The 144179-nt window shown below is 39.5% G+C and overlaps 4 protein-coding genes and 1 long non-coding RNA gene across 7 annotated transcripts in view; 2 read left to right on the top strand and 3 right to left on the bottom strand.

Moving 5' to 3' along the window:
- Positions 1–6855, top strand: part of LOC117264638 (disco-interacting protein 2 homolog C-like) — a 90798-nt gene extending 83943 nt beyond the window's left edge. For all 3 annotated transcript variants that reach the window (XM_033638761.2, XM_033638762.2, XM_033638763.2), the window contains 4 exons: positions 1504–1578; positions 2734–2908; positions 2997–3120; positions 6173–6855. In XM_033638761.2, the coding sequence (XP_033494652.1) occupies positions 1504–1578; positions 2734–2908; positions 2997–3120; positions 6173–6425 (627 nt within the window). In that variant the 3' untranslated portion in view covers positions 6426–6855. The remainder of the gene's footprint in view (positions 1–1503; positions 1579–2733; positions 2909–2996; positions 3121–6172) is intronic.
- Positions 6856–29511: 22656 nt separating this feature from the next.
- LOC117264959 (vasoactive intestinal polypeptide receptor 2-like) lies at positions 29512–102151 on the top strand. The gene is made up of 13 exons (XM_033639300.2): positions 29512–29920; positions 39281–39380; positions 42135–42242; positions 53912–54009; positions 89442–89539; positions 90938–91076; positions 91910–92060; positions 93783–93843; positions 95324–95393; positions 97022–97113; positions 97695–97833; positions 98587–98628; positions 98713–102151. The coding sequence occupies exons 1-13, from the start codon at positions 29864–29866 to the stop codon at positions 98884–98886; spliced, it is 1329 nt and encodes a 442-aa protein (XP_033495191.2). The 5' UTR covers positions 29512–29863; the 3' UTR covers positions 98887–102151.
- Positions 102152–116363: 14212 nt separating this feature from the next.
- LOC144458865 (uncharacterized) lies at positions 116364–118361 on the bottom strand. The gene is made up of 4 exons (XR_013488236.1): positions 118183–118361; positions 116788–116914; positions 116655–116713; positions 116364–116570 (listed from the first exon to the last, which is right to left on the bottom strand). It is a non-coding gene; the product is annotated as an uncharacterized LOC144458865 (long non-coding RNA).
- A 5456-nt stretch (positions 118362–123817) lies between these two features.
- Positions 123818–125781, bottom strand: LOC144458889 (uncharacterized). The gene is made up of 4 exons (XM_078162685.1): positions 125646–125781; positions 125428–125536; positions 125083–125157; positions 123818–124966 (listed from the first exon to the last, which is right to left on the bottom strand). The coding sequence occupies exons 1-4, from the start codon at positions 125704–125706 to the stop codon at positions 124810–124812; spliced, it is 402 nt and encodes a 133-aa protein (XP_078018811.1). The 5' UTR covers positions 125707–125781; the 3' UTR covers positions 123818–124809.
- A 9158-nt stretch (positions 125782–134939) lies between these two features.
- On the bottom strand, positions 134940–136411 carry LOC144458864 (uncharacterized). Its single transcript, XM_078162595.1, has 4 exons — positions 136224–136411; positions 136004–136112; positions 135557–135631; positions 134940–135456 (listed from the first exon to the last, which is right to left on the bottom strand). Exons 1-4 carry the CDS (start codon positions 136300–136302, stop codon positions 135285–135287), a joined length of 435 nt encoding a protein of 144 aa, XP_078018721.1. The 5' UTR covers positions 136303–136411; the 3' UTR covers positions 134940–135284.
- Between the last annotated feature and the right edge of the window lie 7768 nt (positions 136412–144179).

A 144179-nucleotide genomic window follows, 5' to 3' on the forward strand; every position in this document is an offset into this window, starting at 1 on the left:
TTTGACAGAATGAAATAAAATGCGATGCAGGCACTCCTGAAAAGGTAACAGGTGTTTTTGACCAAACCCTGTAACTAAACAAGTTTCAAGCTGATTCCTTGGTTATTTGTCCTGTGTTGATAAAGACAGAAAATGTCTCCAAAAAGCTTTTTGAAACATCGTCTTTTTGCAGAAGAGGAGATGAGTCATCTCTCACTAAATACTAAGTCCTCCTGCAGCACTTGAAATCTGCTGCCTTTAATCCAGGAGCAAATTACATTGTTCTCATCTGATTGCTGAGCGGCACTTATTTCAGTTTCATCACAGATCTCTTAGCAACTAACCAAACTCTGTCGGCGAGGTCAGCAGGAGAGCTGACAGTGTCGCATAATGACAGAACATATGTAAGAGACACTCTGAGAGAGGAAAGTTTGTGTTAATGGATTCAAAACTTTGTGAAACAACAAGAGGACATCTGCTGACATGACACAGAAAATCAGTCACATGTATCAGAGAGGAAATAATCTGCAAATTAACCACAACTGTTTTGTTTTTTTTTTTAACATTTTTATATCTGAAAGCAACTGTTTTCAGAGTTGCCAGTAAAATAATTTAAATCTCCTGAAAACACTCATCAGCCTTTGCTTACTTGCCTTTTCACTTTTAAAACAGGGAAATCTTAACTTTAACTTAACTTTTTCATGGCCTTTTCTTTTTGTGTTTTTGTTATATTTTTACTCTTCTGTTTCTTTTTTGTTTTCTCTATCTCTCTCTCTTTCTTTCTTCCTTTCCTTTTTATTTTTTTTATGTTAAATATTTTATTGTTTAATTTCTTTTTGAAGTATTTCTGTCACCTTTTTATCTTTTTTAGACTGTAGACTCTTGTTGAAATTCACCTGCAAAGATTTTAGTCCATGATACAATACGAATGCTCCTAACTTTAAGCATATCTGTTTCCTACATGGACAGGCTACTTTTACATTCCTGGATTTTACTATTTAAGACACTCATGGAAAGTCATGTTTGACAGACTAAATTTACTGAATTAATCACTGTTTGATGGATGATTTAAAAAACAGTTCTGATCTGTGAGGAAAGTGAATCTTTGTGGCTGCATGATGCGTCTTTTCTTGGAGCCTGATGAGACATTCGTGTCTCTTCTTCCCCCACACTGACACACAAAGAGAGGACGTCATGTTTCAGGGCCGGTCATCGATCAACCTGCTGTTTATTTTGACTCACTGTATGTGGGAGGAGGAAAGAGGGAAAATGGTCTGTTTACCAGTCGGTCCTTCCTTTCAGTTAATGCTTTCTGAACACTGTGTTTTATTGTGTTTCTGTGTGTTGGTTGTGTCTGTGTGTGTGTGTGTGTGTGTGTAAGCTGTTGGAAGATGAAGTTGTGAACTGTACTTGTGTGTTCAATCTAAACAGCTGGGTCTATTTTGGGAGTTGTATTCATGCTGGAATCAAAGACGTGAGTCAGAGTAAAGCGGTAACCATGGCAACTGATTTTTCTTTTTCCAGATCCTACCCGGAGTTCGTATCATCATTGCCAACCCAGAGACCAAAGGACCGCTTGGAGACTCCCACCTCGGAGAGGTCGACAAATATGAATTCTGTCTTTCTGTCTTTCTTTCTTTTTTCATCGCTTTATCCTCTTGGTTTTTCTTTTCATTTTTTTGTATCACTTTTTTTGTCTCTCTTTCCTTTCTTAGCTTCTCTGTTGCCTTTTCTTTTTCTTCCTGCCTTTTTTTATCTTTTCTGTCTATTTTTTGTTTTTCCTTTTCTTCCTGTCTTTCTCCCTCTCATTTTAAGTCTTTATTTAGTTTTCTGCCTCCTTTTTTCACCTTCACTCTGGCGATAGCCGTGGCCGGAGGAAGCAGGACGTGATTTTGCCAAGTAGAACATGCTCCTGGATCAACAGCCCACATCACATTCCAGGACCAACATTGCCGTCAACCAATCACAGCCCTCTGACGTCATCAGTGTGCCGCTCCTATGCTTCTTGTGAAATTCCTTTGTGCTTCTTCAGAGCTAAGCTAGCTTTCGAAATTGAAGTTAGCACAATAGAACAACTTCATTTTGGGAGCTTAGCTCTAAAGAAGGAATTTAGAAAGAAGCCAGAAGCAAGAACGTGATGTTTGATGTTGATCCAGTAGCATGTCCTACTTGGCAAAATCACATCATGCACCAGAGGAATTATGTTTTCAGGTTGCTCTCCGTCCGTCTGTATCATTCTTTTGAACATGATCAGCACAGTTTCAAGATTAGTGTCACCACTTCAGTATCTGACCAAATATCTCCCCTTCTGTTCCTGAGATATGATGTTGAGTAATGCCCAGACAAGTGTTTGTGTAGAACATTATGATGTCACAGTGAAGCTGACCTTTGACCTTTTCGATATAAAATGTCATCACTTCATCATTTTATCCTGTTAGAATAGGTACATTTTGTCATAATTTGTGTAAGAATTCTTGAGTTATGGCCAAACCCATGTTTTGTGAGCTCACAGTGACCTTTGACCACCAAACTCTAATCAGTTCATTGTTGAGTCCAAGTGGACATTTGTGCCAAATTAGAGGAAATTACCTAAGGGCCTGCTTAAGATATCGTGTTCACAAGAATGAGACGGACATGAGGTCACAGTGACGTTGACATTGATTATCTTGAAACTGTGCTGATTGTTTAGATCTTCTGTGCTGCCAGGCATGTATAATAAATACATATTTAGACTCTCTTCTGTTCCTCCTGTAGATCTGGGTGCACAGCGCTCATAACGGCAGCGGTTACTACAGCGGCTACGGCGAGGAGGTTCTTCAGTCTGATCACTTTAACTCCAGACTCAGTTTCGGAGACACTCAGACGGTCTGGGCCAGGACGGGATACCTGGGCTTCCTCCGCCGCACCGAGCTCACCGATGCCAACGGAGGTTAGTTTTCCTCTCTGACTCCTATGTTTCCTCAGCTCCATCTCTCTACTTGCTGCACCAACATCTGTTTGTCTCCTTCTGCAAACAGAGAGACATGATGCTCTGTTCGTGGTGGGGGCTCTGGAGGAGGCCATGGAGCTGAGGGGAATGAGGTACCATCCAATCGACATCGAGACCTCCGTCATCCGCGCCCACAAGAGCATCATGGAGTGGTAGGTCTTGGTTTGATCTCAACATTTCTACTGTCAACAGATATATTAACTGAATAATAAAATTGAGGTTTCCCTGATTCATTTTTTCTAAAATTAAATAAAATAATAAAACCCCACTCAGGATGTCCCCATCTCCTGTACACGTGAAAAACCAAAGTGTACTTGGCTTACTTGTGGGTGATATAGATGAAATCCTCTATCTCAGTATATGCAACGATATATTGTGATATCACTATATTAGCATATTGTCAATGTCCTTAAGTCTTTTTTTAAGAATTTCTTTTGAAAAAATCAGCTGTAGTTTCCCTAAAAATCTAAATATCTTATCATAATGTTGCAAAAGTCCTTTAAAATAAAGTCTCAGTCAGATTTTAAAAGGATAGTACCTGTACGTACCTCAGTATAAACAGTAAGGCACAAACTGATAGATCAATTTCTGTTGGCTCAATTTATTACTGGTCATATCAGCAAACCCTCCCTTTCACCAGGTGTGGGATAAACATTATTGCCCACTAGGGCTGTACCCAAATATTTGGATATTCGAATATTCGTTTCTATGGGTAGGTATTCGTTATGAAAATTTGGTATTCGATATTCATTCATTCATTCATCTTCTAACCGCTTCATCCTCTTGAGGGTCGCGGGGGGGCTGGAGCCTATCCCAGCTGACATCGGGCGAGAGGCAGGGTACACCCTGGACAGGTCGCCAGACTATCGCAGGGCTGACACATAGAGACAAACAACCATTCACGCTCACATTCACACCTACGGGCAATTTAGAGTTATCAATTAACCTAGTCCCCAATCTGCATGTCTTTGGACTGTGGGAGGAAGCCGGAGTGCCTGGAGAGAACCCACGCTGACACGGGGAGAACATGCAAACTCCGCACAGAAGGGCTCCCACGCCCGGGATCGAACCGGCAACCCTCTTGCTGTGAGGCGAGAGTGCTAACCACCACACCACCGTGCTGCCCTGTATTCGATATTCTTTTTTTTTTTTTTTTTTTTTTTTTAATTAATTAATTTATTTATTTATTTATTTTTTAACATATTTTTTTGGTGCTAAATGTAGTCTTTTTGTTGTTGGTAAATGTAGGTTATCAATAAAAATCAAAACTTTTAAATTACATTGTTAAAAATGTGAAAATATAGTCTAGCCTACCAACGCAGCTTGTGCGCACGGCACGCTTGAGCGCATCTGTCTGAGGCTGTGGATCAATGCCAAGTTTTACCACTTTATCACTATTCCCTCTAACTTGTAGCTGTTTTTTCGTTATCTTCTGAATTTAATATGAATTATGGAACCGTTTTTGTCAACGTTTGACAAAGTTTCTTTTGGAGTGCGTGACACAAGTGTGTTTTGAAAACGGCCGCGGACTGTCACCTGCTCAACGCATCAGTACCATCAGATGCGATGACAGTAATAGCCAATAATGTCAAAATATCATTTACAGACCGATTTAACAGACGATCACTGCTGCCCGACCCGCAGGTCCATTTGCGGGTCCCGCGGGTTACGGGTCGACCCGCGCATCACTACTCAGCTCAGTCTATAAGGCTGTACACAACAGTAAGGCTATAGACATTATATTCTATTCAAGCCGGCAGAACCAGCAGCGCATCGGCTCTACAGTGCACGGCACTGCTGATTAACCATTTTATTGCAGCACAGAGTGTCTGCCAGCAACCAATTACTTGCAGAGGCTTCCTACAACTTGTTTCAACAGTTCCGATTTAATCAGAAGACAAATTAAACAGGATGACTAGCCAATGTGACAATCAAAAGAAAGCATAGAATAATGTACTGAAGGAGACTGTTGTACCATCACATTTTTTATGGTTTGAGAGCAAAGATCCGGTCGCCGCTGTGCAAAACTCCGCAATACAATTAGGTCCAAAAAACCCCCAGAGGCGGACCGGGGAGGCACACACACACATACACACACACACACACCCACACACATGAATATTCGTTATAAATTCTGCCGAAGGTCCGAATGTTAAAAAATGGTATTTGGGACAGCCCTATTGCCCACATAGATCCAACCACCATAATATGATGTGGTTGATTATATGATGTTGTCAACGACAAAAAAAAAAGTGAAGTGGAACATTTAGCAGCTAAACAGCCAGATATTTGTGCAAATAGTCAAATATTTGTCAAAACAAATATGGCACATGTTTTATTGGCTCAAAAAATCAATGAATGCAGTTTTAACAATAGAAATCACTATAGGTAATAGATTTAAAAAGGGCTGCAACATACAGTTATTTTCATTATTGATTAATCTGCCCATTATTTTCTCAATGAATCGTTTCATTAAAGAAATGTCAAAAAAAAGTGGAACATGCCCTGTGTAATTTCCCAGAGCCCAAGGTGAGTCTTCTAACGGTATGCTATCCAACATGTCCAAAAATCAAAAGTTTTTCAGTTTGTTATCATGTATGACAAAGAAAAGCATCAAATTCCCACATGTAAATGTTCAGTGTGTAAGATTTGGTAGCATTTAGCGATGAGGTTGCAGAACTGAAACTTCTGCTGTGTGCAAAGCTTGTAGTACAACTACACTGACCGACACAAATGCACAACAGTTCATTTTCGACCACTTGTCCGAGGCCAGGTCGCGGGGTTGCAGGCTGAACAAAGTACTCCAAATGCCCCTCTCCCCAGCAACGCTTTCTAGCTCCTCCTTAGCAATCCCAAGTGTTGCCGGGCCAGACAAGATATATAATCCCTCCAGCGTGTTCTGGGTCTGCCCCAGGGCCCCCTACCAGTTGGACGTGGGAACACCACTAACGGGAGCGCCTCACCCTATCTCTAAGGCTGAGCCCCGCCACCCTTCAGCAGAAACTTATTTAGTAATTAGTCTTTAATAATTTATACAGTTTCTGCCAATAGATGCCCCTACACCCTGTACACTGGAGCTGTAAGAAACATGAAAATGTTTAAATGTTTAAAAAAAAGTTAGTAAAAGGATTATTTAATAATCACAATAGCTGCCGATTCATTTTCTGTTGTTTGACTAATGGATTGAATCTGTTTCCTCCTCAGCGCGGTGTTCCCCTGGACCAACCTGCTGGTGGTGGTGGTGGAGCTGGAGGGCTCCGAGCAGGAGGCCCTGGACCTGGTTCCCATGGTGACCAAGGCAGTGCTGGAGGAGCACTACCTGATCGTGGGCGTGGTCGTGGTGACGGACATCGGCGTCATCCCGATCAACTCCCGTGGCGAGAAACAGCGCATGCACCTCCGTGACGGCTTCTTACAAGACCAGCTGGACCCCATCTATGTGGCCTACAACATGTAGCCTGACTGTGTGTGTGTGTGTGTGTGTGTGTGTGTGTGTGTGTGTGTGTGTGTGCGTGTGTGTGCGTGTTGAGGAGTGAGCGAGCATGCGTTTGTATGCCGTGCATATCGCCGTTGTTGTTCATTTATTTCCCAGAATCAAGATGTACTGTATTTTTGAACCTGCATATGGTGTGGTGTTAAAGTCGTCCGTTTTCTTTAAAGTCGTGTTGTGCCGGTTGGTTGATTGATTGATTGATTGATTGATTGATTGGCTGGTTGACCGATTGACTGATTGATTGCGCAGTGGTGGTATGATCATTTTTACAACCCCGTTCAATCTCGTGACCGTTACCGGGAGCTCGTCACTGTAGAAAGCCTTAGGGGAACACTGTGTACGGGGCGACAGCTCCAGTCGTCACACCGTTTTTCAGAGGTTTTAGGAGGTAAAATTAGAGAGAGAAAAATACTAGAGACTGTGTCTGTCATCATGTTTTACTGGTCGAATAAAAAAAAATCCCAGATTTGTGGTATTATTTCAATTAGAACAGGGGCAGCCAGATAATTGTAAAAAATATAAATATTGTACATAGACATAATAATCTATATGGAGAGGTACCTAAAACACATTGAGGTATAGTAGCCCCTATATGCAGCTCTCTCCACCTGCACCCTGTGTGTGTGAGTGTGTGTGTGTGCAGAGTGTGTGTCTCTGTCTGTGAGTGTGTGTTCATCGTGTAAATGTGTGTGACAGGGACATTTTACATGGTTTTAATGTGAATCACGCCACAGATTTTATCCTCAAATGAACAAAGGAGAAACAATTTTATGGAGAGTTGAAACACTAAAAGCTGAACCTGTTTTAACTGAAAACATCAAAGAACACTACAAACTGTGTGTTTTCAGAGTCCAAAGTCTGAGTGGTACGTTAAAAAAAACATCCATGAGCTTGAAGGACAAGAACTGCTTTTTTCTCATGTGGAGTTTCAAACCACTGAACCATTTTAAGGCAAAAAACCAAACACAATTTTAAATACAATGTAAGTGCAATGTATATTAATAAAATAGTTCATTTAAAGCAAAAAATTAACTTGCACAATAATCATTATTTTATATCATCCCAGTCAACCAGTTTTTCAGTTATACAAAATGACCTGTAGAATATGGAGGCCTGAAGCTGCCAAAACAGACGAATGAATGACTAAAACAACTCCAACCTTTTTTGATATATTTGATGTCTTTTTAATTTATATATCAAGTCATTCATTTATTTCAAGGATGCACAGATTTATCAGCCACACTTTGGTATCAGCCAACATTGGCCTTGTTGACTGCCTGTCAGCAAATATGATGACATTTACAGATGGCAGCAGCTGATTTGTTTTTTGTTGTGTCACATCAATTTTGTGCACACTACAAAGCATTGCTGGAGAAACATTATGATGTGTTCAAGCTCTATATAGTGAAAATGAGTATTGGGCGAAGGTAAATCATAACATTCTCATGACACGTTCAAATGTCATCTTGTAAAATGTAGTTTTTGGCAAGAAACTTGGATAAATACAGTTTTACGGAGAAAGTTGTTGTTTTCACAGCAATACAAAATGCATACTGCACAGGGCTCATGATACATTATATATAGTTATTAAAAATGTTTCATGTGAAAGAAGGTTATTTTAAAGTGCTAATTCAAATGTAGTGTAATGAAGGATTGAATGACATTAATATTTTTTTATATTGAAGATTTCTTTGTTTCCCTGTAGAAATGGGGAATCAATAACACAAAAACAAAATAAACAACAAACATCAGTATCGGCTGAGAATTTCACAATCTGTGCATCCCTACTTTATTTATTAATTTATTGTTGATTTTTGCAGCTTCCATCCTCCAGAGAATTAAACCTGTGAACTTCAGCCCTCAAAGCATCTCAACGAGCAAAGTGCACTGTGTGAATAGAAAAGAGGGAATATTGTTATTATTAAAAGGGACTTTATGGGAGAAGTTTATCCCCAAACTGGGTGTAGTAACACACACCTCTTGGCTAGCTGTGAATTATGGGGGTTATCAGACTGTCAGTGACTCTGCAGGTCAAAAAGCAAAAATTATGTGGAATAATTCAGCATTTGTTTACATCCCTGTGGATAAAGTATCAAATGACATCATCTCATTCTTCTTCTTTCTCGTCTTTTATCGTCTTTTTATCAGAAGAAAAGAGAAACTTTATGCATATCAGAGGTTGCTTAGCGCTTGTTTGGCTAACATTGCAGTTTGGGTTTGTTGGTAGCAGCGTAGCGGTCATGTTTCAGTCCCTGCCTGTGTGTGCTTGTGTGTGTGTGTGTGTGTGTGTGTGTGTGTGGTGGAAGATGTTGGATAAGAAGGAAAATCCCATCAAAAACTCGGAGGACTCGTCTGCGTGTTCAGGACTGGATGGGAGATAGACTGCATGGTGTGTGTGTGTATGTTTGTGCACATGTGTGTGTATGTGTGTGTGTGTGTGTGTATATTGTATGTAAATAGTGTTGATTTTGTACGGTACAAGTGTGTGTGACTTGTTTTGTACACATGATAAAAAGATTAAATGACACTTTTATAAGAGCCTGCTATTGGCTCACCGTCACACTATACAGTGCAATAAAGTGCTTTGATTGGCTAAAACTCAGACTAGTTTCTTTTATTATTCTTTTTTATTATTATCACTGCGTGACTGCTTTGTCTCCATTCTTTAGACTACAGACTCTAATTATGGATGGCCAGAGCCCCACAGAAGGAAAGCTATAACATCTTAATCTCCCCCTGGTGGCTGGCTGCCGTATAGGTTTAGTTCTTATAATGTACGGTCAAGTATGATAAGTTTCGTTTTAGTTAATTGATGCATTAAAAATGGGGGTTGATTTCATGATTGACAGCTGTGTGTGCCAATCAGTGTGCTTACAATCAATGGCACTGCTCACTAGCTGTATGGGTCAGGAACATGATAATGCGGCTCCACCCCAATAGCTACTGCGCAGACTGGCTCCAAATGATGTCGTCAGCACAAGACGGCAGCAGCCATACCCAGGAATTGAATTTGGGTTTCCTAGGATAGCAAAAGTATGACTCACCTCACTCCGCCTTTGCCTCTGACTGGTTTACCTTGATATACTTAATCTAACTAATCCCACTCCTCTTGCCCAAACCTAACCAACCCATCAAATGAAGGCAACAAATACTAGCCTATCAGAGAGTAGGATGGGTCATGCTTTGCAATTCAAGAAAATGCACCCTCTCATCCGAGATATCTTGGCTTCATTTTTGTGCCGCGGGAGGAAGAGAAAACACGTCGTCGTCCATCTTTTAATACATTAAATGCTTCAGACTCATGGTCACACATTCTTTCAACGGGATACTCTACACAAATATACTTTTTAAAACCACATTTAAATCACATAAGCTCTGAAAATACAGAATACATAGAAAAGTTAGAATACGAATGACTGGAACAAACAACAATATATGACATTATAGGTTAAAAACAAGTTTCAGGACCGCAAACTGTGATGGTTTTTTCTTCATCAGGTGGTAATTAAGATTTTGTGTTTGATGGGTCATTCCTGTGCCCATGAATCACGTCCTCGTATTCTCTTGATAATGTGTCAATTTTTTTTTTTTTTTTGGTTAAGATATTTTTTTGGGCATTTTAGCAGCTTAAGTGTGAAGGGGGGAGAGAGAGAGGGAAGGACATGCAGCAAAGGGCCACAGGCTGGAGGTGAACCCTGGCCGCTGCGGCAACAGCCTTGTACATGGGGCGCCTGCTCTATCCACTAAGCCACCGACACCTCAAAAATGTGTCAAATATGTATAACAAATGGCTTCAATTAGAAAGGTTTCTTATCACATAAACACAAAAATGCACATTACTATTACTATTATCATTTTTACTGAGCTTTTATTGGTTCATGTGTCTGATTTTACCATGTCTAACTATAAGCGAAAAAAAAAGTCATAAAAAAAATTAAGTAAAATATTGATAGGTGCGTTGCTGTTGTTTTCGTATTTTCATTACTATTTTCTACCCTGTTAGTTTGTAGTTTCTGGCCTTCTAAGAAAAAAGACTACAACTCCATTGAGACTATTCTCAGGAAGTGACAGTTGTTTTGGAGAGAACTCAAAGGAGCAGAAACTTACTCTCATGTGTTTATACCTGTGTTAATCTGTCACACTCCTAAAAGTTCAACTTTGTTTACAACTAAATTATGAAAAAAAGTTGATCCAATCAAAAGGATAAATCACCGTGGTAAATGATGCTGAACAGCTAACCTGCTCCTGAACTGAGGCCCATATTATGAATCCAGGATATCTTCTTGCGATCTGGTTGGACTAACCCTAACATTGGACGTCTGGATAACCGGTACTACAAAGCTGGTTAGTCAGCTCTGGGTTTTCCTATCCAGCCATGAGCATGGTCATGTGAAAGGAGCGGGGGTGTTAATTATGGTTATCAGAACCACGAACGAACCAGGCTGCTTCATATCATAGGAGGTGAAACTAGCCGTGCAGGTACATGCAGGTATCACTGAGCTATGGGCCTATGTGACATTAGTATAGAGTATTTTTTGCTGTTTAGTTGGATGATGATAACACTACTCTGAGCATGTTACATAAAACACTATAAAGTGATGCCAGACTGTTTCTGCTACTGGAGTAAAGGGCGGAAAAGTAGTTAATGACTAATGAGGTCTATCTGACTGAAATGTGGCATTTATACTAACGGGAGCCAATTAACAGTGTGTGGATTATTTTACTAATAAGGTATTAACTTTTTCTTCCTGGTTCTGTTCATATACAGTGCCCTCCAAAAGTATTGGAACAGTGAGTCCAATTCGTTTACTTTTGTTGTAGACTGAAAACATTTGGGTTTGACATCAAAAGATGAATATGAGACAAGAGATCAACATTTCAGCTTTTATTTCCAGGTATTTACATCTGCATCTGATACACAACTTAGAAGATAACATTATTTGTAATGGAACACAAAATTTTTAGGTGAGCAAAAGTATTGGAACATATAAACTTAAAATAGATTAAAGTGAATGAGACTTAATATTTAGTTGCAAATCCTTTGCTTTCAATAACTGCATCAAGCCTGTGACCCATTGACATCACCAAACTTTTGCATTCTTCTTTTGTGATGCTTTTCCAGGCTTTCACCACAGTCTCTTTCAGTTGTTGTTTGTTTTGGGGGGTTACTCCCTTCAGTCTCCTCTTCAGCAGGTAAAATGCATGCTCTATTGGGTTTAAGTCTGGAGACTGACTTGGCCAGTCTAAAACCTTCCACTTCTTGCCCCTGATGAACTCCTTTGTTGTTTTGGCAGTGTGTTTTGGGTCGTTATCTTGCTGCATGATGAAGGATCTCCCAATCAGTTTGGTTGCATCTTTCTTTAAATTAGCAGACAAAATGTTTCTGTAGACTTCTGAGTTCATTTTGCTGCTGCCATCATGTGTTACATCATCAATGAAGATGAAAGAGCCCGTCCCAGAAGAAGCCATGACATTACCTCCACGGTGTTTCACAGATGAGCTTGTATGTTTGGGATCATGAGCAGATCCTTTCTTTCTCCAAACTTTCGCCTTTCCATCACTTTGGAAAAAGTTAATCTTTTCCCAGAATTTTTGAGGCTCATCTCTGTACCTTTTGGCAAATTCCAGCCTGGCCTTCCTATTCTTCTTGCTAATGAGTGGTTTGCATCTTCTGGTGTAGCCTCTGTACTTTTGTTCATGAAGTCTTCTGCGAACAGTAGATTGTGATACCTTCACTCCTGCCCTCTGGAGGTTGTTGCTGATGTCACTAACAGTTGTTTTAGGGTCTTTCTTTACAGCTCTCACAATGTTTCTGTCATCAACTGCTGATGTTTTCCTTGGTCTACCTGTTCGACGTCTGTTGCTTAGTACACCAGTGGTTTCTTTCTTCTTCAGGACATTCCAAATGGTTGTACTGGCTATGGCCAATGTTTGTGCAATGGCTCTGATTGATTGTCCATCTTCTCTCAGATTCACAATTGCTTCTTTTTCACCCATAGACAGCTCTCTGGTTTTCATGTTGGTTCCACCTCTAAATGCAGTCTGCACAGGCAAAACCTATCCTACCCAATCTGAAACTGAGCTCAGACATTCAGTGCTATTTATTGTTTGAATAATCAATGTAATTGGGAGACACCTGGGCAACAAAACACACCTGTCAGTCACATGTTCCAATACTTTTGCTCTCATGAAAAATGGGTGGGTTCAAACAAAAGGTGCTATCTTCTAAGTTGTGTATCAGATCCAGATGTAAATACCTGGAAATAAAAGCTGAAATGTTGATCTCTTGTCCCATATTCATCTTTTGATGTCAAACCCAAATATTTTCAGTCTACAACAAAAATAAAGGAATTGGCCTCACTGTTCCAATACTTTTGGAGGGCACTGTAGATGTCTCATGTTATTTTGAGCTGCAGTGATGAAATCAGAGTGTAAAATAGCAGCACTATCACTGAGGACTAAAATAATTTGATGCTAAATTTCCTGCTAAAATCGTGTTCAGTGTGTAAATGATCTCTCTGTCAGAAGCCGTGTTTTAAAACCACAGGAAATAGAGCCCTGAAACAAAAGCTTTATAAGCTCTGAAAACTCAGAGTTAACCCTGAAGTTACCTCGCTAACTCCACATCCTGTTTCATAGCACAGGCCTCTGGTGTCATGCCTTCCCACATCCCCTCCACCTCCAGAAGACAAAGTCAACTACATCACTTTATAAACGTTGATACAAGTGAAATGTACAAATAAGCTATGCATGCTTTGCAGAAATGTACAGTGCCAACATTTTCTTCTGGTGAGTGGGCTGTTGAGATTGTGTTGACCACTTTATATTTGTTACGGCACTGCTGTAACTTCAGTTTGTCCTAGTGTCTCCTTGTGTTTCCCCTTCCCTGTGTTGCTGTCTGTCTTCCTCCTCCTGTTAAGTTCTGTCTGTTGCTGGCATGGGCGCATCCTGTGTCCTGTGTTTGGGTTTCCCTTGTGTTCATACCAGTATTTGCAACGTTTGTTACACAGGGGAAGAAGGAACATGTACAAAACACAAAATATATAAAAGTTAAATCTGCAGTTTAAATATCATAAAAAGGCTGAAAAAATGTAAGTGAGTTTTAGGATGATTTTTTACAACCAAAGATATTAACAGAGAGAAAATGAGGACAATCAAAATATCAATGCATCATTTAATGACAAACAATTTATTTTCCTCCAACGAGAGTAACCGGATGAAAACCTTTCTTTTGATCCCTCACTCTAACCCTAACCCTAACCCTGTTTCCACATCTCCCATTTTTCCCAGGGTCACACTGTTTTTTTTTGGCTTTGCGTGCAGTGTCCTGGCTCTGTTTTTTATATATGTAAACAGAAACGTTTACACATGCAAACAATATTTACAGGAATGCAGCAACTGCTAATAAAAGAGCAACTAATGGATTAACAGACGGAAACAAACACAATAAAACTTTAAAGTTTAACTCCTCAGTATAAATACAAACCAGTTTCCCCTCTTTTAATTCTTTATCTTCTTTCTGTCTGTTTCTAATCTTCCTACTCTCTGCTTCAGGCTGTAAAAGCATCTCTGACTGATTCATGCGTTTAGACTCATAAATGACTGAATGATGGAGCTGCAGGATCACACAGTGGTTTCAGATTTCTCTTCTTATCCCCCCTCCTTTCATCTGCCACTAATACGCGTCATTAAACCTGTGACATGGTCATGGCTTATTTCAGGCCCAGAACAGTTACACAAACAGTTTTTATTCCCAACTAACAAAACAAACTGATATTCTCAACATCAAAGATTTTCTCCAAACTGGGAAGTTGTCAGCTGAGGCTGCAGCTTTGTCTGTGTAACCTCAGACATCATTTTACAATTCCTCACAATAATAATACAATCAGGGCAAAATCTTCCTCCTCACTGGCACACATGTTGTAAATGACAGGCTGCGTTTTGATAGTTTAATGTTCATGATTTTCAGATGAGGATGAGGATTTATTTTCAGTGACCTTTTCTTTATCATCAACATCACGAAGAAAGACTCAACAAAAATGTATCTACAGCATCCTGCAGCTACTGTAACTGCTATTTGTTCAGATGTTTGTTGTGCCAAATATCAAAAATGTCTCTGTAGTCTTGTTTGCTTTAGCAGCAGGCAAAGTACTTCAAACTACAGAATCAATACCACAACATTAACTTCATTAGAAGTAAAAATCTTACATTTGAGGTCTTATTAAATATTAAGTAAAAGAGGTATTATCAACAAAAATAAGAGTACTGATTATGCAGACAATGTTGAATTATTTATGTACTTTTAAAGTATATTTGTTTAAGTAAATTAGCACAAAATCAGAAGATGAAAACAAACCAGCAGGTGGATGACTCTGGTAATGGATTATTATGTCTGACACCTTCTATAAACAGAAATATGAATCTCCTGCAGAGCTTTGATAATGTGTTAATAACAGTGGCTTTTTCTTGAGGTGTCTTTTACACAGTGAACACTAGGGACATGTCCCCGCCACTTTTGAAAAGGCAGATTTTGCCCCCGTCACTTTTTTAAAACCATAATTTAAAAAAAAAAAAAAAGTTCAGAAAATTAGCTGCACTGAGAAATGATACCTCACAAACAATGCAATGTGAATATATGTGTGATGTGATGTGAATATGCATTGTCCAAAAAAAGTAACAAAATTTAAAAAATATATTCTGCTGTAGCCTGCTGATTCTAAAATGACCCAAAAACATGCACAGATTGTTCTGGTTCAGGTTCTCTGTGAACATGACAACACATGTGAGCCATTAAAGTCCAGGTGTTCATAAATGAATTAAAATAAATGAATGTGTCACTGGTGTGAAATGGTGCTACATGCACATTTAAAGAAGTCACATCCCTAAACAAAAGAGGACTGAAGAGGAAGTCATGCCTACATGTGTGCTGGCTCAGCAAAGATAACAATATATAAGAACAGCTCTACAGGAGAAGAGATATTTGAAAGCAATACAGAACGACTGAGAGCCTTACTGCTTTGTATTCCAAAATATTTCATACACTCCTGACAAGGTATTAAGATACAAACACAACACTTGTGAAAATAGTCGACTCACAGTCATGTAGACACCACAGTCTATAAACAGATGTACCAATCCCTACTAACTTTGTTGTGTTGCCAAATATAACCACATTACAGAGACTCAAACCAAAGATATTTCCTGTGTGTTTTTATTTTATTTTAGTTCGTTTTGTAAGTACACCATATCGTTTCAGTAAGTTTTCTGGATTTTCTTTTTTCCAAGTCTTGGTTTTATTTTAATATAAGTGAAGTAAGGTGATTTTTTCACACGTACGCCTAGTTTTAGTCTTTTTTTACGTTTCGATTTAGTGAATTAGATTATAATATCCTCGCTTTGGACCAGAGTTTGGCAACCAGTCTTCAAACAGTGGTTACAGCCACACGGTGTCGCTGTTGGTGTTTTTTTATTAAAACACACTCAGGAAGCTCCTTCAGGTCCTTCAGGTCGGCGGGAGCGCGCATCAGTCCAGGGTGTCCTGAGGGGCAACGTGTGACGGGGACGCGCACTGGTTTGTAAGTGAGCCGAAGAGTGAACCGGACCACCGCCTCACTGTAACTCCGCACACCGGACTTTGGTGTCATTTCACTGCAGCGTACGTGTTTCCTGCTGAGGATGTCCGTCAGGTGAGCTGCTGTTCAGGTGGATGAGATGTGACCATGGATTTTACGCACCGGCTCGCTCTGCTCCTGCTCGGCTTCACCTTCATCCACACGGTCAGTAAATGACTCTTTCCTTAAAGCCTTTGGAAACACAGCTTGAAATAGTAAAAAAGCATATATTAGCCTATATCAAAGTCGAGTGTCTCATTAATCATCCACATAAGTCTGAGTGAAAATAACCATTCATAACTATTAGAAAACTTGGTTTAAAAACAGCTCATTTTGCTGTTTAAAACACTTGCCAGGACAGAGTGGGCGTGGCAGATAACGCTCTGATTGACAGCTCCCTCGTTTTGATTGACATCTCCCTGGCTCAGCAATGGCTGCCACAAATTTAATCCAGCAGTTTGAGCCCTCTGATGATTCAGAGGACGAAGCAGAAGCCCTGCCAGCTGAAATGATTCCTTTCAGGTGGTCACTGAATGCTAAGTTTCAAAATGTTCTGTGATTCATATTAATGTTACTTCGTAGAATAGTTAGCATAACTTTTACATGCAAGGTTAGCTGATATGAATGACAATGGGAGGCTAGCGCTTTGCCTTTCTTCATTGAGATACGTTTTCATTGAAAACATAAATCTGCTCCATTTTTCTGATAATAACCTTTTTCATTCAAACACATCCAGTCTTAATAGATTAAATATGTCTTTACTCTGACACACACACCGACCCTCAAAGCGGGAGAGACCGGTGCCGGCTGGCCGTCTCTCTGGTGTTGTGTAGAAGTATTTGCCCGCCTTGAATAATGTCCCCCCCCCCCCCCCCCCCCCGGCTAAAATTGTGTTGTTTCCCACAGCATCACCTCCGCGATTGGGGATATGTTTATGTGTAGCAAAGCTAACTGCTTGGGGTTGGGGTTAGGGGTGAGGAAGGGTGCACATTACAGGTGACATTTCAGGTCAACCTGATTCGTGAGGGCTCCCTCTAGTGGTACGCAAAAGAATCATTTGATTAAATAAAATAAAATAAAATAAATTTAAAATGTGAATTACTATCCAACATATTAGAATAGATGAAAATATCTTATCAACCGATGACAAGAAAACGAAAGGAGATACAAATTAAGTTAATACTTTTAAAAAGTTTGCAAGTGCTTCTGGGTAGCTGTACGTAGCGTTCCCGCTGATATCAACGGTTATCTGCCGTTGGTAGCCTACAGGCTGTGATGGGAAGAGGTGGAGGTGGTTAATAATGAAGAGTACGACGAAACTACTGTCGTGGCTTAAATCTGCGAAGGGAAGTGTGGATCAGGAGAGAGCGAGAACTGAAGAGGGCGTGTGTGAGCCGAGCGCATGCGCAGGTGCTAACAGTGGCTACTTTAGCGCCAGTGAGGCCAGCCCCAGAACATCTGCTAGCAACAGCAAGCAGCAGAAACCAGTGAGGAGATATGACGAAAACTACATTAAACATGGATTCATTTGGAGCAGGAGAGAGGAAGGTGTGTGGTATGAGGCGACGTTCTGAGCAATGAATCCATGAAACCATCGCACCTCAAACGGCATCTTACAACCAAACACATGGCACTTAAGGACAAACCAGTGGAATTTTTTTTACGAAATGTGATGAACTGAAGTAGTCAAAGTCCGCCATTCAGTCCTATGGTACACCCATAGCCAAAGCACAGGAAGCATCATATCGTGCCAGCCTCTGGATTGCCAGAGCCGGTAAGCCGCACACAATCGGGGAACAGCTGTGTTTACCTTTAGCCAAAGAGATGACATGGATCATGTGTGGAGAGAAAGATGCCAGAGAGTTAAACTTGGTGCCGCTTTCAAATGACACCGTGTCAAGGAGAATAAAAGACATGGCTGATGATGTTAAAAAGACACTGATTGAGCGCATTAAGAACAGTCAATATTTTGCCATACAGCTTGACGAGACTACAGATGTTGCAAATTTGGCCAATTTATTGGTTTATGTGTGATATGAATATGATGGTGCAGCTCAGGAGGATTTTATGTTCTGTCAGTCACTTGAGACCAGAACTACAGCAGAGCACATATTCCAGGTACTGAACGCGTTTATCCAAGAGAACGGACTGGACTGGAAAAAGTGTGTGGGAGTGTGTACAGACGGCGCGAGGGCTATGACAGGTCGTAACAGCGGGGTAGCAGCTCGCATCCGAGAGGTGGCACCTGAAATGCGCTGGACTCACTGCAGCATCCATCGTTAGGCACTGGCAGTAAAGAAGATGCCTGATGACCTGAAGTCTGTGCTGGACTCTGCTGTAAAAACTGTGAACTTCATCAAGGCCAGACCGATGAATGCTCGCTTATTTCATGTGCTCTGTGAGGAGATGGGCAGTGAGCATGTCCAACTCTTGCTTCATACTGAAGTAAGGTGGCTTTCAAGAGGAAAGGTGCTTTCAAGGCTTTTCGAATTGCACAGGGAGGTCCAGATGTTCTTGCAGGACACAGATTTCCCCTTGTCAGACATTTTTGAGGATGCTGTGTGGCTCAGTCAGTTGGCATATTTGTCTGACATTTTTTCACGTTTAAACAAACTGAATTTGGGACTACAGTGACTCTCCATCAATGTTTTTGATGTACAGGACAAAATCAATGCACTGCTGAAAAAGTTGGAGTTATTTGAAATCAAAGTCAAGACAGGTGATATTTCAGCTTTCCCTGCTTTGGAGAGTTTTCTGTCTGACAATGACCTGATGCTTGATGATGGAGTCAGGGAGAACATCGCTGCACACCTCGCATCACTCAGACAACAGTTCTGCAATTATTTCCCAGTGATGCCTAAAGATGAAGCTAGCAGCTGGATGTCAACATCGACACCTCTCACGTGGCCTCAGTGGACTTAACTGTTGTTGAGCAGGAGAGTTTAATAGAACTGTCTTGTGACGAAACACTGAAGGCATCTTTCAGAAAGCACACTTTGTTGGACTTTTGGATAAAGCTGTACAGTGAATACCCTGTGCTTTCTTAATGCTTTTCCTCACTTTTGTTTTATTCTTAATCTTATTGTTCTTTCTCTGTGTTTGTGTGTGTGTGTTTCTGTTTCAGAAAGCAGTCACTGAAGTTGAGAAACTGCAAGAACTGCAGCTATGCATAGCCTGTTTTGATTTTTTTTATCAACAGTACATTTTAATACAGTTTGTTTTTTGTTTTGTTTTTTTTTAGATATTTTTTGGGGCATTTTTTAGCCTTAATTTGATAGGACAGACAAGTGTGAAAGGGGGAGAGAGAGAGAGGGGGGGGGGGGGGAGTGACATGCAGCAAAGGGCCACAGGCTGGAGTCGAACCCGGGCCGCTGCGGCAACAGCCTTGCACATGGGGCGCCTGCCCCACCACCAAGCCACCAACACCCCATTTTAATACAGTTTTATTTAACTTTTAAGTACATTTTCATTTAATCTTTCAGAACTGTTTTTTTTACATTTATTTTAGTACAATATTTATTTAACTTTTATGTGCAATACATTTTATTTGATTCATTATTTAAATACAGTTTTTTTTATTTTCCTATATTTAAGCACAGTGTTACTGTTCAAACTGTGTGTAATGTTACAGTGGCCGACAATATTAAATATGCTTGTTAAATAAAACCTCTGCCTTGTTTTTAATAAATACTTAGGCCTACTACGCTACTGTATTTTAATGTTGGTTATTATGGTGGTACTTGGAGAGCCAAGTATTTTCTGAGGTGGTACTTGGTGTAAAAAGTTTGAGAACCACTGGACTAGAAAGCTGTTTGTTGGCCTCAAAGAGGCAGATTTCGCTGGAGCAGAAAGGTTTTGTTGCGCTGCCACTGGGGGGCAGGATGAGACAACTGACGGATGATTTATATTGGTTTGGAATTTATTGCGTAATAAATCTCAGAGATAACCACAGCCAAATCAAACCCAATTTCAAGAATGTACAAAAACTTAAAAGACAGATATTTCAAATTTGGATGGAAACTGATTTCTAATTGTTTTTACATGTTTAATATTATGTACATAAGACCCTAAATTACATACAGTACAGGCCAAAAGTTTGGACACACTTTCTCATTCAATGCGTTTTCTTTATTTTCATGACTATTTACATTGTAGATTCTCACTGACGGCATCAAAACTATGAATGAACACGTGGAGTTATGTACTTAACAAAAAAAGGTGAAATAACTGAAAACATGTTTTATATTCTAGTTTCTTCAAAATAGCCACCCTTTGCTCTGATTACTGCTTTGCACACTCTTGGCATTCTCTCCATGAGCTTCAAGAGGTAGTCACCTGAAATGGTTTCCACTTCACAGGTGTGCCTTATCAGGGTTAATTAGCGGAATTTCTTGCTTTATCAATGGGGTTGGGACCATCAGTTGTGTTGTGCAGAAGTCAGGTTAATACACAGCCGACAGCCCTATTGGACAACTGTTAAAATTCATATTATGGCAAGAACCAATCAGCTAACTAAAGAAAAACAAGTGGCCATCATTACTTTAAGAAATGAAGGTCAGTCAGTCCGGAAAATTGCAAAAACTTTAAATGTGTCCCCAAGTGGAGTCGCAAAAACCATCAAGCGCTACAACGAAACTGGCACACATGAGGACCGACCCAGGAAAGGAAGACCAAGAGTCACCTCTGCTTCTGAGGATAAGTTCATCCGAGTCACCAGCCTCAGAAATCGTAAGTTAACAGCAGCTCAGATCAGAGACCAGATGAATGCCACACAGAGTTCTAGCAGCAGACCCATCTCTAGAACAACTGTTAAGAGGAGACTGCGCCAATCAGGCCTTCATGGTCAAATAGCTGCTAGGAAACCACTGCTAAGGAGAGGCAACAAGCAGAAGAGATTTGTTTGGGCCAAGAAACACAAGGAATGGACATTAGACCAGTGGAAATCTGTGCTTTGGTCTGATGAGTCCAAATTTGAGATCTTTGGTTCCAACCGCCATCCCATCCGGTTTGCGTTTAGTTGGACGATCATTTATTTTTCAACAGGACAATGACCCCAAACACACCTCCAGGCTGTGTAAGGGCTATTTGACCAAGAAGGAGAGTGATGGAGTGCTGCGGCAGATGACCTGGCCTCCACAGTCACCGGACCTGAACCCAATCCAGATGGTTTGGGGTGAGCTGGACCGCAGAGTGAAGGCAAAGGGGCCAACAAGTGCTAAACACCTCTGGGAACTCCTTCAAGACTGTTGGAAAACCATTTCAGGTGACTACCTCTTGAAGCTCATGGAGAGAATGCCAAGAGTGTGCAAAGCAGTAATCAGAGCAAAGGGTGGCTATTTTGAAGAAACTAGAATATAAAACATGTTTTCAGTTATTTCACCTTTTTTTGTTAAGTACATAACTCCACATGTGTTCATTCATAGTTTTGATGCCTTCAGTGAGAATCTACAATGTAAATAGTCATGAAAATAAAGAAAACGCATTGAATGAGAAGGTGTGTCCAAACTTTTGGCCTGTACTGTAGTTAGAAGGCTATTGTGGATTTGGGTTTCCAGAGGCTTTAAATTATTTATCTGAATGGGATTATTTTATTAAAACACTATTGATATGTTTAAAATATGGAGTAAGACAGTTCGTCAAGCCGTTTGAAAAGTGTTTGAGTGACTCGGCACAGTAATCTCTTGTGGCGCTAAATATTTGGTTTTAATGGGTTTTAATGGCATCATCATCAGTGAGATTTTTGCTGATAATTAGGGTCCGGGCAGCTAAGCTGCCAGGACACTATTGTAATCCTAGTTATTCTTCTTCTTCTTCTTCTTCTTCTTCTTCTTCTGAGGAAATCATACTTCCCATAGGTGAAAACTCACCAAACTTTGCACAAAGGTCCAGTCTCATGCCAGATATCCGCAGCTGTAAACTCAAGCCAATAGTCCTGATGGTAGCGCTACAGCAAGCGTGTAAAGTTCAAAATTTTGACAATTCATAACAAATCAACCAAACGTGCTACAACTTAACAACTTCCATCAAACTGTAGCCCCAATACTGAAGAAACTTTTGTACACTACCTATACAAACCTATTGAAAATTATGAAGTTCATCACTCTGTTTTTTTCAACATCTGTAAAATTTCTTAAATCTATCTCCTCCCACAGTTTTTGCTCAATTGACACCAAACTTGCTACAGAGCATCTTCAGACTGTCCTACACAAACTATGTTTTTGATTTATCAAAAATTGAGCCTACAGTGCATCAAAATGTTTGACTGTAAACGGTACTGTAAACATATACATGCAAATTCTTGCTAAATAAATCTTCAATGTTCATGAAAAAAATGACAAAATTCTAGAGTCATGGTAGATGATGTGTGGCAAATTTCAGAATTTTACCTCAAAAACTGAATTTTTGACAGCATTTTGAATTTTGCTCTAATGTGAACAATTGGAGTCAATGTAAAAATGGCAATTTCAAACATAAGTTTTTCACTTATGGAGCAAATTAATCATTGTTACAAACAAATTACCAACATTTCCATGCTGTCTAGATGCAATATATGTATTTTCAGATTTTTGTCTTAATAACTGAATTTTTCACAGTGGTTTCAAATCTGCCTTTCCATGCATGGACGGCTGCTAAACCTGCACGTCTGGCTTAGTCAGTTTGTGAAGCTACACATGAATTGTCACTGACTAATTAGTTCAGTGAGATAGAAATTGATTCTTAGTCTCAGAGGTTGTGAGTTCAAGCCTCAGCTGATGCAAAAGGCAGATTGTGTTGCTAAATTCCTAAATGTCTTCCAATTCTTCTGCTTGTTGCTCAGAATTGCCTAAAAATGCTCGGACCCAACCCATTGCTGTGCAGCACCTATAATTTCTACTTGACACTCAATTTTTTGAGTGAACCATCCATGTACTCATTGTGCACTGCATGTTGCTGTGCTTCTCAGTGTGACAATTCTGCTCTCAGAGTAGCAAGTGTAAGTACATTACAAGTTCATTATAACCTAGATTAAAAATGTGAACAACTGACACTTGGAATTTTTTTTCATCAGTTTGCAAACAGTGTTTTAATGTTAAAGCACAGCGTATGTAATTGGAAAGAATGTAGGCCAATATAAATCGATTTTAGATAGCCACGTGCAGAAAGGGCGCCACTCCCGTGCGTAAAGTCATTTCTCACAATAGTCTCTCTCTCATTGGGACACGAAGTGAGACTATACGGGCGATGCAAAGAGTAACGGGCAGTGTGTCAGTGTTTCCTTCCTCCTGCAAAGTGTGAGCAGAGATTCACACGAGGGTGTAAGTTTCAAACTTGTGTATCGTATAGGCTACTTGCCTTACACACACTGTTATCTAATGCACACCAAAGTGTAGCATGTTTGCAACACACCACAAAATCACCACAACACCGCAGCTCTCTTTGGATCTCTTTTACTGAATGAGTCTGTAATGACACAACGTGTGACAGGGACTGCATCAGTTCACATCCTTCTCTCCTCTCAGAATACTGTCTCTCTCAGCTCCAAATGCAGACTGAGTACAACAAAACATTTATACAATTTCTATAGAACATAAATAAAATGAACAGCATGATCAACATGATCAAGCATGAATTGAAATGATCGTATAGTGGTTATATATTTTTTTCCCTAATCATACCTGTAATGACACAACATGTGACAGGGACTGCATCAGTTCACATCATTCTCTCCTCTCAGAATACTGTAAGGATGCATAAAATAACAAAGTAGAACAAATGACAAAAATAAATATGCCCTGTCTGACATGTCTACTTCATCACAGAGTAAGCACATTGACCTTGTGTGCATTCACACACACACACACACACACACACACACACACTCAACATTAGACAAGCAAAAATACACTTTACATTCATTTTATACAAATCCCAGAGAAAAACTACATTTCCCATAATGCCAAGCGCAACTTGATGCGAGTAGCGGCACTTCAAAGGAACACAATTGAAAACAATAACTTGTACTTTATGCATTACAACTGTCTTACATAGCTCTTCGAAATATCATTACAGTGCTGTGTTTAAAACACTAGGACAACTTTTAGAAGCTAATTTGATTGAGAGAAAACTTCTAATGCGCATGTACCACAGCGCGACAGGGGGTGTTCACTGACCAAAATACTCAACATGTTCTCATGAAAATAAAAGTACATAAAATATTACTCCTTTGTTAATACTGGAAACAGTCTCACAACACTCACAACAAGGTTATGATTCACCTAACATAATCACTGAGTGTTAAATAAAAATTATAAAAGTATGATAAATCTGTATACCCCTCCTCTCACTGTCAGCAATTTGAACGTACCAACTCACTTATTGAACAGGGGCCTAAAGTTAGCTGGAATACCAAAACACACTATTACACTTATTACAAAGCAGTCCAGTTTAGGTGTGAAACTGGGCAAAGTCAAGTCAGGCTCCTGGCGGGCTCTGTCCATGGTGCTGATATAACCTGTTACAACCTCAGGCTGCTACAATGAAGGGAAACGAGTGTGCAAGAGTTAAATGCTTAGTTTACAAAATAATGATAAATAACCAAATAAACGTGAATATAAGTAATCAGTCATGTCAGTGTCTATGGGTGTGTGGAAATGTCTATAGAGGGATATTCAGTTGGAAGGTGGTGAGCTTATATCATGAGGCACACCGGGCCCAGGTGGGGCTCATCATGAGGTTAATGACGACCCTCTGCTTCGTCCCACATCCTTTTACAAAAAGTACAGCCAGGGCAACTGTCAAACCCAGTGGAGCAGAGGGGTTGTCACAAACCCCACACTACAGCATATGGTATTCTGTAATACACTAGCTTTTGCATGGGTACAGGTTTCACAGCTGTAATAATATCTGAGCAGTGTATTTTGAACACAGCGCTGCATACATTTTATTATTATTATTTTTACATTTTCTTTTGTGTGAAGATCGTTTTATTCTAGCTGCTAATGTTTTAACAATTTGGAGCTGTTGCCTCAGACATCAGAAGCTCCAGGCAATCTTGGGTCACCGCAGCGGGATGCTGTTAATAATTCTAGTGTGGACTGTCCAAGTGATTAAACACAGGAAAGGGGACTAGAGCAGGATAGCACCTCTGTATGCAGCAACTCTGTGATTCACAGGACTCCCTCTGGCAGCTTTAGGTTTAAGCTCACTCCCTTTGCTGGCTTGTGTCCATCTCTGTGTGCCTTTTCCCCAGTGTATGAGAAAGCCTGGGGAAATATACAGACACTTGGCCCAGAGTCACCAACAGTCCTTTCCACACCCAGAAAAATTGCAGTTCTTTTTTGTCCATGAAAGAATCAAGAATTGCATCTTTTTTTGTCGGTGACACAAGCAAGACGTGAAAATTTTGTGGTGATGATCATCTTCAAAACTGAACCTGTTTACCTGCAGGCTCAAGCAACAGTGTCAGCTCTCTTCAACATGACCTGAGCCAGAATTGCATCCTTTTCATCCAGAGCCTGCGCAAGAACTGCAGCTGTTTTTAAGTGTACAAAAATCAAGTTTTATTTGACAGGGTCCCTCCAGCTTTCTGTTTTTTCACAGTTTGAACAGTAACTTAGCCTAGCATTTAGGCCTGCCACTGTCTTACACACACCACCATTTTAGGAGCTGCAAGTCAATTCCCCACAGGGTTTTCTCTGGGAGCTTTGGTTTTCCCAACACTTACATAATTTGATAAAAAAGTAATAATAAAAAAAATCAACAAATGTTTTGCATGCAAATTTTTTTTAAATGACTCAGTGAAAAAAGGCATAATCATTCACTTTAAATGATATATTTACTGTTGTACATATTGTTTGCTTTTTAAGGGTTTATTAATGTTGCTTATGTTTTGAATGAGCATTCATCATACAAAAAAGCATTGTCATGTAACAACAGCACAGCATTTGTGACATTTATTGTGTGCTCACAAAAAGGGAAATTATGCAACAAAAAAAATGTTGAAAATAGTAATTTTTTTGTCGGGGTTCTAATGGAAATTATTAATATAATCAAAAGGTAATTGGTTGTGAGTGCATCTGCTGATGTTGAATTACACTTACAGAAAGACAAGTTTCTGACTATTAATAACCAAATGATGTTTTTAACTCATCCATTTGGAAAATAAATTATACATCTTAAATTGTATTTGATATAATATTCTCTGTGCCATGCAGATAGACCTGACTCTAGTAGAAAACGCAGGCCTTATGAACTGAGCTGAGAAACTGAGCCCTGTTACAATGTTCCTTCATTAGCCCATTTCAGCCAGACTGTAATTCCTGCTTTGCACAAAAAACCCTTAAATTATGATGTTAGTATTAATACATTTAAAGATATTCAAAACAAGGAAATTTCTGTGGAATTTCAGAAACAGAATTGTTTCTTTTGTTTTTATTTGTTTAAACTACATTTTATATTTTATAAGGAACTTTTTCTGTTTCTGCTAAGAAGACACCCCAGATGGGTCAGTCAGGTACAGCTCCATCATTGTTCAAAGTATATATAAAAAAGATCATGCTTTATAGTATTAGTTTTCATAAATACACGAATAAAAATAACATAAAATGTAAGAATTTGAAAAATCAAGGAAAGTTCTCTGGAATGTCCACTGTTTTGCCTTACCGAAAACATACCGTCCCATGGCACCACTGTATGGTATCGAACTAAACCGTGGATTTTGTGAATCTTTACACTCTTAGTTTGTTGACAAGAGTTTCTCCCCACTTGTCCTCTTACATTCATTCTGATCCACTCTACTGTGTTGCTTTCATGATGTTAAAATGTTGTCAGTCTAACTTTACTTCCTGCAGGTGTTTAACATTTAAAGCCTTTCACGGAAGGGATTACAAATCACAAATGTATTATAATGAGGGGTCACAAATGTATAACAACAACAGATTAATCATCACTATTGGCACCCACCCCACTCCTCTGATACATAAACAACAGTCCCTTGGGAAGTTTCTTTATTCTAAATTATTCATTCTGACATCATTATTAAATAAAATGAGGATTTTATTTTGTCATGGGACAACTGGAGCCCAAACAGAGGACCCTCTGAGGACCTGTGCACCAGAGCTATCACAGTTTTCTATTTTTCTTTAGTTTTTATTTAATTAGTTTGGTTTCAGTCAGTTTTAGTTTATTTTTTATTACAATAGCCTACTGAGTGTATTAGTCAGGGGCAAATTTTAAGAAGTTCAGAACAGGTTTACAATTCAAACACAACACTTGTAAAGACAGTTGACTCACGGTCATGTCCACATCCCAGTCTGCATGAACATGAGCACCAATGCCTCCCTATGCTTGTTGTGCTGACAGATTTAAGATAAGATAAGATAAGATAAGATAAGATAAGATATATATATTATTGATACCCAGAGGGGAAATTCAAGTATCACAGCAGCACAAGACAAAAGACATTAAATAGAATAAGATAAAAGAGAAAAAAATAAAAAATAACTATCGATAAATAAAAGATAAAAAACAGTAAAAAATAAAATTGCTACATCAAGATAAATAAAGTCACTAAAATGGCAGACAAAATGTTGAATACAATAAAGTGTCAGATTGGCAGATAAAGTGTCATAAAGTTCCATGTTGATCAGATGCAAAATAAGTCAGTCCAGAGCTGGATGTAGCTTAGCCAAACTGCTGTTGTACAGTCTGATGGCGGAGGACACAAAGGAGCATCTGAATCGTTCAGTCCTGCATCTGGCTGAATGAGCTGCCCATCAGACCAAATGGACTAGGAAGTCAACTAATGTGTCAGTGAGTAGAAGTAAGTTTGTAAGTAAATGTAAGTGTATAATATTGTTTTAGTTAATTTTCTTTTCTTTCTTTCTTTCTTTTTTCCCCTGAAGTCTAGTTTTTATTTTAAGGCCATTACAGTTAAGGGGTGACACCACAGGTGAAAACATTTTATTTCATGGTCAATATTGAGATTTTCGGCTATTTTGCATCCAGAACATATCTTCTTTCAGACCAGTGGAAAGAAAACGTCCTAAAAGTATATTGAGATGTTTACCGTAAAATTTCAATTAGTAGCCCGGGCTGTTATTTGCTTAAATCATAACTCAACAGGCTTATATTTGGAACAGGCGTCTATATGGGACAGGCCCTTAATTCCTTGCTCAGCAAATATGGGAAGTACGATCAAATTGTTTATTTACACCAGTATGAATATTACTTGTATAAAAATTAAGATCACATATCAATTATGTGTTATGTTGTGACACTTGTTTCACAGCATCGGAGGATGATGGCATAAGGCATATCGACACAACCCAACTTAAATCAATACTCATAACTTGGATTAAAATTGATGAAAAACACCTTTAAATCTTTTGAACGTTGGACCTTTACAGACTAAAGGAATACAAATAACTTAATTGAGTAATGGACACATTCAGACTTTATAACAGCCTCAGAGGAATGGAGTCATTATTTGTGTTTTGGTAATGCTGGTAAATCTGAATGAATTACTGTCTTCCCTGGTGCACGTGGTTTCAGTAAAAGGAAATTAACCGAGCTAATGATGTGTAGCATCTCCATATTGACAAAAGTTTAAACATTTGTATTTGTATGTGTGGTCTAAGCAGCTAACTAGTTTAGCTCCAGTGGGTAGTCAACAATCTGGTTTTGTACATCCAAAGAATTTCTATAAAAATGAACTGTTGGCAACTGTGGCAACTAGACTATGTGTCTAATTGAGAATGGCCTTTACTTGTGTCTCCACACCAGGCTAGTAAAAGGGATTAGGCATTTAACTGTTACTAGGCTTTTAACTGAGGATTTACAGTATTTTAGATCATATTTCTGTTCTGGAAATGTAACAGAGGAGTTTGTTTGATAGCCTGATTTATAGAACATTTTTTTCATAAAAATATGGATTTGTTTTTTTCCTGACTGTTGACAGTATTTTCTGATTTATGGAGTGATAAAAAAAATCCCCTCTGATAAAACCTGTGACTGTAATAGGACAACAAAGTGAAACAAGAATTTTGAACCTGGCTTTAGCCAATGTTCAGATTTTTGTTCTGGAGGTTTATGCATATCTGTGCATATTTAATTAGATAATGCCTCATTTTAACATTTTTAACATAAAATTTCAGCAAGGTTAAGCAAGGTGTTTTAGTTTTTAATTTAAGTTTTAGTGTGCTTTAATAACCGTGTTTTGGGCCAGAGTTTGGAAACTAAACTTCAAAGGTGACCCAACGAGATATACATACATATAGTTTGATCTGATTTCAGCCACACGGTGTCGCTGTTGATGTTTTTTATAAAAACAAACTCAGGAAGCTCCCTCAGGTTCTTCAGGTCGGCGGGAGCGCGCATCAGTCCGGGGTGTCCTGAGGGACAACGTGTGACGGGGACGCGCGTTGGTTTGTAAGTGAACAGAGAGTGAACCAGACCACCGCCTCACTGTAACTTAGCACACCGGACTCACCACAACACACCGGGCTGTCCCGGCCTGTATTAATACTAACGGGAACCAGCTCGTGTCAGTTTGGACTGTTTCACGTGTGAATTCAGTGTTTTTACCTCGAGATGGTTATTTTTTCGCGTTTTTTTTAAAACATATGATCTTTTTTGTGGTGTGATTCGTGCGTAAATCTGCCAAACCAACGTGCCAAAACACTGATTTACAGGCAACACTTTGCGCATTAAACTTGTCAGACTGCCGTTTGGTGTCATTTCACTGCAGCGCACGTGTTTCCTGCTGAGGATGTCCGTCAGGTGAGCTGCTGTTCAGGTGGATGAGATGTGACCATGGATTTTACGCACCGGCTCGCTCTGCTCCTGCTCGGCTTCACCTTCATCCACACGGTCAGTAAATGACTTGTTACTGAATTTATTAAGATTAATGGGATTATTTGCGTTATAACTCCATAAGTATTTTAAAACAGTCACTTTATGGCATTTAAACTCATTTCTGTTAAATTTCACAGCATGCGAGTTTCATGTGGCACAAAATATTTAGTTTTTAGGTGACTTAATAGCAATATTTGGCCCTGATATTACCCCAATAAAAGTTAACACTGAGCTTATACCGAGCTTGTCCTACCTGATTTATTTTTGTTTCCTCTGTATTCCTACCGTGACTGTTGGTTTTGTGCATTTAAAGATATTTTCAATTAGGATTTCTGCAGCTTTTTGTCACCACAGTTGAATAATTATCATGTTTTGTAAACGTCCACTCTGTTTCTTTCAGTGTCATAAACTCATTAACACCGATTGGACTGTACTGTAAATCAGTTAAATCAGCCTGCAGGCGCTTTTAAACACCAATGATAAATTTTACAGTCTGCAGTTTGACTGTTTTGTCTTTCCTTGTGTGAAAACATTAATTATAGATTCACTTCCTGGCTGCTGGTTTAATTTTTAATATTCAGGTCTGATTTTCACAGTAGGCTGGGCTCTATCTTTAGACTCTGCAGCTGCCTGGACCTTTACTTCATTTATAATACAAGTTATGGTCTTTCAGAGAAGCTAAAAATTCAGCACTGGAACTTTTTAGTGGGTTTTGGTGTAACAACAGAGAGCTCAAGTGGATGATTAACTCAAGTTAGACTCTTGTAGATGTTGTAGAGGTGACGTCAGTGGAGAAAAAGTGACTCATTTAAAATGTTACTCCTGACCTAACTTGAGCAAACAGATACAGCTGTCCGTAAGAAGAAACACAACTGATATTTTAACTTCTAGGCCTAAGTTTCCAATGTAAATGGACATTAAAAGCATCACAAAACTTTTAAAACGTCATTATTTGCAGCTTTCAGTCTTGTGTTTTGATTTTAGTTGATAAGATTGACCCTTTTCCTTTCATCTTAAAAAGCTTTAAGGGTGGGAAAAAGCGTCTAGTTCTATTAGATTTTTGCATATATTACCCCCAAATTTCAGTCTGGTGTGTTTGGCATACCAAACAGATACATCTCTCCATTAGAACAGAATCTCCATTAGAAAAAAAAAGTTTAATAAGGCTGAACTAAATTTTTGATAAAACCTGAATTATGAATGATAATTATTTTTAGAGGAGAATTTGTAATATTTTCAGTGACCTTCTGAACTTTTCTGCAGCACACACATTACTGTTTTGTACAGGTGACATAAGTTACCTTCTGTATCATCCTGCAGCTGTATTAACAAAAACTAAAAATCCATGAGGCTTTAAATTTTACATGAAACATAAAAATATCTAATTTTAATGCCTTTCCCCCATGTGAATACTTCTGCTATTTTTTGTCTGCTGGACAAGAAATTTCACAATGTCAGACTTTTGCAATCGCAAAGGAAATGTGTGTGTGTGTGTGTGTGTGTGTGTGTGTGTACTTATGATAAAGTTTGATGACTTCTGCTTCCTGTATTGATCTTACTCTGGAGAGCAGAGTCCTGCTACTGTGTGAGGCTGCAGGGACAGAACAGGACATTCAGTAGTAGTAAACAAGCTAATTTTGATACTTGCAAACGCATAACACACGCAACAGAAAAAAGTGGGTTAATCAGCCTGTAAGGATTAAAGCTGAGCTGTGATACAGTGATTTTCTGTTTGACTGTCAGAGACTCTGCAACTGTTGAACTTCAGCGTGAAAATCCTGCAGAGTGATGTCAGTAAACTCCTCTAGTGTTGAGCAACCCGACTGATCTGTTACGTTTGACATTGAAAGAGGAGAGGGACGAGAAAACCTTATGTTAGAGAGTCGCTCAGCCCACTGCCACATTAGCAGACAAGTCGATGTGTGGTTTGGAGCTTTGTTTGTGCTGATTTGCATTTTTTTTAACATCAGTTGTTTTTTATGTGAGGTGCTTAAATGTCCTCTTTATGTTGCAGTGAGCACTGGTTATGTGATGCAGGTAATAATGGTATAATGGTAATTAGGAGAAAACTGGGCTGTATTTGTTCGAAAAGAAAAAGGTTATTTAGGAGCGGAAAATGTTAGGAACATCCATCCCTCCATCCATCCATCATCTTGCGCTTATCGGGGGCCAAGTCGTGGGGGCAGCAGGCTGAGCAAAGTGATCCAGATGTTCCTCTCCCCAGCAACACTTTCCAGCCCCTCCTGGGGGACCTCAAGGCATTCTCAGGACTGATGAGATGTAAAATCCCTCCAGTATGTTCTGGGTCTGCCCCAGGGCCTCATACCAGATGGATGTAACCGGAAAACCTCTAATGGGAGGCGCCTAGGGGGCATCCAGATCTGATGCCCCAACCATGTGAACTGGCCCCTTTCGATGTGAAGGAGCAGCGTCTCCACTTCGAGTTCCCTCCAGATGTCTGAGCTCCTTACCCTATCTCTCAGCTGGAACCAACCCACCCCACAGAGGAAACTAATTTCAGCCACTTGTTTCCACAATCTCATTGTTTCGGTCACAACCGAAGCTCATGACCATAGGTGAGGGTTGGGACGACAGTGGACTAGTAAATTGAAAGCTTTTCCTTCCGGTCTGGTGCAGAGCCCACATCACTTCAGATGCCACGCCAAACCACATGTCCATCTCACGCTCCATTTTACCCTCACTCATGAACAAGACCTGAAATACTTCATCTCCTTTGCTCCTTGGGAATGTAACTCTCTACCATCCTAGAGGGGACAATCCACTGTTTTCAGACAGAGAACCATAGCCTCAGACTTGGAGGTACTGACTCTTATCATTCTTGATCACTTTGCACTCGGCTGCAAACCGCCTCAGTGCATGCTGGAGGTCATGTTGTGATGAAACCAACAGAACCACATCATCTGCAGATAGCAGAGACGCAATTCTGAGGTCCCCAAACCGGACACTCCCCTATAAAAAATAAATCTGCTTAGAAATCATGGGGGAAAAATGATCTTTCAAACTTCAGAACTTGGTGAGAATAATCACTTTTTAAGTTTATTTCAGTGTCACAGTAATCCAGTCATAGTTGTCTCTACATCCATGGGTACACTGCAAACAGGAACTGCTAATAGATCATTTGGCATACTTTCAATGGTGCTAATTTTCAAAAATGTAAACAAATACAGTCCTAAAAGGAAACATCGCTGAAGTTGTGGCCCACAGCAAACCATCTGACTCCATGGCAACATTTTAACATTTTACCTGTTTACCTCCTCTAAAGCATTTTGTGACCAGCCAGTGTCTCATTAGACTGGTGTCGATTAATCCCGCCAGAGATTGATTCCACTTTTTATTTTGGACATTGGCGTGTGGACACTGAAAAAAACTGCTGTGCTTTTATTGTTGCAGCGAACAAATCAGGTCTAATCAGTGGTTTCTGAATGTAGTCGAGGTCAGATGAGGTTCAGGATTACAAACTGAAAAAAAAAAACATTCTTTTATTTAGTGTAATGGATCTCTGTGTTTCTGTGTGTATTTGTGTGTATTAGAGCTGATTAGAAGACAGAGATTATGGTGTTTGTTGGATTAAATAAGGTCAGATGGTTCAGCCCCTGCCCTTTGCTGCTCTCTATTTATAGTTTTTTGTTTTGAGAAGCAGCAAATGGAAACCTGACATTACATCAGTATTTATATTTGTTTGTTGTCAGAGGTTAATTTTCTGTTTGTGCTGCTGTTTTATACAACAAAGAGACACAAAATAACTAGAGAGAGGGGGAAAGCAACCATAAAGTGACCAAAATTGACACAAAATTACCTCAAAGAGGCACAAAACGACTACAAAAAAACAAACTAAATGGAAAACGGGGCAAAACAACCACAATGAAACACAAAGCAATCACAAAAGACATGAAATTACCTTAAAGCCACAGTGTGTAGGAATTTCTCCCATCTAACGCTGGAATTATATATTGCATTTAAACGGATAGCGCACTCTAGCGCCTCACTGGTTCAACCACGTATTGCAACAACAGTAGCCGCTGTGTACCAAAAAACTATGATAACATTGATGAAACCATAGGCGTTTCTAGCCCATTTTTGGGGTTGCTGAAGCCCCCCTAAATTGAATCCCAGCACCCCTAAAATTTGAGAGATTTTTTTGCTGTATGTCCCTTTTTAACAAGCTAGAAAAGTGTTAAAACCATACAGTACTTGGTTGCAACCTAATATACAGCAGCCCCCCCCCCCCCTTGCCTCAAAAATGATTTGATCCACCCCATCCCTCCCACCTTTCCCTGACTGGGGCTCTGAGCGCTCTATCTGCACAGAGCAATGCGCTGCCTTCTAGAGTGGGCGATATGCAGTAGTGGTGTAAGTACCTGGCTGAAACCAGGATATGTGGCACATTTCTTAACTTCTGCCACTCAATACCAACACATTATTATCATTACCAGTCCTCTTTTTTGCTGCATTTAATCATAGGTCACTGTTTATGTTGTTAGGTAGGAGTTAGCTAGGAAACGTTACAGGTGGTCAGTACCACTGTCCTCTATTTAAATTGGAATGAGAGAAGCTAGCTGTTGTGTCATGTGCATGTGTCAATATTAAAGCCAAGGTGCTACTGACTAGCTAACTGACTGGATGCCCATTAACATTATAACTCCTATTGTGTGTGTTTATTATTATTATTTTGTAGATTTCAAGCACTTTTCTTTTTTGAAGTGTATTTTTATTTATGTATTTGTATTATATAATACAGACAAGAAGGAAAAAGGCAGAGACAAACACTGAAAAAGTCAATTACTGTTAATGTGTTAATGTTACATGTTGTGCATTGCAATTCAAATAAAAGTCCAGAAAATTAGCCCAAGGTCCATTTTTGGTATTTTTGGTACTCACTATAGGGGGCTGGTTTACTCCAGAAACATACATACTGTTTATGTGTATGTTGAGGAGCTGCTGTATCAAAATGAGTTGTCTTATTAGGGTTACAATATGTTTCTTATATGATTTCAATCCATTCCTCTTTTGCTGTGACTCAGCATTTAAATAACCTTTATCAGATTTGATGGTTTAGTCACAGACTTTCCCAAAAAGTGTTGTGCTTTTCTTTCACAAATGTGGGAATGAAATTGAGTTAAAATGTACAAAACAGTGAAATTTATCTTGCCTGGCCGGGCAGCTCTCTGGGTGCTCAGTACCCCTAAACCTCTGGTCCTAGAATTGCCCCTGCATGAAACCATGTCGTCCGATACTTCATGGAGTATTCATTCAGGCTGCTACACAGACACACACGACAGGAGTTGACAAACCCCCTCCTCACCATGCTGGCTGTGTTTACAATGTAGGACTGTTGGGGCGGGTGTAAATCAAAACAAACCAATGACGTCTTGTCTTTTGACAACTGACAAGTGGCCCAACCTCACACACCTCATCCCTCTCCTCGCATCACGGCGCCGCTGACAGCTGGCGCTGGCCTGTGATTGCATTACCTTTCTCCTTCAGCAGCTCTCTCCACCTGGGAAAGGCTACCCCGATGTTGACCCTTGTTTTTTGAATTTGCTGGTCACGTTGCCTTTTTGATTCCCTTTTGCGCTTTCTGAGGATTCCGTCTCCCGTGATGCTGCATATGCATGATCCTGCATTATGCTCAACGAGTGGGCCTTTGTTATGCTGTAGTAGTGCCGGGGTAGTAGCGAAGCACCTCTTGCTCCTCTCCTTCAGCTCCTCAGTCACGCAGCGCTGGCCTGGCTCTCAACAAAAACGCCAAAGGTGGGGCTGTATGTCCCTTGCTGACGGATGTATTTTCAAGATGGTGAAACGTTATGGAACCCCGCAAACGACTTACCCGCACAATGTACAAACAAATCCGAAATTCTCCTTTTACGAGAATAAGTCAGATTATTGGTGGAGGTAATAATACACCACTGATGACATATTTATGAATGCAGACATCAATTTTTGCCAATAAACAACTGAAAATGCTACACACTGTCCCTTTAAAGAGGCACGAAAAAAGTTTAAAATACGAGGCAAAACCACCACAAAGTCTGTTTCTTGCTCCTGCACAGGCAAGGTGGGAGTGCATTTTGAATATCCGAGCACAGGGGGGCCCACACTGTCTCAAAACCCACCCATGAACATACGAAACAATAAAGTAACAAAAAGTAAAATTGGTTTATGTTGAATGTTGACTGAGGTCATTTCAGGTCTCTGCAGGTCGATTTTTAAACCATAAAAATGACAAATGTTCTGGGACTTAAACAGCATCCAAAAGTTTTAATAAGAACAGTGCACTTTGGAAAACAGTGCTGTTGTATTGTTTATGACAACAATGCCACTGAACAAACTAAAACCAACAGGGAGTCTCTCTGCTGACATGTATTGTCTCTGTATGCTGATATATGTTCTTCCTCTGTGCCAAAGAGCTCCATTGTTGTTACAACACATCAGTGAGCCATAGTGTTGCACTGGGTTCCCTCATTACCACGATCACACACGCACACACACACACACACACACACACACACACACACACTATGGTTTATTTTGACTCAGTCCCACACACACCGTCCTGCTGACACAAATACTCACTAGGGCACCAAATGTGGATTAATCCGCTGCTGAAAATAGTCCTCACCAAATGCACTATTTCCTCCTGTTTATTGGATTTAAAAACAACAAAAAAATCTACAGTGAGTGGCTGTTTTAGGAAATTACTGACACTATATATATGTGTGTTCTTAAAAGATTTACATCTTCAGTAGGAACCAACGGGCTGAGAGCCAGGAAGTCAGAAAGTATTTACTGTACAAAGCTATAAAATGGTATGTGGATGGATGTCAGCAAATTCAAAACAGTACAACTTTATATGCAGTACAAATGTAATGTTTGCACCTTATTTTGCCGCTCATCTTGATCTGCTGTCTTAATATCTGATAATAATCTGGTAATATCTGATAATCACATAGTACAAGATCATATCAGTTGTTATGACAGAGTTGCTGGGACAAAGACATGTCTCAAACAAAGTTAATTTTCTCTTGATTTGTCTGTCTGAAAAATGCCAAATGCCCAAAACTGGGTCCAGTATTAATGTCAGTGACAATTTGCTGAAAGAATTGGTCATAATTTGTGCTCACGTTGACTTTTCCCATCAGAGGCAATAGACCAACCCCCTCTCATCCTGTCTCGCCAAATACTGCTGCATTGTCATTTGAACAAAAGTCAAAAAAAATTTATGGCTGGCGTCTCAATTTACGCTTGTTTTATGCATTGTGTTTTTTAAAAAAAAAAACTTTCTGTTTTCACAGGAAATGTACTGTTTCTGCTCGTTATGTGCATACAGAGTTTTTCATTATAAATTTTCTAGATAGGTCGAACATCTCGTTTTTATGTTTTTGTACTTAAGTTAAGGCAACAAAAGTCCCTGGTTAGGTTTAGGGGGAAAAAGTAAGCATGGTACTTACTAACGTTATGTCACGTCAGCTGACATTCTTCATGTGACATGTTACTACTGAAGCATTGTACACATACCACCACACTATGTTTTTACTAAAATAAAATCTCCTAAAGGGGCGGGGCAGTGGCGAAACCCACATGAAACAGATACAGGAAATGAGCCGTCTAGTTTCCAAGGGGACTGGTATTTAGAGACGTTCTAACATATTGTTGGAATTACCTGTTTGTTTGTTTGTTTGTTTGTTTGTTTACCTGGGGTGTTTGGGTTCTGTTTGTATTGTTTTTCTTTATTGGTGGAAACAAGAAGTCACTGTAAATGAGGTGACTTTTGATTGGTCGACAAGATAAGATGATGGGTTGATTGGCTGTAAATGATGGCTGGATGGATGGATGGATGAGTCAGAGTGTGTGTGTGTGTGTGTGTGTGTGTGTGTGTGTGTGGTATAAACACACTGACAGGTCTGAAATACAGCTGAGAGCGGCAGCATATCTCAGTGTAAACAGACCTCACACACACACAGGCAGTATATCAATGAAGTCGAGTTGACACATGGACTCATTTTGTTTGAGTGTGTGTATAGTGTTCACGCTGCCCTCTTGTTTACACTCAAGTTGAATGTGTCTCCATGGTTACTGTCAGCTGTACCAGGACACACACACACACACACACACATACACACACACACACACATGCATGCACAGGCACCTGTTTTAATGGTGGTAAAAGTTGTTGTTAATTAGCGGCACAAAAGTTTGTAGTATTAATCAATTTAATTTAATTAATCAATTCATTTGTCTTAGATATGTAGATATATGTCATGTTTTGGCTGAGATGTTAAAGTACTGTGTCTTTTTTTTGACATGTTACTCTTTGTATTTGGTTTGACTTAATAATAACAGTCACACAGTGTTTTTCTTACTTGCGTAGTTTTACAGAACTGTTTTCTGTTTTTTACAATGTAGCAGTTAAACACACATAGAGCGTGGGGTGTTTTTTTATTTAGGATAAATAACTAAAAATAGAAATATTGAAGTACTGAATGAATAAATCTAAACAAAAGAAGGGCGTTTAGGGGAAATATGCTTTTTTATGTATAAACATATGTTTTTATAATTTGCCTGACAACCAAAAAATGGAAGAAAATTTAATGTTGCAAAAGAGCAGAACTTCAGAGTTTTAATTTTTTTCTATCTTAATTAAATCAATTAATTTATTTAAATGTTGTTTACATTTTTCCGTAATTTGGTTTAACTTAAGTGAGAATTAGGAACTTTTACAGAGTAAGGCTTTTTTTTTGTAGTAAAACACAAACATAGAACATGGGTTGTTTTCCATTTAAGATTAACAAATAAAAATGAAAATATTAAAGGGCTGAATAAACAAATTAAAACAAAATAAGGGCATGTCAGGGAAATTTGCATTTTCCACTTCTTCCCAATTTTTAAATGAAACAAATGATATCACACCAGTTTTCAACAGATGGGGAGTCTCTCACCATTTCTTTGTAAATGCTTTACGAGCAGCTACGACATCTATTAAGAATTTTTTTTTTTTTTTTAACTGTAAAAACTTGAAGCACAGGCTTGATGACTACATGGTACACATTAATTTATGGGACAAACTTAAGTAAAGCAGTGGTACAAAATACTACAATGAGGGAATAAAACAAGCACATGGAGTGCATTTCTGATTGTATTCTGAAGGTACCACTTATCTTAAATTTCCTCCCTAAAGCTTCCTGGAGGAAGTTGCAGAAACATGAACTTTTGTCCAGCAAACTGAAGCACGTTCATCAAACACCAGCGTTCAGGGCCGAGACACGGAGAGCCAGTGCCTGAACTTTTGTCTGACGCAGCAGGTTTGTTCACATAGGAGATAATATTCATAATATTTATTTCCTCTCATCCCGACAGGTTAATGGAAAGTTTCCTCACTGCCAATTCCACTGGGAGATTCAGAGAGCCTGGAGAGAGTGCCAGACACAACTGCAGCAACAGACGCCTGTGAGCACAGGTATAAACACATGCGTGTGTGCGTGCACACACACACACACACACACACACACACACACACACACACACACAGGGAATTATTTGGAAATCAGCTCTTAAGTGAAATAAACTCAGGATGGAAAGTTTTATGATTACTAACAGTTTTGGCATTTGCAGGAACAAAAAGTCAAATCTCACACACACACACACACACACACAAATGTCTGTGTGTGTGTAAGTGTATATGCATTGACTAAGGTCAGCTATGTGGACAGGAGGGTGTGTCTGGACAGCATTTCAGCCTGTGTTGCAACACACTCCCTATCAATCATTTATTTACTTCTCAAGCCAAGTACTCCAGGGTCGTGTACATACAACGCTGAGTTGCTCTTTTTTCTCTAAAAGTTCACGTGTGTTTGAATGTTTGAGTACAGTGATAATATAAGAGCTTTTTATCTGTGTGGTTTGCAGCGTGGGGTTCTTTCTCACGCCTGTCTGCAGTCATACAGTGTGTGTGTGTGTGTGTGTGTGTACAGAATATGTGTGTTAAACTCACAGTTATTGTATCTTAAAGGACAAACAGAATATGACACATCATCGGGTCAGAGTTGTGATGTAATTTAAAGGAGAAGTTTGTAAGATTTAGGGGGATTGATCTAGCTGTGAGGATTGTAGATTGCAACCAGTTGAAACTTCTCCTGGTTAGAATTCAGAGGTCTCTTCCTCTTCAAAACAAACAGACCAGGTGATTAAAACCAGTCAAAACACTGAAAAAAGATGTTTCACGTTACAAATCAGTGTTTCTCTGATGCTGTTTGCCATGTTGGAGACAAGCTGCTCATCCGGCATCTGCTGAAGTGCGCTCACCCTTTTTCTGATCCAGACGCTCAGAAGTTTTCACCAGGAGCTAAATTATCCACAGAGGTCTCCTCTTCTCCAAAACAAAAGTGTTTAACAATGATGCTCATTTCAGATGGGCTTCTAACTGCAGTGGCCGACATGTAAACCAATACATTCTCACTCCCAGCTCATCATAAATCTCCACTTGGTCAGTTGACTTTTACTTCTACATGTAACTGTGTATCCTGGATGTGTCTGTTGTTGACGTTCTGGGACGTTGTGTCACTTTACACTTCTTACATGCATTGCCTTCAAAATACACTTCAGTGTTCACAGTTTCTGCTCATTAGATGCATACTATCTTTTCAAAATAAACTGACAACGTCGGTAAAACACTGCATATTTATGCTTATCTCATTGTGCAACAGAGGCACATGGTTGGGTTTAGAAAAAACCCCATTGTGGTACCATTCTGGTATTTGATGGACCCATTCACCACCCCTCCAGGGACTTTTCAGTACTTTTAATTACGTTGTTGTTCAATGGCATCTCAAACTGATGCTGTCCTGTGGGGTTGTGAACTGACCCCACCTAGCAGTGTATTGTACTGCTGCGAAAGAATGACCTCTTATCAGTGTTGTCTGACATAGAAAATAACAACCTAGTGGCAGTATTTGGCGACTTCAAAATAAGAACAGGCTGGGAATATGTGAATGTCCCTATCTAAAGCCAGTGTTTGGTTTGTCTGTTCTGGGCTACTGTAGAAATATAGTGGTGCAACCTAGTGATCTCCGTAGATGAGGACCCGCTCCATTTGCAGATACAAACGGCTTATTCTGAAGTAACAAAAACACAAAAGTTCTTATTTTTTAGGTAATTATACACTAAAGAAAAGAATACATACTTATTAAATTATATTCTATTTCTGCCACCATATCCCCCTGAATCCTACACACTGGGCCTTTGAGTAAAATCTGATGCAAATACTTTTGTACTTTTTCTTCAGTTAAGTTTTGAATGCAGGACTTTAACCTAGAGTACTTCTACACTGTGGTATTACTGCTTTTACTTAAGTAAAAATACTTCTTCCAAAACTGCAGGCCAAACAAGCCTGCACCAAGTACAAATAATTTTTTTAGGAGAAACAAACTGTCTTAACTTTTTTTTTTTTTTTTTTTTTTTTTTTTTTAAAAGTTACACAAAGAACACAGTAAATTGATAATATTAAATATTTATCTTTGGTCGACCAAAAAAAATTGCAAGAAAATATATAGTTGAAAACTGCAGAACTTCAAGAATTCAGTGAGTGGACAAGTTTTAACCAAAACAGTGAAGCAAAATTATTGTTCAGTTTTTGCTAAAAAAAAAAATACTGTCATGCATTAAAACTAATTTTAAAGTGGTTAGAGGTGCAAAACCAGCTTACAAAAGGACAAACATCCACAAAAAAGCTTTAATCATTCCATTACCTTATCACAAAGTCTTATATCTGATTTAATGCTTTAAAATTTTGCCTTAAAATTACAGGATTTGTTTTAAAATGCACCTTAAATCAAGATATTAAAGCCTACAGTATTCCTGTAATAGCAGACCAAGTGTCAATAACATTTAGAGTTGCACTGCAATCCTTAAAGTATAACATTTTTATAACATTTTCGTTTTACCCCTTAAAAAAACAATGTAACATAAGTAAGTAAGATGTTCAATGAAGAATTTTCTGTTCCCTCCTGTCAGTACATCAGAGCCAAATGTCTAAACTTCAGAGGAGGAGAGTGCTTTTATGTTGATTTATGTGTCCTGACTGTTGGTTCAGCAGCAGGCACAAGATCAGTGAGTTTCAAACAAGGAGCCAAACAGGAAGTCATGAGCAGTCTGATTTATACCTCCAATGTGTGTGTGTGTGTGTGTGTGTGTGTGTGTGTGTGTGTGTGTGCAGGATGTCGTGGCGAGTGGGACAATGTGTCGTGCTGGCAGAGTGCAGCGGTCGGCGAGGTGATGACCCTCCCCTGCCCCTCCCCCCTCCTGCACCTGTTTGGAAAACACGGTGAGTCCAACATCAATGTCATGTCTGATGCAAATGGTCATACATGGGCTGTCAGGGAATATCCAACATGTGTATCTGTGTCTGGGAACATTAGGCAGTTTCAAGTGTTTGGGATTGTCAGGGAAGAATTTTAAAATAGGATTTGTGGGAAAGTTGCGCTGCTGTTATTGTCGGAGACTTCTTCTCCTGGAATTAATTAGGAGTGGTTTAAAGCGTCGAGGTTTGTTTTGACACAACATTACAAAAATGTTGTAACACTGTAAAAAGTGTCCATCTTGCTTTGTGTGTGAGGTAGTGGTGGAAAAAGTGTTAAGATCATTTAGTAAAAGTCCTAATACCACACTAAAATACACTCCACTACAAGTAAAAGCCCTGCATTCACAGCCTTACTTAAATAAAAGTGTAGAGTGGTACAGTAAAAGTAATCATTGTGCAGTAAACTGTTTGCTGTCAATGTTTTCTTCTTGTATCTGATGTTTCTGGATTAATATTCCTGCTGCAGTAATGTGTGTGTTGCATTTTACTGCTGTAGATGTTTAAGGTTGTGCTTATTTTAATTCCTTTATATACTGCTGGGTAGTTTCATCCGCAGTAATGTATTACATTATATTCTATATAATCACGTTTGTACCGTCAGTGTCCAAAGATGACTTGGTTAGGTTTAGGGAAGGATCGTGGATTGGGTCAAAATAAATGTTTTGTAAGGATAAGGAGACCTTTGTCATCATAGTTACAATAATGAACAGGTGGTTAAAGCTGTGAAGCGATCGCAGTCATGGTTAAAAGAAACTCGCTTAGTGAACAGTCTGATGTTTTCAGTCCAGCGTTAATCCTGGCACCTAATTTAGATTTAGTTTTAGTCTTTGATGAAAATGTTCATTAGTTTTGATTAAATTTTATTATAATCATTTTTTAAGTTTTAGTCATCAAAGATTAAAGACATTTTAATTTTTGTCATGCATTTTTGATTTTTCACACGTTTTGAGGCTACAGCTGTCATTGTCTTTGTTGTCCATTCATTCAGCATTATCATTTAGTTTTTATTTGTCGATTAGAAAAAATTACACATTTCACCATAGTTGTTGTTTTTAGATGTACCTTTCTATTAAGCTTTTAAACAGTTTTTATTGATTTTGTTGGTTGTTTTTTTGTTGAGGGTGGCACGGTGGTGCGGTCGTTAGCACTGACGCCTCACAGCAGGGAAGTTCCAGGTTCTAATCCACCAGCTGTATGGGGCCTTTTTGTGTGGAGTTTGCATGTTCTCCCTGTGTCAGTGTGGGTTTTCTCTCAGTTCTCCAGCTTCTTCCCACAGTCCAAATGCATGCAGGTAAATTGGTGACTCTAAATTGTCCGTAGGTGTAAATGTGAGCGTGAATGATTGTCTGTCTCTTTGTGTCAGCCCTGTGGTAGTCTGGCGACCTGTCCAGGGTCTGTGTCTCTTGTCCAATGTCACCAGGGATAGGTTCCAGCCCCCCCGCAACCCTGTACCAGGATAGGCGGTTACGAATAATGAATATTCTCTGTCATAGTTTTTGTTGTAGAAAGCAGTCCTTTTGCCAGTATAAAATGTCGGCATTGTACATTTCTGAAAACCACAAATAGTTATATTTCTACATTTCATAAGTGTCATATCAACATTTCTAAAGTGATGTAGTATGTGAGCTGACTGTCATGTGGAGGTGGAGGGGATGGTGGATGGCGTATTACCTTGGCCAAGCTGCAGACCACTGTTAAAGACCAACAACACAACCAAGTGTTTCATAGTGAGTCATCACTGTGTCTCCAGCGGCTTTTCAGCCTTTAAATGTGCAAGTTTTATAGCAACCTGTTGCTGTGTTTCCTGCCGAGATGAAACACTGTTGCTTTTTCTGCTGAGATAGTGCCACCAGAAGTGGGTATTTTAAGCCAGACCATGATCTTTTGTTGACCATAGCCAAGACGTGTTTGTGCCTAAACACATCCACTGTATTATTAAAACATAAAGAAACACAACAAAATGCATCAGTTACATAATAATGTACAGATGTAAGGTATCTTTGGCTTGCCATTTTTTTTCCATTTTTTGATTAATTTCAAATTCATTTCAAAAATATTGATATTTGCTCGTGGAACTTTCAGTACGGTACAGATGTTCAAGGTTCACATACTCACTGAACCTAAACGCTGCAGTTCGCCTGTCCTGGACTGAACCAGCTCAGTATCGACTGCCGTGACCTCCTCCAGCTGTTTCCTTTCACAGCTCATTTTACAAACTCTTGTCTTTCAGTCCACTCATTCTGTTTCATCCATCATGTTGATTGCTTCTTGTCTCTCTACCTTTGATCCTCCATCATCTTTGCACACTAGCCTACAGGCCAGCAGGTCTTTCATCCCTCCACTCCACCTCCTCTCTGCTTCCTCCTGCTTCCCTTTCCTCTCCCATCAGCCCCTCCTTACCCTGCAGTCTTAACCTTCCTCACCCTCTGCCATCCATTGCTCTCTCTGTATCTGAACCAGAGCTGGAAACTAAAAGTGATGCAGTCTCTTTCCTCTGTCCTCATAAGAATATATATGAAGAATATAAATGTAACATAAATAGACAAGTGTTGGGGCTTGTTAAAATCATTTAGTTAAGAGAAGACTATACAACCCCTAATCCCCAAAATATGGGGACACTGTAAAACGTAAATAGAACAGAATGCAATTATTTTCAAATCTTTTTTGACATATGTTCAACAGAATAGAGTTCAAAGACAAAAAATGTCAATTAATGTTCAAATTGAAAAACTGTTCTTTTAACAGCACTCAGTAAGCATTTGGAAACTGAAGACACTCACTGTTGAACTTTTGAAAGTAAATTTCTTTCTGAAGAATCACAAGCAGGTCTCCCAAACTTTTCAAGTGATTTTGTACCTTTTTATGCCTCTCTGCCAGTGGAAGCCTTAGCTGCAGGCGTTATGTTTTCAGGTTGTCCGTCCCATTCTTGTGAACGCAATATCTCAAGAATGTCTAGAGGGAATTTCTTCAAATTTGGCGCAAATGCTTCCTTGTACTCAACAATGAAATGATTCGATTTTGGCAGTCGAAGGTCAAAGGTCACAGGTCACTTTGACCTTGCAAAACATGTTTTTGGCCATAACTAGAGCATTCATACATTAACTGTGATGAAATTTCACACAAATGTTTAATAGCATATGCTGATGGAGTGATGAAATTTTATATCTAAAAGGTCAAATGTCAACTTCACTGTGACATCATAATTTTCTGCGAAACACTTTCCAGCCATTACTGAATGCACATCTCAGGAACAGAAGGGGAGACATTTGATCAGATACTGAATTGGTGACACTAATCTTGGGTGTCCACCTTGCATCTGTGCTGATTGTTATAGATCGTCTGTGCTGTTGGGGGAAGATGTGTGTGAACTGTGAAGCATCCATGTTTTCATAGACATGGATGTAAACTGTCAGTGCAACATGACTGGTTTGCGGAGGCATACAATCACAAGGGAATAATTTCAGTTTGGCACTGGGATTGTAGAGGCATATATATCACACAGGAAGTTTAGCTCAACTGACTCCCACAAATTGTTCAGTTTTAACTCAAAATAGCTGTGTCTTTGGAAAGTTTTGTTAGACATACAAAAAAAACCCCTGCCTTTTTCGTCTGGGCATTGCAAGTTAAAAATGAAAAACATGAGCTGACTCAGAAGAAAAATGACTCCTGAAGTGTTTGTTTTTGATCTCATTTGATGGTAACGCATGTATATTTATATCATGAATTACTGTAATACTTTTTGTCAGTATTTTTAAAAGAACAGAAACTTATTTCCCACTCTCCCACCATCCTGTGCTGCTTGAGCTCCTACACTTAATGTGTCTAATTATTCGCGGGGCAGCTGACAACATCTGGACTGGCCCACTTTCCCTGATACCCTTGGCAGCATCTGTCAGTGGCCATTGGTTCATCCACCTCTCCCTGCTTCCCCTGCAGACACGGAGAGCATTAGATCATCCAGTTAAAGGATGAGGCCTGTCATCAGCAGAGCAGCGCCTGCTTGACATCAAGAGTCACTCTCTGAGTACGTGACTGCAAACACAAGTGAACCCTTTGGAATAACCTGCATGGGGGCTGACCTTCATCAAAGTTCATTATAGTAGACAAATACACCCTGTGTAAACTACTATGATTTTTTTTTACATCTAAGTGACCAATGGAGACAACCATTTCACAAAATGAGAGAGAATGATGCAGCTGGCAGCAGTGAAACAGGCTGCAATGTAACCAGACAGGGCATGTTCGCACTGTCAGTGTACGTCCGCTTAAAGTGTTTGTTTTTACCACTGACAGGCTCTGATTGTTATTATAAGTCTCTAACAACTTATGGAAAGGATCCCTACAGAAATAGACCTTTTTGTTTAGAGTAAGATCCTTTTTGTTTAACCAAAAACAGCCCAGAAACCCACCAGACTCCATTTCAATCAGGAGAGACATGTTTTTATGGTAAAAGAATATTTATTAACATGTGAACGAATGAATAAGAATGTGGAAAGTCTTTGGCAATTAGACCCCGTAGAGATGGTTTGATGAATCCATAGTCGAATAGGGAACCCCCCCCCCCCGGGGTCTAGACGCTGGTGGTGGTAGAGGTGGTGAGGATGAGATGAGAGGAAGATAGAGAAGTGCCGATGATCTGGATGAGTAGAGGAATGAGTCTTTGAGAGCTTGTCCTGGACTCTGGATACGATGGCTGGAGGTGACCGGGGTGGAGGACGGTGTGAAGAGTCTGCCGAAAGTGATGGCTGACAGCAGCAGAAGAGAGAGCAGATTTAAAATTTTGCAGTGGCATCCTGATTGGCTGAGAGATCATGGCAAGTGTGATTGGATAACTAGAGGAGTGAACACCCATAGTCAGCTGATTAGAGGGAGTAGTGACAGTGGGATGGAGAAAATGTGAAAGGGTGAGAACGGTCTTCCTGACTGAACTTACGCTGAGCTTCATTTAAATAGTCATTTTAGTGTGTATGGGTTTATTTCAACCAAACCAGAGCTGGTGATTGTTGGAACAGTGGAAAGATGCACCAAGACGACTTTTGTGAGTTTTATTTTGTTTCTGTTGACTTTGAATGCTGTGTGTTGTACAATGATAAAATTTCTGTTCATTTAAATGGAGTCTGGGGGGTTTGGCAACAACAATTTCAGGCTGTTTCTGGTAAAACAAAATGAACAAAAAGGTTTCTATCCATAGGAATGCTTTCCATTATGTTGTCAGACACTTATAAAAACAATCTGAGCCTGTCAGTGGCAAAAACAAGCAAGTTTAGTGACCTACACTGACGGTGCAAACGTACCCTGAATGGTTACACTGCAGCCTGTTTAGTTGCTACATAGCTGCAGCATTCTCTCTCAATGCTGGACCAATTTTAAAAGTTGTTCTTCCTATTAGTCACTTATTCACAGGGCCCAGGGGCCTCATGTACAAAGGGTGCGTACGCACAAAAACGTGGCGTACGTCCTTTTCCACGGCAAAGTTCAGATGTATCAAGAGTGAAATGACCGTGGAAATGCACGGTGCCTCACGCCAACTTCATGGCTGGCGTACGCACGTTTCTACAGCTGTTGATCCTAATTAATTACCACCAATTAAGAAGAGACTAAGGATAGACCGATACATCGGCCGGCCGATATATCGGGCCGATATTTGAGTTTTTTACTTGTATCGGCATCGGCCGATACGCGCGTGGGTTGAATCCTACTGTGTACAGCAGTTGTTGTTTTATTTATGCTTCAGCTTAAATATTTGTTTATTTTATAAAGACATTACTGGAAGATTTAAGAGCACTGAACTCTTTTTTTTTTATTTGAATGTATAATAATAATAATAATATTCTACCTGTTCTACCTCAACTTTCCATCTTGTTTTAGTATTTTTTACTGTTCAATAAATGTTTCTTATTTTAAACTTGAGACCTGTAATATTTGTTATCATTGTGTCATTTTTTTTTTTATGTAAATTGAGAGAGCAAAAGCAGTATTGGCCCCAAATATCGGCTCAAGAAAATCGGCAGTCCATAATCGGTCATCGGCTAAGGGTGATGGAAAAAAAATCGGTATCGGCATCGGCCCTAAAAAATCCATATCGGTCTATCCCTAGAAAAGACCATACGATAAAAGTGAGTCTTAAGAAGAGATTTAAAAGAAGACACTGAGAGACACATATTTATTTTTATACTCAAGCTGTGTAGTGCTCTTGTCATGTTTTGGTGAAGCTATTGTAATATGCATTGTGGCTGCTGTAACATTTATTATGGCCTTTGAACGTGCCTGAATTTATGGGGGTTCTGCTGCTGCCTTATTATCTTGTGTGCTGTGCATTGTTGTCTACTGTACCAGTGCGACTGTAGTGAGTTGATTGTAGTGTTGCACGGTATACCGGTACTAAAATAGTACCGCGGTACTAGAGTATTCCAAACGGTACTATACTGCATTTGGAAAATACCGGTACTTTGAAATTGATTCAATTCATTAATTTAGTTAATTTATTTTACTCATTTATGCACACAAACGCCTTTCTTGTTCCTATTGGAGCACAGATTGTGCAAGTGGTGTGTATGACAACACCTGTATCAACATCTGCAGCTGGCCCAAGAGAAAGTCTTTTTTTTATTTATTTTTTTTTTTTTTAGATTTTTTTTTTGGAGCATTTTTTGCCTTTAATGGACAGGACAGTTAAGTGTGAAAGGGGGAGAGAGAGGGGATGACATGCAGTAAAGGGCCACAGGCTGGACTCGAACCCGGGCCGCTGCGGCAACAGCCTTGTACATGGGGCGCCTGCTCTACCACTAAACCACCGACGCCCCGACCCAAGAGAAAATCTGCCTCGCAAAGGGAGACAACACGAGACAACACCAACTTTGTGAAACATTTGAGCAACCAAACCGTGACGTCCGTACCGAGGTACTTACTGAACCATGATTTTTTGGTACCGTTACACCCCTACTATTTATTGTTCTAAAGGTTTGTATCCAAAAGGACTTTTCCTTAGGAAAAGTTCCGAAGAGTATCGAAAAGTATCGAAATTCATATTGGTATTGGTACCGAAACAAAGATTTTGGTATCGTGACAACACTAGTTGATTGCGTGGTGTGTGTTCTGAATTTCTGCATTCTCATCATATGGTTAGCTTTCCACATGCTCCCATGCAAGCCACAAATCAATTTTATCATTCATAATGACTGTGTCCATATACCTCCTCTTCTATTGTGCATCAAGGCAGTGAGTGAGTGTGTGAGTTTCTATGGTAGTTGTGGAACAGTCTGTGTCTCTGTGGCGCTCTGAAACGTTCCGCCAATGGTAGTGTTTTTTATGTTAGTATGTGTAAAATCATCCATCATAGTACCTAGTAATATGTGGGAGGGGGGATATGAGACACCACGCCTGTTCTTTCACAAATAAGGAACTGATGATCTAAAATGACATAAAAATGCATATTTTTTTTGTAAAATAATATGAAAATTTTTCACCCCTGGCTGGCCGATGTGCTGCCATGGGGCCTCTGTGTCAAAAATGCCAGGGCCTCTTTTTGGTCCCAGTCCGTCACTGGCTGGCACTGTGCGCGATGGGTGGCTTCTTGGTGAGTAATTTATTTGTTTAATTGTCCTTAATCCCACTGATGCGCACTGAGCATGTGCGCCCCCAAATATTATCCTGTCTTCACAGCATCAGTACTAGTCAGTGGTTAAAGTTAGTGACTTGCTGTTTTTTGCTGGTTAAACTACAGCTTCAGAGCTTTCTAACAAGCCCCTGATTGTCTCTGTGTGTAAAATACTCATGTCAATAAACCCGTGCGTAAAGTGTGACATTTCTTAATCAGCCACACCCACTCACTCCGCTTACGTTTAGTATTGATGCCAGAGGACAGCGTGCCAAAAAGTACATTTTTGTGCACCTCCACTTCAGTGAGCGACTCCAATTCACATTCTGTTGAGTTTTTCTTTTTTCCTGTCTTACTCATTCTTTTGTTTTAGTTTTCTGATCGTGCAGAGAGGGGAATCTCAGGTGCAGGGTTCATTTAAATATGATTTGCATATTTAAATGGGGGCGTGGACAGGGAGGGGCCGGGTACTCCAACATGTGCCCTCAATTCCACGTTGATTGGGATGTACAAAGGAAATGTGCTTGGATTCATGTGTACGCACAGATTCATACATCTGGATATTTTTGTGCGTACAACGTTTTCTGTATTTAAGTGTACGCCATGTAATCCACCCAAGTCTTTGTGCATGAGGCCCCAGGTACTCAGGTACTTCTGTGTTTTGGTACCAAATTTACCTAAACACAGAAGTCGACTGCTATTTAACGCAACTATAAGGAATTTGTAACCAGTTAGGAAACAGTCTCAATTTTATATTGATGCCTCTATATCAAACGGCAAAGCAGCCCACTGAGAATAGACCCAGATCTGGCTTTGCTGTTGCCTTTGACCTGCAGTCGGAGCTCCAGTGAAAGACAGCAGCGGCTCCACCTACAGCCAGGAGCAGAGCTTCAGCTCACTGCTCTGGCAGTGTCCATCTGCACCGCCCTTTCCTACACTGGAGCACAACAAAAATGTCATGTAAGTGATAATGCAAGTGTTCTCAGGTTTAGTAAAAAACATTACTAATGTGATTGTTGAGTGGCAGGGCAGTGGAGAGGGGGGCAGTTATACTCAGGCACATTACAAATCAATCATACCTACTATGAAAACAGCCTGAGACACAAAACATGGAAAAATAGAGTCCAGGTTGAAAAATAATAAAGTTACCCATTTATTTTCAGGGTAGATGTTAGTCATCTGATGTTTAGAAATTGGGAGATGTAACATGAAAATGGCCGTAAACATGAAAAATGAAATACAAAATGGTTTAGATGTAAGAACAGTAATGTTTCAGAATGATTAAAGCCTCAAATCAGTAGAGATTTGTGACATGAACTGAAGAGAGCCATTCGTCAAAGACATTCCTGAAATAGCCTATAATTGAAGTTGTTTACAGAGAAAATGTCTAAAATTGCTCCTGGTCAGTGTGCAGAACATGCAGGATATATTTAGTTAAGATTCAAGATTCAAGAGGTTTATTGTCATACGCACAGTAGAAAAACTCAGCGGTTTGCACCGTACAATGAAATTCTTAATTGCCAGTCTCCCTTCACACAAGACAATAAAATGAAATAGAATTTAGAAGTCACTGCTGTAAGATAATGCTTAACTCATTACTAAAAGCCAAGCTAATACTTTCTGTTTCTAAACTGGCTGTGAATGTTCAAGCACATAATTCAATAAATGTACCAAAACATGCAATTGTTTCATGTTACTATTTCAGGCAAATGTAGCATGTCCATTATTATGACTTTAAATAATATCAGACCACATTGTATGACTGAATTATGCAAAAATGCAGAGAAAATCAGAGGTTGGCACTGTACTCTGTCCTGTCTGTCAGCATCTGAATGTGCATTCTCTCTGTCTCCGCTGAGAGCTGTGCTACAGACACGAGAAGACTGACGTTCTTTTTAAACACGAGAACAACTGTAGACTTGAGTTTTGCCTCCTGCAGAAGAAGTGAAAACTACTCTGGGCTAAATGGCCATTAAAATCTTTCACTGCAGTAATTTTCTGCTGCAGTTTCTACCTGTCCTCATTTATTCAACTTCATAAAACAAGAAAAACATTATAATATACAAATAAACTTGTAGTTTTTGGCTAGTAGTTTTAGTAGTTCCTCACAAAAAAATAATTTCCTGTGTGCAGCAGAAACATTTTTATCTATTTACCTCTCCATGGTTACACTTGGTTATTATGAGTTTATATGCAGAGTTTTATCAGGAAACAGGGCACTGGGTAACATGCAGATTGATGTATCTTATTTGACGTTTTATCTTGTGGTTCGTTTGTGTATTTTCCATTTAATTCAGTTGCTTGCTGTTTTTGGTAAATGTCACATCTTAGCGTGTCCTGATACAATGATTTGTTTGATATCTAGTGAATTAGCAGCACCCAACAAATTAGTGTCTCCACCAGTTAGGTCAGGTTTTGGAAAAGAATCATGATCGGTGTTAAGTAACATAGGTTTAGAAAAAGAAACATAGTTAGGGGTCGTCAGGATGCCTCCTTAAAGGGATAGTGCACTCAAAAATGAAAATTCAGCCATTATCTACTCACCCATATGCCGAGGGAGGCTCAAGTGAAGTTTTAGAGTCCTCACATACCTTACGGAGATCCAAGGGGAGAGGGGGTAACAACAAAATTCCACCTAATGGAGGCTTATGGCACCCCAGATTGGTTGTTGGGGTGCACTATCCCTTTAATGTTAAGTTATGCACTCATTGTAAAGTTACTTAGATTAGACTTGGGTTAAGAGACATGGTTGGGGGTCGTCAGGTTATGTACTTAGCGCAACATTAAGCTGGGAGGAAGTACCTTTAGTTCACTCACTTTCACACAGTTCTGAACAGCGGTCTCCTTGAGGAAAAAGTCCTTTGTTTGACACATCCATCACCCTAATTTGCTTTCTCCCTTATGTGCAGTTTCACTCTTTATACTGCTTCCTTCTTTACTCCCGTCAGTGCATTTAACATGAAATCTCAGCCTTCATATTTGCATGGGTTATATAAGAATAACTGGCTCATGATTACACGGTTAAATACAAATTGCTGGTGAATTACTTTTTGTAAATATACATACTAAAAGTGCATGAGAACACCTGACACATCTACAAATCCCAATGGACTGGCTTCAAAATCCTGCTTTCAGGAACAAAAATATTTCAATTCATTTAATTCAAACTTTTAAAATGAACTTGAAATAATGTACGTCATTGTTTACAGGTCACTTTACCTTTCTTTGTGGATGGGAGCATCATTAAGACAAACGGCTGTCAGTTTTTACTGATATAAAAACTTGATTTAAACCTGTTGACAGTTTAGAGCAGGTCTCCTCTTATGCAGGTGTCAGTGTACAAAGGAAAGAAATATTAACAATAACAATAATAATATGTAGATGTTTGCAGTGTGTTGGGTCCTCTTGGCCTCCATACTCGTCTGCTGAGATTTCAGCTCAGTGAGCGAACTGTTGGCCAGCCAGCAGCTTCATTAACAAACACGCTGCTGTGGAGCACAAATCAAGTGTATTTACAATGAGACAAAACACAATCTGCTGCCAACAGCTGAGGACCTCCAATATGGCCGACCTTTTCCAGGCTGCTGCTGTACTTCCACGTTATTTACACTGAGATTTAATACGTTCAGTACTGAAACAATATGTCAGACATGAAGTGAAGTACAGTTAACGTGAGGACACAGAGACATAAGAGTGGAAATAGGCACAAAACTCCTTGTTTGTTGTTTAAATCCTGTTCAGACAACTGATTGGAACCAGGATTTTACCACCTCACCTCCCCTTTAGATACCACATGTCTTTCAGGTTTTATTTTCCAACACTAATGTTTCCAAGCTGCTGAGAAGAAAGCTCTTATGGATAAATACTCCTTCAGGATATAGTAAATGTTTTATTGGGGTGAAATAGTGAAATTTAAAAGTAATAAGTCTAAAAATACTGTGATTTCAGGCTATATAAATGATTTTGACTTGACAATGAATTTCAATAGATTAATGAATCTACTAATTGTAGTAAACACTGTGTGTGTGTGTCTCAGGAAACCTCAGCAGGAACTGTACAGAGAAAGGTTGGTCTGACGTCTACCCCGCCATCATCATCGCCTGCTGGTCCAACAACACAGATGAACCCAACGAGGTGAGTTCAGTGTATGTTAGCTTTCTGGGTGCAGTTATGTTTGTATTGTACGTGTGTGTGTGTGTGTGTGTGTGTGTGTGTGTGTGTGTGTGGGTGGGTACGGTTGATGATGAGTGTGTGCAGTGCAGGAGATTATCTGATCAGAGCCCTGTGTGTTCAGTTTCATCTCCACTGAGAGGCTGCTGCATGCTGCTTCATGTCTGCATGTCTGACACAAGCAACGTTGTGATAAACTGCCCTAAATGGACCCAAAGTCCCAAAGTGCACCAATTAGCATTACTGGCTGCAGAGTAATAAGTTTATTTCATTGATTACCAACCTGTTGGTCAGGAAATTTGCTTTTCCTGTGAAACGTGATAACTTCACCTCTTCAGGCCTCTAACAAAAGATACAGACCAAGACATTCCAAGGAGAAATCATCTTTTTGTGGACATGTTGTGTTGAGACACACAGCTTAGACCAATACAAATCCAGTTAAATAATCAAAAACACAGTTTAGATCCTCGCAAATTCAGTTTAATTTTAGAAACCCAATTTAGAGCATTACAAATCCATTTAAATCATCCTAAACCCATTTTTTTTAAATCAAGTTAAATCACCACAAACCCAGTTTATACCAATAACAATCTATTTAAATCCGCAGAAACTCAGTTTAGAGCATTACTGATCCAGTTAAATGACCAGAAACCCAATTTAGACCATTTTAAATCCTGTTAAATCATCAGAAACCCAGTTTAGACTCTTACATTATTCCAGGCCTCTAACAAATGATATAGTCTGAGACATTCCAGGGAGAAATCATCTTTTTTTTGGACAAACTGTGATGAGAAACAAAGTTTAGACCGCTTAAAAGGTTCAGGCAAAACGCCATTAAATACCACAATGGTTTCCTTTTGTATTCTTGATGAAGACAAGTGCACATGTGAAGTCCCACGCAGCAGAACAGAGAGTGCTTTTTAGTACATATCACAGACTCTGTTATCAGTTGACACGGTGTCAACGCGTAATAGGATCATATCTCTCTTTTGACCCACTTTGAATACTTTGTTTGACAGCACATAGCAAAACCACAGACCCAGTTTTTAAACAGCAGATTGATCTGATTTTTAAAAAGCTAACCACAGACTGGTTTCAGTGAGCATTTTTGGTGAAACTTGTCTTCAGTGCAGAAAGATAAAACTCTTTCAGCTCATGTCAGGTCATATCAGGTCATGTCAGTATGAGATTATTTGGAGCAGGTGTCAGTGTGGTCGATGTCAGTTCTCCTGAGCTCCTGCTTCAATCAGGAGTCCATGATAAGAAATGAGGTCTGTTCTCGCAGACAAAATTCATTCATTCATTCATCCATCTTCTAACCGCTTCATCCTCTTGAGGGTCGCGGGGGGACTGGAGCCTATCCCAGCTGACATCGGGCGAGAGGCAGGGTACACCCTGGACAGGTCGTCAAGGCTGACACATAGAGACAGACAACCATTCACACTCACATTCACACCTATGGACAAATTAACCTAATCCCCAATCTGCATGTCTTTGGACTGTGGGAGGAAGCCAGAGTGCCCGGGGAGAACCCACGCTGACACGGGAAGAACATGCAAACTCCGCATAGAAGGGCTCCCACACCAGGGATCGAACCGGCAACCCTCTTGCTGTGAGGCGACAGTGCTAACCACCACACCACCGTGCCGCCCGCAGGCAAAATTAAAAAACGAAAAAGAAACACTCTTGTTTCAAACATCACATTTACTCATACTATCTCCACATTACTACATGTAGGACAGTATAGACATATGCTGACATTCACACTGATGTTCCAGCTTTAGCATCCTGGTTGATATCTAATCCAGTAGGCCTATACTTCGGGCTACACAGACCATTCAGACATCCCAATGTTCTGCTCAGTAAGGGCATTTGTTTTTTCTACCTCTTGTGCTTTTCAAAATATTATGCACTTTTTTTTAACAAACTTCTTTAATGTAAGTCAATAAGAAGAACCTTCAGATCCTCTTTAAACCTGCTTTACATCTAAATGTTACTGCTTTCACACACTAGATTTCACCTAAACTTTAATCAGGTCACAGGACTTTGAATTAATTTCAATTTTTACATGTCCATGCATGTTGTATGTATGTTGTATTAGGATAAACCTCTTGAGATGTGTCATCCCATTTTCAAGCGGGTCCCAAAACAAACATTCATGAGACAAATGGAAAACTGAACAATACTAGAAACAGTGTTATAAGATATAACAATTAAAAAACAATCAACAATCCAACAAAAAGCAAACTAACAAAAATAAAAAGGACAGGAAAAATTTGCAAAGACCTCAAACCAGATCTTAACATACAAACTGATGCTTAAAGGTCCAGTGTGTGAGATTCAGGGGATTTAATGGCATCTAGTGGTGAGGATTGCAGATTGCAACCAGCTGAAACTTCTCCTGGTTATAATTCCTTCAGTGCTTATTGTCAAGGAGGTTTTACCAGGAGCTGAATTATCCACAGAGGTCTCTTCCTCTCCAAAACAAATGGACCCGGTGATTAAAATTGCCCAGGAAAGCTTGCCTAGGGTGCTGAATGTGCTAGGTCTGGCACCATTCCAGATGTTCAGGTTTTTACTGGGAGCTGAATTATCCACAGAGGTCTCTTCCTCTCCAAAACAAACAGACCCATTGATTTAAAATTCTAAAACAGAAAAAAGTAGTTTCATGTTACGAAGCAGTGTTTCTTCTGCACTTTTTGGCTCCTTGCAAACCAACTGCTTGCCCAGCACCTGCTAATGTGTGCTCACCTTATTTCTGATGCAGATATTCAGGACGTTTTTATCAGGAGCCTAAATATCTGCAGAGGTCTCCTCCTCTCTAAAACAAATGGACCCACTGATTTAAACTGGTAAAAACACTGAACAAAGTAGTTTCATGACACAAATAAGCTAACTAACACTACTACGGTGGGAGACACGATAACATGACTGTCCAATCTAGAGACAGTGTTTAGTTTGTCCGCTCTGGGCTACTGTAGATGAGGACTTACTCCCTATGTAGATATAACAGCTCGTTCTAAGGTAATGAAAACACAATGATTTTTTTAGGTGATTAAATACTTAAGAAAATATACTTATGATATTATATTCCATGTCTGCCAATATATCCCCCTAAATCCTACATACTGAACCTTAAACTTAAGACTTAAGACTCATCACTAACAGGAGGAATGGTTATGGCGCCAGACTATAGTTTCAAGACAGACTTTTAAATATGTGAACATGTCCTTTAAAAATGAGGCTTTTAGATGTGAAAATGTGACAATATGCAAGCAGAGCGGTGAGCTTAAAACAAAATAATAAGCAAATGAATCGTTCTCTCAAAATAAATGAGCTGGCTAAGTTTTGTAAAATCAAACAAACAGAAGAAAAAAAAACAGGGCCGCGTGTGACTTGTAACAGTGATAAAATAACTTTCAAAATACACACAATACTTATCCACCTTATTTTCAAACACGGAAGTAAATAGTGATCAACTTCCGTTTTTTTGTGCGTGACTTCCAGTCAGCTGCTTTCCCTCATGCTTTCCCTTACCGGAGCTAACGGTGCAAGCTAATTTTTTTTCAATTTTCAGTTGTTTATGTTAGTCAATCAGTTAGTTAGTTAGTTAGTTAGTCTGTGTATTTTGTATAACGTTAGATAACTGTGCCCACATTTCCGTTATAACGGAAATTTATTCCCTTTAAACGCGAATAAATCGCACGTCAATCATAAACTATGAACCAAAAAAGCACAATCTATCCTGAGTGAGACAAACTGCTTGATCCCCGTCTCCAGTGTACCAGCAGAGAACCTGCAGAACCGAATCAGTGAAAAAACACACCGGGCTAAGCCTCTCTACCTGAGCAGCTGAAGCTGCGGCTCGCACCCTCAACACACAGACGGTGCTTCTGCATGCCAGCCACACGTGTGTGCAACTGTGAAAAATAAATATGTGAGGTGTACGCTGCTTTTCTATCTTTTTTTCCCTTTTCTTTCTTTCTTTCTCTCTGTCAGCGACATACACTCCTAACACAGGACGGGTTGTTTTAATTGACTGAGTTGATCGTTAAGCCATAGTGATGCACGGATCGGCTCTGATAGCACCTGAATCAGCATGTACGCATCAACCATCCAGCCGTTACAACGTGATTGAGCTAGCAAAGCAGTTTTGTGTTGCTATGTGTGGTATTTATTCAGTTTTGGGAAATCACGATATCTAGAAAGCATCAGTGGCTGCAGCTGACAGGGACAGCTAACGTTAACACTAGCAGCAAAGCTAACATCAGGATCGTCATCCGTTAAAAGCCTCCCGTTGTCGGATACGACATGAAACTACTCCACTTAGCTCAATCATGTTGTAACTAAGACATCCGCTGGAGAAAATATTTTTTTCACGGGCCACTTTGTGAGTTTAGTGAGTTATTACAGACACGGCTAACGGCTAACAGCTAACGGTTAGCCCAGCTGATCTACGATAACCATGTTATTAATTACTAGGGTTGCCACCTTGGATTTGTGGAAAAAAAGGGACACTCGACCAAATGTTTGAGGCGGAGGGCTCGGCCATTATTACCAGTTCAGACTGACCAATGAACATGAAATTCGGACATAGGAGACCAGATTTGCCATCATTCCATGTCCTTCTATGTGCCTGTATTTTATATTAATTTTTATATCAATGAAAAAAAACAAATCTGTGTTACCAAATTCTTACATGTTTACATGTATCTCACCATAGCAAGTTGGAAGTTGACATATTCTGCCATATATGAAGAGGGGAGACTCTCTGGAATCTGGCAATATAAGAACCATGATGGTGGGACAGTCTGTCACTTGTCCAAAACATGTGGTTTGTGCCAGGCGGACATGATTGCCAGTATTTTTTCATTATTGCAAGAAATTCCATTGACTCATTCACAAGTCAAAAATTTCTTTTATCTGAAAGAAACATGCAAAATTTACATCTAAGACCATAGAAAAATAGTCAACCAAGTGCAATGATGTCCTCCAAGATAATATTTGCCACTTTGATTGCAGTAAAAAAAAAAAATTGGGCATTGGGGGGGGGCACGTGTCCCCCTCAATGTATATGGTGACTACGGCCCTGTCAGCATGCATAATTAGGCTGCAGCTGTCTGGGTGCGCAAAGGTGAAGTGGCTGGTCTTGTCATACAAAGTTTGATGGAGTGTCAACTGGACAATATGGAGATATTTGCATCTTGAAAGCCGGACTACAAATGTGGATAGACAGGGAGAAACACACACAAGCCTAAGACGTGGTAAGATACGATATTCCTCACTATATGAAGTGACTGATAACAAGATCTGTATAATGGATTGTAAAGAAATTCGTCAGGATTTTATTTGGTAGAAAATTAATCTGGATTTATAGCATGATGGGATGACAGCACAATGATGTGTGTGGTATCATTGGAAAGCTCTGCTCCTGCGCTTTCATGTGATATGCGTGGCATTTCTGTGCGACCCTGCATTCGTGAGTAATCCACCCAAGAGTAATGTGTGTGCAAAGCTGTATGAAAGATCTGTTATACATCATTTTAGTGTAACTTTATCATTTTTTTCGCTGTGAAAACATTCGGAAAGCTACGATTCTGCTGTTTCACGTGATATGCGTGGCTTCTCGCTATGACGCACAGTCGTGGAAAAAAACCATAGAGAAGAACAGGTGTGAATTTGGACGCACTATGCGTCGTTCGGGCCCATAGGGTTAAATATAAATGGAAAAAATACAAATTAAAACATGATTGGATGTGCAAATATACTAAGTGAACTGTTAGGACTTCCCACAGCTCTTCTTACTTTGCTGTCTCTCTGACACAGATGTTCTTGAGCCTGTTGCACTGATTCTGGATGGACTCCTTGGCCTGCTGCTGCTGCATTTTCCCCAAAAAACGGGACAGATTGTGTCCCGGGATAGATTTTTTTTTTTTCCCGGGACAGCTGATGAAAAAAGAGAACAATTCTGGGAAAAACGGGACAGGTGGCAACTCTATTAATTACACACAGAGAAAATACTAATGTTTGTTCAGTCATTGTGTTTATAGACTTTACAAACATCAGATTAGTCTAAACGGTGATATAGTGACGTGAAAAATGTGATATATACATATATATAGCTAAACTCAGCAAGGTAAACAACAAGGCGATTCCCATTTACACAGTGGTAAGAGTGCTGGACCGGAAGTGTCGCACAAAAAAACGGAAGCTGGCTGCGTTCTGTTTTGCCTCCGTGTTTCCGTGAAAAATAAGGTGGATAGACTGACTTTAAAATTACTAAATTAAACCAGACTCACAGGAGCTATGAATTTGCGAACCAAAAAGTGTAAGCTCATTTTAATTACCCTGATGATCAGATTAAAATTTCCATTTCAGCGTTCGTACACTGTGGTGAAGTAAAAGGGCAGTTTTCGTATCAGCTTCTGTACATCAGTGTGTTTATCTGTTCAAAGAAGACGCTCTGACAGAGATAAAAGCAGAGGAAGGTCAGGGTGAGAGAGGAGATCAGATGTTAGGAGAGAGAGGAAGATGAGGACAGATTTTGGCTGACAGATCTCTGACCTCCAGCTAATTGCTCAGCTCAGCTCCTCTCTCTCTACTCAGACCACCAGGAAGTCAGCCTTTTTCCTTCATCATATCCTCGCTGTGTTTGCATGTGTTTCTGCTCTCAGGAGGACCAGCTTCTTGGATCTTTAAGGGACCAGCTCAGCAAAATGACTTAGAAAAAAAAACTTACTTTTCTTATGTACTTATTTTAAGATATCCTCTGAGATTTCTCCAAAAAAGGATGTAAACTGAGTGTAGTAGCTTGTGGTCACTGCTTAGGAAATGTTTAAAAAGAAGATGCAAAGTAATCCAGATTTTGTGCAGAGCCTCCTTTAAATTGTCCCTCAAAATTAAGTACAGTTATCCTTGCTGTGTCAGTGCACAGATTGGACTTTTGGTCAATGTTCATTTTAGTAAAAAGCAACATTTTTCACATTAAAGAAGGAGTGTGATGAACCAGAAAGAACACAAACATCTTGGTAAACAATAGTTAAATGGCTGAACATACTTAATGCTGCATTCTAGAGCTGGGCGATATAATGCCTATATATAGATATGTTTTAAGCAAGATATAAATTTAAAAAACACTATTCACATCGATATAGAGTCAAGTTGCATGATGCCTTTTTTTCTGAAAAGCCACACCAGTGTGCATCTCTCATCTCTCACACTCTGCCTCTTTCACTCACTCACAAGTTCTCCAGCAACACTCAGAGAGACACAGAGCTGCTCCTCTGTTTAATCTGTTTGTAAATTAGCAGTGCGACATCGGTCAACATGTTGCACATGCTACGCTACATCAATCTGTGAGATGAATGAAATTACTGCAGTAGCACATGTGCAGTCCAGCACTGCACTGCAGTCAGTCAGTTTTTATAAAAGCGTGTATGACATCTCAAATGTGGCTTTGACTTGCAACTGAACATGAAGCCCACTTGTAGAAAATACAGAGATATATGTTGTGTATCTAAAGTGATGTAGGATATTAGCTGGATTTGTCTTCGAGAGGTGGAGGGGATGGTGGATGGCTGCAGACCACGGTTCAAAACCAACAAACAACAAAAAAGGTTGCAGTGTTTTCAGCTGCTTTGTAATCACCAAACGTGGGAGTTTTTTGGTGACCTGTCGCAGTTTTCCCAGCGGGGATAGTGCCATGAGATGCAGTTGTTTTTACTGAGACATCACTGCGTTTCCTGCCAGGATAGTGACACGAAAACCGGGTATTTTAAGCCAAAACATGATCTTTTTTTTCTCTATCCATAACCAGGTGGTTTTTGTACCTAAACCAAGCCACATGTTAACCACAGCATTGTAGAAATGTAAAATTTCTGCTACATAATAACATACAATTATAACATGGTTTGCAGAAACCTACAATACCAACATTTTTCTGGTGACTGGGTAGTGGTTTTCTAGATGCAGCTGAGCAAAATGAACCAGGTTATTTTAAATAACTGGTTTTGGCAGATGCAGCAGATGGTTTTGCTGATGCTTAAGTACATGAACAGGCTCATCACTGCAGGTGGTGGTGCTCTTTTGGAGCCAGGCCACCGTTAAAATGTTACTTAGACTAGCTGCTGACAGAGAAAACCAGGCAGGGGAGAATGGGAACTGGTGAATGTCATGTAGTGTCCCCACTTCCCCCCTGGGTAATGCAGTTTATTTATGACCATTATATTGCCAGAGAACCTGAAATGAGGAGGGCTGAGAACCTATGGAAGCCCATTTCTACCACTTGATGGAAAAAAAATAAGAACTAATAAGTCAAAATAATGAGATACTAAGTCAAAATAATGACTTGCTAAGTCAAAATAATGAGATACTAAGTCAAAATAATGACTTATTAAGTCAAAATAATGAGATACTAAGTCAAAATAATGACTTGCTAAGTCAAAATAATGAGATACTAAGTCAAAATAATGACTTAAGTCTAAAATAATGAGATACTAAGTCAAAATAATGACGTGCTAAGTAACAATAATGAGATACTAAGTCAAAATAATGACTCACTAAGTCAAAATAATGAGATACTAAGTCAAAATAATGACTTGCTAAGTCAAAATAATGAGATACTAAGTCAAAATAATGACTTAAGTCAAAAATAATGAGATACTAAGTCAAAATAATGACGTGCTAAGTCAAAATGATGACGTGCTAAGTCAAAATAATGAGATACTAAGTCAAAATAATGACTTGCTAAGTCAAAATAATGAGATACTAAGTCAAAATAATGACTTGCTAAGTCAAAATAATGAGATACTAAGTCAAAATAATGACTTAAGTCAAAAATAATGAGTTACTAAATCAAAATAATGACTTGCTAAGTCAAAACAATGAGATACTAAGTCAAAATAATGACTTATTAAGTCAAAATAATGAGATACTAAGTTAAAAATAATGACTTGCCAAGTCAAAATAATGAGATACTAAGTCAAAATAATGAGGTGAATGAGTACAGTTACAGCCTTCGACAATCCATACTCTTCATCTGTCAGTCACGATGGATAACATCACACAGGGATACTAACTCAAAACAGTGAGGTAATAACTCATGTACATCGGATATGCCACACACGATGTGACGTATGGGGTATGTTTGGCTACTTAAGTAGTCTACAAATTACAAAATGTAGTAAAATAGTGTTGATTTTAAGTGTTCTGTTTGGCTAAGACATAAAGTTAATTATACAACAGATAGTTCCGACCGAGTAATTTGACTGGACGAGAAGCATTCCGTGAGTGCTAATATAGAGTATAACATCACTGGGACTTGGAACAGTAAAATCACTCTGCTCACAGGTGTTAAAAATATAAACACAACCGTTAATTAACCAACTGTCACACTCACTACACTGACACATACTGACACTAGCGTTACACCAAGAAGATGGATATTTTCCCCAAAATTACATTTGAATTAAATTATGAGTGGTCGTCAGGAGAGTCAGGAGTCTTCTGTGCAGACCTCCAGGCAGGGGCGTCGTTTCAGCAAAAGCTAAGGTATGGCAATATGACATGACGTCACAGAGCTACTGATGATGGAGTTTCAAAAATATGAACTTATATAAAACTTCACTTTGGTCTTTGACCTGTCAGAAGTACATACTATGCTACTGAAAACTGTTTCAAAGGACATGAAGCTGTTTTTCACATTCATAATATCTCATGTCTGCATGTAATGCACGACTTGGTGAGAGCAGTGAAAACATCGGACCTATTTCGGTGCATATTTCAGCACCACGGACAGCGAGTGGACGTTTGATTATCATTATTTAACTTCACAGAAAATAAAGAAAATAAATTAATTACAAGCTCATTTCTAGAAGATAACCAAGGGGTCCGGTGTATGAAACACAGTAAAACAAAGGCCAATCTGGTACAATACTGTATAGGCGAATTTATTGGAGTGTCTCCAGAGACCGAAAATACAAGCTTAACATGCCGACATGAAGAAAAAACCCCACATACAATCAGACAGGCTTCAAGACATCATTTAGACAGGCTGTCTACAGCAGCAGAGCAAAATGCTTTTACAACACATAGATACCGTATTTTTCCAAATAGTAGCCCGGGCGTTTATTTCACAAAATCGATTTTGACCCCAGGCGTTTAAAAAAACCAGGGGCTATTTGCTCAAGGCTTTTTTTTTTTTTTTTTTTTTTTTTTTTGGCACCGACCTGCACTAGGCCGTTATTTGGTTACAGTTCCTGTCCAGTATGTTTTTAGTGCAAAAATACTGTATAATGTAGGGGTGAGTTCATGTACAAAAATCTCTAAACATTTAGAGTGGGTCATTTTTCTCGTGTACACGTGTACACGGGTTTCACCGCTGGGTGCTGGGTGGTGTTATTGCATTATACCAGTAAAGCCCCAGTTATCCGAATACCAACCGAACGGGCCATTTAACCAACAGTTACAGGCCGCCACACCGAAATATCGCCATCCCGACGGTCCGCCATCCCGAATTCTGGTCCCTGAGTCCTGACAGTAAGCTATGGCGAGCCTGTAGAAGCTGTATTCCCCATGCATATCAGCGATTTTCACCGGGGACGCACGTGAGTAATTCAGGCTGACATTACCTGTTTTTCAGCGAACTCTTCTGGTAATTTTGTTAAAAGGCATGGCATATAGGTCCACAGTAACTTATTATTATTATTATTATTATTATTATTATTATCATTATTGGGTCTTATAAGAGTGAGCTACAATGAGTACTGGCCATCAAATCACAGCATCTGCAGTGAGAGGACACAGAATTGTGTGCGCTTTTACGCACGCGGGTCAAGGCGATCACGGATATTTGATGTGGGAAAGATGTAGCCAGATGTATTACCTGTTTAAAATACGTGGCTGTCCGCCCGTCCGTCCGTCCGTAGCACGAGTCATGTGCACCACCGACCCGTGCGTAAAAGCGCAAACAGTCCCTCAAGGAGGGACAGCCATGAGGCAATGAATGAGGAAATAATCGCCAGGGCGTTTAATCTGACTGGCGTTTAATACGCCAAATGGGGTCAAACCCCCGGCGGCTATAAGGTGCCCGGCGGCTATTTGCCACCAGGCAAATATTTGGAAATATATGGTAACTCACATAACTCATAACTCGCGGAGGAGTGGCGAACAATTTGATTCAATAACACTCGTATTCACTAACACTGGTATTCACTGATGAGCATGTTATTGACCTATTTAAGTGCAACTTAAACTATCTGTTGTATAATTAACTTTATGTCTTAGCCAAACAGAACACTTAAAATCAACACTATTTTACTACATTTTGTAATTTGTAGACTACTTAAGTAGCCAAACATACCCCATACGTCACATCATGTGTGGCATATCCGATGTACATGAGTTATTACCTCACTGTTAGTATCCCTCAATAATGTTATCCATCGTGACTGAGAGATGAAGAGTATGGATTGTCGAAGGCTGTAACTACTCATTCACCTCATTATTTTGACTTAGCAAGTTATTATTTTGACTTAGTATCTCATTATTTTGACTTAATAAGTCATTATTTTGACTTAGTATCTCATTATTTTGACTTAGTAACTCATTATTTTTGACTTAGTAACTCATTATTTTGACTAAGTATCTCATTATTTTGACTTAGTATCTCATTATTTTGACTTAGCAAGTCATTATTTTGACTTAGTATCTCATTATTTTGACTTAGTATCTCGTTATTTTTGACTTAGTAAGTCATTATTTTGACTTAGTATCTCATTATTTTTGACTTAGTAAGTCATAATTTTGACTTAGTATCTCATTATTTTGACTTAGCAAGTCATTATTTTGACTTAGAATCTCATTATTTTGACTAAGCAAGTCATTATTTTGACTTAGTATCTCATTATTTTGAGTTAATAGATCTTATTTTTTTCCATCAAGTGGCGGAAATGGGCTTCCATAGAGAACAGTACTGGCAGCTTGTGAGAAGTGCTGGTGCACAAGAAAAAAGTAAAATGTAGAAGTGTGTACAACACCGCTGATTATACTCGCACACTTTTACTTAACTAACATTTTCAATGCAGGACTTTTACTCATCAGAGTATTTCTACAGTGTAGTATTTGTACTTTCACTTACAGGAAGGATCTGAACAGTTCTTGGAGTGTTCAAAGACTTGCTCACAGTGCGTTGTTGTGGCGAGACACTGGCTTAAACTCTCAGCTCCCCCAGCTGAGCTGTGGGCTCAGCTCCTGTCCCTGGCGCTCTCTGCTCTCTAATCCGCCCTCGTCTGAAGGTAAACTGAGGAATTTATTTTCCTCTTCAGAGGATTATGAAGCAGAATGACAGAATGTGTAACCCTGCTGAATGTTGCAGGTGGTTGTAGTGTTAGTGTGTATGCATGTTTGTATCTGTGTGTTTTAACCTGAGACGTCCTGTGTGATGCCACAGAGTTTATCCTCTGACCCTCACAGTTATTGCTTTTAGTCATGGCTGCATTCCAGCAGCCTTTGGTTACTGAGCTCTAAACAAGCAGGTAACATCCTGGTTTAAGAGAATATCCAGAAACATTATTGTGTCCATGCTGAGTTCATGCCACACACTCTTCTTGTTCTCTTATTCTTTACTGTGCAGTCAGGTTGTCTTGTTCTTTAAGTAGAAAAGGAAGTGAAATTGACACCCAATGGAAAATTATTTTAGACCAAGAAAAAGCAGATCAGAAGAAAAATTGCAAATGTTGGATTACCCTGACATAATTGACATATTTTTTAGAAGACCGACACCAAAAACTTGTTAGTCTGCCTCATAATACTCTCCAACTTCCTGCCTGTGGTTCTCAGCTGCAGGCCTATTGGTTCCTACTGAGGATGTAAATCTTTAGAAACGCAAACATATAGTTTTAATAGTGCATGACGGGGAACTACTTTCAGGGGTGGATTAATCTACTGTGGGTGCACTATACTGAGTATTTGTGGCAGCGGGACAGTGTGTGTGGGATTGAGTCCAAATAAATACAGTCACACAGTTCAACAGTGTGGCTCATTAATGTTTTTTTAACAACAATGGAGCTCTATGGCACAGAGGAAGAACATACATCAAGGCTGTGGTACACACACAATATGTGTTAGTAGATATATTCACTGTTTGTTTTAACATCTTTGTTGGCAATGAAAAAAATATAGGAAATCATCACCAGACTGATCCTCTAAAAGTCAAATCATAAATGTAGCCAAAAGAAAGTGACACACTTTCTTCCAGCCCAGAAGACTCTAAGAAAAAAAGATCTAATACACAAGTTATAAGTCATAAAAAGTGTTTTTTTCTCCCCTTCTTGGTGGTAAAATCAGTTGCAGAACAGATGTTTAAAGGTGGACTAAGGCAATATTCCCACCCCTACTCATCATCATTAATCAAAAATTGGATCATCCACCCAGAAAAATCATGCTCTCAGTAATAATTAAGCTGTGGTCACCCTGAAAACTAAGGAAAAAATCTTTACAAAGAAATGAATCAATCAAAAGTTACAATCCAAATAATTAAGGCAGTAAAAAATGCTTGATATCTGAATCTTTTCACAGCAGACTAAGAAAAGAGAAACTATGAAATAAAGTGGCTTTTTAAATCCTGTGCAGACACGTGAAGGCTGAGACCAATATTCAAATTTCACCATGAGTACGCTTAACTATTTAGTGAGCTTTTTAGCAAACATCTACAACACGTCTCTCTGTATATTTTACTTTGCGGAGCCATCTTTCTTTGTGACATCTTGTCACATTCTTGTATTTTTCTGTTTACAGTATCTCTCTTTTCTCATCGCTGAACTGTTTTTCTTTCCTATGTGTGTGAACGTGCACACATATGGCTGCTGAACACGTGCACATGTTAATCTTGTTTTTAAATTCTTCCCTATGTACAATAGTTTAGATAACAACTTCATAATCTTGGTTTATGATAACTGGGGCTACAACTAATTTTCATTATCCACATTATTTCTTAAATGAATTGTTTGTCAATAAAATGTCAGAAAATAGTGAAACATGCTTTGTTGTGTAATTTCCCAGAGCCCCAGGAGGCATCTTCAAATGTTATGTTTTATAAGACGAGCAAACCAAAAATCCAAAGCTGTCAGTTTATTATCATGTGTGACAAAGAGGAGCATCAAATTTTCACATTTAGGAAACAAAACCAGCAAATGTTTGGCTATTTGCACAAAAAAATGACTAATGACCATTTGATTACCATAATATTTTCTGTCGACTGATTAATCGACTGATCGCTGCAGCTCTAATAATAATTAACACTGTACATGTGGCCGTAAATAGAGATAAAGCCAAGTGTGGCTAACCTGCATGATGTGTCTGTCTGACTGAGAGCTGAAACTGCTGATGTGGAAATTTACTGAAGTTCACCTTCTTGTATAAAGTGTAATGACAGATGTGTTAAGCACTGAATCTAACATGTTTTATATCTTAGTGTTTGATTCAGATGTATCCATTTCCAAAATGTGTGAAAGAGTAAATTAGTTGGAGTCAGATTGCTCTCTTTAAGCACATTGTTTCTCCCCAAAGATAGATGATTTTCTCTCAGCAGCCATCTTGGATCTAGAGAAGCACATTTAACTGAATAAACATGTATTTATTGATGCTGTACGGCTTTACATTCTGACTTCCACTTTGCACTGTATTACCACAGCACTAAAGCTGAGTGAGGCTGTTGCATGATGATGGATATCTGGTATTTGGTTTCATCACAGTTTTGTACTGTTGGTAGACAAACAGTTCAAACACACCTCCTCAGATATTAATCACGTTAGTAGAGGAAGCTAGGATCACATAAAAATTGATTCTAAAAATCCACATATTATGGCTCAAGCTGTTTGTTTGATAGTCTATGAAATTTCCCCTTTAAATACATAGATACATACTGGATGTTGATAAGAGCTGTGATGTACAAAACAGCATAATCTCAGCAGCCCAGTCTCCAGATGTAAATGTTGGCATTGTATGTTTCAAACCACAAACACATTAATTTTTGCATGTTTCATACCTATCATGTCAACATTTCTAAAGTGACGTAGTATATGAACTGACTTTGTCTTCGGGAGGTGGAGGGGATTGTGGATGGCGTGACACCTAAATGGCTGCCAAGCTGCAGAGCACTGTTTAAAACCAACAAACAACAAAATGGATGTTTTTATGTGACCTGTCACTGTTTTTCCACCTGGGACAGTGCAAAGAAAAATTGGTGGGTCTTTTTACGGAGACATCACTGCATTTCCAGCCAGGATTGTGCCATCAAAGCCAGTTTTTTTTTAAGCCCAAATGTGGTCATTTTCCAACCTAACCACACGTTAACCATAGCGTTGTTGAAACATAAAGAAACATAGCCTGGTTCCAGACCATAGACCCCGCCCACTCAACTGAGTAGGCTTGCATCTCTGGTCTGGCATACTTCAATGAATTTGCGATTTATCTTGTCCAAACGATGGCCGGACCAATGAACGCCGGGGGTGGGGGCGGGTCTAGCGATTAGCCAATCAGCGCCACGCTGATTTCAAGCTGTACGCCGGTGGGTAACTGGTGAGGATAGCAACAATGGCGACCGCTACAGATCCTACAGACCACATTAACGATGCTATCGAGGTATTTCGCCATTACTCGCGTTAATGGAGGACCAAATTAAGGAAGCTGCTAAACTGGATTTAACGGCGATGCAGCTGGGCGTGCACGACGACGGAGACATTTTAAACGGGCAATGCTCGCTTGTTTTAGGCACCCCCGAGGCATGGATACTAATGACGTCAGATTCTGGGTGAGTCGTTGATCTCTACTGATTGGTTAGGGAAAAATCAAATTCCCTCCCCCTTGTAAATCGCCTTCAATGGAGGCCATGTCAGACTGAAGGTTCTGGGAGCTTCAGTCTGACACTCAGGCTAAAAGAAACATACATTTTCTCTGTATCCACTACATTAGTGGTTTTCAAACCTTTTACAGCATACCCTCTTATAAGATATTAGGCTTTCCAAGTGCCACTGCCATGACTGATGTTAGCATAGGCCTACCCCACTCAGTACTCGACAGTTTTATTCCTAATCAAAAGATTGTTGATTTTGTGACTTTTGTCAGTCACAGTCATGCTACACAAAGGGGCAGCACTACAACTGGTTCTGAAACTCTTCCACACAACCCTCATACACTGCAATAGCCAGCCTCTCATCAGGTGCTGTGGAGACTTTACTGGAGCTGCTTAAATAGCCACTGGCACCTGCCCTCGGTTGTCACCTACCTGAGTTTCAACAGGGCTGCTCGAAAAATTCTCCTAGTGATCTGCATTTCTCTTCATAATAGTTCCTGTTTGGAGCCACGATTGCAGCATTTGTACCTCTGCTCACTAGCTTGCCATAACAATTTAGCTTGTAACTAATCATGGATGTATGCATTAGCTACATTCATGAACCTGACTACACAGCAGGCTGATACAGAAACAAAAATATTAAAGGAAAGGCAAAACTAAATTACTTTTCGAGGGTCTCATAGTTTTAAGTATTTATATTCAAAATATTGTCACTAGAGGGAGCTTGCATGCCACCAGTGGTGCATGTACCGTAGTTTGGGAATCAGTGTCACTACATAACAACTTGCAAATGTTGCATATCTATGGTTTCCAGAAATGTACAGTGACAATTTTTTGGGTGATTAGGTTAATTTTAGCCCCAGACTGATCAGCCCTGACTATTTCCAGTCTGGACAAATTTCTGACATATTGGTTTTATTTTGTCATGCAGTATGAGGTCACGACAACCAGTTAATTATTATTAATGATCCGGTTCTTGGATCACCTGTTGGATTTTTGGCATGCCAGAAATTTGAATGGAGCAGTTCCACATTTTGATTTCCCTCGTGGCTGCTGGCAAAACATCCATTATGAACTGCAGTGACCTTGTTTTAATATGACTGGAGTTATATTTTACATGCTGTGGCTAAAACTGAGATGGTGCTGTGATCGAAAACTAAACTTTGCTCGTAGAATTGGAATGCTGCTTTTCTCTTTTTGTCAGCATTGAGGGTGTGGTCATCTTGTTGGAATGAACACTATTGAAATTAGGTTTTTTTGCTTGTGTTTAGTGTGAGCAGCATGCTGTCGTTCAGTTGATCTGTACAGTGTGAGCATAAAAGTTTGTGGCTCTGACTGTGCAGAAAGTCCAAATAAAACATGCAGTGTTGGTTAACACAGCATACAAACGACTGGATAAATGAGACTTGGATGACACTATATGAGTTGTGTAAGCGTTTGTAAATTGATGTTTACTTAATTTCTTGAAGAATTTTTTCCTTTTTTGGATTCTCCATTCACTGTGGAGGCATACAAGAAATCTGGATTTCAGTCATGTTTGTCAGTCCAAGTTGCATTGTGTTTCCAGCCTGTGTATGAGACACAGATGCCGGATTGACCACCTATTTAGTTTATTTCAGACTAATTGTAAATAGTTTTGATTATTTTTATTTAATTACAGAATCTAGAACAGAGCAGTGATGAGGTGAGTCAGTTAGCCAATTAACAGATAAACAGAGTACAGAAACTAATAAATCATGCTCTGAGGGAGAGAATAGCAGAACATAAAGATGAATGTTAACAGCACACACACACACACACACACACACACACACACACACACACAGCTGGATGGTGATCCTCTCCAGAGCCCTCAGGTGTGGGATTCCCACTCTTTGACTCTTCAGTGAAGCTTCGATTTGTTTCCTGTTGAAGAGACAGAGGTTTTCCGTCTGGAAGACATTCAGCTGAGACCAGACGTCACAGCTGGCACTCACACTTTACACACACACACGCTGCAGACGCAGCTGACTGTCCTCTCTGATCACTGCGACAAAGACCACATCTTTATATCAACAAACTTTAATGTTACTTGAACATCAAGAAATACACTGCTCAAAAAAATTAAGTGAACACTTAATGGTCACAGTATAAAACCAAGTCAGTTAAACTTCAGGGATATCGATCTGTCCATTTAGGAAACACAAGTGTTTGTGAATCAGTTTCACCTGCTTTGGTGCAAACGAAAGTGACAACAGGTGCAATGGAGAGGCAAAAGCAAGACAACCCCCAAGAAGGGAATGGTTTTGCATGTGGTGTCCACAGACAGTTGCTCTCTCCTTATCCTTCCTGACTGATTCTTCTCCAGTTTTGTGTTCTGCTAGTGTCCTTGTCACTACTGGTAGCTTGAGATGGTACCTGCAGCCCAGTCAGGTTGCACAGGTAGTCCACCTCCTCGAGAAATGGCACATCCATATGTGCGGTTGCAAGAAGGTTTGCTGTGTCTCCCAGCACAGTCTCAAGAGCATGGAGGAGATACCAGGAGACCGGCTGTTACACAAGGAGAGCTGGACAGGGCCGTGGAAGGGCATCAACCCAGCAGCAGGACCGCTATCTGCTCCTTTGTGTGATGGGGAACAGTAGGAGCACTGCCAGAGCTCTACAAAATGACCTCCAGCAGCTACTGGTGTGCATGTTTCTGACCAAACTGTCAGAAACAGACCCCATGAGGGTGGCATGAGAGCCTGACATCCTCTAGTGAGACCTTTGCTCACACCCCAGCACCACACAGCTCGACTGGCATTCGCTAGATAACACCAAAACTGGCAGTTCTGCCATTGGTGCCCCATTCTCTTCACAGATGAGAGCAGGTTTACACTGAGCACGTGACAGGCGTGAACAGGCCAAACACACTACTGAGTCACATTATGAGTTGCTGTGATAAAATTCACACAAGTCGGATCAGTCTGGGATTTAAATGTTTTACTTTGACTTTCGGTTTGATTTTGAATCCAGCCCTCAGTGGGTTGATGAGCGATTGACCGTTACGTCATTTTGTTCTCAACAAATTACACAATATACATTAGTAAAAATTTTCAACTTGAAATATTCGTTAACCATTATCTAAAGTGTGATTTAAGTGTTCCCTTAATTTTTTTGAGTATTATAGACTTAAAAAGACGTCCAATGAGCAATTTGGGAAGTTGAGAAGACTTCAATTACCAACTAATTATCACAGCCAGGGGTGAAACACTTGAGTAAGACAGACGAATTGTGGAAACACATCACCTTGGAAATAATTTGCTGTGCAGCAGTACAGTGGCAACGTGAGAAAAATATCTGCCCAGTCTGAGCTGAGAATGTAAATTATGTGCTCGATATTGAAAACACACAGACAGGAGACTCCCTGAACACATCATTTGTCCTTTCTTCTTTACACAGCACATCTGTTAACACAACAAAACTTCTGTCAAATGTTTCTGACACCCTGAAAATCCAACTGTTTGTCTCAGGAGCAGGGCAGTTCATGGAAATACTGATAAAGGAAAAATTACGAGGGAGCTAAAATGACTAAATCCAGCATACAGGACTCATGCCGGACTCTTGGGCATTTTGCTCAGTTTTTTCTGCGTGCAGTGGCACAGTAGACCAAAGTATTTCAGGTCACTGACTTTGCATCACACACGTTGGCTTCAGTGAAATAAACTGCTAAAAGCACAACAATAAGAACCATAGAGGTAGTTTAGAGATTAAAACGCAGACAAAGTGCAGCACCCCTGCTTCAAATCTGCAGGGTTGTGTTGCATCTATTCAATTCGATTCAATTTTATTTATAGAGCCCAATATCACAAATCAAAATTTGCCTCAGAGGGCTTTACAGCATATGACATCCCTCTGTCCTTTGGAACCTGACAGGTATGGAGTTAGATTTGTCTCATTAATACCTGTAAATGCACAGAGGGTGATCTACAAATATTTCTTGATCTGCACACGTTTCATAATTATGTGTGTGAACAGATCGACAATCTGTGTGTAAATGTGTAATCTGTAAATATAAAACACATTCCACAAATACAAAAAATATCTGTGAATACATTAAATTAATTTGCAAATAAATGAAAAGCATTTGTGAATATCTTCCTAACATTTACAACTTTCTAACAGGCATTTGTGAACTCAGTTTTTATTTGTGAATCGAAAAAACATTTGTGGATCTCAGTTCTACGCGTGTGGATTTGCTTTTTACACACATAGATTTTTTAGACAAACTTTCCGCCAGTCCGAACGAAAATGCACTCATATCACTCAGCCATCCTCGGATAGCACGTGATCACCCAGCTGATGACGTCATCTCCGCATGTGAAAGTAAGAGCACGCAGTCTTACTATGAGCTGTTTTTTGTTGTTGTTTTTTTAATAATAATCAGCGATAAGTAACGTGCATTCATTGTTTTATGTTAATGTCATACAGTGAGTATTACAGTAGTGTGTGTTTATTTGTTCTATGTATCTGGCACACACTTTTGTATACATTTCTGTTTGAGTATGAAAGGCACGGTGGCTTGGCTGCTTCTTCAGTTGGCAGTTATCAGCCAACTCATCATAGGCGTTTCTAGCCCATTTTTGGGGGTGCTGAAGCACTCCTAAATTGAATCCCAGCACCCCTAAAATTCGAGAGATTTAAAATTTTTTTTTTTTTTTTTTTTTTACTGTATGTCCTTTTTTAACAAGCTAGAAAAGTGTCAAAATCATACAGCACTTGGTTACGTAATATTTTAACAACAAAAATACAGCAGCAACCCCCCCTTGCCTAAAAAATGGTTTGATCCACCCCATCCCTCCCACCTTTCCCTGACTCGGGCTCTGAGCTAGCCTGGTTCCAGACCATAGACCCCGCCCACTCAACTGAGTAGGCTTGCATCTCTGGTCTGGCATACTTCAATGAATTTGCGATTTATCTCGTCCAAACGATGGATGGACCAATGAATGCCGGGGGTGGGGGCGGGTCTAGCGATTAGCCAATCAGCGCCATGCTGATGTCAAGCTGTACGCCGGTGGGTAACTGGTGAGGATAGCAACAATGGCGACCGCTACAGATCCTACAGACCACATTAACGATGCTATCGAGGTATTTTGCCACTACTCGCGTTAATGGAGGACCAAATTAAGGAAGCTGCTAAACTGGATTTAACAGCGATGCAGCTGGGCGTGCACGACGACAGAGACATTTTAAACGGGCAATGCTCGCTTGTTTTCGGCACCTCCGAGGCATGGATACTAATGACGTCAGATTCTGGGTGAGTCGTTGATCTCTACTGATTGGTTAGGGAAAAATCAAATTTCCTCCCCCTTGTAAATCGCCTTCAGTGGAGGCCATGACAGACTGAAGGTTCTGGGAGCTTCAGTCTGACACTCAGGCTAGCTCTGAGCGCTCTATCTGCACAGAGCAATGCGCTGCCTTCCAGAGTGGGTGATATGCAGTAGTGGTGTAAGTACCTGGCTTAAACCAGGATATGTGGCACATTTCTTAACTTCTACCACTCAATACCAACACATTATTATCATTACCAGTCCTCATTTTTGCTGCATTTAATCGTAGGTTGGAATGAGAGAAGCTAGCTGTTGTGTCATGTGCATGTGTTAATATTAAAGCCAAGGTGCTACTGACTAGCTAACTGACTGGATGCCCATTAACATTTTAACTCCTATTGTGTGTATTTATTATTAGATTTCAAGCACTTTTCTTTTTTGAAGTGTATTTTTATTTATGTATTTGTATTATATAATACAGACAAGAAGGAAAAAGGCAGAGACAAACACTGAAAAAGTCAATTACTGTTAATGTGTTAATGTTACATGTTGTGCATTGCATTTCAAAAAAAAGTCCAAAAAATAAGTCCAAGGTCCATTTTTGGTATTTTTGGTACTCACTATAGGGGGCTGGTTTACTCCAGAAACATACATACTGTTTATGTGTATGTTGAGGAGCTGCTGTATCAAAATGAGTTGTCTTATTAGGGTTGCGATATGTTTCTTTTATGATTCCAATCCATTCTTCTTTTGCTGTGACTCAGCATTTAAATAACCTTTATCAGATTTGATGGTTTAGTCACAGACTTTCCCAAAAAGGGTTGTGCTTTACTTTCACAAATGTGGGAATGAAATTGAGTTAAAACGTACAAAACAGTAAAATTTATCTTGCCTGGCCGGGCAGCTCTCTGGGTGCTCAGCACCCCTAAACCTCTGATCCTAGAATCGCCCCTGCAACTCATCCTTTATATTTTTCATTTCGAGTAGGATTAAAGTCACAAAGCACTTCACATCTTATTATCAGTGTACTCTTACTAATGTAGTTGTAATGTCTGTGCTCACGTGTTTAGTCAGGTTACATCGTTTCAGTGAGGTTACGTTAACTGTTGTAAGATATGACAAATGGCAACACCCTGGTTAAGGTCTTTGATAGAACAGCTGTTGGTGTTGGTAGCTCTTTTTGTTTAGAAATGTAATATTGTTGTTGTATTGTTCATTGTTAATCCAACCTGTAAAAGATAACTTGTGTCATGTTTCACTTACCATTGCATTTATTGTAATCATGCACCCCATTTGTTGTTTTTAGTATAATTGGTATTGTCTATATGTATAATCAGTTGGCAGTTGTCTTTGTTTGGCCAGCAGACCTGCTACCACCATCTACTGGTCAGTCATCTAAGTGTTTTTGTGTCATCATGACTTATGGCTCTATTGAAACTAGAAAACCCAGCAGTTAGAACATAGACTGCATGGGTTAGATCAGATGTAGGTACACTTATATTTTGCATTTTTATTCATTCTTATGAATACAAATATATTTTATGAATAGCTGTATTTATTTTCTATTATTGTTTAACAATAAAATGGTCTTTTAAATGCTGTGCTGAAAATGTCTAAATCTTAAACCCCATTATTTGGACTGATTACACTAGCACTGAAAGGTTGTGGAGAGATGTCTGGATGTCAGTCACCAGCATCTTCTACCGTGGCCCTCTTTACAGGTTGGATGGTACTGACTTCTGGTCTATTAACAATGTATAAAATGCTGCACCCTGCTTTCGTCCCCCCAGCCCGCAACATAAATGTTTACGGTTGCCATGGCAGCAGATGCTGTTTCAGTAGCTAACGTTAGCTTACATATTAACAATCTACATATTAACAATGAACAATACAACTACAATATTACATTTCTAAACAAAAAGAGCTACCAACACCAACAGCTGTTCTATCAAAGACCTTAACCAGGGTGTTGCCACTTGTCATATCTTACAACAGTTAACGTAACCTCACTGAAACGATGTAACCTGACTAAACATGGTGCGGTGAGCACAGACATGACAACTACATTAGTAAGAGTACACTAATAATAAGATGTGAAGTGCTTTGTGACTTTAATCCTACTCGAAATGAAAAATATAAAGGATGAGTTGGCTGATAACTGCCAACTGAAGAAGCAGCCAAGCCACCGTGCCTTTCATACTCAAACAGAAATGTATACAAAAGTGTGTGCCAGATACATAGAACAAATAAACACACACTACTGTAATACTCACTGTATTATTAAAAAAACAACAACAAAAAACAGCTCATAGAAAGACTGCATGCTCTTACTTTCACATGCGGAGATGACGTCATCAGCTGGGTGATCACGTGCTATCCGAGGATGGCCGAGTGATACGAGTGCATTTTTGTTCGGACCGGCGGAAAGTTTGTCTCAAAAATCTGTGTGTGTAAAAAGCAAATCCACACGCGTAGAACTGAGATCCACAAATGTTTTTTCGATTCACAAATAAAAACACAAATGCCTGTTCGAAAGTTGTAAATGTTAGGAAGATATTCACAAATGCTTTTCATTTATTTGCAAATTAATTTAATGTATTCACAGATATTTTTTGTATTTGTGGAATGTGTTTTATATTTACAGATTACACATTTACACACAGATTGTCAATCTGTTCACACACATAATTATGAAACGTGTGCAGATCAAGAAATATTTATAGATCACCCTCTGTGCATTTACAGTTATTAATGAGACAAATCTAACTCCATAGACAGCAGATATGGAAAAACTCCCCCCAAAAAAACCCTTGAATGGGGGAAAAAAAAAATCTCCTCCTCATTTCCTAACATCTCTTCACCATTAAGCATAATCACAAACAGCTCTGTTGGTCAGGTTTGTGTGCACATACAGGAATTTGACTCCGTGTTTTGAGTCGTTCCCATGGTCATGGAAGGGAAGTGGTTAGAGTGGCATCAGAAAATATTAATCAACATCAAACTGCTTTATTCATTCATTTTATTGGTTTAAATCACCGGGTCAGTTTGCTTTGGAGAGAAAGAGACCTCTGTGGATCATTCAGCTCACACTAAAAATCATCTGAATGTCTGACTCTTAATTTATCAAAGACAAAATGTGAGCACACATTAGTAGGTGCTTGGATTGTGGCTCTTCTCCAACATGTCAAACAGTGTCTAAGATGCACTGATTTGTAATGTAAAACTGCTTTATTCAGTGTTTTTAATAGTTTAAATCTCCTGGTCTGTTTGTTTTGGAGAGAAAGAGACCTCTGAGAATAATTCAGCTCCTGCTTAAAACCTCCTGAAAAATGAACACTTAAGAAATTGTAACCACTAGATGCCGGTAAATCCCATGAAACACTGCTCCTTTAAATCCGGATCCTAACTAAATAACTGAGCTGAGCTATAAGAAGGAGCAAAAAAAAAAAAAAAACGAGCCTCTGTTATTAAAAGAAAAGAGAAAGATTTGAGTCAGAGGTTCATTCATGAATTAGTCACTTGATTGTTTGACAAAACTATATAAGCAATTACAGTAGTTACATATTATATATCGTAATGTGTTTTTTACAATACATTTTCCTCTCCACTTAAAACATACAACTGTGATGTAATTTACACACATACAATGTGCACATGTTCCCAAACTATTATCATAATGTTGGAGGAACACTTTTATCTGAAATATTATTGTGTACAGTACCAAGGTTTGTGCCAGTGGAACTAAGGCAGCCCAGACTCTTGTTTATCTATACTAGTTGATGATTTTACCCTAAATGTGTGAATAATTTCACCTTTTCTTTTAAAATATGTGCAGGAATAATGTGTGAACGTTTAGCCCCGGCTCTGGTGGTCACAGTCCTCATATTCCTCTGATCCCTGTCATGACTCGGTCTTGATTTAAAACTCGCCACAGCACACAGCAGCAGCAGCAGATACAGACAGATTTAGACTTCTATCGTGGCCAGGAAGCTGCTCAGCCTAAAGTTCAACATCGCTTTAATTCTCTGGTGTCAGAGAGGAAGACAGAGAAGGGCGAGTGCGCCAGAGTTTATGGATGGAGATGTGTTTGGACATAGAAGGCAATGTGGCTGCAGCAGACCAGAGCCAGCAGGTCATCAGCTCGCAGCCAGAAGGCCTGAGAATCAAACTTAGGAATGAGACACTGATGCCAGGCTGCGACTGTCTGTGTATCCTCACTTATTTGTCCCTGTGTGTGTACGTATTTAGAGTGGACAGAGAGTGGTGGAGAAGTACTGAAACCCTTTACTGTAAGTAAAATTAGTTTTGCTACCATAGAAAAAAATCCCGGATTCACAAGTTTTCTTAAAGGCCCTGAAATCTTCAAACAGTCTGGGTTAGTTTCATTCTGTGCAGGATTAATTAATGTCAGAGTTAAAATGTGATGACAGGTGGTGTTATATATGTTGCCAGGTCATTGTCAAGTCTAGTCAAATCGCACACACACACACACACACACACACACACACACACACACACACAAAACATTTTGTAAAGGTATCTGATTTTAAACCATGTTCTCAGAGATTTTAGGAAAGGACATATTCAAAATTACAGAAATTTAAAAGTAATCACGGTCAGGTTACTGTTAGTGTTAATATGCCTGAACGTGTTAAAATATCAATGAAGAAAATCCCCAAATTTTGAGGTCAAAGGATTTTTGAAAACCTTGTCAGAAGGAATGAAAGAAAAAAACTAAGCAGAAAAAAAGTGCAAAAGGAGAGAAATATGGAAAATATGAACAAAAAGGGTGAAACAAAGAAAACAAAAGAAGGACAGAAATATGAAAGAGGGAAGATGGGTTACTTTCAGAGTGTTTATTTGCGTGAATGTGTGATATTTTCAAATATTAAAATGAAAAATCTAAAGATCGAAGTTTTTGACAGCATTGTGAGAAGGAAAGACAAGAATAAAGCAGGAAAAAAAGAATATCAATAAAAGGACAGAATATTAAAAAAGGAAGAAGAAAAATAGAGAGTAAAAAGTAGTTGAAAAAAGAAAGAAAGACAGAAAAAGTTTAAAGTAGGAAGAAAAGTAAGGGAGGAACATAACGAAGGACATGTTAAAACATCAACAGTGTAAATCCCCAAATATGGAAAGCGAATGATTTTGAAAACCCAGAAAAAAAGAAAAGATAAAAAAGTAAGGGAAAACACAAGACAGATAGGAGAATAAAAGGTTGGAATAAATAAGGAACAAAGATTAAAAAGTAGGAAGAAAAGAAGTTAAGGATGAAAAGAAGGAAGAAAAGGATGAAAAATAGGAAGAAAAGAAGTAAAGAACCAAGGAAACATGAACTTATTAAGCGAAGGAAGAGGAAAGGAGAGAAGCAAAATGGACAGAGTAAAGGATGGAAAAAGAAATCTGGAAAGACGGACAGAGAGGAGAAAGTACAGAAAATGAAATCTTGAAGTAAATTACGTTTATTGTCTCAGTGCTACATGAGTGGAGATATTTTGCGTGGTCCTGCTGTTTTGGGGAAAAGATTTGGTTTTAGGTATAAAGTTTAGTTCTCGTCAAGGGTGAGGGCTGGGGTTTGGCATTTAGTTGTGATGATTAAGGATGGAATTAGAATTGTTAGAAATCCAATAGCCCGTCCGTGGTTCATCCTAAGGTGATTTTTGATTGATTATGATAAGTAAAACATCTGCTGTGTTTGTTGTTGTTTTAATGGTTTACTCATACGACCTGTGTTCAAAAGCTACGCTTCTCGTGGTGCCATTGATGCTGACCATTTCAAGATACGACCACCACAGCAGGCTCAGTAAACTTCTCTGTCAGACAAACAACCTGATCAGGTCGTAACAGTCATAACCCACCTATGAAGCATTGTCATAATTCACAAATCCATACTATCCTGACCAAATCACAGCTTCCAGAGCTCCCATTTCATCTCTCACACATTCCCAAAGGTCCTGACGATCTAAATCCAGTGAAATATTTGTTTGAATACATTATTACATCGGTAGATAACCACAAACTGCTGTTGCATCGTTTCATCATATTTCTCCATACATTATCCATGATTTCTCCCATTCTGCATTTTGAAAACTGACTGCGTGCTGCCATGATGGTGGCGAGCTCCTGGCCTTTAGACTGACATCTCACTTGAGCCAATAGGAACCTTCCAGTGCTGTTGCTATGGCCTCCATAGCCAACAAGGGCCTGAGTTAGGGGATTGTGCATTACTGACATTTTGGGGGGATTAAAGCCATTTAATTGGCCCACAGTAGCACAAAGGCTTATGGGTGTTGTAGTCAGTGACACTCGCACTGGCTCCTATGTTGTCTTAAGGGAGAAATAAGTCTTTCTTATTAATGTAGGTTTTCTAGGTGTTTTTATACACAGTAACCTTCTAAACAGACATTTCTGTCTGTGTTGATTGGTTTTTCACTTATATTCATACATTCAGTACAGTGTTTTACCCTCTTTTTTTGAAAAGTGCCTGGATAAAATTTGGACTATGTTAGGCTTCCATAGTGTTTTCCGGCTAATACCTCCCTGTTCTAGTCATCTGCAGCATCTTTTTTCAAGAAAATATTCAGGGGAAGATATTTAGTGTGTTGAAATTTGCATAGTTCAGTGGCAGAAGTAGTGACAGTGATTCTGACTGCTGGAGACAAACCTTCAATGTTACCTTTGAAATGAGACCATGCATGCAAAATGGAACAAAAACACATTTGGTAGCTGAAGAGCCAATGAAAGCAAAGCAGTGCCTCACTAAAACCAAGTTTTATTGTTTGTTGGTCTTAAAGTGGTCTGCAGCTTGGCAGTGTCTCACCTAGGTATCATGCCACCCACCATCCCCTCCACCTTCTGATGACAAAGTCTGCCAATACGTCAGTTTAGAAATGTTGGTATGATACGTATAAAACAAAAGTTATGTATTTCTGGTTTGCAGAAACCTATACCAACGTTTTCTCCTGGAGACTGGGCTGCATTCTGTCAGTGAGGGTCATCACAAGTTTAGAAGTACAAACACAATGCTTTGTGCATTCTTGCATGTATGAATATATCAGTTTGTCAAACATACGTGCTCACGCAATGTATGTGTGCAAATCTGAGCAGTACGTTTGCATCATATGTGTTTTTTAAGAATGTGTTTGACAGACACTAACTGTGAAAGAGCTCGTAGTTAGTGTGTGTTACAGTGGACGTGCTCGTGCATGTTTAAATGTATATACTGAGAAAGAGTGTGTGTGTGTCTGTGTGTGTGAAAGTCCAGTTTATTGCCAGATGGTGTGTCAGATGTGGGGAATGTTGTTTATAGATGACGAGAGAGCGATGAACGCCAGGCACTCTAAGGCGCACACACACACACACACACACACGCACGCACGCACGCACGCACACACACACACACACACACACACACACACAAACACGCACACACACACAGTGGGCAAATCCATCTCTGTGTGTCGACCTGAAGAGTTTGTGGGGAGTTTGTACTGTTTTGAAATGGACCAGACTCTCATCCATCCTGACTCTGCTTTTATTGTGAAAGACCCTCTCCACTCTGTAAAAAGACACATGGGGCACCACAAGCTCAGTGAGTGGTGGTGAAAGTGTCTTGTGCATCCTTAAATATCAGTCTTATCACTGTTGGGTGGTGAGGGGGAAACAGGCCTGAAAATGGCTTTTATTTTGGAAAGAAAATAAACCTGAACTCATCCAAACTAGTCATTTAATTAATCAATCTAAAATGGGTAGACTATATTTGATAAAACATTTTATATAAAACCCTTTCATGGATCTGTTTGTGCTTTTTCAAAGGTATAAGGAAGCTTAATGTCACTCACTTGTTTCTGATTGGCGGAAGGGTGACGAGGACTCCTCATCAGCTCCCTAAACGACAACACAAGGCTCCTGGTGTTTTCAGTAACCAGGGGCCTGTATCATGAAGCAGGATTAATGTCTTAGCAAGGTAACTTCAGGGTTAACCCTGGGTTTTCGGTCTCACAAAGCCGGTTCAGTTCTTATCAGGGTAGATCACCATGGTAACTTACTCTGAACGGCTATCCTGCTCCGGAGCAGGGTAAGTTCAGGGTTGAATCTGATCCTATAAAAAGCACCACCTACTGGCCAATCAGCTGTTAGGAAGAAAATGACTCCGCTGACAGAAATGCAGCCCAGTCATGATAGGAAGTTTAATTAATTTGATTGATTTTGATTTTAAAGTTTATTTTGAACATTAAAAAAGAATAGAAAGCAACAACAACAGACAATGAAAAGATTGTTCAAAAAGGAGTGGAAAGTAGTCGAAATTTCATCCCACCCCTTCATAAGAAAGAAACTGATCATTTGCGGACACTTAATAGCACCATTAATTAGTGCCAACGTTTTGTTTTTTTTTTGTTGGAGGAAATGATCCCTGTTAAAGGTAATGGGCCTAATTGACAGCTTTGCTGCTGGAAATGTGGAAAGTAGCCTATCATGTCTACACTTCATGGTGTTTGAGGGATTTTCCTTTTTGTTTTTTAAAGAGGGAGACTAGGTATATTTTTGCGCAGCTGTTAATTTCTAACACAGCTCAATATCAGGATGATTATTTTATTATTATCAGTTTGGCGTTGATATGATTTAATTGTGACGTCAGCTTTAAGCTTTATTATAGCATTTATAACGTTATGACAAAGAAGACCAATTTATCAGACGCAATGATGTTAGATGATAATTGTAATACACGTAATTCATCTGTGCAGCATTGATTTCATGGGATTCAAGGGTCTGATCAGTGTCAGATGTACAGGTACAGGTACTGTAGTAGTCTGGGGACACTCCTTTCTAAAGTGTGTTTAACATACCGGCGAAAACGGCCGGCAACAAAGCAACGCCTCTTGCATTTTTGAAAAGGACACGCCTTCCTGGAAATGTGCGCTCCCCCTTTTCTCGTCTGCAAGGAAACAAACACACAGAGAGCTTGAAAATGGATGCAGAGGGATTTAACTCTGTTTTATCAAACGTGTGCTCATCCATGAAGAAAATATTTTTTCCAGCAGATGTCTTAGTTACAACATGATTGAGCTAACTGGAGTAGTTTCATGTCGTATCCGACAACGGGAGGCTTTTAACAGATGACGTCCTGATGTTAGCTTGGCTGCTGCTGTTAGCTGTCCCTGTCAGCTGCAGCCACTGATGCTTTCTAGACATCGTGATTTCCCAAAACTGAATAAATACCACACATAGCAACACAAAACTGCTTTGCTAGCTCAATCATGTTGTAACTAAGATATCCGCTGGAAAACAATATTTTTTTCACGGACTGTTTATTGAGTTACTGGTTATTACAGACATCGCTAACGGCTAACAGGGCTAACAGCTAACAGTTAGCCCAGCTAATCTACGATAACCATGTTATTAATTACAAAACGTGCACACAGAAATAGTAATGTTTGTTCAATCATTGTGTTTATAGACTTTACAAACATCAGATTAGTCTAAACGGTGATATATACATATATATATATATATATATATATATATATATATATATATAGCTAAACTCTGCTGGTTTTCTACCCGGAAGTACAGTACAGGCCAAAAGTTTGGACACACCTTCTCATTCAATGCGTTTTCTTTATTTTCATGACTATTTACATTGTAGATTCTCACTGAAGGCATCAAAACTATGAATGAACACATGTGGAGTTATGTACTTAACAAAAAAAGGTGAAATAACTGAAAACATGTTTGATATTCTAGTTTCTTCAAAATAGCCACCCTTTGCTCTGATTACTGCTTTGCACACTCTTGGCATTCTCTCCATGAGCTTCAAGAGGTAGTCACCTGAAATGGTTTTCCAATAGTCTTGAAGGAGTTCCCAGAGGTGTTTAGCACTTGTTGGCCCCTTTGCCTTCACTCTGCGGTCCAGCTCACCCCAAACCATCTCGATTGGGTTCAGGTCCGGTGACTGTGGAGGCCAGGTCATCTGCCGCAGCACTCCATCACTCTCCTTCTTGGTCAAATAGCCCTTACACAGCCTGGAGGTGTGTTTGGGGTCATTGTCCTGTTGAAAAATAAATGATCGTCCAACTAAACGCAAACCGGATGGGATGGCATGTCGCTGCAGGATGCTGTGGTAGCCATGCTGGTTCAGTGTGCCTTCGATTTTGAATAAATCCCCAACAGTGTCACCAGCAAAACACCCCCACACCATCACACCTCCTCCTCCATGCTTCACAGTGGGAACCAGGCATGTGAAATCCATCCGTTCACCTTTTCTGCGTCTCACAAAGACACGGCGGTTGGAACCAAAGATCTCAAATTTGGACTCATCAGACCAAAGCACAGATTTCCACTGGTCTAATGTCCATTCCTTGTGTTTCTTGGCCCAAACAAATCTCTTCTGCTTGTTGCCTCTCCTTAGCAGTGGTTTCCTAGCAGCTATTTGACCATGTAGGCCTGATTCGCGCAGTCTCCTCTTAACAGTTGTTCTAGAGATGGGTCTGCTGCTAGAACTCTGTGTGGCATTCATCTGGTCTCTGATCTGAGCTGCTGTTAACTTGCCATTTCTGAGGCTGGTGACTCGGATGAACTTATCCTCAGAAGCAGAGGTGACTCTTGGTCTTCCTTTCCTGGGTCGGTCCTCATGTGTGCCAGTTTCGTTGTAGCGCTTGATGGTTTTTGCGACTCCACTTGGGGACACGTTTAAAGTTTTTGCAATTTTCCGGACTGACTGACCTTCATTTCTTAAAGTAATGATGGCCGCTTGTTTTTCTTTAGTTAGCTGATTGGTTCTTGCCATAATATGAATTTTAACAGTTGTCCAATAGGGCTGTCGGCTGTGTATTAACCTGACTTCTGCACAACACAACTGATGGTCCCAACCCCATTGATAAAGCAAGACATTCCACTAATTAACCCTGATAAGGCACACCTGTGAAGTGGAAACCATTTCAGGTGACTACCTCTTGAAGCTCATGGAGAGAATGCCAAGAGTGTGCAAAGCAGTAATCAGAGCAAAGGGTGGCTATTTTGAAGAAACTAGAATATCAAACATGTTTTCAGTTATTTCACCTTTTTTTGTTAAGTACATAACTCCACGTGTTCATTCATAGTTTTGATGCCTTCAGTGAGAATCTACAATGTAAATAGTCATGAAAATAAAGAAAACGCATTGAATGAGAAGGTGTGTCCAAACTTTTGGCCTGTACTGTATTTGTAAACAACAAGGCGGCTGGACAGATGAGTCTTGAGCCGTTTCTCAATACTCAAGTTCGGCAGTTCGGACTTGTGGACCACGTGAGAGTCCGGACTTCCCAAGAACGGGAGGACGGGAGTACAGTCATTTCTGCTTTTGGAACAGCAGCGAACTTGATGATGTCACCACCTCCGCTCGCCTTGGCTGTTGTACTGTGTTGTATACATGCATTTAGAATAAAATAATATAAACACAGCCCAGCCCTGCGTCTACAGTTTAATATTCAGTCTAACATTTTATTGAAGTGTTGAGTTGTAGATTGTGGTGCTGTTGAACTGTACTGGATTACACTGACAGCAGTTTCTCATTTAGTCTGTCCTCAACAATATAAATGGGATCAAACAGGTCAGATGTGAAGAGGAAAATTTTATTCAGCCCCACTTCAGACATCAGGTATACAATTCATATCAGATAATCAATATTTAAAATGCTGTTGAATAAATACTACAATAAAGACAATTAATCTTTAAATACAATAAATAAATTACAATAAATTCTTACAATCATTATTGAATGGTAAAAACACATAGGCCTAAATAAGCAAAAGAATGCAAAGAACAATAACATGTTACAACATTTAATAACATAAGAATATATCTTCTACTGAGACTGAATATTGGCCATTAGACATTCGCCAAATGAATTACATTTCATATTTAACCACTACAGAGATATCAGCCATGAATTTCAAAAGGACTACCCGAGAGAGGCTGCTCTCTGGGGCAGCCTGAGCGCTTGTTTATTATCTATGTGCGTTGACACCGCTAGATGACAGGGGTGTCAGCGCTCATAAACACCGCTGTCATCTAGCGGACCTCAGTCACATTCAACTGGGCTCTATATTAAAACATCGACCACGGGTCTGACGTTTAAACTACACATGAAAACACTACGTTCCGTGACAACACAACAGTTACATATCGGTAATTATGGCTTACAATTGTGCGCCTTTCCCTCACTTGTCATTTTCCGATGATTGTTGCGAAATACATGCTGGGATACCTGGCTGTCTGAAGTCCGCACAAGTCTGCCCCGATGCATCCCCAGTGAAATGGGTGTGGCGAGAACACATCCGGGAATTTGGACTGAACTTGGCTAGATGTGAACTTTGAATTGGAACAGTACTTGGGCTGTGACTGATGACGTGTCACAAGTCCACAAGAACAGAAGTTGCATAGAACGCATATTGAGAAACGGCTATGGCCTTGTAAAAGATTATGTTTGTTTCTTTTAGTTGGCGAGAATGCGTCGCCGCAAATGCGACAAACATTCACTAACTTTGACGGCGTTTTCTGCGAGTGCGGCTGAACCATTTTGTACCGCTACACGTGTTTCTAGTCGGACTATGTTTACAAGCACAAGAGTTCAGTGAGCCACCGAAGGACCGCCCTGCGGATTTACTATTGGTTCTGCAATGTAGGGAGTTTTTTTGAACTCTGAAATTGTATCCGCCCATCTAAACACAAAATCAGGGAGAAAGTCATCAGTCTTTAGTTAAGCAAAGCGTCTGAAGACTGACTTGTGAGTCTAGTACTGTAGCTACTTGAACCAGTGATGAGTAATTTAGCCTACACATAATTTTATTTGCTACCTTGTTTTGTCTTGATTTTTCTCTCTCTCCTCCTCTATTTCTTTTTTCCTTACCTGTTTTTTTTTCTTCTCTATTATGTGATTTCATTGATGTTTTGACAGGGGAATTTCTTTGATAAGTCTTTAGTGGCTTCTAACCTCTCCGGCACTTTTCTTTTTTTAATCTTGTAAATTTTATACTGTCTGTTTTTAACATTATGTGCAAATAAACTAATCTAAACTAAAACTAAACATTATTCATCCCGTTATGCGTTGCCATGCATGTGTCCTCCTCCTGCAGCTGCCACGGTGTTGGCCTTTTCTGTAACGTTGCTTTTCTTCTCCTCATATTTTAGGAGAATTAATCTCTGATCCTCACGAGAAATACTTTTGTTTCCTCACATACAGCGCTCTGTGAGGACGCTCAGTGATGCTCAGTGACGCTGCGCTTCTCTCACGATTGTGATTGGTCCGCTGCGTGCACGTTCACGGCTCTTGATAAAGCAACACTGGGTTGAGTTACCGAGTTGATATCCAGCATCGTGATACCAATTATCCTGATTGCCATTGTCAGGGTTAGTCAACCCAGGATAGGTCTGGGTAACCCAGGAAAGATTGATCTCGCTTTGTGCTACAGGCCCCAGGCAACAGCTTTGTTTACTTGTTGAAGGAGTAAACAATAATTATTCAGGCAGCCACTTTATTGATGTAATATGTAGATAACAGAACTAGAGAGCAGCGCCCTCTAGTGGCTTTATATTTTGTTTTTCTAGAAAGCACAACCAGAAAGTAATTATACATTAATTCAAGTACTTGTAGTTTACTCAAGTATTTTCATTTTATGTAATTTTATACTTCTCTGCACTGCATTTATTTGATAAATTTACACTTTGCAGATCTTGATTATTATTACAAAATATAAATAAACTAATAACTTAAGATATATCGTTGTGGGATAAGTCACCCAGCTAGTAACTGCATTAAAATTAGCTCCACCTTTACCAGCTGCAATATTTAAGTGATGTACACATTAATGCATCAATAATTATTATGAAATGGGCCATTCTGCACAGTGAGGGTTGTTTTTTTTTTTTTTACTTTTGGTACTTTAAGAAAATGCTAATACTTTAGTACTTTTACTTTAAGGTCCAGTGTGTAGGATTTAGGGGCATATATTATGGCAGAAATGTCATAATATAATAAGTATTTTATATTTAGTAAGAGTCTTGTATGTATTTTTAGCTTCAACATTTGAGCATCCCTTTTTTTAACAGTTAAATTTGCCTTTGCTTGGATGTTTTGATAGTTGGTTAATGGGCCACAGACAGGGTCAGCCATAACCCACCTATGTAGATATGACACATATTGTGTTCATATTAGCTAATTATGACTTAAGACGTTATTTCACATGTAGTGCACATTTAATGTTTTTCCTCTGTTTGTGCAGCTGGTCTTCTACAGGGTGGTGAGGATCCTGTCCACTCTGGGCCACAGCCTGTCCCTCATCACTCTGCTCACCAGCTCAATCATCATCTGTTTGTTCAGGTAAACACAAACACACAGACACACATACTCACTCATCTGTCCACCAGTCACACAACCACACCAGTCAAACCAGTCAGACAAAACCTCTTAAAATGTTTGAAGTATCTTCAGGTATCACGGTTTGTGTGGAAAATAATTAAAGAGTGAAACATAACTCTGAAAAAGTGAACTGAAATGTTCAAAACAGTATCTGTGAGAATTGAGGTAATGCAAAAGAGAACAACAGTGGCATTATTTGTTAATGTCTTATACTTTTAGTTTCAGATTATTATTTTTTTGTTCATTTTTGGCCTGATCAGCATCATAATTCTGTTTTTCATTCACTGTGTATCAGTTTGTAATATAAATTAACTTTATGCCAAATAGATGAGCATGAATTGCATATTCAAAACATCCTTTTGCAGTGTAAACTAAACTTAAAAAAAAAAAAAAAAAAATGTTGTTCGCAATTTCGGTGAAAATGTATCTGACCAAAAAAAAAAAAGAAGAAGAAGAAGAAAACTGTCCACACACTTCTTCCCATTCTGATTCAAATGAATCTTTTGTGCATTAATATTAACAGCTGTTAACTGGACAGGTTCAGGGCTCCATTGGTGTTGAAAAGTCTGCAAAATCAGATGTTTATGGCAAAAATGCACTATAAAAAACAGCAGAATAGTCACACTCAGAAGTCAAATGCATTTTTTTCATCACTAATTCCTAAAAAGAAAATAAGGAAATAAAATGCAGTCTTCCGCAGTGATGATTCTGTTGCTCCTTATGGTAAGGTGTCAAAGGTATCAAGAATCATTTCAACATCTGCCTTTGATGTCTGCAACCTTGTGTAAAATATTTGTGATACATAAGACATCAAAAATACCTGGAACAATTGTGATTTAGTTTAGATTAAATCATTATGTGGAAGCGTGACATTAACCTCACGTATGTTTCTCCTCCAGCTGAAGTTAATTTAAATGCAGACGTATTATTCTGTGCAAAGAAATGCAGAAAATTTAGATTATGATAGTAAATATTCATGATGATGATCGACAGTTAAGTGTCGAGCATGTGTGCGAGCCTTTAGCTACATCAGGACTTAAGAATAACCTTAAAACATTAAACGCAGGATACTATAAGGATTACTTATAAGCAGACATATACACTCTTCAACACATACACTCACACACGTGTTTCCTAAGACACAGAGCACTCAGGGTGATAACAGTTTGTTGTGTGAGGCTGATGAATACTGCAGCTCAGTCTGGATCGACTCCAGCTGTTCACTCGGCTGCTATCAGCGTGTTTAGATACCACATCCTTCACTTGATTCACACCATGACACCTTCTGTAAACACACCTCTCAATGTTCCTCTGCGTGTCTGTCTGTGTGTGTGTGTGTGTGTACGTCTATACATGCAGGAGGCTCCACTGCACGAGGAACTACATCCATCTGAACTTGTTTTTGTCGTTCATGCTGCGAGCTGTAGCTGTGCTGACCAAAGACACGCTGCTCTTCTCAGACGACCAAAACTCAGACTGCAGCACGCAACCCTCACTGGTGACTTCACACACGTGCACGCACACACACACACACACACACACACACACACATACATTTCACTGTACTTAAGAGGACTTTGTCTTTCAGTTTCTCTATTGTGCTTTGATTTCCACATTGAATATGATATTTTACAGCTTGTTTGAACCCTTAGAGACGCTTTATTAAACTAATACTACACATATTTTGTACTTTTTTCTCTCTCTATGTATATACATGTATAAATGCATGTGTATACTCAACTGTATATCTTCTTGTAAGTATAATTTGTTTTATTTCTTCCTTTACTGTTACCTTTTTATACTATGGTCAATTTTGTTGCCTATTTTAGTTGTTTTTATTCTATTCTAGTTTAAAATATTTCAATATTTGCTTATATTTTTTTCTGTTTGTAGTGTGGAAGGGGCTTAACCTTGAACAATATTTTTGGGTTGCAGTTTACCTGGATTATTTTTTATTTAATATTATTTATTATTTATTTTTAATTTTTTTATGACCAAATAGACTAATCTATTAGTACATGTATGATGTGGTTATTTTCATGCCAGTCAATAGGAAAAGGGTCAGGCCACACCTGAACATATTACATGAGACCTGCTTTCTTGAGGCTTGGCAACCAATCAAAAATGACTAACAAAAGGCAAAAAATTTAGTTGTTAAAAGGTTAATTGTGTGATGCCCTAAATGTGACCCCCAAACCTCCTTTGTGTTCAAGTTCAGTTCAAGTTTTATTGTCATCTAGAATCTACAGGCCTACTATGAAATGTGTGTGTACTGTATAGTCACTGCGAAATGAAATAATGTGATAAAGTATGTTGTTCTTGTTGTTGTAGGTGGGCTGTAAGGCCACGCTGGTGTTCTTCAACTACTTTGTCATGGCCAACTTCTTCTGGCTGCTGGTGGAGGGTCTCTACCTGCACACGCTGCTGCTTGTCGTCCACAGCTACTCCACCCGCCTCTCCATGTACATGATCATCGGCTGGGGTAAGCTGCACCGCAACGGGAGCACTGCAACATACTCTGTTGGTTTTTACAACCTGGGTCTTTCTTAGTTTTAGGCTATAATTAATATTAAACTTTTCTATAACGAAGTTAATTGCTGAAATCTGGAGATTGGCAGGGCAGGGAGCATGATCAGTAGAACATGTATTTAAAAAACACAACTGTGGCACATATTTTGCCCTGTGCTGGCTGTGATGCAGAATTTTGTTGTTTGCTGACAGAAAGAGGAGTAGGAAGAGATTCACCTGTTTTCTTACTGTTTAGCATTTCACTGCTAACTGAAAGTAAAAACAACCTGAGAAACACCAGCGTGGACGCACATTTTAAAATTTAGCCAGCCAAGTGTGGACTAACATCAGGTTTACACTCAATGCAAAAGTGTTGCGAAGAGCGATGATTTTTCTTTGAGCCCTGCTCACTTCCTTTTGGCACCCATGTCGACCAACTGGGCTATTCATAGTGGACACACCACAGCACTGTGAGCTCTGTGGTCGGCTCCCAATCTGCAGCGACAGTTTTGGTAGCTGGTCTATTTTTTTCTGGCAAAAAAAAACCCAACTCACTGATATTCTATCATAAGCAATATAAAGGACACATTAGACATGATATAAAACATCTGTTTATGATATATGATAAGATATGCATCCATGCAGATAAAGCTTTATGTGTGATTAGAAAAGATGACAGGCACAAAACAATGTGCTTCTGGTGTGAACAGCCAGGCGACTGCTGATGGATGGCTGTGCAACAAGTGACATATCAGGGCGCTTCCACGTCTAGTGTAAACATTGCATAACAAGCAACACATAGATTGCACCACTTTTCACAAGTATTTTAGAATTTTCATTTAAACAAAAAATTACTGCATCAGAATAATTTGAAAGATGTTAATAAGCACCTAAAAATAGTAGCTGCTTTAAAGGAAACATGGTGGCTTTCAAGGACAAGCTCAGCATTTTGGAAAATATTCACTTTCTTGCCAAGAGTTTGAGGAGAACATCAATAAAACTCATGTCTGTACAGTAAATACAAAGTTGTAGACTGCAACTGGTTAGCTTAGCTTAGCGTAAAGTCTGGAAATGGGGGGAAATGGCTAGCCTCCATCCAAAGGTAACGAAGCCTAGATTCACCTCTAAAGTTCACTGATTAACACGTTATGTTTTGTTTAGTTAAAATGTTAAAAAAATGTAGCTGCTTACTTTGTGCTAAGCTAAGCTAACCAGCTAGTGGTGGTAGCTTCATATTTTCCGCACAGACAGTAGAGTGGTATCGACCCTCTCATGTAGATTTTAGGAAGCAAGACCAAGAGCAAAAGTATTGCATCATTGCGGCTGAAAATGTCTTGCAAAAACACTCTTGTACGCACAGACAGAAAGACAGACAGAGTGTCATGCTGGTGAGGCAGACCAGTGTATTTCATGAAAGGTCGGGTGGTAGCAAGCTGGTGGTAAACAGTCTCCTGGCTCCTCTGTGTTCACTCAGCTCCATTCTGCTGCCATGTGACACGTCCTTCCACCATCCATCACCACTTTACCCACACTTCCTCTCTAATGCATCAACACTCAGCTCCAGCTGTTTAATGTACATCTGTGTGTGTGTGTGTGTGTGTGTGTGTGTGTGTGTGTGTGTGTGTGTGTGTGTGGCACCTCGTGAGGATGTGCAGACTGAGAATCTAAACAGACTTCCTCTCCTCTCTCCTCTCAGGAATCCCTTTTGTTTTCATGGTAGCGTGGATCATATGTAGGATAAACCTGGAGGACACAAGGTAAGTCTATGTTGTTTAGCATTTTAATGAACATAAAGACTGTCGGCCTCTAGTGGCCTCTACCAGCACAGCAGCCAGGATAACAGACAAAAAAAAAAAGAAGTAAAATCTGATGACATGAAATGACATTAAGTTATATAATCTATCATAGGTTAGTTTCTTTCTGATGTCAGGTGTTTACACTGTAGAAAAACAAGACATATAGTATTGTCATGTCCTTCATTACGTTGCAAACCGATTTAAAGTCTCTCTCCACTCAAAATGTGTTTATTGTTCCTTCACTGTTCGACCCCAGTTGTGCAGAATTATGTCTGTGCAGAGTTTGTTTTCACATTAATCTGTTAAAGGATGGAAAGTTTCTCTATGCTCAACTGAAATCTCAGTTTATCACATTTCTGGATGCACCAGAAAGGTTTTATGACATCACAACTAGTTTGGAGCCAATCACAGTCCAGTATGCAGCTTTTAGAAGTATGATGTGGAAACTTGAAGGCTCCCAAGCACAGACACTGAGAATTGACTTTCCACTGTTTGCAGTACTTGTGTTTATCTCTTATTTGTTCTCAATATGTTTATTGCTATGCACTAAAGCACAGTCTTTTTATGTGAAAATCTACTTGGCAATAAATTTGATTCTGATTGTGAAGATTGTAAGATCTTTTCAGACAGAAAAAAAAGCAAAACCGAAGAATTAAAGATCCCCTTCAGTCATAATCAATCAATCAATCAATTTTATTTATAAAGCCCAATATCACAAATCACAATTTGCCTCACAGGGCTTTACAGCATACGACATCCCTCTGTCCTTTGGACCCTCACAGCGGATAAGGAAAAACTCCCCCAAAAAAAACCCTTTAACGGGGAAAAAAAACGGTAGAAACCTCAGGAAGAGCAACTGAGGAGGGATCCCTCGTCCAGGACAGACAGATGTGCAATAGATGTCGTACAGAACAGATCAGCATAATAAATTAACAGTAATCCGTATGACACAATGAGACAGAGAGAGAGAGAGAGAGAGAGAGAGATGCAGGTAATGACAGTAGCTTACAACAACATTATTGAAAGTAATAATATTATAGTTATAGTTCTGGCTACTGTGGTACAATATGTTGAAAGTATGTATTAATATCTGGCAGTATACATGTGTGACAATAGTCATATGTGTATAATAACAAGAAAATACTCTGTATACACTTGGAATAATATTTTGTCACATATGTTGTTGTTGTTGTTGTTTTTTTTTACAAAATAGTTCAATGAATTAGTTGCAACCTTTAAAACATCCTCTTGTTGAAAAATCCAGAATCTGTAAATGCAAACATTGTTTCAAACTGCTGGACTAGTGTTGTCATCATGCTGGAGTTCCTAACTTCAAGAAAATACCCAGATGTTTAGATCGCTTATAAACTGAGACAGCTCGGGTTTTAAATATACTAAAAAAAAACTATGAAACCTCACTGATTTATTTTCTTCTTTTCAGGTGTTGGGAGATGAATGACAACCCTGTCCCCAACAGACTGATGAATTGGCCCATCATGGCGTCTGTCATTGTGAGTCAACAATTTATTAGAATGAGGTTACAAATTCAGTTTTTCTGTCATGACTTAGTTTTATTTAGTCCTACTACAGTATTTATTTAAAGATGCAAATTTAGTAATATCCACTATATACACTTACACAGGACAGTCTCAGTCGGATTTCCAGTTTCAACCCCATAAACTCTTTGCAGTTGGATTTTTATTATTTTATAGAACTTGAACAGTAGATTCAGGAAACTAACAGTTGACATCCATCATCACTTTGACCTGCTGCGCTTCACTTTAATTATCTCTATCACTTTATCACTCTTCCTGTTTCCATTATTCAGCTGCATGTACTGAAAGAAAATATTTTTATCATTAGTATGACATCTCAGTGCGTCTGCCTTCCAGTGCAGACTGGAGATAACAGGAAGAGATAAGCTTCAGATAAGGTTCAATCATTCAGCAGTTTATTTCCTAACATGTTGGAAAGCAGATAATTAATCAGAACTCGTTGTCATCCTGAACTTTATTTCTCTGTTCCCTCCCTTTCTTCACTTAAGTAAAAGTACTAATACCACACTGTAAAAAATACAAGCAAAAGTCCTGTATTGAAACTGTTACTTACTGCTGTCGTTGGCTGAGGTGGAGCTCATTTTGAACTATGAATTAATAATTATTTTCAGCAATCTGCAGATTATTTTCTCTATTAATCAATTAATTGATTGGTTTGTAAAAATAGTGAAAAAGTGAGAAATTGTTAACATTATTCAAAGGAAAAGGAGCAAATCTTCACAAATACTTCATAGTATGACTAACAATTATCAGAATAGTTTTTATCTGTCAACTGACTAATTGATTATCTAGAAAGTGACTATTAACTTCAGTTATTAAATAGGTGCAGTGAAGTAAAAAGCACAATATCTCTCTCTGAAATGTAGTGGAGTAGAGGTACAAAATGGCATGAAAAGAACAGACTTAAGGAAAGTAAAAGCACCTAAAATATGTCCTGAAGTGCTGTACTACTGGTAGTTACATTCCACCACTGGAAACCACTTTACGTTTTCTGGACTAAGCACCTGGATAGAAAAGACGTGTAATTACTTTACATTTGTTGTTCAAAGAAGATGTATGTGACATTCAGAGCATATCTATGATTCAGAGTCTGAGGTGGGATTGTCTGCACATGGTTTTCAACATGAAAGTGGCTGAGCTGGCAGCTAGCACCTAACTTTGCTAACTTATTAAGCAATGCTAACAGAGCTAACAGTGTTTAACAAGGGGAGAATAGAGGATGTGCGCTACACTTCTGTGGCGATGCCATCCTGATTTCAGCTGTACCCGTCCTACGAATGCAGTGCAGAGTGGTGGCAATTAGCTAGCCAGTGGGACAAACTCTCAGGGACATCACAGCAACCCACTGCGAAGCTTTATCTTTAGATATCAACTAGTGGTTTCCTGCTGTATTAATGTTCTGAATGTTGCATACAGCTCCTAAAATAGTTAATTTGAAATGTTAAGTATCTAAATAGGTGTCACCAAGACAAGTCTTTGTGGCCATGTCACAGCTGATCTGATTCTGTTCTTTCTATTGTTGAAGAACAAACTCTATTTACTAACACGTGTCTGTCATCCTTTCTTTTTTGTTTCTCTACAAGATCAACTTCATCCTGTTCATCAGCATCATCCGCATCCTGGTGCAGAAACTGCGCTGCACTGATGTTGGAGGAAATGAACAGTCGCAGTACAGGTACATATTTTACCTCTGACCCTTTATTGATTAGATTTCTATATTTTAAGGGCTTTCAAGTGACATGGTGAACCATCTGTCAGCCACATTGTAGTGTTTCTAAACTTGGACATCTGTTTGGAAACCTTCATTTTGAGGTCTACCTGTTGGCAGCCTCTGGGGCTGAGAAATGTATCCAATGCAGAAGTGCCACTAACTGCAGTTCCTCTAATGGCCACATGAGCATGGCTCCAAAACAGATCCCCACAGAACCTCAGTCAGATCCACCCTTCGCGCCTTCGCAGCTTTACCCTCTCGTCCAAATATGGTCACGTATGCCTCCAAAAAATTCAAATGCCAACAGCCAAAATGCTGAACATGAGGCTTATAAATGAGTGTCCACAAACCAACATTTTTTGGAGGAGAGAAGGAACAAAGTGCTACACTTTACACTAAACACTAAGGCCCAGAAACAAAAATGTTGTCAATAACAGAAGCATTTGGAAACACTGTTGGACTATCATGGTCTGACAAATAAATCTAGGCCCATACCCTATTGAGTTTTTGATTTCTGCATCAATGTGTGTGTGTGTTTTCTGTAGACGTCTGGCTAAGTCCACCCTCCTGCTGATCCCTCTGTTTGGGGTGAACTATGTGGTGTTTGTGTACCTGATGGAACCGGCTGACAAAAACATGAAGCACATCAAGATCTTCTTTGAACTTGCCCTGGGATCATTCCAGGTAGACATAATATAACAGGTTTCACTTATTTTACATTATATACAGAAGTACACAAACATGCACATTTTTAGATAAACATCAAAATGCTTAATAGACAGGGTAAAAATATGGAGTAGACAAACAGTAGACCAAATCCTCTCCATTGATTGGTTGGACATTAAAGGGTTCAAGGTTTTATTTGTCCCTAAATAATTTGTCTGTCTTGCATGTTAAGGCTTCCATATAGAAATACATATTGCAGAAACAGGCATGAAGGGCTTAGTGCCGACAAGTAACAAACATCAAATGTGTTCAGATATGTGCAACACCATCCTTGCATTCTGAGTTTAGGAGATTCACTGACAGAGATGGAAGAGTTTTTATACCTATTTAGGTATCTCCTACTGTTTTGAACAGAAACCCTGTGGTGTCTCCCAGAACTCCAAAAGTTTGATCTATCTGATTTTGTCCACTTTTGAAAAGACACGAAGACTGTTTATTGCCAGTGTAGTAACTTAAATAGAGCTTCAATTCTTATTTGTTTGTGTCTTCATCATCTTAAAACTTGGTCTTAACTATTGCAGTTGCCTCCTGAGATGTTAATGTTTTAAAAATCCTCAAAATTCACAGCTAATCATTATCTTAAAAATCATTTTTGCCTCTATATCGGAGCCCTTATGTTGGTACAGTACATGTCATTTCTTTAAATTCAAAGCTGTACAAAACTATAAGCTGATGTTTAGTCAGTAATAGTTTTGTATGTGTGTGTTTTAGGGTCTGATTGTGGCTACCCTCTATTGCTTCCTCAACAGTGAGGTGAGTCTACACACACACAGGTTTTCAAGCATTTAATTCTCCACCTTGCAGACACTAAACTTTTCTTTGCTGGTGTATAATAAGGTCCAGAGCGAGCTGAGGAGGACATGGAGGAGTTTATCTCTCAAGCGTTATGTGGGGCGGGACTACAGGCTGCATACCATGTCGGTCAGCCGAAACGGCACTGAAAACTCTGCTCAGTTTCCCAGAAACTCCCGAGCCCAGTCCATCCTGCAGACTGAAGTCACTGTGCTCTGACCGGGGACAGAGACAGCCTCTTCATAAAGACTCTCAGCACTGATGCTCATATGTAGAGCGACTCAGAAGGCAGGTGAAGTTCAAAGTCGTACTCAAGGACCCTTTTTATAGACATATCGGTTGCTCCTGCAGGGAATGAACCTGTGACCTGCAGAAGATTCTAAGGCTAAGGACTTCTTGTTGGACTGTGTATGCCTCCAGAAGAAGTAATAACCTAAAAGATTTTCATTAGAATAAATGTCTGTTAAGTCACTATCTATCACTGAATGAGGTAGCTTAATGGCAATTGAGCCTACAGCCCACTGGTGAAAGCCCTTGCATTTGCATCACAACAGGGTGTCTGTGGCAACATTCCCAGGAAAAAATCAAAAGGCGCGCACAGTTAGTGATGCCTTTCTCATCACTCAGCAGTGGTTGGTTCGCCAGAGAGGGTAGGTGAAGCTAGCGCAGCCAACTTGCTCTTTAAATCGCTTCTTTTTTTTGCCTGGTCTCTGCTGGCGTTGCGATTAAACTCTTACTATGGCACAACAAACAAACAAAAAAACAAACAAACAAAAATGATATAGGGCGATAACTACAGATGATGACACTTCAAAAAACAGTGCAAAACCAAAGAAAAAAAAAATTCGCCAACTGACTCGTCACACAGGCGACACTTTCTGGACCTCCGGAAAGTGAGATAAAAAAACAACAACACACCTGCAATTACCAATTATCACCATAGGTGCCGCCAAGAAGAACAAAACAGATGCTTGTGATTGTAACTTTAACATCACTGTCTTCTGCATTTTATTAAATCTTGACACACATGAAACAGTGCCTGCTGAAATCATGATGAACAGAGACCTGCATCAGCTAACTATATTTTAAGTCTACCTTTCATATCATTAAACATAAAAAAGTTACAAATGAAGAGTCCAAAATACTGCGTCAATTATGGAGAAAATGAACACGCTTACATATTATCATTTGTCTCAGACATTTCTATTTTCTATGTGTTCCGAGCTCTCATGGGTTTCATTATTGATTTACCCTCTCAATGCACCTGAGAAAATGTTTACTGTGCTTACCACCAAGAGGACGGCCGTCACCCTGTCCGACTCTGACAGAAGTGGTGGTCGACCTTGGCCTGGCCAGAGGGAGGCAGAGGGGATGAGGCAGACCTCAACCTCATCCTCGATAAGGGGCACTTCCTTGTCATATTCCCAGCCTTCAACAGTGGAGTTCAGCTGGTATACCACCACCGGAGGGTTGGTGCTCAGCAGCAATAGCCATTCGGGCTGAGCGCAGTTAAATATGGGCCCCATCTTGGGAAGGAACACACAAGGGCACAACCTGCCACATGGCTGAGTGCAGAGGCCTGCATAGAAGAAGAGGAGAAAAAGGGTAATAATGGTCGGACGGTGCCTCTTTGTCTTTGAAGAAGGAAGCTGGGTCTTCCTCCTCATTGAGATAATGGTCATCATCCTTATGTAACCTGCCCAGGACTGAGTGGCTGCACCCTCCACTGCTGGTGCCAGTCCAGCATGGAGAGAGTGACCGGACTCTGTGTAGTGCAGCTCAAAAAGCATGTTCCCCATCGTAAGAGACAGTTGTAAAACTGTTGACAGGATGCCTTGAACTGCAAACAAGATCATTTATGTATCTTTATGTATCTTTATTCTGAACTATGTAAAACTTTCCTCAAGAAAAATTATTAAAAAATCTGTGATGTCACCACAATATAGAGTCAGTGAGCTGAGCGGGAACTCGGGGGTGGGGCCAGTGAAAGAAACACTCCTGCACGTTTTCAGTGGGCTGCCCCAAATGTAGAAAACTTTGTCGACATATCCGCCAGATGAGCAGCTCTATTGGAATGAATAGGCATCATCCTAGCATTCGGTATGTAGTTATTAAAATCTATGCACTCAGTTCTCAAAGTCACGGTCAATACATGCGCTAGGGTTTTATAGGGTTCAGGAGCCCTGTGTTTCCTACTCCCTGAATGGACGGTGAGTACCATAAATCTTTTCTCAGATGCTTAGGCGGAGGATAAACCAATAGCAAAGGCTGTTGCAGAGCTACGCACAGACTCATAGAGCTGAAGTTACGTTCAAGTAGCTATCATTTCCGGGATACAGCTGAGTGTTTCATCTGTTACAGTGAAGACAACTGTTTAATAATAAGTGTTTGTACCAGCAGATATTTTAGGTAGGTATATATCTTTTCTTATGTTGTTCTTTTGGTTTTGGAAGAAGAGACTTTTTTACCATACATTTACCATAAAGATTACAAACAAACCATGACGAATTGACGCATAAAAGAAATATGTTGTTTTATCTTATTAACAGCCAAACATGTTGCAGAGAATAACTGATTTTGACAATCATGAATTTATTATCATCTTTATTATTATTATTTTAATTATGTGGGTCCTAAGAAGCAGACTATTTAATGTAAGATTTATCGTAAATATTACCTGCTTACTTGGAATGAAATATTCCAAATAATCAGTCCTCTTGTGGCCATTTTCAGTAAGACACATGGCTGCAGTGGTTCCTGTTTTTTGGCTAGTGATGTTTTATAATGAGGCAGCATCTACTTGCGACCCTCTTTTATATGTCATATGCCACATTTAACCCTTGTTATAGTATATTTGAATAATTTTTGCCAGCCTTAACATGTAAAATGATCCAGTAGTTCAAGAGAAAAAAGATTTGTGTAGCAGAAATACATTTTCTGGTCCATCATCTCATTATTCCTCACATTAATCTTGCAGTCCCTTGTTGGGGTTCTGACTGCACATGTTGGAAACTACTGTCTTATAAACAGAGGAGTTTCATCAGAAAGCATACAGGTTACTGTAACTCATGTAAATCGTTAGTCTTTTTTGTTTGTGTGTTTATTTTTCATATGTAGTTTTTTGTGCCAAAATGAAAGTTTGACCTCTGAGGCTCTTTCATCTTGGGCTTCAGTGTTTCACACCAGAATTTTTCTCCTCAAGATGGAAACAGGATCTGAAACTGTAGACCATCATCAGTCACAAAAACTATTCAATAGAAGACAACTATTGCCTTTAAATGAAATACATTGAATGACGAAAAACAAAAACATACTTTGCCTTGTACAGAGAATGTTTGTTTTGTATTTTATGTCTTGTTTTTTACACAGTTGAGTTTATTAATGTTGGATATGTACATGAGGTGGAGGGAGATTTATAAGCTTTTGAACACAACTGTAAACCTGTGACTCCATAAGTTTTATCTATAAAAGTGTTTATCATGAAGACTGACTCATGTTTGTCCTTTCTCTCACATACATACATACATACACGCTTCATAGCTTCAAAATATTATGCATATGTAGAGACTACTATCTATGACAAACGGCATTAAGAGGCTAAGTAGGCTCGTACCTGTGACACATTCTAAGAAGTCCATATTGAAGTCTAGATGCTTTTTATGCTTTTTAATTAACAGAAGACTTGTGAATGGAAAAACAAGATGAGACAGTCAACAGGGAATATGAGAGCCAAACTCACCCTTTTCTGTGCCAGAGATACTGTCACCAAATATACCGTATTACAAGCTGTGCCAACAACAGTATGAAATGGTATACAATTCTGGCCTCCAAAGTGGGCATGGTCATCTCTACCCTCACATACAATAGGAAGAGAAAGGGTTATAATCCCCTTACCTCATTGGAAGTGAAATAAAGTTTGTGTGGATGGATGGATGGATGGATGGATGAAATCAGATTCAAAACAATACACTATATGCAGTATAAATGTAATGTTTGTTCCTTATTTTGCCGCTTGTTTTTATTAGCTAGCTTAACATTTGATGTCAATCGAGTGTAAGATGAAGAGAGCATGTTGCTAAAACAGAGACATGTCTCCAACAGAGTTAATTTCCTCCTGAAATTTCTCCCATTTCTGTGTCAGAATATTTAGAAGGGTTGGGGCCTGTGAAAAGTGGATCCAATACTTACTTGACTATGGGGCGTAGGAAATGGTCATAATCTGTACTCACACTCGCTTCTCCCATCAGAATGAATAGACTCAGGACTGCCGCTCCGGGGTGGGGCAGTGGTGAAACCCACATGACACAGATACAGGAAATGAAAAAAGTGGGACTTCTCAGTTTATCAACAGTCTCTGGTGCCACCATACCTTTGAATGACCAGGTAAAATAATGTGTGTAAGAACACCCCCATGCCAGTAACTACTGCCGGAAGTTAAAGCCTCCAAAAAAAATGTTTTCATTTTCAAACAAAGTTTTCTTTGACTAAAGTGTTCCTCACTGAATTATAACAAAATTCCACACAAATGTCCAATAAAATAAACTGATGAAGTAACAACTTTTTACTTTCAAAGGTCAACTTCACTGTGACATCATAATGTTCTACAAAAACACTTATCCATAGGATTTGTAGCTTCTTTGCGGCAACATCCATATTTGAAGCATTGTCAGCTGTCATGGCAACATATGAGTCTGGACAGACATGGATGTAAACTGTGACTGCAACTTTACACGAATTAACAGCCATGAGGTGGTTGAACTAGTTTATTTTATTTTAGTGATCATTAGGGGCATATTGTAGTGTTGGGTCTACTGATAAAGAAAATCATGAACATGCCCACATCTGCTTGTGTATTATTTCTTACATAACTGATGACATATCAAAAAAAAAAAAAAGCCAAAAAAAAAAAGTTTATTAGTTACACCTTGCTAGAACAGTCCAGTGTAAAACATTGTAGTAAATACTGTCTTCAAGGACTTAATATTAAATTTTTACTCAAACAGAGTTTGCAAAAACAGATGAAAGTCATTCTTAAGATGATAAAATCACCAGCAGTTTGATTGGTTTTTGGAGTGCACAATTAAAAAAACATGATTTATAAAAAAATTTAAAACTTTCGGATATCTTAACAAAACAACCAACAGATTGATTGATATTACCTTGCACACACACACACACACACACACACACACACACACACACACACACAATATATATATCATAAAAAAACAGAAACAAGTATGTTTTTTTTTGTTTGTTTGTTTTTTTGCAAATGAACCATTCATTTTGTCATCCCAATTTATATCAGTGAGGTTAGAATAACATAACGTCATTCATTTTGAGAAACACATATACTTTTGTCCAAGCTTATTATTTATAGACGCATTTTACAAAAAAGGACCATGTTTTGACTGCCATTTGTTATTTTGTCTTTTCTGGAATGAAATAGACTGTTAACCCCCGCTCAATTTCCAGTTTTCTACCACAAGCTCAAAAGAAAAGTTCTGGTTTAAACTCACACTTTTCGGTCCTTATCTTGTGTTTATCTTTTCATTGGCTGTGGGGTAAACTCATCACTGCTGTGTGTGTTTGTCTGCACTTGACAGCTCACACTGACCCCTGCTGTCAAGGTCAGAGGTCAATGAGGAAGAGAGCATGTTGCTCCACTGGTAAACAGAAGAAAACAAACTGAAGTGTTGGTAGACTTGGTTTCTCCTGGGAGGGGTCGTGTTTATTTGAGGTTGTGAAACATTCAGAAGCATGTCTGAGTGGTAGATATTATCTCGCTTATAGTGGTAAAACTCAAACAGAGCCAAAGACAAGCAAGACTGATACCCGGCAAAGACGTAACCTGGAGCATATATACAAATTCACAAGCAGAGAACAGTGACAGCTGTAGAAAGAGTTCATCATGAGTGATTGGGGAAATGTCAGTCATCATATTACACAGTTAAACTCAGATTAAGTCTGCCTCAGGCTGAGTCATCACAGTTTTATGAGATAAGTGAAGAGCTGAGCTCCACTTTTACTCCTTGCCCTTCTCACATTACCTTTATCAGTGATTTTTAAAAAACATGTTCTTTGGCTCTGTATTTTAAGGTTAGAAGTTTTGAATTATCTCTACCACCAGAGTAGCTTCATCTTTAAGAAATATGTGTATATAAATATACCTTTCCCCAATGTGAAATGTTTTATAAATTCATGTAGTCTGTGCTTACAGCTGACTATCAGTAGGACTTGAGATGTCATAATGCATTTCGGATATTTACAACACCTGCTTATAAATGCCTTTATCATCCAACTTTATTTGGTAAAGTCAAGATATTGATACATTTCGTGCCACAAGTAAAAGAAACATGGTATAAATATCAAATTGGTACTATAAAGGAAATGTAAAGTACATTTATCCAAGTATTATACATAGATATTTTAATTCATACTTCTTCTCCACTACATCTCAGAGGCAAATATTGTGCTTTTATACTGCCTAGACACCTTTATTTAGTTTTACAATTAGAGTTTTTGATCCCCTTTCTGTCCAGTGGTAACCATGTATTTCCAGATGTGTTGATGATGAATGTTTGTGATAAACTGAAAGACGAAGTGTTCCTTTACGTGTTATGAGAATTCTCCTATTTCTTGAGCTAAATAAACTGTTTTAACCCTCGTGGATCAGCTGGAAAGTGCATTGTCACAAAGCTGAAAACAGGGTTATTTTGCTGACACCATGAAAAGTTGACCTTTAAGGACAGCAACGCCACAAACATAATGATCTTGTAGAATATGACGCATAAAGATAAAACTACAACAGTGTTAAAAGGAGTTAAATGAGCACAACCCTAAATATCTACAGCAGTACAACGCAACATACACATTAATGCAGCAGTTATATTAATCAAAAACATCATATGTTAAAACACTGACGGGGAACGTTTACTGCACAATCAGTGTTTTTAATTTGGTGGTAATACTTTGAAGAGTTGGTTGTAGTTTGAGGAAAGTCCCACCTACAAAATATTTGATTGGACAAGCATAACTGCGGCCGTCCTGCCAACCAATCACTTCATAGCATTCGGACTACTGTTATTTCATGGCAACTTGGTGTGATGATGGTGGTAAGTAATTATCCAGCAAATTATGATTTATATAAGTTTATATGAATATACCGCCCATATTTTAATAGTGGTAATAAAACCTTAAACCTTTAAACGATTTACTAAAAAAACAGTGTAAATAACAATGGCGAAATGGTAGCTAGCGTTATATGCTAATACAACTGAAAACGGCTTGCTAACTAAAAGCTAACGTTAGCCACAAGCTACCTGCTAGCTAAAATATTCCGCATTTCAATGGCACCTGTGAGGTTGTGTTTTTGAGAAGCTGAGTAATGTATATTGTAATGTTATAGGACAGAGCCGCACATACTTGGTAGTTAAGTGAATTAACATGAATTAACTTTGATTTTAACACGCAGCTGCTGGCAAATAATGATAATGACAATTAAATATTCTTCTGTTTTTTATTGTCATGTGTGTTAGATTGGGTGGTAGTAGCTGTAGTAAAACTGCTGGTCTACCTTTTAAATAAATAAAAAAAACACTACCAACCACACAAAGGATGGTTTTTTAGAATATCCCCCTGTCAGCACCCCAAATTATTAGTTACTGCTGCAGTAATTTATACAGCCCATTGTGTGCAGCCATTCTGATGTGATGTTGCGATAATATGAGCAAAGTTTTTATGTTTTAAACACATAAATGTAGTTGAGATGTGCACCTATTGAGTACTGGTCTTCGCCGTGTTTTGGGGAATGACAGCTGCATGATGTCTGATTGAAGCCAAATGGTAAACTGCCTGCATTTTCATTTGACAAGTTTTCATTTTTGCATGACGCATTTGAAAGAAACTACTGCAGCTGAATAAGCTGGTCTAGTTATTTTGCCATAATAATCACATTGTATAGTTGAACTATAATACTATGATTTTGTGTTCTCCACATTTAACTGTCATACTAAAGGCACAAAAAGGTTAGACAACAGTTGTTAATAGGTATTTGATGTAATAAGAATTCCTTAGGTTATGATTTAAAAAAAAAAAACATCAGCTATGCCTATACTTAGAACATTCATCAACCTGTCAGTTTATTGTATTTTGCTTTTATACTGTTTACTTATTATATTGCTCTGTTTTTTTTACTGATTACTTATTATACTTATCTGTTTTTCACTGTTTACGTATTTTAGTTGCTCTGTATTTTTAATTTCTTACTTGTTTTACTGATTTTTTTTAACCGACACATACCTATTATATTGCTTTGTGTTTTTTTTTTAACTGATGTTTTTTGTTTGCACAATCCACTTTGCTGCTGTAATGATGCAAATTTCTGAGCTGTGGATCTAACAATAGATTATTACCTTACCTTACCTTACCTTACCAAACCGCACCTCACCTCACCTTATGTGACATCTAGTAAACCTAGAGCTTTTAGTATGAGAAGGATGGTAGATAAATACCTCTGAGGCTTTTGCTGTGCAGGTTTTGATAGAAAATAACAGGGACTGTGTTGTGGCAAACCTTGTAGTATTGCAGTCGGGAGGTGTGAGCTCTTGTGACATATTTGGGTCAGTGCTGTACTGATAATTCTCTTTAACACACACTAAAACACACTTGTAACCTCTGACATTGTGCCTCCTTATGTTTGGCAAAGTTGTTCCTTCACACACACACACGTCATTTTGTAGCTTCTGCATTTATGCTGAGGGGAAATGAGCTACACACACATTATTTGTACTCATATACGTGTGAGAACCCTCTCTGATAAAATGAATTCCCGACATATATCCCTGACTTTAACCAACAAAGCAGCCAACCCTAACCTTTACCTATGCCTACCTAAGTCTAACTTTAACCCCAACTCCAAATCTAAATTCACAAATAACCCTTTGGGGGAGTAAGGGCTTGGTGAAACCATTTTTTGATGTCCTATAGCTCTAAAGGATCAAAACTCATTTTAAGATATCAGTACACGAGCACACACTTACACTCTTTTGTCCTCCTCTTTGCCTTCAGCTCCATCTTTTCAGTTAACCTCCTGAGAGCCACCGTCTGCTTTTTCATCCATCACTCCTTCTCCTCCTCCTTCAGTCAATCTGTGCTCTTTCACTTTACCTCCAGCTGCACCTGTTTTCCTCTCTTGATCTTTGTGTCTTTCCACCACTCATCTCACCTCCAGATGGGACACAGTCTGCTTCAGATTCTCAGTTATACTCAGTGTCTGGAAAGCTGAATTTGAATTGAATTTTTTTAGCCAGACATTGTTTTTTTTGTTGTTGGTAAATCTTGTATCCACACAAACAATCTTAGTCACCTTTGCTAGCATTTACCTAGCTTGCAGGTATTGTTTAGTGTTTTTGTAGCATTGACATATGAGGTGATGATTGAATGCACGGATATTGAGTGGAAGCCTCATCGTGATGATGCAGACATGGGAACAGCAGTAGCTTAAGTATGGTTTAATTTATTTTTTTCCCTGATTAGTTGTCTGGCTATGTTAACTAGTCCAGCCCCTGGATAGAGGTCTGTTTATCACTTCAGATCTATTTTTATTTATCATCATAGGAGTTTTTTTCTTATGCTATTTCTTCCTAGACTGAGAATTAATTTTTTTATGCATCTTTACTGGGAATGTTTCTGCCAAATACTTTACCAAACTATTAAACAGAGGTTTAAACTTAGATTAGTCTAAAAATAAGAAAATACCCAGAAATTAATCAGAATTGAGCACAATTTAATCTCTAAGGTTAAACACTGTCTAAAAAAACATTTTTATTATAAGAGCCATTTGAAACTGTTCATTTTTTATCAGATACCAAATTCTAATTTAAACGTTGCTGCTGAAATGTGTGACACTTTGCACATTACCCGACAAAACATGACAACAACTCACTAAATTAAAGTCGGCAATAACATTTATTGACAGCAATATCCTTCGGGAAAATAAATCTTTAGGAAACGTGATTGTGACATTTTTAATTGCATGAACCAGTTGCATCCAAAACAGCCTAAATTCATCAGAATATGTATTAATGTTTCATTTAAATGTCTGAATTAATTAAATCATAATTTTAAAACTAAGTTTAACTGACTAGTATTTCTGGCTCTGACTAGCAAGAGTAGAAATGTTTAATTGACTAGTTGACTAATCGCTTACATCCTTCCATCCAAAAAATATTTACTGGATTTAATGGTTTGACATTATAGTTTATCCACTTTACAAGGCCAAGTACAAATGAAAGATGAAGCTGTGCTTGTCCAAGGTTAGATGTCAAAGAGAGAGAGTTTGTAATTTAGATTCCCTGACATGTCACAGATGACGTGTCAGTATTCTACTTCCATTTTAATTTCTTTTTCTCTGCAGGATTAAATGTTACACACAGCAGGACTCACTGTGTTTGCCTGCTCTGTATATTTTGTATTATTGTGTGCACATGTAGATGTATTTATAGTATAACTGTGGTACCCAGGAGAAATTAAAGATTTTCTTTGTTTCCCTCTCATTGCTCACAGGTTGTGACCCCCAACCAAGTTGCGCAGTTGGTCTCCTGCTCATCATGTCAAAGGTCATGCTGGGCTCCAGCAGATTTTGTAATTCAGAGTTATTCTGTATATGGTTATGTCTCCATTTGCCACTTTTTATGTGCATTGTGAATTTGTTAATGATTTTTATTGGATTTATCAGTTTAATGCAATACAGTTCAACAGTATCACAAACTGCAGCCTCCATAATTAACATAAATTTAAATCGACGCCTCACTAAAACAGTTTCAGTAAAAACTGAACATTAGAACCTTCATGAAGGTAGGATTAATTCATTGTTGTATTACACTGTAGTAGTTCCAGCTAGGTGTACATAATAAGGTGATACCTGTGTGCGTAACATAGGGGACATTCCAGTTTTGTTCACATTTGCTCCTGCCAGTAGATGTCACTAAAGTCCAGTTAAAAAAATCAGGTTTAAGCATATCATTTTGGTCAAGTGCTTCACAATTTCCCATTTACTCTGGCAGCCCAAATTTAAAAGCACAGATATTATTCAAAGTGTATGTACAGGGTTCCCTTAAACTTGATTTATTGTTCTTTTCCCCCCCAAAAAAATGTGTGCATTTTTATTCATGTTTTCGCACAACTGAAACGCAGTAGTGGAGGAACTTTTGCAGAAGCTTTCACAATAAAGACATTTTAAAGGTTGGACACCAACATTTTCAGAACAAAATAGAACAGTCTCTCTCAATAGGATATTTTAAAATAGTGTGTTTGTGCATTTAGTCCTTCTCAAGCAAGCTCAGGGGATTATATTTACCAGAGCCATCAGGAACGACACTCTGCAACGTTTTCTTTTTCTCCAAGTGAGGATTAGAATATATGCAGTTCACATAATGCAGTCAAATTAATATATATTTTTAAAGACTTGAAGATCCACTCATTACTAAGTGTATGTCATCCAAGAGAGACAATAAAAACTAATGGAACGGTCAAAGTTGTCATATTGAAATTTAAGGTGTGTTGATGGATTCACGTTGTCAACCCTGCATTGAGTAACATTACAAGTAAACATTCCACCTTAAAAGTCAGCGGCAGTCAGCCCAGTGAATTAAGTTGTTGTTGTTTTTTGTCAGACTACAGCTGCTGCAAGAGGCAGCAAAACATCATATAATTTTATAGATACATTTTAGTAATATATGTAAGACTTGCCACAGATTGAACAGTGGTTACATAAGCCTCAAAACCAGCCATAACTCAGCCCTGAGCAGAGTGACCGTCCTCTATTGACCATTCTTTGGACTGCAGTGTTTGTAGCTCCATCTTCCAGTGCTGGTTCAGTGTGCACGGTACCCCAACAGAGTGGTGACTTAAAATGGGGATGATACAGAACAGTTCCATTGATACTTTTCACAGCTTTTCACAGTGGAAACAGAAAGAATGCGTACCGAACTGAACTGTACCGGACTGAACTGCTTGGTGGAAGCGAGGCTAAAATGAGTGCATGAGGGCAGTCCAGACAGGCAAATAGAATGAAGACAGCACATAAAAGCAACAATGAAGGAACAGAGAGCAGTCAAGGACAGGCCTGACCCAGAAGCTTAGTTGAGTAACATCAGTTCATATACAGTAGCAGTGGTGTTGACAGACCCCACAGACCCCACAGACTTGAAGGCTCTCTGAGTCTTCCTAAGCTTGAAATGTTTTTGTCACATACAGCAAACCGTGAGGCATGGGCACAGCATTCATGTGTGTGTGCTTGCTTTCACTGGTCTCGCGCTGGCTCGTTGGTGCAGCCTGGACCAAAATGTTTTTGTTGCCATTTGCGGAGCCTGGGCTGCCTACAGAGACTGGACTTTTTCACAGCATATTCAGAGGACATGTAGCTAGCGGATCGAGAGGAGATGTTTGCTGCATGTGACAAAAACTTTTCAAGCTTAGGAAGACTTAGAGAGCCTTTAAGAATATCAGCAAAAATAATGAAACACTAATTCAGAAAACAACAAATGCTGTGGGATAAAAAATATAGTTACTGCTTGGTATAACATTTTCTGCAGATATACATGTTTCAGCTCATATGTTTGCATTCAGAGGGATTATTGCAGTGGGATATATGAGTATATATATAGGGGTTTTCAGACAGCAGCAGGAAAAAGTTTTGCTCAGACAGGCGGAAAGGCTTCACAGCTTTGTCATATTGGCAGTGACTATAGAGAGAAAGAGAGAGAGACAAAAAAGATCAATGTTTCTATGCCTATACTGTAGAGTGTGTGTGTGTGTATGTGTGTGTGTGTAACTGACCGTTGTAACTGCCATCGTTAATGCAGTAGGGATTTAAGAAGAAGATGTGTGCGTGCACGTGTGTGTGCATGTGTGTGTTGAGACAGCTAACGTTTCTTGACCCATTCAGCCTTGGGATCCACACAGGCCAGTCCATCTCGTGTGCTGAAGCTGAAAACAAAAAAGAAAATGATGGAGATTTTATGTGTGTATGTTTGTGTGTTGGACAACGTGTATAGACTTACATTATAGCCTCCACACAGTGGTATCTGGCAGATTGTTCACGATATGTGTCCCCAGTCACATCAATGCTGATATTAGCAGTGGAGACCGTAGTGCAGCATGGAGGAATCTTTTTGGGAATGAAGCACACTAACAAAGACAGAGAATGTAAGAGATTGATAGAGCATGTGTATTTGGGTTACACAAATTACATCAAAACAGAAAGTCCCATTAAAGTCCCACAGTGCACTCTCAGTTCGCTCCAGTCAGTTATCATAGCGGTTAAGATGAATAGGCACATGGCCCAAATGAGCAAGGCCCAGAGGGGAATCGGTAGCAACACCAGGGGAGTCAAGCACCAGCTACTGGTCAATAGAGCAGTCAACCAAGACCGCAAGACCAGGCAGACCAACCTGTGCACCACCTGGACTGGCTACAAGAAAGCCTACTACTCAATGCCACACACACGGATACTGGAATACTTGGAAATGTACAACATCAACAGGACTTTAAGGGCCTTCATTAAGAACTCAATGGGGCCGTGGAAAATGATTCTGGAGGCCAATTCAAAGCCAACTGCACAAGTTACCATCAAGTGCAGCATATACCAAGGTGATGCACTGTCCCCGCTACTGTGGGCCTGAGCCCTCTAAGCCAGTTCACCACAAAGAGTGGCTACGGATACCGGTTCTGAAGCGGAGTAACCATCAGTCACCTCCTCTACATGGATGACATTAAGGCCTCTAGTTTTGCAGACTGGGCGAGGCACATCACACCAATCAAATGAGCCCCTCTCCTCACCCTTAAATGCGCTGCGCGAAGGCGTAATGACAGTTTACTCAATTCGCCATGGCAGAAGAGACCAGCAGCGTCACAGGGCCAAACTTCTCCCAGGAGGAAACTGATGTTTTGGTCCGGGAGGTCCAAGCTCGCAGTGTCCGAATATACGGAACTGTGAGCAGACCTCCACGGGCTGATGATGCAAAGGTAGCCTGGGAGGAGGTCACCACAATTGTAAATCAATGTTGCGTTTTTCTCGTGCGTGCGCGCTCTCTCTTTCTCTCTCGCAGTCTCACTCGGTTTCTTTTCTTTTGACTTTTCTGAGATGACAGATGCTGAATATATACTCCCTATCTGATGCTGTGGCTGTTTGTGGTTGGCTGAGAGGGATGTGAACTCATCAGTTAACAGCTGTGTTAATCAAATCAGGTTGGGTTTCCATTACATGTGCCAAATGGTGCCAGTCCCCTTTGATCTGACATCAGATGTGACGGGACAGTCGATATAGAGATACATCTATGTGCTGATTGCAGATAGTTGCATTGAATAGTGTTTTTTTGTGGGTATTTATTGCATTATTAATGTGCCTGATATTCTGGAAACCTGCCTGTGAGGCTTTGGTGACGGTGACTTACACCGGCTGCGCTCCACCTGCGCTGACAGTAGACGTGGTTTCAGTTGGCGAGCTTTTAGTGCACCTTCGGCGAAGCCTTTTGGCACAAAACTGTCACTGCACCAAGCTGGATCTGTCGACACCTCCCCTTGCTGCGCCGCCACACCCATCTCAGCGCACCTCCGTCTGCCAAACTACCAAACTGAGCGCGTCTCGGGTTGTGCAGCTCGAAACTAGCTCTGCGCGGGGTTCGCCACCGTGCGCCGCGCTGGGAAACTAGAGCCCCAAGTTGTATGCAAGGAGTAAGTGAGACATCGACTCACTGAGCCTCCTCACCAGGATCTCCAGCAATGACAACAGAATGCCACTCAGACTTGATAAGTGTGGTTGGATGGTGTCCAAGAGAGGGAAGACGATCAGAACCGAGGGGGTTGAACTACCAGAGGGCAGCATTGAAGATGATCAGGACAGATGTAAATACCTTGGGATCCCGCAAGGCAATGGGAACCACGAGGAGGCTGCAAGGAGGTCAGCCACAGCCAATTACCTACACAGAGTAAGGCAGGTCCTGAAAATCCAGCTGAATGGAAAGAACAAGGTCTGAGCCATCAACACATCCGCCCTGCCAGTCAGCAGGTACCCTGCTGGCATAATAAGCTGACCAAAGGAGGATATAGAGGCCACTGATATCAAGACAAGGAAGCTTCTCACAATGCATGGAGGGTTTCATCCCAGGTCCAGTACCCTGAGACTGTATATTAGGCAGAACAAGGGAGGCCAAGGACTTGTGAGTGTCAGAGCCACTGTTCAGGACGAAGAAGTGGCCGACATCAAGAAATCCTACCAGTGGCTGGAAAAGGCTGGACTGAATGGCAGCACAGAAGCACTAATCATGGCAGCACAGGAACAGGCACTTAGTACAAGATCAATAGAACCATGGGTCTACCACACCAGACAGGACCACAAGTGCAGGCTGTGCAAAGATGCTACTGAGACAGTTCAGCACATAATAACAGGGTGTAAGACGTAGGCAGGAAGAGTGAACACCTTAACTAAGTGACTGGCATAGTGTACATATGGGAACATCTGCACTGAGTATGGGCTGGAAGTCCCAAGGTCACAATGGAAAATATATATATATATATATATATATATATATATATATATATATGTACAGTCAGGTCCATAATTATTTGGACAATGATACAGTTGTCGTCATTTTGGCTCTGTACACCACCACAATGGGTTTTAAATGAAACAATGAATACCTGCTTAAAGTGCAGACTCTCAGCTTTCATTTAAGGCTTTTTTCAAAAATGTAGTATGAACCGTGTAGGAATGACAACCATTTCTTCACACAGTCCCCCGACTTTAAGGGCTCATAAGTATTTGGACAAACTAACATAATCATCAATTAAACAGTCAGTTTTAATACATGGTTGCAAATCCTTTACAGTCAATGACTGCCTGAAGTGTTGGACACATAGGCATCATCAGATGCTGGGTTTCTTCCCTGGTGATGCTCTGCCAGCCCTTTACTGTAGCCGTCTGCACTTTCTGCTTGTGTTTTGGGTGTTTTGCCCTCAGTTTTGGCTTCAGCAAGAGAAACGCATGCTCAATTGGATTCAGGTCAGATGATATGACTTGGCTATTGCAGAACATTCCACTTCTTTGCCTTAAAAATGTCTTTGGTTGCTTTTGCAGTATGCTTCAGGTCAATGTCAATCTGCACTGTGAAGTATCGTCCAATGAGTTTTGAAGCATTTGGTTGAATCTGAGCAGATAATGGTGCCCCAAACACTTCAGCTTTCATCCTGCTGCTCTTGTAAGCAAGACAAGACTTCACTAGAATAAATACAGAGGGTTTATCACAAGATGCAAACCATTGGTTAGCCTTAAAAATGGAAGGCCAGATTAAAGTTTGTCAAAAACCATCTAAAAAGCCTGTACAGTTGTGGAACAGCATACTATGGACAGATAAAACAAAGATCAACTACCAGAATGATGGGAAGACAAGAGAAGGAAGAAGGGAAGGAACTGCTCATGATCCAACGCACACCACCTCATCAGTGAAGCATGGTGGAGGTACTGTTATGTCATGGCCATGTATGGTTGCCAGTGGAACTGGTTCTCTTGTATTTATTGATGATGTGACTGCTGAGAAGAGCAGCAGGATGAAAGCTGAAGTGTTTGGGGCTACATTATCTGCTCAGATTCAACCAAATGCTTCAAAACTCATTGGACGATGCTTCACAGTACAGTTGGACATTCACCTGAAGCATACTGCAAAAGCAACCAAAGACATTTTTAAGGCAAAGAAGTGGAATGTTCTGCAATGGCCAAGTCATATCATCTGACCTGAATCCAATTGAGCATGCGTTTCTCTTGCTGAAGCCAAAATTGAGGGCAAAACACCCAAAACACAAGCAGGAAGTGCAGACGGCTGCAGTAAAGGGCTGGCAGAGCATCACCAGGGAAGAAACCCAGCATCTGATGATGCCTATGTGTCCAACACTTCAGGCAGTCATTGACTGTAAAGGATTTGCAACCAAGTATTAAAACTGACTGTTTAATTGATGATTATGTTAGTTTGTCCAAATACTTATGAGCCCTTAAAGTTGGGGGACTGAGTGAAGAAATGGTTGTCATTCCTACACGGTTCATACTACATTTTTGAAAAAAGCCTTAAATGAAAGCTGAGAGTCTGCACTTTAAGCAGGTATTCATTGTTTCATTTAAAACCCATTGTGGTGGTGTACAGAGCCAAAATGACGACAACTGTATCATTGTCCAAATAATTATGGACCTGACTGTATATATATGGTCCATTTATTCATACTGAATTGGATAGGATTGGATTGTGAGTGACACTGTAAAATCAGTCAGCTTACCTTTCTCCTCTCTGTTGCTCTGGCAGGTTTTTGAAGTTAGTCTGTTTAATTTGCAGATATCATGGCTCTGTTTTCCCTCTCGAAGGAAGTAATTTACTGAAAACAACAACAACAAAAAACATCCACAGGGCAAGATGAAATTTACCCCAGTAAGCATAAAAATTTAATTTACCCTCAAGTCATTGAGCCTGCATTTGTACTGTAGTTTTCATTTGCTCCACTCCATCAGCTAACACTCACTGAAATAAGTCAAATATCCTTCCTGGCAGTTAAGTTCAAGGTTTTTATACAAGAAATTAATGTGACATGATTTTTAAGAAGAAAATGTCTCATTATGAATTTAACTTTATTTCAGAAAACAAACAGAAATGTTTTGGAATAGAAATGTCTTTATTGCTTCATGTTGCACTTTCTGCAGAGATATATGCATTTGAGCTCATGTTATTGCATTCAAAGGGGTTATTACAGTGGAATATATGAGTGTATATACAGTGTTGGGGGGTAAACATTTGGAAATGTTGTGCTCAGACAGGTGGAGATGCTTCAGATCTTGTCTGTCTTCTTCATTTTGGCAGTTACTAGAGGTAAAAGAGAGACAAAAAAGATCAGCAGTGTTTCTGTGCATATATTGTTGTATGTGTGTTTGTGTTGAGACAACTTACATTCCTGGACCCATTCAGCCTTGGGATCCACACAGGCCAGTCCATCTTGTGTGGTGAAGCTGAAAACAAAAAAGAAAATGATGGAGATTTTATGTGTGTATGTTTGTGTGTTGGACAACATGTATAGACTTACATTATAGCCTCCACACAGTGGTATCTGGCAGATTGTTGACGATACATGTCCCCAGTCACATCAATGCTGATATTAGCAGTGGAGACCTTAGTGCAGCATGGAGGAATGTTTTTGGGAATGAATTGCTCTGACAAGGACAGAGAATGTGAGAGATTGATAGAGCATGTGTATTTGGGTTACACAAATTACATCAAAACAGAAAGTCTCATTAAAAGGAAAAAAAATGAATTACTAGATTTTTGAACTAAAGTTTTGTTTGACTATTTCTAGCCATATATTTTAAGTTCCTTAGATGGTTCACAACTAATTGAACATAAGTCACCTTGAGAACTGTCCTGATCTGGCAAGGGCAGGTTGATGCTTACTCTGTTAACATTTTTCATCATTGACTCTGCCCACTTCACCACTGATTTGGCTGATATCATGACATGAAAAAGTGGTTTCTCTGTTAAATAGCTATTGATCTATGAGCGCTGTGGGGGGACTGATGCCGTTGTCAAGCTGTTTTACATAGACAGCATGTTTGCACAGCATTGCCCAGCACTGTAGTTTTTTTTACTTCACTTCGCTTCACTCTTCAAACCCAGGCAATACCAGTATGTTGGCATGGCTATGCATCAGTGTGGACTTAAAATGGTGGTAGATTCAAATAGATTCAGGTTAGTCTTTAGTGATTGGTTGGGGAAAAAAGAAATCAGTTAGAGTGGAGGCAAAGTGAGATTGAAGATGGAAACGGAGAGTAATGAGTTGGCAAGTCTTTCTGATATCAGGCGAGTGAAAGAGAGTCATTTTAATGGTTTAAGTGCATAGGAATATACTGAGTGTAAATTAAACAAGATGAGATAAGATAAGCCTTTATTGATCCTCAGAGGGGGAGTAGAAGTACAGATTAGTAGAGAAAGTAAAAAATAAAAAGGTGTAAGTGCATTAAATAGAAAATAAGAATAGAAATACAATATAAATTATACAAGAGCAATTAAACTCAAAAATACAAGACAATCAGTGCCCATGGCCAGTGTTGTATTTAAACTGATAGTGAAGTATTGTCTCAAGTTAAGTATCAAGTGCATGCTGTGTCTACACAGCATCAGAGCAGGAAGTAATACAATACAATATATAAAATATCTAAAATCTGCTGGATTACTGTCATCTCTGCCAAAAAAATCAAACAACAAACAAACAAGATATACTTCTTGTCTTTCAAAGATGAAAACATAAAAAAGAATATTTTAAACAGCAAGATCAGAAAATTAAACTGCCATCTTTAGATGTTACTAAACATAACATGATAACAATTACAGTGATTTAAAAAAAGATATATCAGTAAGTGTTTGACTGAAATAAGAAATGAAAACTTTGGCCCAGTATGTGTTGTGGTAATTATTTGGTACTCACTGTTTGCAGACGACTGGGAGAACAGATGCACTAAGAGCAGGAGGAGAGTGATGGACAGGAACCTTAGGGACATTTTGGCTGGCGGACGGGTTGACTGATCAGGCTGCAGCTGCAACACAAGCCGATGAACGTTTGGATAATTATGGGTAAGTTCAGAATGATCATCTTGGGGTGGGTTTGGCCGAGGGCAAAACTGATGACGTGCTTTCATATGTTTTTGTGTATATGGTTGTACTGTTTGTGTGGTTGTGGTACTTTCACACCCCCGCCCCTTGTCAGAGAATCTTTTTAGCCCTCCGTGCAACTTCAAACCATCAACATCTCACATCTCATCTTTCTGAGAAACAACCTGACACATATTCGCACACACACACACTTAAAAATACACTACATAAAGTACACACAGGAAAACATAAAGTGTGAAAAAGATGCAGTGGGGGTTGATGCTACTTTTTTTTTGCACTGTTATGAAAGCAGAACATTTTTGTTTTCCATTTGTTGGATGACTGATTTCCTTTAGGAAAATTAAAAAAACAATTACCCAGAAACTGCACAAAGGCTGAAATGATTCATTACTTCACTAGAAGTAATTATAACAGATACTGTATGAGAAAAAACACATAGTTGCCCACAGTTCCTCTTTAATCGTCTCTCAATTTAGGCTGATGGTGATTTTCTTTCTGCAGCAATGTGATATATTCAGCCTTTGAAGACCTAAAAAACACTTAAAGAGTAAAATGATATGTCCATAGATTAAATACGGTAGCTTTGAAGGACAAAACATCTTCATTGGATCCTAAAGCCTCGTTTTCACCAAGCAGTCCAGTTCAGTTCACTTCATTTTGGCATACATTTTCCATTTCCATTGTGAAAAGTTCTGGATGGTATCAATCTGACTGTTCCTTACTGTTTTTGGTCACCCCTCTGTTGGGGTACCTAGCACAATGATCCAGTACTAAAAGGTAGCACTAGAAACACTGCAGTCTATTGATCAGTCAGTAGAGAATCGTCACTCTCGCTCCAGGAGTTATGGCTGGTTCTGAGGGTTGTGTAACCACTGTTCATACAGTGGTTAGTTTTACATACATTGGTAAACTATAGCTATTAAATGGAAGGATTTTTACTACCTTTAGCAATAGCTGTATAGTGAGAAAAAAATAAGACTCATCTCTTCTTCATCAGACAGGATAGTCTCCTTGGATAACCTTACAAAAACTTACCAATTCAACCTGCAGTGGTTAAAAGACTTTCCTTGGCTTGTGTACGATCAGGCCAAAAAAGCAATGTTTTGTAAATACTGTATGGAGGCAGGCGAAACAATGGCAGGGAAGAAGCCCTACGTTACAGGGAATAAAATATTTAAACAGGATAACGTTTCAAAACATAGCATCACAAAGCAACACATCGCCTGCAGAGATGCACACCTCACCTCAAGTCAGCTGGACCGCATAGGGACAGTCCCCGCTGCTGTCAACAAAGAACTCAGTAAGCTGAACGAGGACGTACTGAGAGAAATTAAAATGAAGATGAACATTGCCTACTGTGTCGCAAAAGAGGAGCTGCCCTTCACCAAATTTGGCCCATTAATAATGCTCCACAAGAACAACGGTATAAATGTCAGTGCAGCATATGACAATCATGTACTCTGTGCTGAAATGATAGGGCAAAATGAAATGTGAACTGGCTACTAAAGTGAAAGACACGTATTATCTGTCCATTATGATTGATGGAGACACAGACATTTCTACAAAAGAGTGCGAGGTAGTGTACGTTCGGCTCATTGAAGACGAGAAACCAGTGAATAAACTTGTTGGACAGCAAGAAGTACAGTACGCTCATGCAAAAGGTTAGTACATGTCAGTATTATATTTATATATTGTTAACATTACCTGACATGCCCCTTGCTGATACTTTTGTCACGTATATTGTTTTTCTGGAGGGTGACACACTAAAGGTGAACAGGGTAAATGGCAGTTTATTTTGTTACTAAAAACAAGGGGCAAATTGATTTTTTTAAATGATTGTTGACAGTATTTTCTGATTTATGGAGTGATAAAAAGAATGTTCAACAATATATAACTGAATAAACGTTAACTAACTGTCCACCTGGGTGTGCTACTAAATTTTCTTTGTGCTACTAACATTTTTAACTTGCTAGCATCAGTGCTACCACCTAAAAAAGTAAAGGTACAGGCCTGATATAGCATTCCATATGAACAGGTTTCAGCAGGACAGCAGGGTGACAGTGACATACATGTGTTAGCAAGTCGGCTGTGCTAACAACAGATCAGAAATGTGAAACATTTTTGCCAATACCAGATATTAAACAAAAGCCAGAGACTGTGTCGTATTATTTAGCTGTGAGCTTTAACTTCACCACGTCTAATCAGAAGGCAGAAGATAATGTTACTTTGGAGCCTTACGTTGTGAAGCCTCTGTTCCTCTGGGCAGCTTCTTCCGTGTCCGCAGCTGCGTGTACCAAAGAGCAGCATGAGACCGCTAACTCTGCAGCAAAATCTTGTGACCAACACTTCCCTGGAAGTACACTGCACAGACAGGCGAAAAACAAAAAAGAAAACACAACCACCTGCCTTGACGCAATGAAGGGTCTCCAACTGATGATTCGAATCTTCAACTTTCATGAGGCAGCCCTAGATAAGGTTACCGCGATCTGGAGGAAATTAATTGGGTGACACAAATACACACACATATAACATGTTTTTTTTGTTTTTTTTTAATCAAACATAAAGTTTTAGCCTCTGTCCCAGTAAATCGTCAGATTTAATTGGTAGTTGTGTGGCACATAAGTTTCAATCATGCGTATCTCAAAACTTTGGCAAACCACTTTGAATGTATCTAAATGGTTACATAGGACAAGAGGTGAGTAGCAAAACATGTTTTTTATGCCTCTGCACAGGCGACCGCCATGGCCGCAGGCATTACGTTTTTGGGTTGTCAGTTCATCTGTCGATCCCATTCTCGTGAATTCAATATTTTAGGAAAGCCTTGAGAGAATTTCTTTAACTTTGGCACAAGCGTGTTTGAACGCAAGACCAGAATGGACAATGTCAAGTTACGTGATTTAAAAAAAAAAGAAAAAGAAAATCAGAGATGTTTTTTTTTCCTTTTCTTTTCTTGTGCATCAGGATGTTTACATATAAAGTTGTTACATATTCAAAAACTTGCTGTCATTGTGGGTTATTTAGTGTTCCAGCCTACAGCTAGGCAATATATGGCCTCAGAATTAAATCATACTATTTTTTAGGCTATATCCCAATCCAGAATATATATCACAGTATTTTGAAATCTCCTCTAAACCGCTGTAGATTACCAAAATACTGAACTACTGAATACAGTAGAGTTACAATAAATTTAGATACAGTAGCTACTGTTACAGTGTAAGATAAAGTTTAAGAAAGCACTATTACAATTAAGTCTAATAAAGAGCAGTTATAAAAAAGTTAAATCAAGAACTGTTTATAAAATAAAGTTTAACAAAGCAGTGTTATAATAAAGTTCAATTAAGTGCAGCTCTAATAAAGTTAAATAAAGTATTGTTATAATGAAATAAATCAAAGCGGAACCACCGGTGCTTTTATTTTGAAGGATCTGACTCGTCTTGGCCTGGAAGTGTTAGTGTTTCTGCTGTGAACTAGAAACCTCAACAGTCAGCTGTTAGTAGTTAAGTATTGCAGTGGTCCAATAAATGTAAGGATTAATACAGTGTGAGCAGTAAACAAACTAACAGCTCTGCAGTTAATATATAAATAATATTTGCACAAGTGGATGCAACCTAGAGCCCCTGCAGATACAAAAACACAGCCTCAAGTGCTCACAATGGGCCTCATTCACAAACAGTGCGTACGCACAAATCTGTGCTTAAACTGTGCGTACAATCGTTTGACGCACAAATCCGGGATTCATCAATATTTTCTTACCCGAATTTGTTCTTACTCTGCGAACAAATTTAGAACTGCCTCAGACCATGCGTACGCACAAATGAGGAAGGCCGAACTGACTTAGAAAATGCAAACATACCTTTTAAGTACATGCAGAGTCTATAAAACCACATTCATGAAAAAGAGATTTAATTAACATTTTTTAAAATAATTAATTTACTAATATATTGGCCAAATGGATTAAATTACCATGAAATTGACACATGTTCACCCTCATCATTGTGACAATTAAAATATTAACAATAACTATCACTCCATCAGCGTGCAGATGATCTGTAATGCCGACTGCCATATCCTTAAGGCTGTGGCCCGCTGGCCAGGAGGCACCCACGACTCATTTATTTTGCAAAACAGTACAGTGGGAATGCCTTTAGAGGCAGGGGCTGTGAGAAGTGGATGGCTTGTTGGTGAGCATCTTTTGTTCTAGTCTTTTATTTCAATTGTTTTAAGTTAGTATTTTCAGTAAGTCTCTATTCCGTTAATGTTAAAATGTTATATTGTTTGGGTGACCGGGCATATGGCCTTAAAACATGGCTGATGACACCATACGCAAACCCTGAAACCCCTCAAGAGGTGCGCTATAATAACATACATGCCCACACACGCGCCGTAGAGCGCACTTTTGGCATGCTTAAGGGCCGTTGGATGTGTTTGGATCAGATACGGCTGGTGGCAAACTACTTTATACCCCTGAGAAGGTGTGCAAGATCATCCTGGCATGCTGTGTCCTCCACAATCTTACAATGACCCATGGCATTCCTGTAAGACCCGGCGCCATCGCTTCTAACAAACTGTGAAATTTACTACTTCTCTCCTCGTGTAACCGCTTCCTTCATTCATGAATCAACTCTAGGCAAGCGGTTTCCTTATATGGAGAATGGGGATGTGGTAGTATGCTGATTGCAGATCGCGGACACGCGCCTGTCAATTTAGAATGGTTCTGATTTACTAACATACGCAGGGTGGTGAGAACAAAATTGGCCGGTACGCACGTGTCATGAATCCAACGGTGATTTTGCGCAAGTACTTATTTTTTGCGGAGAGTAAGAACATTTCTGCGCAGATATTAGTGAATGAGGCCCAATATCATTAAATTGGTTACAAGTTAAACTGTTACAGGTGTGCCAGTAAACGAGAAGATTTATTTAGCTGAGCTAGAAACTAACTAACAGCTCTCCAGTTCATTGACTAATAATATTTGTAAGTTGCGGTGGTGCTTTATGGTTGCAAAATGCAACTAAGTAGTCGCTGTCTGGAGCTCTGCAGATGCAAGCACATGTGCCTTGCCTGTTCAGTGGTCTGGACAGGCAGGGGAGTGTGTGTGACAAATCATATTTGCAAGTCTTTTTTCTTTTTGTGACTGTGAGAGAACCAAACAACTAAGCAAGTCCCATTCTGGTGGCTTAAAAAATGATGTGCCAGTTTATACTCAGTGTTTGTGATATGACATTTTATACATCCCATGTGAAGCAAGCTGCAATACATTGAGTATAATTGACATATAATGCCCACCCCTAATTCAGCCACTAACCACAGCTGCCTATGGCCTTTTAGCTTTTTGCTTTTGCAGTGAAAATGTCAGAGAGAAGTCAAATAAGATGCAGATAAATAGACTGACACTGAATGCAGGTTCACATGTGCATCTAACATTTATTTCTGAGCAATGTTTTCATGGTTGCACATCCAAGTCATCACAATTTTCCAGATAAAGAAATACCTCAAAATATTTTCTAATGACTATGCCACAATGAATAGAAAGAAAAGAAAACAACATCAGTATATAAGTTGTATACAGTAACTTGTAAACATTGATGTATACACTTGGTAATATATACACAAATACTTCTATCAGCTCTGGTCAATTAATTGAACAAATAATTTTACTCCAAAGACATCAAAAGAGACATGAGAATTTAACATAATTCTGTTTTTTAGGTGCTACTGGGTGGCAAAGTGGTGCTGTGCTTAGCATTGTAGCCTCACAGCAACAGGGCTCCTGGTTCGAAACCCTGGGTAAGGGGTATGAACTCCGGGGTGGGGATCCCCCCCTGCGTTCTCCCTGTGTCTGTGTGGGTTTTCTGCGGGTGCTCCGGCTTCCTCCCATAGTCCAGACCTATAGGTTAGGTTAATTGGTGACTCTAAATTGGCCTTAGGTGTGAATGTGAGTATGACTGTTTCAGCCCTGTGATAGTCTGGCGACATGTTTAGGGTGTGCACCACCTCTCGTCCAGTATCAGCTGGGATGGGCTCCAGCCCCCTGCGACCCCCAACAGGATAAGCGGTTACGGAAAATGAATGAATGAAGTGCTATTTCAAACACCAGTTTGTGTCAAGGTTGAGGCCATCATTTTTTTGTTTGATTTTTTTTTTTTTTTTTTTCCAAACTTCCTGCAATGTTATAGTATAAAACAAACTGTCATGTGGAAGTCTGCAGGTAACAAAGTTCACAAACAGAAAACAACAGCAAAAACCATAAGCAAACACCACAGCATGTTCGTGCAAGAGCCAACCCAAAATGTGCCTTTGTCAGTCCAGCTGGTAGAGGTGATTAGTCTCCCAAGAAGGCCAAAATGGGGCATACTTAGCAAGGGCTGCTCCAACCACTCCTTAAGGCCATAAACTTGATAAAGTCATTCTCAGTTTTCATTGACTGCAGGTGGAGAAGATGTTACTTGTTGTCCCTTTCTGAAAAGGTTTCACCAGCAGGCATCGTGGATATGGAGGGAGAGGGAAGAAGAGTGGAGGGTGAAACAGGGGAGGCAGTGAATGTGGTTACAGGAAATGGGGGGATCACAGCTAAAGCAGCAGTCCGAGCTTTTGCTTCCCTGTGAGAAAGATAAGAGGACAAACATATATGAGACAATAATTTTGGGATTGAAGGATTGAATAAATAAGTGTAGAAAAGGTTAAGTGAGTAAATCAAAGGTAATAGTAAACTTACTCAAATGCAACAACCTTGCGGTGAACCCAGGGGGCGGTCAGCTGACTGCAGTAAAAACCTGACTTTGTTTGAAAGCTGCAGGAATGACAAACATATGTAATATTAGTACTTCCCAGACACTCTATTTTAAAATACAAGCTGACTTGGTATTGCGTTTATTTGCTTTAGATATGTCACTTTATGCCAAATACAAAGAAATAAAGTTTAAACGAAAAGCGCAACGATGTAAAAGCAAATTATTGCTAAAAAAAATACACCTTTTTTATAGAATAAACCCATTTTAGAAATTTTTGATTGTCATTTTACTTTTGAACATGTTCATACATCAGTGCTCTTAGTACTCACATGATAGCCAAGACACATGGAGGGTCAGGTCGCTGGACCAAATATCCTAAAATTGGTTCAGTTATCTTCTGTTTGCTGACTCTTGTACAGCAGGATGCCAGCCTCTCAGCTAAAGATGGATGGAAACACATAAGAGTTAATTAAAAATAAAATAAAGTAAGAATTTTAAATGGCTCACCGGAGATCTTTTACACAGGATATCTAAATCTTAATCTTACCTGCCAGTCCAGAATGAACAACAGCCACCAGGACAATAATGACCAGCGCAGTCTTCAACATGCTTCCACAGTTTTCCAATTTAAAAAAACAATGATAGATAAATACTGAATAAAGTAATCTCTGTTGGTCTGTCTTCTCCAGAGAGCTCAGTGAACTGACAAATGTTTGGAGACATGAGATACTTAAGGCCTGAAAAAGCAGAAGTGATCCCTCTTGTCAGATACAGTCCTTCACTTTAAATTTTCCCTCCTCTTGTTTTGTCTAAATGAATGACCTGCTGGTTTCTGGGGTTTCCACAACCTGACCGGCAGGAAGCACTTTCACCACAGTGCTTCATTTGGAAAATCCAGTCATGGTTTTTCCTGATTGATTGACAACAGGGGCAGTAGGGATCCCTCATAGGCCCAGTGTTATCCTCATGTCAAACATCTTTTATCATTACATTTATTAACCCTTGTGTTGTCTTAATGGTCACAAATGACCCCCCACCTCAGCATTAGAAAAAGCGAAACATTGCCTTTGTTTATATTTCCATGATAGCTGTACACCACCACGTTACAAAGATTGTCTTAGGATCATTTTTACCTGGCAGTATTTGCACACCACAAACACACAATATGTATATAATAGTCTACTTTTTGAGTTTAAAAAAAAAACAAAAAAACATTTTGACCAATATACTGACCAAAAGTTGACTAAAATCTTGTGACTTTTCATCGACTAAAACACTGTTAGGGCCGTAATATACTTGCTGCAAACAACGCGAACTCGACGGCATCTTGGCTGCCATGTGTGATCTGCGTTCGTTTGATGCGTCAGCTGCACATCTTAACGCGAGGAACTGTGACACGTGTGCGAGATTCAATATTGACATGACTGCTAGAGGCGCTCGTGCGAATGAACACGGTGACCGTGAGATCAAACCAGATGGAGTCGCTGTCGGAGCAATGGCGGAAACCTTCAAAGAAGCTGACCCACCTGTTGCGGAACTACCTGCATCTCTATGATGTTTCCACGCCGTTACATAGTCACAGGCATGCCTGTCGAAATAGTTGGCGACAGATCAGTGGGGTTTTAGGGATCGATGGGGACACCTGCCAAAAAAAATGGAAGCTGATCTGCGATCGCTATGTGCGCGCCATGAAGAAAATGCTGGAGAAGCAGAGTGGAGATGAAGCAGATGATGTATTCTACCTGGCAATTGTGAAACGTCTTGGCTGGCTGCCACCCCTTAGGACCAAATTTGGTCATTTTAAAGGTAATTACGTCTACTACAGAATACCAAATCATGTTAAATCCATCTGTGCTAAATGTTGGTACCATCAAGGAGAGAACCCTGGGCTTGGACAAGACGCAGCCCTGAAGTGCCCCAAAACTTGGAATCTAGCCAAGGAGCTACAAGACCGGCAGCAAAGCTTCCAACCTCAGACAAGAGGTCACAGGGCTTCCAAGCTGGGAAACCGGCCACAGACATCCATGGTCACTCCATTGGGTTCCAGTGAGCCAGAACTATCATTGCAGTGCCGATCCGCAGTGTGATTTTGGCATCTGGTCTATTTTTTTCTTAGCATTATCAGTAGTAGTATAGCATCAGACGAGCAGACACACATACATACACACAAGCAGACATACAGCGAGACAGCAGATTAGCTCCATGTGTGATTAGAGAAGATCAGAGAAGTAGAATCCTGTTTGTGTGCTACATCACCCATGCAGTTTGCTCTAGAATTACATTTTTGTCATTTCAGACCAAAAAAGTACTGAAAAAAGGTACCGTTGTGTACTGATACCAAATTCCAGGTATCGGTTTCGTTTTAAATGTAAAGGGTCCTCACCCCAACTATCCCCCAATCAGGAACTTTTTGGGGTGTAAAATAATGTCCCCAGAACTTAAATTAGACTGTGGTCAAATCAAAATGACTTCTCAAAAGGTTCCCTGGGGAAAGTTCTTGTGGTCGAAAAAGGGGATCTTGATGAGCCTATGAGTGCACATTTCAGTGGCCAGCAGGTTGTAGACCTGATTTTTTTCTTGTCCTGATCCACCTGAGGCTGTAGCTGGGAGAGGCAAGAGAAAGAGATGCTACTGGAAAAAAAAGTATCATAAGTTTATGTGTGTATTTCTGTGTCTTGGGTGACAAACATACACTTTAGCCTCCACACAGGGAGATGTGGCAGATTGTTCAAGACAAGCTCCCAGTATTTTTTTTTTTTTTACATGAGCAGTGGAGACCTTAACACAGTATGTAGGTGGAAACCTTCAGCCATGGTGGCAACCTGGAAAAGGCAGAGAGAAGATGATATATATCTAGTGTATATGTATTTGGGTTACACAGATTACTTCAGAGCAGAAATTCCCAATTAAAGGAAAAAACTAGATAATTCGTTTTTGAATTAGGATCCTGTTTTTCTATCCAGTGTTTCCCCTACAGTTGCACAGGGCAGGCTGCCAGCCAACGGGAACCCCCCCAGGCCAAGAAAAAGTTTTTTTTAACATGCCAAAAATAACACTAAATGTACATTCCACTGTTTCCTCTCTATTCATTCTGCAACAGCACAACACAGTGAGTCTATGAATGAGGCAAGTGTCTGTAGTTAGCTCAGGTGATAAAAAGGCTTGGTAGTGGACAACACACTAATGTGCTGATGGATTCTGTGTCTTCAGGGCTTGACGCTAACTTTTTTCCCAAGGAGCACATGTGCTCCTAAGTTGAAAAAGTAAGGAGCACACAAAGAACTTTAGGGGCACAATGTAAATTGATCAAATAATGTGTTTTCCGTAATAAACGTGATGCAAATAGACATTTACAAGCAAAATTATTTAATGAATTTGTATACAAAATGTACAGAAAGGTAAAATCATCAAGTTTTGAAAAAGTATTGCAATTTAATTTTGTCTTTAATGTTATTATCTTATATATATTATCTTTGCAATATGATTTTCTTATATAATGTTATTACTATCCTAAAACATTCTCCAGGTCCTCTGAAACTCTGCAGGACTTATTTCCACCCTGCCCAGCAGCAGTACAGTGGAGAACAGTCCCTAACTGCAGAGAGAACGGAGCAGGCTTCCCTGGAGGTCCGCTGCTTTTCCCGGTCCCTCTTCTCCGCCACACTTTGACTTATTCCCACCCAGCCGACAGCCTGGCCGTGGAGAACGGTCCCTAACTGCGGGGAGAACGGAGCAGGCTTCTTCGGAGATCCGCCGCTTTTCCCAGTCCCTCATCTCCGCCACACTTTGACTAAAGCCTCTTTCACACAGAGTGCGATTTTCGCAGCGCCCACCGCGGGGTAGGGCGCAGAGCAAGCGGAGAGCAAGGCGCGCAAGACAGGATTTGGGGGAGTACAGGCTCATTCAGGAGCTACAACTCCATGGTGACCGCTTCCGTGTCTACTTCAGGCTCTTCTCTGCTATTGGACGCGCCGAGGTGTCGTCATAGCACGTTGCAGTGAAATTAAAAATTTTTCAATTCGAGCGCAGGCTGGCGGCGGCCGCGGCATGTGCCCTCTCGCGCGCCGCTAAGCTCGGCAGCAGAGCGGTGCGCTCTTGCGCCGTGGTAGCACATACACAATGAATGGGTTCGTCGGCGGAGGTCTGCGCTTTGCGCGCTCTGTGAAAAGGGCTTTATTTCCACCCTGCCCAGCAGCGGTCCCTAACTGCGGGGAGAACGGAGCAGGCTTCACCGTAGGTCCGCCGCTTCCTCCACACTTTGACTTATTTAAATGCTGCCGACAGTGGGACTTATATTCATTGTGCCGACAGTGGCTTGGAAAACCGCCCATAACTGTGTCACATGGAGAAGAGGGAAGGCTGCTGGAGTTCCTCCAACATTTGCGGTTAGATTACCATATTTTTTTATTGACAAAAATATAGGCTGCTTCGGCTGATTTTTTTTATGCGCACATGTGCCCCTAAATATTTTTTACAGTTCGCACACACCTATTTTTAGTCGCAAATGCGAGTGAAACGCTCGCACTGTCGAGCCCTCTTCTTTGTATTTTCAGTTGAGCTAGAAGCTAGACCAGAAAGTATTCAGTTAAACAAACACTTACCTTTCTGGAAATTATACTCTTTTCTTTGTTTAGGTTAAAATGCTATTAATAAACGGATGGCACACTAAAATGTAAGTGAATTCCACCAGAGATGAAAACTCATAATTATACCATTCTCATATGGTTCTAAGAAAACTCCGACCAATCATTGCATTCGGATCAAATGCAGTGATTAGTCGAGCGTCCTGTATGTCTTTCCCACGTGGAGGCCTCCGACTGACGTAACCACTCGCATAACATCCCCCCACCGAGCAGTGAGGGACTGCTGCGTCCTTGTGTTCACTGAGACATGGATGAATGGTAACATATCAGACTCCGGTGTTGAGCTAATAGGGCTAACACTACATAGAACAGACAGGGAGGCTGCATCATCTGGTAAGCGCTGTGGTGATGGTTTGGCAATATACACAAACAATTCATGGTGCTGTGATGTGAAGAGGAACTCCCAGTTCTGCTCTCAGGATGTGGAGTTTTTGCCTGTAAATGTCGACCCTTTTCATCTTACTATTGCACTATATGTTCTTTCTTATATGTTGCACAAATTGTTTTAAATGTTTTGTTTCTTTTTGCTTGGGTTATGTGAAATGTCATTTCGTTTTTGTGCCTCGCATGAAAATGACAAATAAAGAAGTTCAGTTCAGTTCATAATGTTATGTATGACAACACAGCATCCAGTTGCTAATGGCTAACGTTAGCCTACTGTAGGGTAGCCTCTGAAACATTAACGTTATCTTCCTTGTGCGTTCCCACTTACTAGTAATGTTAACGCTACTATCTACCGTTAGCACTGTAACCTTATTCTAAAACTCATCAGTCATCACTGACTCTGGTTGAGTTTTAAAAATCTGGGGCTGCTTTTGACTGTCTTGGTTGTAACGTTACACTCGCTCTCCTCTTCCGTTTATCTAACATTACCTTGCCAACGCCTACGTCTATCATAGACGTAATGAGGACGTAATGGAGGAGGGGGGAGTAGGCCTTTGGAGGGAGGTGGAGTTGCAGAGGGAGGGGGATGGGACTTTGGAAGGAGGCGGGAGTTGTGGATGTTCAAATCTTTTCTAAATGCTGTGTGAAATGCAAGAAAGCTAAGAGTAGCTTTAGTGCTGCTTCATCAAACTAATATGTATATTTTTAGAATATTTCCACAGCACTACAGTTGAGAAACTTATTTTAAATTGCTTATGCTTTGTTACTGTTGTAGCTTTCCAAGAGCATTAATGGTGTCACCCTTAGGAGGCTTTGTAATCCAGCGTGAAACAGCAGGGTTTTTCTAGAGACTGAGAAAAGTAATGATAAATGCTTTCTGTGATTATTTATCTATTTTAAAGTGTTGGACAGAATTATTGTTTTTACCAGCCGTTAGCTGAAGCCTACTGAGGGAAAGAATCTTTCCCATGATGCACTGGATTGAGTCTGTCAAAGAATCAGGCTTTGTTGCTGATTGGGTATGATCCCAGCAGCCATGGTGAAAAATATTGAAAGGAAGTATTTTAATATTGAAAGAAAGTTTAAGTATTAAATTTGAGAACAGAATTTTGTAGTAACCTGTGCTAGGGTTGCTCAATTAATCAAATTTTAATCTAGATTATGATTTGGGCTTTCAATGATTATGAAAACAAAATAATCGACATAAAACGATTATGCACTTCTTGTCAGTTTACTCTCGTTGTCTCGTGTTGCAAATCAAATGCATGCGCAATACTGTCCCGTCCCCTCCTCTCTATTCACTCCATGAGCCAGTCAAGTAGGTGAACTACGAATAATGTGAGGGGCAGGTGATGGCGGAAGATTTCAAAAACAGCGTGCGGAAAATGGCAGAGGGAGAGCGAGAGAGGTTGGTCTGTGTGTGTGTGTGTGTGTGTGTGTGTGTGTGTGTGTGTGTGTGCGTGCATGTGCATGTGTCTGTGTGTGTGTGTGTGCGCGCACGCGCGCATCGGGGCTGAACTCCGCCGTGCGCGATACAGAGAGCAGAGGAGAATTGTAAACGTGCAACCATGTGGAGACAGAAAGGACATGCCGTCATGTAAATAAGTAATCACGTGCGCTGCATAATCATTTGCATAATCGTGATTTAGATTTTGACCAAAATTATCCAGATTAGGATTTTTTCCATAATCGATTAGCCCTAACCTGTGCTAATCGAGACATCTGGAATTGTTTTGGTCCTTGAAATAAGAAAATCAGTGCCTACTGAGATTTTGCATATAAGTACCTCATCAATTCTACTGTCATGTAAGGAGTCCCGCGATATGTCCACACTACTGTGCATGAACATGAAAACATTATTTGAGTGTCAAACAGGATCCTGACGAATTTACCACCCACACTAAAACAGCAAAGCAACAGGAAATTGGCTCAGTTTCTTCTTCCACTTCTTCTTTTGTTTGACATGAAATAAAATAGAGCACTACAGTGACTATCTGGGACAGAGTTGGGCGTACCTGTCAAGTTTTGGATTTGAAAATAAGGGAAATATTTCGGCGCCCGCCACGAAACCGATACCAGTGAAAGTATCACGGTTCTGAGAGTATCACGATACCACGGCAAAAAAACACACTAAACTGCCCTCTTGGCTGGTAAAAACGCGTGCTTAAGTGTCCCCTGGTTGCCAAAACACAACTGCTCTGTTGGGTGGAAAAACACACTAACCTCCAGAAGACTATTAGGACCAAGAAATACTATGAAACATTACTGTTGCAATGACTTTTATGTTGGGACCTTTTTTGATCTATATTGAGCCAGAACTATATCTCACAGAACCAGTTTGGATTATCTGGTGCTAATATGGTGTTAAAATGCACTAGACTACACAGTTCTTGTGGATACTGATCCTAACTACAAACTAACTTGAGTAGTCTGTCTAGTTAATCTGTTTTAAGGCTATATAATGTGCCATTTGTACAACATATAAACATGTCTAAAGTGCCCTTGAAAACACGCGGAACCTGACCTGACGTCACAAAAGCGCCAAGCAGCGGCCACAACAAACCAGAATCAATGAAGGGGTGGAGATGGAAGAAGAAGTGAGGTAAAGATTACAGTCGGGAGAGTACAGAGTTAAAAGAAAAGAAGGCCAAGCTGCTAAATCTCATGTTTGGGACAATTTCTGTGAGGTAGTTAGTGCAGCAGACGACAGCAGCGCTGGCTACGTGAAGTGCAATTCCTGTGATAAGCTATACAAGCATGAGAGCCACAAGACAGATAAGTTAATAGTGGCGGGGGCGGGGTGGTGCGGGTTGTGAAAATAGATGCAGTTGTGCGGGCAGGATGGAGCGGGTCAAATTATTTCATAAATGCGGGACCCGCGGGTTGGAAAAACCCCAACCCGCGCATCACTAATTTACAGCACTCGACATCTGACCAATCAGAGGGGTGCGCCGGCAGGCACTTGCGGAGCTGCAGCAGGTGTAGAGTTGTCAACATGTCATCCCAAAGAGCCTCGGGAGTATGTGTGGGGCTGGGAGCGGGCGGGCTCCGCGGAGAGGGAGACCTGAGCCTCGGGGGTTTGTGCGGGGCCGGGAGGGAGGGCTCCGCGGAGAGGGAGTCCCGAGCCTTGGGAGTATGTGCGGGGGCCGGGAGAGTGGGCTCCGCGGACAGGGAGATCCGAGCCTCGGGGGGGGTATGTGTGGGGCCAGGAGGGTGGGCTCCACGGAGAGGGTGACCCTAGCCTGGGGAGTATGTGCAGGGCCGGGAGGTCAGACGCTCCCAGAGGGGGGAGAGGGAGAAATATAGCTAAATAAGATGAAAATAATAAAAAAAAAAAAGTCTCTGTCTTTTATTTTTGTTTTCAGTGTTTAATTAAGGTGGGAGAGGCGGAGGGTGGCGGGAGATCAGACGCCTCCAGAGAGGGGAGAGGGAGAAATATAACAAAATAAGATTAAATAGGAAAAACCTGTCCCCCTCTTTTATTTTATTGTGTGTTTAATCAAGGGTGGGGGATTGAGGTGGTGGAAGTTACTTTCTTTTGATGAGTAATTGATGGCTATTTGTGACTCAGATTTGTTAATTTATTTATTTCAGTTTGAAGTTATTTTTATTTAATGTTTATTTATCCAAATAAAATTTCGCTTAGGGCCCCAATTTGGTCAGGGGCAGCCCTGCTGGTACCTCTTCAGACATTTCTTGAGAGTTTTGTGATGACTGGCCTAATGGTATGGAGTTAGATCTATTTGTGTGCTGATCCATGCCCCCTCTAGAGTTCATTGGTTAACATCTTAAGAATGTAATGACATCTCAACAAGCTTTTGTTAATTTCTGATGAGGTTGGTCCAGTGATGACCCATTGAAAATTTGGTACAAGTTGGACCTACGGTTTAGGAGGAGATGTGTTTTTGAAAAAAATCCAAATTATACCACTGGGACTTTAATCGTTCTTGGGGCTTTAAGCTGCATTTATGTGTGAAATTTCAAGTCAGTCTGACTTACTGTGTGAGGGGTATGGTCTTTTAATAATTTAATTTTTGGGCCTTAATTATAGTGCCCCTATCTGGCCAACTGACATCATATTTTGTTAGCAGTATTTGCACACAACTTCCAATCATTGTTGAAAATTTCATGTGTCCACAGTGTACCATCTCACTGGAATTTGCAAAAACATTACTGAAGAAAAAAAAAAAGAGTCAGAGCAAAAACATTAGTGTTTCAGCCCTTTGGGCTTGAATCCCTAAATATTCTTAAGAATTAGAATTTCATTGCGCTTTGAAAGGGTGTACTTGCATTATTATATGATTTCATTATTATTATGTCAATGGCAAAAAATAGTCTCAAAATGCCAATGATATAATTTAGTACAGTTATTTCTGGGACAATATATCATCCAGTGACAGTAGTGATTATGACAGGCCTGTAATCATTGTATGGTTAAAATGTACTGTTAAAAAAGTACTGATATACATACAGCCAATACCTAATGTCAAATTTGCACGAACCATTTGCTTGAGTGTCTCTGTCACTGTATAAAAGGACCAGTAGCATTACTGGGTTTGCTTGCAGCACACCCACTCTGTAAACAAGGAAATAACAAAACTAACCCACATTGTATGCTGTGCTGGGAGACTGTTCCTAACTTTTTGATCCTGGGCAGTATTCACTGTGAGATTTTCAAAAAGCAGTAGTCAAAAATGGTCTTAATGATAATTTAAATTTGAAACAGTAATACTAACAGTTGATAATTTTACAGTGTTTTTTGTAAAGCTGGTAACTGTTTCATCCCTAATACAAATAAAGAGATAAACACTGAATTCAGGTTCACATGTTTATTTCTGACCAATGTGTTCACTGCACAACCAAGTTATCACAAGTTTTTAAATAAATAAATAGCTCAAAAGATGTCCACAGAACGTGTAAAAAATTTATAAATACATTTGGTAATAAATACACAAATACTTCTGTCATGTCTGGTCAAATAAATTAAAATAATAAATTATTTCATTTTAAATACATCGAAAATAACGAAATATTTGTCATAATTATTTAAAATAATTCTGTTCTTAAAGTGCTTTTTCACACATCACTTTGAATCAGGGTTGAGGCTTTAGTCTTAGCAATTACAGTTTTCATTGGCTGATGATAGATTAAAATAGAAATTACGCGCTGTCCCTTTTTGAAGAGGTTTCAGCAGCAGGCATCTCAGATGTGGAGGGGGAGGAAGGAAGAGAGGAGGATGAAGCAGGGGAGGCAGTGGTTGTGATGATGGAGAGGAGGGAGACAGGAGATGGGGGAACCACAGCCAAAGCAGCGGCCCGAGCTTTTGCTTCCCTGTGAGAAAGATAAAAGAAGACAAAAATTTGAGACAATAAGTTTGGGATCAAAGTATTAGGTGAGCATATGAGTAAATCAAAGGTAATAGTAAACTTACTCGAATGCAACAACCTTGCTGCGAACCCAGGGAGCGGTCAGCTGACTGCAGTAAAAACCTGACTTGGTCTGAAAGCTGCAGGAATGACAAACATATACAACATTAGTACTTTACAGATTCTTGCTTTTTAAAATACAAGCTGGTTTGGTATAGTTTTTGTAGGCTAAGAAATGAATTAATAGTCTGCATAATAGGCCTAATTCAGAAGAATCCATCATCCAAAAAAAAAAATTAAACAATACCCCTAAAATGGGTCATTCTTTTCATTACTTTGCCCATATATCAGTGTAAGGTACTGTAGATACAAAGAAATACAGTTGAAAAGCAAATTTAGTAGTTATTTAAAATAAGCAAACTTAAAAAACAACAACAAAACTTAAGACTGTAATTCTTTTTTTTGTTTAAAGAAAGGATTTATGTATACAAAGTATTTCTCTTTGTACTTACATGACAGCTCGGACACATGGAGGGTTAGGTTTCTGGACCAAGTATCCCAGGATCGGTTCTGTTATCTCCTGATTGTTGACTTTCTTACAGCAGGATGCCAGCTTTTCAACTAAAGATGGATAGAAACAGATAATGGTTAATTTAAAAAAAATGGAAAAAAAAGAATTTTAAATTGCTCACAGGAGATCTTGTACTTTGTGTTTCTAAATCTTAATCTTACCGTCCGCCCCACACTGAACCACAGCCACCAGGAGAATGACGACCAGCGCACTTTTCAACATGCTTGCACAGTTTTCCATTTTCAAAAAAGTATGATAGATACGAGATTCACTGGATAAATATTGAATAAAGTGAACTCTGTTAGTCGTTCTTCTCTAGAGAGCTTGGCGAACTGACAAATGTCCGCAGAGATGAGATACTTAAGGCCTGAAAAAGCAGAAGTGATTACTCCATTGAGTCATCTTCTACTTTTGTCATTTTCCCTCCTCTTTCTTCATTTGAACCAATGACCCGCTCGCTGATGGGGGTTTCCATGATGTGACCAACAGGAAGCACTTTTATAATAGTTCTTCATTTGGAAAATCAAGTCATGGTTTTTCCTGATTATTTGATCGCGGGGGTGTTAGGGATCCCTTACAGGCCCAAGGTCATCATCATGCCACAACTTATTTTATCAGTATATTTATTTAAGTATTAACAAAGAAAAACATTTCTGAATCATTTAACAAACTCAATGCAAACCATTCACTGTTTAGAGTAAATCAAAGAAAATATCTCATCATGAATTTAACAGTAATTCAGAAAACAAACAGAATCTTTGGGGCCAAAAAAATATATGTATTGCTACATATTACACTTTCTACAAATATTCCTTTCTACAAGACAGTTTCATTACTTATTTTCTGCAGTATGGATTCACTGGTATCAGCTGCATTTTCTTGCTACACTCATTCTGCTGTTCTCAAAGCCGAGTCCCTTTTACCTGCCGCATGTGGCTACATGTTTTGACAAATAACTACAGATCTCAATAAAAAATCAGGCCTGGTTGTTCTTGGTTCTTTGGTCGTCGGCTACACAGTAGATTTTCTATAATTTAATTGTTGGGTCATTTCACTGAAACAATGAGCACCAAAGATTTACTGCCATGATAAAAGAGCGACGAAAAAGGGTGGTGACTCCCTACCTCTGGAGCAGTCATAAAGTCTGAAATTGTGTCCATAACAACAGATAAAAAGACAAGAATGGACACACAGTTTAATTTATGTCACATTGAATTATGCTAATAACAATTTTTTTAAGGGAAAATCAAAACAGCTGGCCGGCCAGTCCTACAGTAAGATGTAAAAAGAATAAGTTTAAAACTTTTCTATACTTTGTTGAAACATGAGAAGGTTTTAGCCAAATGAATTAAGACGGAAATTCCAAAATCTGAGACTGGCTAATCTTCAGTGGTGGAAAAGAAAAGTCTTTGCTTATTTTTAGCAGTTGGTAACCACATCACTTCCTCCTCCTTGCTGCTGTCAGGCCAAAGTGCTGTCACTCAATGAAAAGAGACAGCAACTTAACACTTCTGGGTTTCCGAGGACCTCTGGAATCACATGACTTATGGTACAAAGAAAAAAAAGGCTTTGGCTGTGAGTCAGCAAACAGATGTCAGCATTTATTAGAAAGAAACAGCAACACACCCACAGCTGGACAAGTCATACAGAGAGTATGAGTGTAGGATGACGCAGCTGAAGAGGTAATGTGATGTAATAATGATAAAACAGAGGCAAACCAAGCAGTCATGCCACAGGATATCTTGTAGCGGTTTTCCATCAGCACTTTTGGCCGTGCTAAGTTGTGTTTCCTTTGTCAGTTTTAACATGCCAAGATGTGCCTGAGATGGACCATCTCCAGAGTAGGGCCAAATGTCCACCCAACTGCCGCCAAGCGAGCAGTAATATCGTTTCGCAAACCATAGCCAACCCCGGATGACCCCCCCTTCTCCCCCCTGAGACAAGGTGTGTGATCTGAGAGAAAGGCTTTTTTACAAGTCTCTGTGTTCAGCTCTCAGTACTGTTGTAGTTTCTGACTAAATCTCTGTGTTTTGGAGTTTAGTTATTCTCCTGCGTCCTTGTTTGTACATTAGACATCTACTTTATTTTACGGTTTCATGTTTGAACTCTTTGGAGTTCTGTTAAGTTAATGTTGATGAAAACTTAACATTTACTTATTTAAAAGCTTTACATAATAAAACAACATAAAGAATGTACAGGAATAAAATGTGTTAAACATCAATTAGTGGAACTTTGTTGGTGGCTTTTTTTTACTGACTTATACTGCACAGAGGAAGCGCAAAAGCAGAAACAGCTGCAGTGAGATGTTCGATGAAGAGCTGCAGACAACAGGCTCTTACTGCACCTCTGCAAACAGCTAAACAGATAACAACAACAGATAAACTTCTTTCAGCTGCCATGCTTAGTGATGGAAAAACTTTTAGTGGTGGATCAGCTCGCTGCTTTTAAACGGACAACTTCCCTACAGTTCTTTTTGTTGATTTTAGTTCTGCCTCTAACACTATCCAACTCCATCAGATGATCAAGAAACTCCATAACCTCAATACTGCTTCACTTCTCATCCACTGGTTCACAACTGTCTTAGCAATAGACCTCAGAATGTTAAAGTAGGTACAGCATTATTATCTACTGATATAAACACCGGTGCCCCCCAGGGCTGTGTCCTCAGTCCCTTTCTGTACACTCTCTATACAAATGACTGTACTAGTCCTCATACTAACATTACATACTTTAAATACTCTGACGACACTGCCATTCTTTGATTACATAATGACCATAATTCTGTTACAGGTTACAAAAACATCTCTCATTTTACACAGTGGTGCACAGACAGTTGAATGTGGACAAAACAAAAGAACTGGTTATCGACGCTCCTCATACTGGACTGGATCCACTTTCCATTCATGGAAAGATGGTAGCACAGGTTGATAATTTTACATATCTTGGACTCACTCTGGACAATAGACTTAGTTTTGACCAACATATTACTTCTGTGCATGCATGATCTCAGCAAAGACTGTATGTCATCCGTAAGCTCAAATCATTGTCTGTTGCCCCTCGTCTTCTGCTGTTACTCTACACAACTATTATGCAACGTATCCTGTTGTACTGCTTACCATGCTTTTTCAATCTCCTGACCTTAGTTAACAAAAACAAACCCTTCAGTATTACACGTATTGCTTCCAAGGTCATTGGTCTCCCCACACCCCAACTGTCTAATATGAATGACAAAGCCATAACACGCCGTGCACTTACAATAGCAAATGGCACTGATCATCCCCCCTATTGCTACTTGGAACTTTTGCCATCAGGCCGGAGATATAGAACTTTAAAATGGGGAAGGTTCGCTTTAGCAGGGGTTTTGTCCACTTAGCCATTGCAGCATTGAACAAACTGCCTCGCTGATGTGTTGTTGGTACCGTGAGGTTTGGTCTGGAGATTCTGTCTATTGTCTCTTATGTTGTGTTTTTTTATACTTCCTATGTGTTGTTTTGTTTGTTTTGAACAGATTGTGAAGTCAAATATCCCTCTGTGACAGTAAAGTCTAATCTGATTAATCTGATCTGATCTAATCTGATGACTTCACTCAAGACAAGCCGTCATCCGTTAAAGACACATGTCTGAGCAGGTAGTCCTGCTGTAATGGGGACACAAATCCCTGATGTGCTGGGCTGGTGTCACAAACCAAACCAAACCAATGCAAATGAAATGCATTGAAACAGCCCAGGATACACATATGACTACGTCTGCTTTTCAAAATAAGGTGTTAGACACAGTAAATGGAAATAAGATCTATTGGGTTATATTCTCAGGAAGTATAACACAGGTTACCTGTGTCCCTTATGAATTAGGAAATCCCTCAGAATTGTGAGGGACATTTGTTTATACTGTGATGCTGGGTTCCAGAATCCTGAAGATGCACATTATTGTTGAACCCTGCAGTCATGTGGAAGAGGCTCTCTGAGACAGCTAAATCATACATTTGGACTGAATCTAGACCAGAGCACCATGAAGCTCAGATGTTAGCAAATTATATCTGACAGAAGGATAGATTGTTTTTACTGTACTGAAGCACGGTCTTTGATTTTTTTTAAAATGGTGCAATGTTGTCCTACACTAAATTCATTGATATTAATGAAATTTTGAATATTTCTTTTTTAATTATTGAAGTTGTATTTATCCACCACATGATTAGACAGTCTTTCTGATGAAAAAACGTGCTTATATCGTGAAAAACTGAATTCAGAAAAATTAAAACAGCATTGGGAAAGAATGAAACAGAATCTGGAAAAGATGTAAACAGATTTCACAGGTGCCTGGATATCTAGATTTTTGAAAGTCAAAGGAAGCTGGACTTGCTAGTCTTCTTAACATCATCTAAACATAAGAACTTACCCGGTAATGTTCAGTTAAACAGTCTTTCACAGACTATACTTCATCATGTACATATGACCTATTTGCTTCAGCCACAATTGTACCTGTGCTAACCTCAACATCTAGAAATCCTTTCCTTGGAATAACAGTGCTTACTGAGCTTTTGCAGACATGCAAGTGCTTCATCAAATCTACTGTCATGTAAGGAGTCCCACAATATGTCCACACTACTGTGCATAAACTTGAAAACATTATTTGAGTGTCAAACAGGATCCTGACAAATTTACCACCCATACTGAAACACCAAAGCAACAGGAAACTAGCTCAAATTCTTCTTCAACTTCTTCTTTTGTTTGACATGCAACAAAATAAAGCACTACAGTCATTATCTGGTGCAGAGTTGTGTTGAATGGGTAGATCATTTTGACAAACACAATCGGATACTGCTCTTGGTCTCTTTAAGTTGTGGCCAAAGGATGCAAACTAGTCAATGAACAGTATTGTCCAACCACGTCTGTTACACCCACAAACGTAATAACAGCCCACAAACGTAATAAACCACAAACGTAATACAAATCTGCAGCTTTGAATGTAATAATCCCGCAAATGTAATAAATTTCCCACAAACGTAATAGCAGCTGCCTACTACAAATGTAACACACAATTTTCCACAAATGTATTAACTATTACATTTGCAGGAAATTATTACATATGTGGGAAGGTGAAAATCTAAACTGTAATAACTTCCCACAAATGTAATATGAGACTGAATAATGATCTTTGTGGTTGTTGTTGTTGTTTGTTTGTTTACTTATACACTTGCCAATAGTGATGCGTGTGTTGACAAGCAACCCGCAGGTTGGGTGGGGCGGGTCAGAAAGTTACAGAGCAGCGTTCTGAGTAAGTTAGAAATAACTTACAGAAACACACACATACACACACACTGGCCATTCCTTGTCAGTTCACAGAATTACTCTGTGGCAGCAAATATGTTGTTTAATCGGATTTATTTTATTTTATTCTGCCTCTTGTTAATACAGATTTCTCTGCAGCATCTGGCCTACAGTACCTGTTCAGCACCTCGGACAGCGGCGCTGCGGGATGGGTTGGCTCTCATAGGGGGTCAGGAGCAGGTTGTAAGGTTTTAAAAACTATGGTTTACAATAACTTAATCCTCCTCCACTCAAAAATGTGTTTTCTTCTAGTTCCTACAGATGAATGTTTGAGCCTCACTGTGCAGAATGATGTATGTGCAGAGCTTGACACTCGAAGGCTGTTTTCACATTTATCTGCTGAAAATGCTCATGATTTTAAGGGCTAGGGCTACGAGCCTATGTTGGTGGCTTATGTAGCCTATGTTTGAACCATTTAATTAAAATATGTCTGCATATCAAAAGCCAAAAACTTGAATATGTTTTTCATTCTTTGGAAGGGCTACAAGCATGATTTGTGATATCACAAATATTTTAGAAGCCAGTCATCGTCTGATGTTCAACTTACACAAGTGTGATGTGGAAACTGTGGAAGCCTCAAGTGCACATACACTGAGAATGGACTTAACAGTGAAACCTCTGGGATGAAGAATAAAATTGGCATATTTATAGATTCTAGCATTTTTAATGAGGGAGAAGGTGTAGATGTCATTTTAAGGATTTTAACAAGATAATTGAAATTTTTGTGGAAAAACTATATCATACATTATTATTCAAAGAGAAACATTTATATACGTTAAAACATATCTTGAAGGAATCTTTAATGATTAAATTATCATTTATTTTCATCAAAAAAAAGATAATTTAAAGGGAAATTTCGGTTTATTTCAACCTGTCTCCTATCGTCCTAAATTTGTTTCAAGTGACTAGTGACATAAAAATAATAGTTAGCATGTTAGCCGTTAGCCTAGATACAGCCGGGGCGCATTAGTAGCGTCAGACCTGTTAAAACGTAAGTGAATGGGCTACTAAAAATCTGCAGCTTATACAAGTTGCTAACTAAATGTCTTCAACAGGCAATGACATTTTCTTCCCACATATTCTTGTCCTTTAGATTCTTGCCTATTTATTTTATCAAGTGTTGTGTATACTGTAGTATCTGAAGATCTACTCTGAAGCTTTGGAACAGATGACCAGTTGAGGGCCCAGGGTCTAAAATATATATGGTCAGGGTCAAGAAGGTATTTATGGCCCAGGTCAAGGTTTGGTGAAGTCCAACTAGAATATCTCTCTGTCGTCTGTTTGACTTTGTCTCACATTTCACCAACACAACCAAGTCTATATAGGCAGGGTATTTGGGGCTGTTTTTCAGAGCAGTTCACATTGGCTTCGAACACTCTCCAGGCAATCTAGATGCTTGATTTGATGCTGTACTTCTTGTAATAAACCTTTTCTGTATACAAGCAAGACGGTGTCAGCAGAGTCTCCTTCATCACCTTCACATCATCGCTATTTAATAACAATACAAATGAGCAATAAATTCAATTCCTGATTCTTTCAATAAACTTTTACTGTAAAGACAAGTGCAAAAAACACAGCTTGAGCAAAAACATTGTCATGATGATAACAAGATTATCTCAGAGACTAGTCAATCCCAGGAGCTGGTTAAAAAATCAAGGAGAACCAGACAGGCTGAGCAAGACCATGTAGAACCACAAGAAGTCCAAATGGTTGAAACTCCAAAGGGTACCTGTTGTTAGCACTATAGACAAACCCAAACGGGGTAGGAGGAGGTAGAAGAAAATAAAATAAATCCAATTAAATGACATATTTGCTGCCACAGAGTAATTCTGTGAACTGACAAGGAATGACTAGTGTGTATGTGTGTTTCTGTAAGTTATTTCTAACTTACTCAGAACGCTGCTCTGTCACTTTCTGACCCACCCCACCTGACCTGCGGGTTGCTTGTCAACACACGCATCACTATTGGCAGATGTATAAGTAAACAAACAACAACAACCACAAAGATCATTATTCAGTCTCATATTACATTTGTGGGAAGTTATTACAGTTTAGATTTTCATCCACATATGTAATAATTTCCTGCAAATGTAATAGTTATTACATTTGCGGAAAATTGTGTTACGTTTGTAGTAGGCAGCTGCTATTACGTTTGAGGGAAATGTATTACATTTGTAGGATTATTACATTCAAAGCTGCAGATTTGTATTACGTTTGTGGTTTATTACGTTTGTGGGCTGTTATTACGTTTGCGGGTGTAACACACGTCTAAAGGCAAAAGCATTTATACATGTTACAAACAGAGGGGGGAGGCCTTGCTGGTGGCATTGACTGTATTGACACACACAGAATAAGTGCTCACAGAGTCAGAGCTGGCAGTTGTTGGCTTCTTATTTAGGCATATACCCATTTGTACGCGACCATGCCTGTGCTTGTGAATTTTGAAGAAAACTGCTGAAAAGGCCAAAATGGAAAATAAATAAGGATGCATCATGATAAAATACATGCTTATTTTCTTTTCCGTGCATCGACATGTTTGAAGATGAAGTTGTCTCAAGTTTAACAACTGTCGTTGTTGCCATGTATCAGTTCAAGGAGGACCCAAATGCAGACTAACGGGTGGGTTGAATTTTTAACAAAACGCAAGCTTTAATGCAGCTTATAGAAAACATCCGGTACAGGCCGCAAATCGAATGAGACTCGCCATCTTGTAGGGCATCTCAAAACGTTAAATGCACTTGGAGGAGTTGAGGAGAGAGAAGGCTTTCAGCGGGGAAGGAAGCGAGGATA

Source organism: Epinephelus lanceolatus, chromosome 20 (genome assembly GCF_041903045.1).
Source record: "Epinephelus lanceolatus isolate andai-2023 chromosome 20, ASM4190304v1, whole genome shotgun sequence".
Lineage (NCBI taxonomy): Eukaryota > Metazoa > Chordata > Actinopteri > Perciformes > Serranidae > Epinephelus > Epinephelus lanceolatus.

Excerpts from the sequence above, each read along its gene's own strand:
- LOC144458889 (XM_078162685.1), bottom strand. The coding sequence starts at position 125,706 with ATGTTGAAGACTGCGCTGGTCATTATTGTCCTGGTGGCTGTTGTTCAT. Across the intron at positions 125,158-125,427 it reads CCATGTGTCTTGGCTATCAT|CTTTCAAACAAAGTCAGGTT; the intron begins GTGAGTACTAAG and ends TCATTCCTGCAG. Across the intron at positions 124,967-125,082 it reads CGCAAGGTTGTTGCATTTGA|GGAAGCAAAAGCTCGGACTG; the intron begins GTAAGTTTACTA and ends TCTTTCTCACAG.
- LOC117264959 (XM_033639300.2), top strand. The coding sequence starts at position 29,864 with ATGGATTTTACGCACCGGCTCGCTCTGCTCCTGCTCGGCTTCACCTTC. Across the intron at positions 95,394-97,021 it reads CCATCATGGCGTCTGTCATT|ATCAACTTCATCCTGTTCAT; the intron begins GTGAGTCAACAA and ends TTTCTCTACAAG. Across the intron at positions 97,834-98,586 it reads TTGCCCTGGGATCATTCCAG|GGTCTGATTGTGGCTACCCT; the intron begins GTAGACATAATA and ends TGTGTGTTTTAG.
- LOC144458864 (XM_078162595.1), bottom strand. The coding sequence starts at position 136,302 with ATGGAAAACTGTGCAAGCATGTTGAAAAGTGCGCTGGTCGTCATTCTC. Across the intron at positions 136,113-136,223 it reads GGTTCAGTGTGGGGCGGACG|TTGAAAAGCTGGCATCCTGC; the intron begins GTAAGATTAAGA and ends ATCCATCTTTAG. Across the intron at positions 135,632-136,003 it reads CCATGTGTCCGAGCTGTCAT|CTTTCAGACCAAGTCAGGTT; the intron begins GTAAGTACAAAG and ends TCATTCCTGCAG.